A 104,830-nucleotide genomic window follows, 5' to 3' on the forward strand; every position below is an offset into this window, starting at 1 on the left:
TCTGCGGCCTTCTTCACTGTGCCAGCACAAATATTGAAAGCTCACATGGGCTTCCCAAAGGAAAGCTTGCTCCTGACTCCAGGGAGGAGAGGGGGAGGGGGGACTGGTGCTGTGGGCCTTTGATAAACTTGTTCCACTTGATTATCATACCTGATGTCCCTTAGCATCTGAATAAATAACTTCTCTCTGGGGCTGACAGTGAAGGCTGAACATGTTATTCCAACATAGCTACTTCAGCACAGTGCCATGAAGGAGCTTCCTTCCCACAACACACAGTCCACCTCTCACTAGGTAAAACAGAGACCATGAAGCCAGGCGTCTTTCCTTCCAGCACTCAGGAGTTTGTGGCAAAACTACTTTGAGATCAAGGCCAGTTTGGGTTACATAGTAGGTTCAAGGCCCGTCTGTGGTTTATATATAAACTAATCCTGTGTCTGCCTAAACAAAGTGTGACCAAGTTATATCCTTGGCCATCCCAAATGACTGAAAGGGCAAGACCACCCAGAACCAACTCCCACCCCCTAGTATGAGTGACTGTTCCACCTGGTCTCTATGGCATAGAGGCAGAGATGGATGTTCTGGCCCGGATTGCCTGCATTTTGTTCAGTTAGACAAGGCTGTGTGACCAATCCCTATTGAGGAAATGTGAGCAGAACCAATGTGTCAGCTCCAGACAAAGTTATGTGTTTAGTTAGTATACACTCTCTCCTCCACCACAAGCAGCAGGGGGAATTGCAGATGGTCCAGCTATGCAAGGAGGAGCCTCCTCCTTGAGTCCTGAGTGAACGAGATAAAGAGTTCAAGAGACAAAATTGGAACTATAAAAAACAAAAAGGGGTCGGGGGATGGAGGAGATTTCCTCCCCCTTCCCCCGCCACAGGTCAGAGTCCATTCAAAACCCAGGAATGTTTTCAACCATCAAAACAGTGAGCTATAAAAATGTCTGTCTAAACATGGGACATCTGTATCACAAGGTTTTGGAAATATCACAGAAAAGATGACAGAAAGACCGTGAGAACCAGAGGTCAGGAAGGACAGGGGCAAAACTGCCTGTGGATATGACAGGACTGGTGTGCTCATGAACTCTTGGCGACTGTGGCTGCCTACCCAAGATGAAGCAGTGGGCCCTGGATGAGGGAAGTGGCAAGTAGACTCCTCACGACCCACTGAGAGGGTATTGACAGCTAATGTGTTGGGGACAGAAAGTCAGATCTTTTTTTTTTTTCCTTTTGAGACAGGGTTTCTGTCTGTAGCCTTGGCTGACCTGGACTAGCTTTGTAGAACAGACTGGCCTCAGAATTACAGAGATCCACCTGCCTCTGCCTCCCTGAGTGCTGGAATTAGAGGTGTGTGCCACTATGACTGACTGAGAGTCAGATCTTTTTAAGGGTATAGATCCTTGTAGGTTGGCCATGAGCTACTGGGTGGCTGCATACCTGGGTATGCACTGGGCTGCACTAACTAAGCTCAGTGGGTTATAACAAAAAGGAAAAATAAAAGAGGACATGAAATTGGGATGAGGTGGGGAGCTAGAAAGAATTGGATGGTTCTAAAATGATAAAAAGACATTGTACACTTAACATGAACCATTTCAAATAATAAGTAAATATGCGTGTGCACAATTTTAGAGTTGCATAGACTGGCAAGGGCATTGTGCCTTCTTTATCACTTTCTAGGCAGAGATGCTGGTGCTGTTTGAGTGCGTGTTGGATGTGAGAAACATAGGCAGACATACGATTAGTTCTTGAGCCCACAGTGGAAACTCAATGCCACTGCTCAAAAGGACTTTAAGTTGTTGTGCTTTTTGCGTAAATACCATACTCAGAAAATGAGGAGCACAGTTGTGTTGACAGCTAAGAGGGAAGATCCTGGCCGTTGTGATGGAGCCCATCAAACACTGTGGCTAAGTGGGGCTGTATGAATAGCCCTGGTCAATGAAGCTGTTACAAGAAGTGGCAGAGACTAAGGGAAACCTGTGCCGAGTTAGCAGAGCAATAAGGAGGAAGCACTGTGCACTACTGGGTCACTACACATGGGACAGTCTCCTGGAGAATCAAGCAGAATAAATTACTGCAAACTTTGCGATTGTCTTTCTTTTTGAGACCAAGTCTCCTGTAGGGCAAGCTGATCCGAAATTTGCTCTGTCGACAAAAATGGTCTTGAATTCTGACCTCCGGCCTCAACCTTCCAAGTGATGGGATAACAGGTACACATAGCCATGCCCAGTTTATGGAATGCTAAGAAATGAACACAGAACTTCATGTGTACCAAGCAAGTACTATACCAACAGAGCTACATTCCCACCTACAAATTACTATAAGTTTCCAGCGATGATATTGGAGGTTCTTCCTTTTCTAGAAGTATCTAACATTCATTGTTATATGAAAACCAGAAGCGGCAAAATCTTGAATTTCCTTAGGGTTCAACCTTGCGCCTATTTTCCTTCTAACTCTGAGGTGGAGGAGGGCTCTTTCTGGAGGATCGTATGTAGCTGAGTGGCTTTTGAAGATCATCTATAGTACTGATACTAGTCAACAGCTATGCAGAGATCACTGAACTACTCCAACTGTCTGGACATCATTAGTGTGCTCTTTTCATTCTCAAAAGTGTCCCTCTCCGGATGGTTAAGTTTTAAAGCCACTTTATCATCCCGCCAGTGATGTCCATATCTCTATACCCAATCTGAAATCCTTTTTTTGGAAACTTTCAGCGTGGAGAACCCAGCCATACATTCTGCACCTCCATTTGTCTGTCAACAGAAACACAACTCTCCCTATGTGGAAGCTACTTGCTTTTCACACTTCCCAATCTATTTCTTTTCAGAAGGCCGCATATCAAGCACTGAGATACTCAAATAAGAAGCATCAAGTAATCTTTGAAAACCAACTTCCATCACCATTCACACCCATTCCTCATTAAGACCTGTCAACCCTACTTCTGAATACATCACACAACCATCTGTCTCACCTTTGCTGCCGCAGACTTATCCAAGTCATCTCTCATAAAGGATATAATCCAGCAACATGGCTGCTCTTGCAAGGGACCACACCCGAAGACCTTCTAGGTTCGTATGATCTGGCTGGAATGCAGACACAGCCTTAGTGAACAGCTTTAATCCCTAACAGAAGGTAAGGTTAGTTTGTAGAAGGAAGCAGCCACGTTTGAAAGGGATGTCTGATTGAAAGGCAGACAAAGTGATGAATCAGAGAAAGATTTGACAGTGTAAGTCAGAGATAGGGTATGGCCAACTCACACAAGAAAGGCACAGGAAAGAGAGACTACTTAAAAGAAGAGAAAGAATGGGTGATGGACAGAGGGTGTGTGGGTGTGTGTGTGTGTGTGTGTGTGTGTGTGTGTGTGTCAGTTTTACCAGAACAATTCTACAGAGACAGGTTGCAGAGAGAACAAACTAGACACAGCTGAAGAATAAGAAGGAGCCAGAAGATTAAAACATATTACCAAAGTTAGTATGAGGCCAGGCAGAGCAATTCAACCAGAAGCCAAGAGAAGTTGGGTTGAACTGGTCTGGAAGATTAGATTGTATGAAGGCTCAAAGCTTCCAGGCCCAGGCTTAGGGATAGTTAGAACAGAAAAAGAAATGTTCTGGGCTCAGCCCAAGCCATATATTCACAGATTAGGTATGGCTTTCATCTCTTCACTTCATCTGAAGAAATAAAATGGCAATTGCAACCTCTTTTTTTGGATTCTTCAGTAGACTCCTACCTGGTCCCTGTTCTTTCTTCTATTTTCAGCATAGTAGCTAGAATGATCTTTTAAGTATAAACTAGCCTGAAGGAGAGATAAATCTGTTTTTTTAGGAGCCCAAGTGCAGGATCGGAACGGTCTTGTGAGAGAACAGATGAAGTTAATCCACTTGAAGACCAACCACCTTGTGTGGGAGCTTGATTGTTGCCAGTTGAAAAGATCCCATGAACAGACTCTGGGAGGAGATATATAAATAAGCCCAGAACTGGAGGCGGGGCCTTTTGGAGACTTGGGATAGTTTTGGCTGTTCATTACTGCACTTCAAGATGCTCCTAGAGAGAACCACTTGAGGGAAGGCTTTGGGGCTCCAGCTCCTGCTGAGGTTCCGGGTTCTGGTTACTCCGGGTTCCAGCAGAAGAAATCCTGCTGATTATGCCAGGAGAATTGCTCCTTGAAACTGATATCCTTATGCTTTTGTTGTTGTGTTCCTTAATTCTCTTTTCATATTGTTTTGGTTAGTCAGGTTATAAGTGACGTATGCTCGGTTAATAAGTTTATAATAAAATATATTGGTTGAGAAAATTGAGTGTACATTAGCCCATGTTCTTTTCCAGTTCAAGAATATCAGTTAAGAACAAAATCCCAAACCTTCGGTTCCTTTCTGTAGCATCTCTTTGCCCTTATCTCACAGATTCCACTTCCCACCACTTCCATCTCTCTGGTCTGGGCATTAAGTCCTTCAAAAATGGTGCCTGTCCTATTCTAATGCATTTTCATCTGCTGGCCCATCCAACTGACAGACAGATGTTCATACAGCCTTCACTCTTCTCGCTTTTTTAGGAATACTGCTAGACTACATTTCCCAGACTCCTTTGCAGTTTTGGAGGATAATTCTAAGCAATATGTAACAACTATGCATTCTCATCTCTCTACGTGTATTGCTAGACTATGTTTCCCAGACTCCCTTGCATTTGTGAATGTAACTCTAGGCCGTGTTATTTACTTAGTATACAGCATCCCCAGGTCTGCTAATGGAAACACATTCACAGAACCTATGTTGAAAGGCCAACAACTCCCTGTAAGTCTAGCACCTAGGAATCTGAAGCCGTCTTCTCACCTTTGTAAGCCTCTCAGGTATACAAACTCACAACACACACACACACAAACACACACACACAAACACACACACACACAAACACACACACAAACACACACACACAAACACACACAAACACACACACATACACACACACAAACACACACACACACAAACACAAACACACACACACACACATACATACACACACACACACACACACACACACACACACACACACGTGACCATGAAAAGAAAATCTCTGTTTAAAACTCCATAGAACCAGAACATGTTATATTCAACATGATAATGTACTCAAAGCCTGGACACTGCTTGGCATGCAGCTATCAATCCATTTTTTTCAATGTAGAAGTTAAATAAACAGGAAGCCACTGTGAAAGAAATACTTTTTTTTCATGCCATGAAACCACAGTATTAGACGAAAAAAAAAATTCACAGAGGAAATGCACACCATGGAATTTGTTTTTTAACCTTTATTCATTCAGAATGCAATTCTGGGCCAATCTGCAATCAAGGCAAAACCCCAAACTCTGAAGCAGCAGTAACAGACTGACTGATACAATACCATTCTTCCAAGTACAAGCAAAAAGGAGGCTTCCATTCTGTGCAAAGCCACTTTGAAACACTCACATTGTCTCCCCATCAGAAGTTCGTTAACAGGATCATGCTTATACAGCGAGTCAGGCACAGAGACAAATGACAACGGATAGGGTACTATGTAATTCTTGCAGTACAGTGCTCACAAGTCCAATCTACATTGGCTGACTTTCATGGCATCCATGATGTGACCTTGTCACCAGTTACACTAAAAGAGCGTCACTAGATTTTTAAAGCTATGTGGGGAAGCAAATGCTAATGAGAGAATGAAGTAGATCAAGACCTTACATTTCTGAGTGTGCTTAAGTAATACCAACTACTACCTAAGTGATTAAAAATAAACAATTGTTAAATATTAACTGCACACAGTCTATAACAAAAGAGCCACATTGCATCTTACTACATTATATAGATAGTGTAAAGCAATTAGTTAGAAGCCTTTCCTAAAAATTTAAAGTCTCTGACATCATTTTCCACCACTCCATCAGCTCTTCCTTCTCTTCCTCTTTCCTTTCAGAGAAAGACTCCAGCTCAAAGTCAACCTGAAGAGGAAACCAGAAAAGATTGCTCTCAAATCGCTTATATATTAAAAAGGCAGTTTGTAGCTTATACAGTAGAAAAATTTCAATCTAGCCCTACCTGAATTAAAGGAGATTTCATTGCTGTTGTTTTGTTTTGTTTTGTTTTGTTTTGCTTGAGGGAGGGTTTCTCTGTGTAATAGCCCTAGCTGTCCTGGACTCGCTTTGTAGACCAGGATGGCCTCAAGTTCACAGAGATCCACCTGCCTCTGCCTCCCCAAGTGCCTTGATTACAGGCATGTGCCTTAGAGCCTGGGTGAGTTGTTTCGTTTTTTTAATCTGTGATAAACAAACTATGCTTTCATAGGAACAAAACCCCGAAGCCAGGACTGCTTGGAATATGCATATTTTAAACTCAAGATCTTTTGTTTGCAGAAAACACAGTGTTCGAAGATGAGAGAACTACTGCTCAGTGGTGAGAGCTGCTCAGCAAATCTGGGGTGCATGTGCACACCACACTGTGCACACACACACACACACACACACACACACACACACACACACACACACACACTAGTTGTTGTTTATACTCTGAATTCCTGGCACATAAGCAAAACTACAGTGAAGTTTCCTTAAGCAAGTCTTTTTTATTGGAAATTCTGCAGGCTGCCTTATGGTCTGAGGTTGAGGGCTGGAGTCTTCTATTGAGCTCCACTTTATTCTCTGGGGTATGGTCCAGAGTACTGATATGCTAGTCTAGAGGGGAGTTTCCTGAGGATGCCCCATTGCTGCCTTCCAAACACGGGATTCCAGGTGGGCCACCATGTCTACTGGGCATGGATCCCAGGTGGCTGCCATGTCTAAAAGGTATCCTTTTGGATTTGGGCATCCAACACTGATTGTCCCTCCCACTTTGGGAAGGAAGTGTTCTCTTACCCAGTTGTCTTCCCATCCCTCATGATGTATTCCTAACAAATGTTTAGTTAGTGCCTAAGATTATCTTATTGACATTTTTTTCTAGATATATTGGGTGCTACAGATGGAAAGACAATTGAAACAAAACCTCATTTATATTGAAATTAAAGTTAGAAAATAAAAATTAACATTTCAAGCATAATTCTGTGTTCTGGTGAATCTCTTCAAAAGGCAGAGGCCATGATTAACTCCCCTAACCTTACTAGACCTCAGTTTTCCCATCTGTCAAGTGGGGATAAGAATGGTGTATACTTTGTACGGCTATAGTAAAGATTAAATATAAGTTTCTTAAATATGTCTGACAACGGCAAGTGCTGAGCTATTACTAGCTTAACTAATACTATAGTCTCGGCTATTTTTATGACTACTTACCCCAACAGCAGGGCTGAAGGGAACTGCTACTTTCTTTGTTATTGCCAGGTAGCCGGGAGCTGAGGCTGTAAGCTTGTAGTTTCCAGGTGCAAGCAATCGCCAGTAGTCCCCATCTTTAGCTGCAGGAAACAGAACATCAGAGCCGGGCACAGGTGTGAAAGGGTAGTCACACCATCTAAGGAGTCCTCACTTTCAGTGAGTCTCATCTCTGAGAGTTTTTTCTCGAGGAGGAGGAGGAGCGGGGGAATGCAAATTTCTCTCCACAGTCCCATGTCTTAGAGCTAACTCACAGACCGCCATGCTAATATTTAGTAAGCCTTATCATATGTGACTCTCCTAGTCACATGAGGAGAGTAGCACCGGTAAGAGGTAGCATAAAATTCCCAAATATGAAAGATCACTTGGGCACTGTATTTTTCACTCTTGCCGGAGAAAGAACTCAGATCACAAGACTCTTCTAGATAAATGTTTCACAAAGCATAGCCCCAAAACAGCCTAGTTAGAATCCCCAGAGTCCTTGTTTGTGATTTCGACTTCCGAAGATTTGCAAGACATTGCTTGGTCTGCAGTGCCAGTCAGGAAGTGCAACTGGAATTCTTCAGCAGAGCTATGGTTCCATCTCTTTGACTCCATACCCCCCACCCCACCCCACCCCACCCCACCCCACCCTACCCCACCCCTACCCCACCCCACCCCACCCCACCCCACCCCACCCCACCCCACCACCCACCACCACCAGCATTGACTCATGCATGGGCCTTTCTCCCTTAATCTAAGACTCATTGCAAACTACCAGCCTTGGATTTTCCCAACTCTACAGTCTGTTTGTCCCCAAATAGCTGTAAGAAGCTTGGGCAAACATCCATATTGACCAGTTTCCAGTCTCTAAAACCACCCTTGCTCACTCCTCCCTGGCCCCATTAAGCTCCCATTTTTCTGCATTGCTTTTTCCCATACTTAGGTGCTTGTCAATCAAACACGAACGCTGATAAAATACAAGATCGGACTGACTAGCTCGGAGGTGAGGCAGCCTTGGATGCTGGATCCCTAACTCTCCAGGATGATGCTGAAACCTCTAAGGAGCATACACTTTGAGCAACAAAGGTCTTACTGGACAGTTTACGTTCTCCATTTTCCCTGTGCCTCTAACACATTGCCTTCCTTCTTGCTCTCAGTTGATGCTCTACAATTTATTTTACTGTGACAAAGCAGCCAAGGGGGCCGGGGATGGGGAATCTCCTAACTCCCTATCTTCTTCCATGTCCGACACCTCTTTTCAGTTAGTAATGCATTTATCATTTATGCTTCAAAGTGACGTTTTCATTAACATGTCACTATTTCCCACCACTAAAGGCTTGCTCCCTACTCTGCTCGCTCCCCTCACTTCGTTGATAGAGATCTGGTCAAGAATTCCCACGCTGCCGAAGGCGATGATTCACTCACAAGGATAATCTGCCTGGACACCTTTGACCACTCTCTGGCCCTCTTGAAGCATCTCTGGGCTTCCAGAACAATACACTTCCGTTTCTTTCTATGTCAGGGTTCGTCTCTAGTTCCTTCTCTTGCCCTTAACCTCAAAAGGGCAATATTCCTCCAGTCCAAATTGTAGAATAAAAGATCCAAGCTTGAAATCCCGCCAATCCCGAGCATGAAATCCTACCAATCCCTGACCTCGAAATCTCACCAATCCAAGGGCTTGCCCCAAACTCACTGGAAAACTTTGGCCGTCCCCCCTCCCCAAAAAATACCCTATATAACCCATCTCCTGTTCAATTCCATGTTCCTTCTTGCCTAAGCAGAGGCATCCACTCTCCTGTGTCTCTTCCAATAAATCTCCTGTGTGAGATTTGTTGTGTGGTGTGACTTTCTGGTGTTCCTTGGCTCCCAACTGCCAGGATACTGTTCCCTTCCGCTCTGTAACGCTTCGGCCTCAGAGCTGTAACGCATGCGCTGGGGGAAACTTTCCTGTCAGAGCTATAACACTTACACAACCTCCATTTCATTCCTTTCTAGGAATTATTCCCTAGATTAGATTTCCCCCATGTTTTTGCTTTGTGGAATGCAGAGAAAACAGTATTTCCGGAGTTAACACAAGAGTTATCCTGTGGCCAGAGGGCATCAGCCTTGGGCCCTACCCTTGCTAGGGGTGATGAGGGCGCGGGGTGGGGGTGGGGGTAAGATCCTGGCATGCTTTCTAGAATGCTGGCTGGAAAAGCATGCCAAGACTTGGTGGGATGGTGATGAATATTGTGAATATGTCTGTAATGAGTTTTAAAGGACAACGGGGCTTTGGAAAATAAATTAAAAGTTAAATAATTCTGAGGACCAAGAAGAATGTTCTTGTTCCTGTTTTTCTCTGGATGAAGGATTTCAGTAGATGGCAGTTAAAGTAAAATGAGTTTAATAGAAATGCATAAGGGTACCCAGACACACCAAATGCTGGGAGCATAACCTCAGCAGCCCTCAACAACGCAGCAGGGCAGCAGACACTAGATCGCCCTTTCTGGGGAAAGGGCGCCACCTGCTGGCTCGAGACATTCTGGGCGTCATAGAACAACTTGGAATGAGGTCAGAGTTAGGGTAAAGACAGAGGAGGCAAAGAACGGCTATACCTAGAATTAATAGACTAATTATAATTATGATAAATAGTAATTGTGTTCGTTTTCATACTGCTTGTCTCCCAATCGATACCCAAAAGGAGAAAGAAAGAAAGAAAGAAAGAAAGAAAGAAAGAAAGAAAGAAAGAAAGAAAGAAAGATACACACCCGAAGTGACATCGTGGTCTATACCATCCACGGAGATGGTTGCATTGGCAATCGGGTTACCTTGAAGGTCACGGACAAAGCCTTTAACTCCTCGGTGTATCTGTAAAGGTCAAAATCAGCCAAGAAAAAAATCATAACAGAAATTATTTTAAAATGAGTTTCATGTCAAGCATCTCCTTGTTTTCTAGCAATACATTGTATTTAAGAAACAGAACAGGCACAAACCTTCAGTTGAATGTGTGTGTGTGTGTGTGTGTGTGTGTGTGTGTGTGTGTGTGTTCGCATGCGTATTCTTTTTCTGAGCTTTTTCTCAAAGAAATGAGAAGTCACCTCCTGAGAGTGAAATGTCATGTTCTGTGTCAAACAAAGATTTTGAAGGGCGTTCCGAATAGACAAAAGAAAAAAAAAAGACCTGTTGTATTTGTGAAGTTTTAGTCTCCGCTTGCTTATTTCAGCAGTGTGTCTCTCTTACAAACAGGGTCATCTATGCAATCCTTTTAGAGCGCCGTTAGCTGACAAGTGTATCTCGACCTATTAATACTAGCTGAGCTGGAAGAAGAGACATGCGCTGTGCCTACTGTCGCATCAAGCTCATAAACAATACAGTTTTGACTGGAAATAGGGCATGATAGATCAGTGAACTCCAAGACTGAAACCAATTAAGGATGGAAAAAGGACTGATAGTGGGGGAAAAAAATCCCTCTAAATTAAGTCAGCAATTAATTACTGCAACCCAAGCTACAAAACATCCCTTTTGTAACCTTTATAAGATGACTTATCTACGCCTGTATGCGCATGCATGTGGACAGGTGCATGTGTGCACATATGCATGCCTGTGGAGGCCAGAGGTCTAAATCAAGTGTTTTCCTCCTCTACTGCGATCCACCTTATATTTAAGACTGAATTTCTCACTGAACCCAGAGCTCACCAGCTGGCCACAGTGAGTAGTAATCAGTAAGCTCTGGGACCGAATCTGCACCAGCAACCTTACCTTTTGCACGAGTGTCGAAGCTCCAAGCTGAGGGCATCACCCCCACCCAAGAGCGTGTTACTAACCACCATCTCCCCTAGATGAGCACAAACCTGCGGGTATTATACCTTCTAGGGTATCCAAGGTAACCCCTTAATTACATCTGATATCTTACTATCTGAAACCCTAGGTTCAGTCTCCAGCAGTGCATAAACTGGGCATAGTGGTACACACCTGTAGACCCAGGTCGAGAAAGGCGGAGGCAGGAGGACCAATTTAGGTCATCTTCAGATACAAAGGGAGTTCAAAGGCCAGCCTGGGATGTGTGAGACCTTGGCATAAATAAATAAAGTGAAATTCCATTTGGTCCTAAGATATTTAAATATTTTCCTTCAGAGAATAAAATAAATCCCAGGCATCCCCCCCCCCTTTTTTTTTAATTGATGAGTAAACTTAGCAGTCATGCATGCTTTTTTCAGTAAGATGCTCTGGCTCTCTCTAATAGTTTTTGCATATTTTTAATCTCCGAAGTTCTAAATAACAGCATTTAATTTTTCTTCTAAGGGCAATTTCTATGCTATATATATCAGGGAAAAAAATGAATGACCATTTTGATGGCAACTAGTGAAAGGACAATAAATACATCTTAAATTTTGGTTGGCTGTTTCTATACCAGCCAACCAAAACTGAAATACTGAAAGCCATCCTCTGGGAGCTGGGAGTGTGAAGGGCTGGGTTCCTGAAGGCAAAAGTGAAGAAGTCACCCAGACAGGCTGACCACAGGGGAAAGAATACACACGGGGGCCACAGAAAGCTGGACATGCCATAAAGCTGGAACTTTCTATCTAGGCTGTGCGATTTTTGCTAAGGACTGATAAATATAATTTCAAATGACCCTAGCCTGTAAAAGATGGATTGTTTGCCAAGGAGCACTTGGTTCATCTTAAGATACTGTAGTCTTGACATCACTCATTTTTTGTGAAACTAAAAAAAGGTCACTCCATCACCAAAAACACATGTGGTTAGTCTGTAGTAGGTGAAACTATGTTCCTTCTCTCTCTCCCTCCCTCTCGCTCTCTCTCCCCCGCCCCACCTCCGTGTGTGTGTGTGTGTGTGTGTGTGTGTGTGTGTGTGTGTGTGTGTGTGAAGTTTTGCAGTTGTAGGCTGCCATCTGGGTACTGGAAACTGAACCGATGTCCTCTGTAAGAGCAGCAAGAGCTCTTAACCGCTGAGCCATCTCTCCAGACCCAAATCTGAAGATGACGTTGAACTCTTTTGTTTTTCTCTAGATAGAGTCTCACTGTCTGGCCTGGAGCGCTCTCTATGTAGACCAGGTCACACTGAACTCCCAGATATTCTCCTGCCTCTAAGCATCTTCTTATATGTCAATCATGAGTCATTGTTCTGGTGTGCCGGTGTTTTCGCTATTCTTTAAACTGTTTCTTTTCCTGCTGTAGCAACATGCACCAGAAGAAATGTCACAAGCCGTCATAACTGTCTAGACAGGAGTTCAAACTAGAATTCATGATTTTTGCAACAACAACAACAAAAAAAGTCACAGAAGCTCAGATGTCACTGAGCATGGAAAGCTGTTTTGCTACCCTTGTTCCCTCCTGTGTAATCTCTCCCCGGACTTCAGGGCGTTTTCATTCCCCATGATCCAATGGTAAATACTCTTGGCTTGCTAAGGTCTCTTTGCATCTGCAGCCCTGTCGCACCTCTGTGGTGTCAGTCACACAAGGAGCTTGTGCACTGGGTGTTCTAGGGCCATTCCCCGCAGAAAGTGTAAAGCTCGGGAACACAACAGGAAACTCGTTGTTTGACAGCATCATTAGACGGTTTTGGTTCGAGTGCGCCATGAAGCAGTCTCAGGAATTCCTTGAGAATTTTTGCGAACTAGATGATTACAGCGCTGTTGAACGGGAGCTTTTCTTAACAAGCCATTGACTCTAGGTAGCTTTACAACTCTGGTTCCTGCAAACATCTGTTAAAACGCCACAAGAAATGTCCTCTCTACCAAGAACAGAATTAGACCTAATGACCTAGTTGGCAGGAGGTGGAAAGTAGGTCTTATTTTGATTTCAGGCCCAGAGTTCAAGGCCTAATCAGCACCATTGTCAAGAGGATGATTCCAACAGAGAAACTGCCAGCAGTCTTCCTGAGCTTGCATCCAGCCCCGGATTCCTAAGCTGGGGTATCCCATGGTGCAGCCTGGGTGCTTGTTTCATGAAAGCCTCTTCCCGGTTCTCCACAGCGTGCACCACGGCAGTGATGCCGGATCGTGACAACTTCTCCTTCCAAGTGCCCTGACCCAGCACCATATGACTCCATCGCTTCTGTTTCCACCGTCAGATGAATCAGCATCATTAAAAGGGCAAAGAGGTACGGGGCAAGTATTCTCTTTCCCAATACAATGATTTATGTTTTATTTAGCTTGGTGTCATTTTTTTTTCTCAAGAGACCAGTTAAGCATCAGCTGAACCTGTTTTTTAACTGTTGGTCAAGGTGATGATCTTATTTGTATTAACTGTAGGCAATCTTACATACAGCTCCAAGAGGCTCTTTTTAGACTCCTATGACTGGGTTAAGGACCATTCTGTGTCGAACCATTGTGGTTATCCTTGTAATGAACTTTTATTTCAGCATTTGCAGCCTCTCGTGATTAGGTTCTCACATTTATGACCCCACTACTACAAACCATTCTGGAAGAAGCTCTGTACAAGAAACAACTCCTAGCGTACCTGGGATATAAAAATAGCCTTTATATATTTCTGTTGGGAAAAAATGGACAAATAAAATCTAAATGTTTTATCAAGAAAGCAAGAACCCAAAGTGAAGAACCTAAAGACTTCATCTACAAAAAAAAAAAAAAAAGGAAGGGGTTAATTTTTGACCTCAGAAGATCCACCTAGACACAGCTCTTCTCAAGATATTCTTCAGATATTCCTACTAGAGTTATCCATAAGTCAATATGGCTGAATATTCTCAACTTTTCTTTATCCAAAAATATTAATGTTTGCATGCAGCTGAAAACTTCTATTTTGATCTCTTAAAAAATCTTATAAAACAGGTGTTCTTTACTCAAATCCATCACCAATAAATCTATTTTATTAAACACCTAATATGTGTCAATTAACCACTAAGGATTTTCTTTTTTTTAATGACTGGTTTTAGAGCAGTGGTTCTCAACCTTCCTAATGCTGCAACACTTTAATACAGTTTCTCATGTTGTGGTGACCTACAACCATAAAATTTTTGTCATTGCCACTTCATAACTGTAACTTTGCTATTGTTGTGAATCTCAATATAAATATATAATATGCAGAATATATTACTTCTGACCTTTGTGAAAGGGTCATTCAACCCTTACAATGAGTCGCTGTTTTAGCACTTGGGGAAAAAAGACAGACAGACCTCTGAGTTTGAAACCAACCTGGTCTACATAGTGAGTGTCTGGACTACAGAGTAATAGCCTGTTTCAAACATAAGCGTTGCCTTTGTGTGTACATTTTCATATGTATTTGTATTCATCAATCGCTGCGATTATTAGCTTCAGTTGTCACCTTGATACAATGTAGTATCACCTGGGAAGTCTTAATTAGGGATGGCCTAGATAGATTGGCTTATGGTGTGACTCTGCTTGGTTTTCTGGATTATATTAATTAATAATTTATTTATTTATTTTATTATTATATAATATATTATATTAATTAATTATATTGATGTAAGAAGTGCCAGTCTAAAAGTGGGAAACACCTACCCAGTAGGTTTAGGTCCCAGACTCTGTAAGAGTGGAGAAACCAAGCTACAAAGGGATGTGTGCGTTTATTCTCTCTGCTCTTGACCGTGGGTGTGAGGAGATGCTTCAAGCTCCTGCCACCCCTACTTCCTCATAGCAATGTGCCATGACTTGGAATTCTGAGCCAAAATCGGTCCTTTCTCCCCTAAGTTGCTTGTATCAAGATGTGTAGTCACAGCAACCACAATGAAACTAAGATGGTAGATAAATGCTTTGTAAGACCGTTTGTTTCTATTGAAGCAGTTTGCTTAGTCCAGACTGTCTTGTGAAATAAGCATCACTTGAGTGGGCTGTAGGTGGAAACGGCCCCATACAGAGCAGAATTTGAAGACTGCTGAGCCACTGCAGGCAAGGAGTGATGTCCTTTGGTCTGTCCACTATTACTCCCTGGCCCCAACATTGGTATATACAACAGAGGGGGATAGAACGCTAAGACCAGTCCGAGGAGGAAAGTCAATTTTTCTTTTTGACAGATTGTGAGATACCCTGATATCGCAAGTTGAGAGACAGATACGGCAGGGCAAGCCGAGAGCAAGACTTCCTGGATCCCAGTCTTTAGTGCGTAACCTAGCAAAACCACTCAACTTCTTTGGCCTCAGATTCTCTGTGTAATTCATAGAGGGAGGGTGATGGTAGCGGTCTCGTGCGATTCGCAGAACTATTATAAGGATCCAATGCATTCAGAACGAGGCCTGCGTAATACTAAGGGCTCCGTAAATTGTCACCTAAGATCCAATTGAGTCCAGTGAAGGGTGAGAGAAGCACTTGGACCAAAAAAAAAAAAATCCCGGAGACTTACTCAGGCAATTGTCTCACTCCGGCATGGCTCATTCACCTTACTCAAGTCCTGGCCCTGTCTGCTGATCGGCTAAGAGGGCATCTTAAGATGGTCCTTGCTTAGCATAGCTTGAATAAAGGAAAGAAAGTGTCTCGTTTGAGAGCACTCCAACGGAGACACTTAGCAGTGAGCAGCCATGAACCACAGCAAATAAAAGTCTAATTCAGACACTACTCACACCTGCTTCCCATGCTGCCATTTTCATTCAGATGGATGCCGCCCCCCCCCCAACCCCCTCATGAATCTATTATACCATAGGGTTAAAGACAGCTACAGCAGCTGATGCTGGGTACTGCTGTGCTTACCTGCTCCAGGTAGCTGATGAGAGAGTTTTTGTTATCTTCCCAGTAGCTCTTGAGAGTCTCTTCAGGTGGGAACTTCTCACAGCTAAGCTCCACAGTGATCTCGAAGCAGTTGCTGCTCAGGTAATTGAAGTCTTGCATCCCTGCCCAAAGCACCAAATGAGAGAGCCAATATATACACCCTGTGGCTACAGCGTGACACCTGCCCTTCTGGTAATCTAAGAGCTTAAGTAAAAGGCTGGACAGCCAGTGCCCTGCAGGACCCTGTAGAAATCTACACAACAATAACCCTCCCTTGGGCAACAAAACATGCTTGGAAGACTCTTATTTTAGATTTTTTAAAAATTACATATACAATGTTCTGCCTGCACACCAGACAAGGGCAGCAGATCTCATTATAGATGGTTGGTGAGCCACCATGTGGTTGCTAGGAATTGAACTCAGGACCTCTGGAAGAGCAGACAGGGATCTTAACCACTGAGCCATCTCTCCAGCCCAAGAGACTCTTATTTTAAAAGCACAAACCCTTGTGTCTTCAGTGGTCATTTAATTTAATGCTTCAATGCTGTAGGGCAGGAGCAAAGGCAGATGCGACTTACATTTCACTGTGCTCAACAGACTTCATGAAGGACTGTATTCCTTGACCTACTCAGGAGATGTGCATACCTCTAAGCTGCCTTCCTAGAAGGCCCGAACTAAGAGAATCTGCTGAGATGACAGGGCATGCTCTTCTTTCCTAAACCCAACCAACATTGAAGAGTGTTCCTCGCCCTCCACACAACTGTGGAGAACGTGCTATCCATTGGCTAGCTCTGAGTAGGGCTTCTAGGTTTACTGCATGCATTGTCCTTGGTTGGTGCCCCCTATTTGACCACTTCCCCTTGGTGGGGAGAACCGGTGGCACTCAGAGGAAAGGTAAGCAGGCTATCAGGATGATACCTGATAGGCTGTGATCATATGGTGGGGGAGGAGGTCCCCTTCTGTCACAGACCTAAGAGAGTGGAATAGGGTGAAAGAGGGAGGGAGAGGGGAACGGGAAGATACAAGTGAGGGGATAATAATTGAGATATAATGTGAACAAACTATTTATATAAAAAATTTAAAAAAGAGTGTTCCTGAGGAATTTGGACTCTTAGTATATGATACATAAGACTCTTGGTCAATATCACATACTGATTTGGTAAACGTAGCCTATCTACTTCGCGTTAGACAAAATGTTAATTATACTGAAATCAAGACCACAGAGAGGATTTGATACTGAGAATAATTTTAATTAGAGTATCATTTGGATTCACTGTGGACATTGTTACCCAGGAGACTGCTTTCCTGGAACCAGACTACCTTCCTTCAGATTGCTGCATTGGCTGCTGAGAATTCACCGTTGCCCATTCCTACCTCCACTTCCTGGAGAATGGCTGATAAGCGCTACCTAGCTTGAAAGGCTATACCTCCAGTTTTTCCTGGCAGCCCAGAGCCACAGGATGGCCCTCTTCTTGGACACAGAGAGATGTCATTTACAATCTGGGCCCTTTACCTGATGGATCTGGCCAAGCCTGATGCTTCTCTCTGCCCGTGACTATGGATGCAAGCTCTAAGCTCCTGCTTTGATTTCCCACAATTGTTGGCATAATGTTCGTGTGGACTGTGTACAGTTTACCCTTGTTTGTTCAAATGCTGATTTCTTTACCCCATTATCTGGTTTCAGTCTGGACATTGCATTGTGATGCTTATTCTAAGTATCTCCGGTCTCAAGTTTTTATAAACATGGCACTATTTGTTCTCTGTATTGCCAATAAAAGCCAACTAGCCAGTGCTGAACAAGACAGAGAGTAGTGTGGGATATCCTGGTCCAGTGAGGGGAGGAGAAAGGATAGGAAGGAAAGGAGGGACACATGTAGAGAGAACCAGGAAACACCAGGAGAAATGAGCCAGACCTAGGACATGAGTAAAAAGCAAGTAGAACGTGGGAAATTTGAATGGAAGGAAACTATACTAGCTTGGAGGTTTAGGATGGAGTAATTATTGCTCAGTGTTGTGCTTTAGGCTAGTTAAATATATCCCTAGTCTCTCTGTATGGTTATTTGAGGTATGTACCTGGTTAAGAAGTAACTCCTGATTATACTAAAATTATAAATCAATATTAAATAATAATAATCTTTCAACACACAAATGGACCTGGAATTGTAAACCCCCTACACTGCTTTTGCCCAGGGTATCTGTCACTGCAATAGAAAGAAAGTTACGGCAGAGAGCTAAAGACAGTCTGAGATTTCTTCAGCTGTTTACTGTGGGACATGGATAACTACAGTGTTGCTATGGTTACTGTGAGTATTATCAGTGCTTTACTAATACATAGTACTTCATATCAGACAGACAATAGCTCGGAAAGGTTGTCCCAAAGAAATCCCTGAAGTTTTGTGGAGGAGAGGGGTTGTTTGTTTGTTTGTTTGTTTGTTTTGTTAATCCTAAATAGATCCACCCTTGCTGCCTGATGGCTCAGTTTTCTCCTGCCTTGGAAACAGTGCCACCCACACCAGGCAGGATCTTCCCACATCAAGTAACATTCAGGATACTCCCCCCACAGACATGCCCACAGGCCAACATGATCCAGGCAGCCCCTCAGCTGAGGATATATTCTTGGGTGATTCTAAGTTACAGCAACTCGCTACATAGTTAATAAAACCAGTGTCCTGGGGCAAAGTACAAATTGCTTTCTAATGTAAATACGCCTGGTGTATTTGACATACTGTAAATCCTAAATCTCAGATAGACCATACTCCTCAACATACAGAGATCTTATCTGTCCAAATGCAAAATATGAGTAAAATAACAGAAGGAACTTGTGCCATAGAAAATGTGAAGAACATTTTCTTAGGGCATAACGCATCAAAATGTAAAGTGTTCTCTCTCTCTCACTCACTCTTTGTTACCAGGTGAGGCATAGAAACATAAGGGGATAAAAAATAAGATGTAATCTGAATAAATTAATAAAAGATAAAAAAAGAAAACGATCCTTAAGTCATCGATAATTTTACATTTTGTTCTTCATCTCTGGTTGAGGTTACACATCTTTTAATAGCTGGAGCACTTTGGTAAATATGAGTTCTGGAAAGTGGTACAGGGGAGGCCACAGGAGCTGCCTCAGCTGCAGGGGGAGGTGTGTCCCGACAATTCCATTGACTAGGGATTCAAGATTCAAATATATCAGCTTAAGGGGGCCTGTTTTCACTCAAAGTACCATGAAGGTCTGCTAAGCACTGTCACACAGCCTCTAAAGGACGCATTGGCTTATAACAAAAGCATGGCTTGCCAAAAATAAGGATGCTCTCTCACTGCGGAAGGCTGAGCTTGAAAATCGGCCAGTTACCAATATTCAGCTTCTATTGTCCCTTCAGATATTAACACCTCAACTTTCTTTTGTTTTTTTAATTTTTATTTTATTTTATTTTTTTAATTAATTTACTCATACTCCATCTCAATTGTTATCCCATCCCTTGTATCCTCCCATTCCTCCCTACACTTCAATTTTCAAACCAACAAAAAACGAAGTAATATGTAACAATCACTTTGCTGAGATGGCTGTAAGTTCCATCTATTTTTTTTTTTAATTACCGAGGAAGAGTGAAAACTCTATTAATGGAAATCATTTCCCCCTGAGTCTACATGGTAATTAAAGGAAGCCGAGTTCACATAATCAGAGAGCAAAAGGGATACTTACCCCCGGGCACACTGTACCACGCGCCACCGTTGGTCGTTCCATCTACAAAGCTGCTGTCGTCGTCATTCTTCCGGCAGGGAGGTCGATTGGGGTCAGACATGACTGGGTTGAAAGAAGAGTAGGCACGAGCCAAGCTTTGGAAAGTGGCGTCGTCGGGGCAGGGGCTGTATTCGTGAGCAGTACCTAGGAAATGAATCCATTTAGATGGGAGAAAGAGACGGAGAGCCAAGGGCACCCACCGCCTGCTTCCTGAAGAGTTGTTCACTGTTGAGGCCCCGCTGACATAGCTTTTGGAAAGGTGAAAGTTTTCAAACAAACACAGTTCGCTTTTAGGTTGCATGACTAACACTAAATATCGAGATTAGGCAGAAAGGCCTGTAGGCATTCGACGCTGAATGCCCCTGCCTCAGCAGCTAAGCAGGATCAGATCTAGTTAGGACTTGGGTGGGAGAGAAGATCGAGTGCATGCCCTCCTTATGAACTGAAAGCCTCGTAGGAGTAGCTAATGAGGCCACGGTAGGCTAGACCTGGGAAGACAGTAATATTTCCATTATCGAAACTGTTTAGTTTAATAAGATGTTCATTGGTTGGTACCTGTGACACCAGGACTTGGGAGAGAGAGGCGAAAGGATCACCCTTGGCTATGTGAGTTCTAAGGCAGGTTCTAAGCCAACGTGAGCTATGTGGGACAGCCTCAAAAAAATTCTTTAAGGAATTTTAAAAATTCCACAGTAGCAATTTTATAAGCAGTGTGAAGTGTTTACACTCAGACTGCCCAGAATTTAATTTCAGATTATTCTAAGCTGTCCCTACGTATAGTATAGAAAAAAAACAAGAATGGAATTTTTTTCTTTTCTTTCTTTCTTACTTTTTTGTTGTTGTTGTTGTTTCTGTTTTTGTTTTTGTTTTTCAAGACATGGTTTCTCTATGTTATCTTGACTGTCCTGGACTCTCTTTGTAGACAAGGCTGGCTTTGAACTCACAGTAATCTGCCTGCCTCTGCCTCCTGAATGCTGTGATTAAAGGCGTGTGCCACCACAGTCCGCCAAGAATGGATTTTTTGATAGCCCACATTCTTACTTATGTACTATAAAGTATGCCTGGCTACAACAGTGAACCACAGGATCTCCGACTTTCTTCAAATCTGGATTTTCAATATCTTAAAAAAAAAAAAACCTGCCATCCTGTATTTACAAAGCTCTTACCCTTAGGAGTTCCCCGAGAAGGGATTCCAAGCAGGATGTCTCCTTCTAGCTTTCTCTAAAGCTTAACTGAAACCCATTAGAGTACAGCCAAAACACCACTTTCACTGTCCTGACATGAGCGGGAGGCGACCCAAAGGCAGAAAGGTGAGAGCATGCCAAGCGTCAGGATCCCCGCAGCCAGGGCGACGCGTCAGAGGCTGCCGCTGTTTATAAGCCATGCTGCACACGAATCTATCCAATGTCAGTATTCGATCCACTTCATCTGAGGTTAAGACTGGCCAGACTTTATAGTGGCTCTCAACCTTTCTAGCGCTGTGGTGCTTTCACACAGTGCCTCATGTTGTAGAACCATAAAATGATTCCATTGCTACTTTGTCTTCTATTCTAGGACTTGCATTTTTTTTCCTCCCTTTCCGTCCTTAACTAAGAGTTATTTAAGCTCCTGTTTTCCTTCACCTAAAAACAAACCACCAGAAGTCACTTCTGCCTTTTACCACATGAATACCTGAGTACGCTTGTAAATGCAAGCGTTTGTATGGGCCAGTTCCCTAATAGAATAGTACAAATGGGGCACAATGACGCACATCTGTTATAACCCCAGAACTTGGGAGACTGGACCAAGGGAATTGTAAGTTCAAGGCCATCTCAGGCTGCAGAGTAAGATTTAAAGAAAACAAAACAACATAAGCAACAGCAACAAAAAGGGTAAGATACAAACCATGCTCCGCAGCTCTTTCCTTGAACCTCCAGGCCGTAAGCCACTTATAGAAGACGGCGGAAGGTGGGGGGCGGATGGGGAGGGGCGGATGAGGGCGGGGGGGGGGGCGGATGGGGAGGGGCGGATGAGGGCGGGGGGGGGGGGCGGATGGGGAGGGGCGGATGAGGGCGGGGGCGACTACCTACCGCTCCTCGTCTCATCATATGGGTAATTGGCCACGAGGTCTCCTCCGTGGAGATTAGCAGACAGCACAAAGGGGATGTCGATAATCCAGTGGATGACAGCCTTGGTCTCAGGGGCAAGCTGTTTCAAAGAGTGAAGATCACAGCAATCAGAAGCTGGTGATCGCCGTCGGTGATATCACAGAAAAGGCAAACAAAGTAGCAGAAACTGCTCAGAGTTCAAACGTGTTTGGGTTGACTTTAGAGGGGGAAAATGTCATCCTAGGAACGACACTCAACATGCCAGGATTTGTTATGAAAAATATTTGAACCATGTTTATATTTCTGTAAAAGTTCCACTTTGGAGAAATGTACTTTTTTCTCTCTGTGGGTTTGATAATAATGTGCAAATCACGCTGGGACCCCCTCCTCTGTCTTCCATGACCCACACAGCCATACAAATAATCCTGAACAAATTAAGAAAAGCCCGCTGAACCACAAAACCACACTTTTCATCCAAGGCGGTTCAAACACATGGCAGAATTTATTTCCCATTATTATTGAGTTTTTTTTTTTTACACAATTTTTCCAATTCCCTTCAACTACTTCAGACATTGTCTTCATGGGAGGAAATAGATCAAGTCTCAGTTGGCGCTGACCACAGAAAATCAGTTTACTTTGGAACAGCCATCTTTGACTTTAAACAGAAGCACAAATTTTAGGAATGCATGTTGTCTTTCCAGTGATTCATGATCTTTCTTGGAAGTAAATAAAAAGAAGAAATTCATAAAAAAAGGATCATGAGAAAACTAATCAACTTGATTCTTTTATGTGGTGAACCTTTAATCTCAAGTTAGGAAGACTTCAAAGCTGCAGGCACCCCTGGTGAAAAAGAAAGGTCTTACTGAGACGTGATCTATCCTGCTTTTTTGAGACAGACTATCTAGTGGCAACGTGTGCTGTGCTTTTGTATTTCTATGCTGTTTACATGCAACATTGTTTTTCTGAGCACTGCAGCATCCGCACTGGCTATGGAGATCCTCGTCACTGTTTCATAGAGAGAGTCTAAGGCCAAGTGCAGTCAAGTCACATCCAGGTTCATATAGGCAAGGACTCAAACCCAGGCTACGAAGCTTAGGGACCACACTGACTTTGGATTATCAGTTTTTCGGTATGAAGCGCGTTCTGAATAGGGAATTCAGAACTGTGAGAAAGTGTGAGTTAGCAGAGGGCACACTTAGTGCACAAGAGGGTGCCGAAGGACATTTACTCAGGACCAGTGTGTTCTGGTGTTCCACAACACAGCAGGGTAGCTCTGTGTTTATAAAGACCTAGAAAAGGGCTAGAGAGACCTCTCAGGAGTCAAGAGTGCTTACTGCTCTCCCCGAGGACCTAGGTTTGGTTCCCAGCGCCCACACTGGGAAGCTCACTACAGCCTACAACCCCAACTTCAAAGAATCTAACCTTCTCTTCTGGATTCTGCAGACACCACACGCATGTCACACACAAACACACACACACAATAAATAAATAAAAAGTAAACAACATTTTAAAACAATAAAGGAATTAGAAAAGAGAAGTTTAAGGATTCCCAATACAAAAGCAGTAAATAAAAGTCTAAGGAGCTACAAGTACTAATCACTCTGACTGATCACTACATCTTTGCATACAGAGGGGTGGGTCATTTAAACCACGCATGTGGAAACTTATGTGTCTATCAAAATCAAAACAAATTTTGCACTTTTTTTATTATTTGACTGGGTTTTTTTTTATTATTTGACTCTTTGCTAATAAATGCTAGATGTAGAGCATATAGTAAATACGCACATGCTCAAAGAAGAAAATGTAAACAGCTTCATAATTTTGCCTCCTAAACCTCCCTACTATTAATATCTTGTGCAAAATATGTCAACTTGGCTCAAGCTAAAGTCATCTGAGGGGTCCTCGACTGCAAAAATGCCTCCATAAGACTGGGCAGTAGGCAAGCCCGTACAGCGTTTTTTAAATTAGTGATTGGTGGGGATCCAATCCATTGTGGGTGGCTCCATCCCTGGCAAAGGTGGTCCTGGGTTCTATTTTTAAAAACAGGCTGGGAGCCTGGAGAGATGGCTCAGAGTTAGTTAAGAGCACTGGCTGCTCTTCCAGAGGTTCTGAGTTCAATTCCCAGCAACCACAGGGTGGCCCACAAAGCATATATAATGAGATCTGGTGCCCTCTTGTGGTGGGCAGGCACACATGCAGGCAGGATATTGTATATATGATAATATATAAATAAAATAAGTAAATATTTTAAAGTATATAAAAAAATAAAAATGCAGTCTGAGCAAGCCATGAGGAGCAAGCCTCTAAGCTGCACGCCTCCATGGTCTCTGCATCAGCTCCCCGCCTCCAGGTTCCTGCCCTGTTTAATTCCTTCCCTGACTTCCTTTGACGATGAACAGTGATACGGAAGTGTAAGCCAAATAAACCTCCACCCTACCCCCAACTTGCTTTCACCGAGGTTTTTCATCACAGCAGTAGTAATTCTAACTAGGACTCATTTCATATATCTCCTTTGCAGACTTTTTACAATCCATTTATAATTTTATTTTATTAATTTATTCATATTACATCTCAATGGTTATCTCATCCCTTGTATCCACCCATTCCTTCCTCCCTCCCATTTTCCCATTTTCCCCTTACTCCCCTCCCCTATGTCTGTGACTGAGGGGGATTTCCTCCCCCTGTATATGCTCATAGGGTATCAAGTCTCTTCCTGGTAGCCTGCTATAATTTTATTTTTGAGGCAGGGGTTCGCTCAGGCCAGGAAGTCACTTTGTTGCTGATGGAGACATTGAACTTCTCGTCCTCCTGCCTCTACTTCCCACGTGCTGTGATGACAAGCAGGCCAGGTTCGTGCGATGCTGGGGACCAAGCCCAAGATGTATGCATGCTAGACAAGCATTCTGTCAGCTGTACTACATCTTATGCAATGTTTACACCTACGTAATATTTTAATGTGATCACTTACATGCATGTTTTCTATTTCTTGAATACAGATAATAAATAATTTTTGTCAATGAGTACTTTTCTAAAATAGCAGGCTCAGTGGATAAGCATGAGTCGGCATTATTTACTGGAGCGTGAGCGGGATGCCCATTCTTCCTCACGTGAGGACCCTCCATGAACTTTTAGAGTGGTGTGTGCAGAAATACTTTTAAAGAACACATACCAACATGTGCAATCAATAGGAATGTGGGTTGCTACAGTGCTTGTGTTATTTTTCTTATTTTTATCTGCTTATCCTCTGTTTGTAACAATATAGATCTCAAAATGTAAAACTTTAAAGAATCAGTTTTGGGACAAGCTCAAATATAGAACCGAGCACACAAAATTCCACGCAGCTGTTAGATTTTTGCACATAAGCTCCCTTTCATACGTACGCTATTGCTAACGTTATGCATGTTACTGTTTTCAGAAGCAGTCAAGTATGTTCCATGATTGGACAAATTAAACAGGTGTTCTCTTTAACTGTATGAATGGAGTCTTTCCGCCTGACTAAACGTTGAGAGTTCCTGGGTACTATGGTTGCCTGTCTAACTGACCTACTCTGTGCAGCACTCCTAAAAGCAAGACCCTGGAAAACTAGAGAACCATTTGTAACTTTTCTTCAAAGCTCCAATAACTGTGCTGGCAAGATGGCTCAGAAAGCAAAGAGGCTCCTTCCTGCTAAGCCTGATCATCTGAATTCATCTGAAGGACCCACAAGGCAGAAGGAGAGAACTGACTTCCAAAGGTTGTCCTCTGACCTCCATGCACACATGTAAGCTCCCCTACACACACTCACACACACACACACACACACACACACACACACACACACAATGTAAACTTAATCTTTTAAAACTTCTGGACTTTTCCATTTCAAAGACTTTAAATATATCTAAATGACATGTTCTATAATTAGATGGCTTTGGCATTTAAAATTAGTTAAAGCTGTATTTATTCAGATTCCTTCACAACTCTATCCATTAAGGAAAATCATAACACTAATAAATTATCAGATGTATTTTAAGCCCTAGTGTTTTCAAGCAATTCAGGCCAAGGCTCACATGCTGAAATCAAGTAATGACAGAGGCAGCCAGGCTGAGAGGCTCGGGGCCAGATGAGAAATGACTTAAGAGAAGAATCTTGGGAAAGCAGGAGATGATTTTTTTAGTTCCCAGAGTCTGAAGAATGAGGAGAATATTGGCCCCTAGCGATGTCTCTCAGGAACATGGCAACATCTGTAGGGCTTCCTGTGGGAATAGGACATTTTTTTCCCTGCCATATAACTGTCATGCACATACCCCAAAGACCCCAAATCTGTATCCAAAGAACTCTGCTTCCCCAAACCATGATTTCTGATATACAAAACAAAATAAGCCTTGAAAAACAAAGTCCTCTTTGAGAGGTAAAAATGCTATGTTGAAAAATGGGAACTTGAAAATGAGGACTGTATAAGAGCATTAATGAAATGCTTGCCCTGAGCCTAACTGCTGTGTCATTCTTAATGTCAAAAATTTTAAAAGGAGGGATCCAGACACAGGCAGTATGTGTATTAGTTACTTTTTACTATTGTGAATACACACCACTACCAAGGATTCTTACAGAAGAAAGAGTTTATTCATCTCTTATAGTTTCAGAGGCTTAAAGTCCCTGAGCAACACGGCAGTGTACACAGCAGGAAGAAAGCATGGCACCAACAAGACCACACCTCCTAATCCCTTAACAGTTGCACCAACTGAGGACCAAGTATTAAAATTCTTATTCGAACCACTAAAGGTTTGCTATAACAAGTAAATCTCACTTATATCTCAGGTAATGAATTAAAGTAAAATTATTACATCATTTTCTTTAATATAAAAATGGCACTGGGTTTTTTTTTTTTTATGAAAGCTCTCATTTTACCAGTACATAAGCATGTCTTTTTTTAAGAGTTATTTCTACGTCACCCCAAAGCCAGGCGGTGGTGGCGCATGCCTTTAAGCCCAGAACTCGGGAGGCAGAGGCAGGCAGATCTCTAAGTTCGATGCCAGCCTGGACTGCAGAGTGAGTTCCAGGACAGCCAAGGCTACCCAGAGAAGCACTGTCTTAAAAACAAACAAAAAAGCATCATGCCACTCCTGTGTCATTCATTGTAATGGGGATATTGGGACATAGTTCCAGGGGCCACGGGGCAGACCTCTGGAAAGCTAGGCACATGTTACCTTTGCATTTTGATCCACAATTTTCTTTAGGTTCTTCAGCAGATGGTTGTTGGGACCACCTTCTTTCTCATTAACATACACGATTCTATCCAGGTCTGGGAAGTTACGATTTAGATCTATTCCTTGGGCATTGCTGCGGCCCACAAACCAGTCCTTCAGCTCACCGGGCTAAGAAAGATAAGAAGCCGCCGTTAGGTTTTAGTACTGGCGATACCTACTTAATGTCTCCATCATAGCTCTCAAAAATAATCTCAGATTATCCATTACAATATTCTCCCATACTGTCTGTTGGCTATTTTATTAACATACTCATGGAAGTAGCCAATTTAAAATAATTGTTATAAGCATTTTGAAAAAAGTATTTTTAATGAATGATTTTTAAATTAATAATAATTTTATGTAAGAGATGTTTACCAGATTTCAATAATTGTCTGTACAAACTCACTGATCATAGGTGACCCATTTAAAACCACACCACCAACAATTAGAATTAATTAAAATTGCCTCTGTGAATCGCAGCAGCCTGAATTTTAAATATACAAAAAATAATAATCCTAAGAACTTAAAATGAATTGAACATGAGTCTCTTATGTGTTAATAACTTATATGCTTCCTACAGTCCTTAAAAACATGCATTCTGTTCCAAAAACCTAGAAGAAAATATTCTGTCTTTATAACAAAAAAAGGACCAGCATAACAGGAAATGAATATGTCCATAATTTTTAATAGTTATATGACATGTATCAAAATTTTACATCTTCTACAATAAATAGAATATACAACTATAATGTCCCCCAATCTTATCCAATCAAAGTGGGAGGCCACATATCTTGTCTTGAAAAGGCACTAGTGCCAGATATAGTGGTGCATGCCTTTGATCCCAGCACTCAAGAAGCAGGAGGATCTCTGTGAGTTCAAGGCCAGACTGGTCTACCAGGCAGGTTCCAGTCCACTGGGGTACATAGTAAAACCCTGTCTCAAAAAGAAAGCAATTCGTTTTTAGGTTTCACACTTAAAGTGTATAAAAATAATTTGTATTGTAAAGGTGAGAATTTGTTTGTCTTGGGGGGAGTCTGGAGTTTTTTTGGGAGGCAGGGGGAGGGAATCTTTACTGATCTTTCATGAAACCAGCAATTAAACCTCTGTAAAATAGTGATCTAATCGCAAGTCATTCTCTCTTCTTTCCAGCAGGGAGCGCTATGACACCAATTCACCCAGCTACAGCATGGCACTAGGCATTGCTAACAGTGCTCTCAATCTTCCTGATGCTGTGGCCCTTTAATACAATTTCTCATGTTATAGTGACCCCAAACCATAAAATTATTTTGTTTGCTACTCCACAACTGTAATTTTATTACTGTTATAAATCATAATGTAAATATCTGTGTTTTCCAATGGTATTAGATGACCCCTGTGAAAGGGTAAGTTCATCTCCAGAGGGCCACAGCCCACAGTGTGAGAACCACTGCTGTAGGAGCAAATTTGCCTAGTTACAATCACGTGTAAATAAATGTTATTTATTTAACAGCCCGGCTAAACACCATTAAATTATTAACTTATTTACAATATTTCTCATTAAAGCTTCCACTGAAGAAATTCTCACGGTTTACATTCTAAGCATTTTTTTTTCTTACCAGCAGGTTGCACTATGTCCCTCTCATACTCTCTGTGGTCCCTGAGCAGTACGACGGCATTATGGATAGGCAGGTGCACACGTAGTAACACATCAGAAATACGAAGACGGCTGGCCACCCACCCTGCGGGGCACTCACCTGAGATGCTGCTTTCTCAAAGCCGTCAGGGTTCAAGGAGGGCATAATATGAATTCGGGTACTATGGATCAGGTTGACAATCGTCTCGTTCCCCTTCTGGTACTCGTTACACAGGTACTGGGCCAAGAAGATGAGCAGTTCTCGTCCAACAGCCTCATTGCCATGCATGTTCCCAATGTATTTAAATTCAGGCTCACCTAAAAGACCAAAAACACATGGTAAAGAGATATTCTCTATGTCAACAAAAACAAGGCGAGTGACACGCATCCTGTGCGGACTGGTTTTTTTTTAATCAGTTGTCACAAACCTAGACAGAAGTGTGGAGTGGAGATTGTAATTGAGAAATGCTTCCACAAGATTGGCCTTCAGAAAAATCTATAGGACATTTTCTTGATTAAAGATTGATATAGGAGAGCCCAGATCACTGGGAGCTTTGTCACCCCTGAGAAGTTCGTCCTTTGTAGTACAAAAACAAGAACAGTCTGAGCAAGCCATGGAGTGCAAGCCAAGCCAGTAAGCAGCCCATGTCCACGGCGTCTTTTTTAGTGCCTGCCTCCACGTTCCTGTCTTGAGTTCCCCCCCTGACGTCCTTTGATGATGGACTCTAATAAGATCGTACAAGCCAAATAAACCACCCTGCCCCAAGTCACTTTTGGTCATGATCTTTATTATGCCGATAGAAAAGAAACTAAGGCAACTTTCCAAAACATGTATTACGTATCTATTAACTTTTCATGAGTGACCAACAGTTTCTTTCCCCTCTAAACAGGAAGTCTGTGGAATCTGCCTGGATGTGTCAGAGCTATGCAAACGCCCTATGGCTCCATCTTTCCAGTCCTCTCTCCCTGCTGACTACCTCTTGCAAAATTGTGTCCACACATAGTTCTGGTAATGAAGGTCTGGGACCCAGTGTGACCGCATTAAGGAACAGAGTCATCAAGGAAGTAATTATGGTTCATTTCAGACCCAAGATCCTTGCTAAATAAGACCTGTTGTCCTTGTAGGAAGGAAAGATTCCTGACCTCTCTCTCCTAAAGATGCCTGACCTCTCTCTCCTCACCAGGAAAGACCTTACCGGCATGAACACAATAAAGAGGCAGCCACCTGTGTGCCAGGAGGAGGCCTAACCACAAACGGAGTCGTAAGATACACCTTGATCTTAGATTTCTAGCCTCCAAAACTCATGGAGGGAGTGGTCTCTGTTGTGTAAGCCGCCGCCGCTGGGGTGAAGGGTCTCTAGATGGCTCGCAAACATGGCAACAACCGGTATGGGACCACACCCTGTAACCAGTTCTTAGTGGCTGACTGTCTATAAGTCATTTCAGCTAGTTTCCTTTGCTTCCCCCATGTTAAAAACAGAGAAAACCAGTTTTACCTTGTAGAGAAGACAAGAAATAATGGCTGCAAAGGCTTAGACCTGCACCTGGAGACAGCAATTGCAGTAAACTTACTGTCACTATTCCTAACAATATTAATATTATCACTACATTACCTGGCCACGGTGAGATGCCTTGTCAGACATAACCTAATTTATTCTTTGTAACTAATTACCCAGTATAATATGGGAGACAGTTATTTCTAGTATCGTGATGGCAAAAGGGAAGCCCAAAGAGAAAAAGTATTGCTGAGAGGCTTGGAAGTGGAATGCAGTTGCCCATTTCTGCTGTTCTCTGCTGCATTCTGGGAGAAGTCGTGATATTGTAGAACATGGCAGCCAAATGGTCTTCCCTAATCCTGCCCTTCTGCTCCTTTCTGCAGCATCTGCCTCAGTTGCTGCAGTGGAAAGGATGTGCCCACTTATAAAATCATGAGGGGGGCTTCTCCTATGGGTATTAAAGAGACACACACTCTGTGTGTATGCGTGTGTGTGTGTGTGTGTGTGTGTGTGTGTGTGTGTGTGTGCATGTGTGTGTGTCTGTCTGTCTGTCTACTTGTCTCCCTCTCTCCCTTCCCTCCCTCCCTTCCACCCTTCTTCCCTTCCTCCTTCAAATGTATTAATGAAATTCTAGAGCTTCTGCCTGCAGTGGCCGCTCACCATGCAAGCCTGTTTTGAGTGTCCTTGTGTGTTCCCCCGAGTTTATGCTAATCTTAATCTAAGGATCAGTTGGGAAGTGGGTCAGTGCTATTTATATCCAACTCATTTTGTTTTCCTTTGAGGAAGAGTCTCTAAACTACATGCAAGGGATTGGTCTATAGGCTTGGGAGGAGATAAGAATGCTGAGAGATGTTCCCTTCACTTCTGGCCTTTAAGTCACCCTTGTTTGTCTATCTTTGTAAAGCATTCACTTGACACCCTCCCTTACTGTGTGTGGCATCTGTTCTGGACACCTTCCCTTACTGTGTGTAACATCTGGTTGGGGCATGAGAGACATTTCCAGAGAGAGACAGAGGAGAAAAACAACAGAGAGTAGAGAAAGGAGAGAGATGAGAAGGAAAGAGAGAGAAGAGGAGAAATCAGGAGGAAAGGAGAGAGGTGAGAGAATCAAAATCAGAAGGTAGGAAGAGAGGTGAGAAAGAAAGTGGAGAGTGGGGGAATAAATAATAAAGACAGACAAGGACAGTATAGAGACAGAAGGAGATGGAGAGAGGTGAGAGAGCGTAGAGAGATGTGAGAGAAGTAGGGGAGAGATGGGAAACGGGAAATGATAAAGGATGCAAACAAATGAAAGGATGAGAAGCCATTTCACAGATGCAGGAGTAAACTATGTGGCACCCTGGTCCTCCCACAGCACAGTCTAATGCCTCAAATCACTGCAAAGTGTGAGCTTGCCTCATGTCTCAGAGAGAAAGAACTACTACAGTGAATTTTTTTAATTAGCTCTGAGTTTTTGTTTTTAATCACTTAAAAGAAGAATATTAAGTTCACATCATTTAGCCAAATTGGCCCCATATGCTTCAGCCGGGCAGTTTGTTTTGCATTTTAACACAATGCTTTGGGGTTGAGCACATTCTCCTCCGGTCTGTTACAGATGTCAGCCTTCCCTACTCCACACTGGCTTGTTCACTGTTCCACACTGGCTTGTTCACTGTTCCACACTGGCTTGTTCACTATTCCACACTGGCTTGTTCACTGTTCCACACTGGCTTGTTCACTATTCCACACTGGCTTGTTCACTGTTCCACACTGGCTTGTTCACTATTCCACACTGGCTTGTTCCCTGTTCCACACTGGCTTGTTCACTATTCCACACTGGCTTGTGCCCTCCTATTCCACACTTGCTTGCAACTCCTGATTTCTTGGTCAACAAAAAAAATTTTCCCTATTGTTTCTGGTTTTCCCCTGTGCGAGAAATTCCTCTCACAGCCAGTCTCCGCCAAAATGGCTATTGTACTTATGGGCAGATTTAAAAAAAAAAATCTTTGTGTGAACATAAGACAATGTGTATCATTATAGTGAAGAGACCAATATGTTCATTATAATAAAATCAAGATAATTGTGACAGCACAAGAAAAGGAAAGTCACCACTGCACTATGATGAACCACTCCAGAATATGAAAAAGCTGAATTCTTTTCAGCACGCTTACATGACTTATGAGATGGAGTGGAGCCACGGTGCTTAAATATAACATTTGCGGGATTGCATATAAATCTAATCCTAAAAGAGGCTACAGGGAACGCAGAAGCAAGTCAAACAGCAAATCAAAACTCCCTAAACTCAAGGAATGTGCGGTTTGAGGATAAAGGAATGTTGGATCCATCATGACTGTGTTTCAAGATTTCAAACCACACTATTCCTCTCGCTGCTTGGGCCTCTTCCCAGCTCTTATCTCACCTATAGCCAGAGTGAACCTTTTTGTTAGAAAATAATTTTTCAGTATTATTGCGGTACATACGTCCGTCCATGACTGATGTGTGAGGGCCACAGCAAAAGTGTGGGTGTTGGAGGACAGCTCTATGGAGCCAGCTCTCTCCTCCCGCCTTTACACCGGTCTGGGGATTGAACTCAGATCATCAAGTCTGTGAAGCGAGTGTTTCCCCTCCTGGGACATCTTGCTGGACTCAAGATATTTTTTACAATTACAAGTCTCTTCAAAACCCATCAATAACTACACGTTTTCTTCTAGTGGACAGACCAAAGTTCTCTGTGTGACCTAGCTGTGACCCCAGCACTCCCAGAAGCCTCAGCCTTTCTCTTCCAGTGGTGCTCCCCACAGCCAACGTGCTGTACCCAACACACGTATGCTTCTTTTGTCTTCACGTTCTTCTAATCCCAAATAACTATCAACTAGCACCAAAAACCAATGCCCCAGCAATGTTAGTACCTCAGTTTGAGATGATATAACCATCACTGTGATTTGCTTCCCTCCCCTCCCTCACTAAGTCTGCAAGTGCTATTAGAGGTGAAATGGCATCCACGCAAACACATCAGCCGGTCAGCCATACAGAGCAGGGAGCCTATAATATGAAAAGAGCGTAATAAGTAGTAATCCAGAAAAATCTTGAGGAAACGGTAAGTTAAACGTCTTGTTTTAAAACTCATCTCCCTAACAATTGAATTATAATCTGAATAAATTAATAAAATTTAAAAAAAAAAGTCTCCCTAGCACCGTGGAAAACTGAAGGGAACTTGATGCATCCTGAACGAAGCCTGCATCCCATGTCAGATGTTTAGAAACCTCCCTGGCTTGCAACTTCCCCAAACGGGGATGGAAATTCCTCTTTGGGAATGGAGGCAGCAGGGTTGCAAACAGCAGCTTGCCTTCAGAACGCTTAATCCAAAAATAGAGATTCAGTTGAAGGTTTTGGAAATGAATGGTCCTCTCGGTGCCAGCAAGTCTTCAGTTTATCTGGGACGTGAGGGAAATCCAGCGACAGGTGGTGGCATCTGTCATCCTGTTTACAGTGTATACAAGGAAGAACAAGTCCCTGGTTCTCCAGGGCTGAAGCTCCCAGGTGCGTCACTCGTTGTCATTGTAATCGGTGATGCACACGCAGCCATATGGGCTCCCTTACCCCTCTCCTAGCAACTAGACAGCAAAAGGCATCATAAAGCTCAGTTCTCTGACGTCTTGGGGATAAATGGCGTGCAGTCATCTCCTTTTGCCCAATTCACCATCCAATTCATTTCCCTTGTTACATAGTAAACCCCAAGTTCCAGGTTAGACAATGAAAGATTGCACAGGGGGTTCTCAGAAAGCATCCCTTCCCTACTCCATCAATTTCCACAGTTTTTTTTAAAAAGCTATTAGCATTGCATTTTCTTCATAGGGCAATATTCCTCAATCAAGAAGTTATATGAGACACTTGTATCAACCCTGACCCCTGAGGCTTGTGATAACACATAAGAGCAAGAGGATGTGGAGGAAAGTTGTAAACACTGCCTTCTAGACGTAACGTGGCCATATGGCCATTTTACTCAGGAACTCATTTGCAATGATGTTTACCTACCCAAGATCCAGCCAATAAGATCCGTCAATATTCCAATAGGCAGCAATTAAGTGGGCTTAGTGGCAGGAGAAAAGTCGAGAAGGCACAAAGGTTGGAGGTAGAGGTGTTAGGAGGAGTCTAAGGAGAATTAGAAACGGGACTCGGAGATAGAGGTGGGCAATGTATGCATAGATGGAATTATCAAATAATAAAGGTTTTTAAAAGAGGAGAAGTCACTGTTTCTAAACATTTGCTTCCTCTGGTTACTCCAGCAGATGCTTATTTAGCACTTGCAAGAACTAAAGCAGATTTTTAAAAAATAATTATTTATTTTTATTTTGTGTGCATTGGTGTTTTGCCTGCATGTTTGTCTGTGTGTGAGTGGCAGCTCTCAGAGTCGGAACTCTGAGACAGTTGTGAGCTGCCATGTGGGTGCCGAGAATTGAACCTGGGTCCTCTGGAAGAGCAGTCAGTGCTCTTAACCGCTGAGCCATCTCTCCAGCCCCCTAAAGCAGATTTAAACCTTCATCCTGTGTATACCAGGTGCAGGGACTATGTTTTTCATTAATATCTCATACAAAAACAAAAACAAAAGCAAAAAACAAAACTTAGCAGCCATCCTAAGATGCAAGGAAGATTGTAGTTCCCGTTTGTGTGGGCATCCAGGCCATAATAGACTTTGCTCCTGTGAGATCTGAATCCTCTCTCTCTTCCTCCTCCTCCTCCGCCTTCATTCTCCCTCTTCCTCTCTCTGTCTCTTTTTATATAAAGCATAGTTTTTTTAAAAATCATCCCCACACAGAGCTGGAGAGATGACCACCAGACTGCTGTAGAGTTCACGTTCAGTTCCCAGCATGCAGCTCTGTTAGGGAACACATGGGTGGATGGCATTTGTGGATATGATTCGGGTCTTTGCTTATCTTCTCACTGACGTGTTTTTTGTGACTTTGTACTTCTGTTTTGGAAAATCATTTCATGAGGATTTACTTCAGTGCTTGAAATGAGAAGCTTGGGCGGGCGACACCATTAAGATTCTGCAGACTGAAGGTTCTTCATGTTTTTGAAGGTTGTTATGTGGTAAAGGATTTGATTCATTCCACAGGGTCACAGAGGACAACGCTAGAATCAGTAACTAGGAGGTTCAGAGACAGCAGTCAGACAGCTGAAGAACAAACTTCCTTTCAGTTAGAGCAGTTGGAAGGCAGAGAGAATGCTGGGAGGTGATTAATTCCCAAAGAGACAGAAAGGTCTCTAGGAAACCTGTTTTTGGACTTTGGATTAAATGCCGTTTTAGAGTCTATAAGAGCACTTTCTAAATCCTCTGTTTGATTAACTATTGGTAGTCAAGCTTCTAATAGTGTCCTTTCCCAAGCATGGCTGTCTGTAGGTACTGTTGATAAATTTGATAGTTCCCCCAGAGCAAAGAGAAAGCTATAGGTCAGTATAATGAATTAAGACGTGGCTCTCAAATGCAATGGAAAAACACTAGTCTATTCCCACTCGTCGCCTCTCTTTATGCCCATGAATGAACAGCTCATCCGCTAAAAGAGTACAGACAAGAGGATGAGTAAAACTGACGTCATCAGCACCTACGTGGGAGGGAAACAGTCCTGACAGACAGTGATAAACCAGAATAAAACATTCTATTTGCTGATAACCTGATAAAGAGGAAGTAGTGTAAAAGCTTGTGTGAACTACTTCTCAAATGATCCTCCAAAATTATTTCCTCCCCGCCCCCAGGAAGAAGATAACAAAGAAGTGAAACTGTCAAAATATTTTCAGGATGTAACTTTCCCAACAGTATAACTAAAATCTCCCAATGTCAAACATCTCCATGGCTCCATAAAGCAATAGGAAACGCAGTGAATTTGTTTAAACCACTAAAGGACTACTGAGTATGAGGCTACACACTAGTGATGCCGCTCCTGGGAGATCAAGGCAACAGGATCGGCAGCAAGGCCAGCCTACATTGCACACTGAGACCATGAGCTAAGTGGAGAGGGGTAGGCATAGACCTAATGGAGTTTTCTGGGTCACAGTGTATATGTGACTACTGGCTGGTAAGGACTATCCCTTGGGAAGGCTGAATCTACTGCCACCTCTCCTCAGGTGATCATTCCCTACCATAGCACGTCATTCCACACCAAACATCCTTGTCTGAACTTAAGTTCAAAGTTAAAACTGTGCTGACGGTGCTCAGCTAAAATTGTCTGTGCACATTGTCACACACACAGATTTCCCAGCTCCACACCCGAAGAAGACCATTCTTGAGAAGATCTGAGAAGGAGCCTGAGCACCAACACTCTATAAAGGCTGTCGTGGTGGTCATGATGGCTGCCAAGGTTGAGAAGGGATGACTTGGGAATTGACACTTGACATGTGTAGGGATGAATTGAGAGCTTCCAAGATGGTAGCTGGCAAGTGGGAATTTCAGCATCTGAGACTCACTGGGAAGAAGGCTGAGGAAGGCGATGGTCACTGTTCAGAAATTTTGATTTGAACAAAACCACAAATCCCCTCATATTTGTTTCTCCAAAGCTATAGTATATGAAGATTTTTACATTTTTAGGAAACATATTCAAGATCTTTACATGGTAGGACGAAGGGAAAGCCATCACCACCACCCATAAATTTCCACGTGAGTGCATTATTTTACATGCCTGTTTTCCGATCCTCTTCCGTGCCATCTCTGACCATAAAGATGAGCAAAATATTGGGACAGTGATATAGAATGGCCTGGGAGCCTGCAACCCTGCTGAGCTCCTGGGGGCCCTGTATGTGATGGAACAAAACTGAAGCCCAGGGACCAGGAGGTAGATGTGAGAAGACAATGACCTCAAGGTTACCTTCTTCTACACACTACGTTCAAAGCCAGCCAGGGCTACAGAAGACCCTGCGCTCAAAACCAAACACAAAAGTCATCCCTCAAATGAGCCTGGGTATAGAAAGGCTGCCTGAGCCCAACCAAAATCAACAGCAGAGCAAGACAAAGAGTACAAAAGGCTTGGAAAACAAGAGGAGGAAAGTGGGAATGAGACAGGCAGGGAAAGAGAAAAACCCCAAACCCAAAAAAGTCAAGCATGTGTTCTTCTTGGCTAATCCAATCAACCCGAGCATCCACCCACCCCAAAACATGTACTGCTACAGCATCCCTGAACTATTCGGGCAAGAGGGCACACTGCTCTTTTCTGTTTCCAGTTCAATGTTTAAATTTTAAACATACATTAAATAATCATGCATGGCATTACATTTTAATGTGTTCGTAAATAAGTTAGGAGTAAGTGTGGTTCCTTATAAGAGGTGGCCTATCGGAGTTTCCTCATTCTCTGAGGTACTGTCAAGATTTTTACTGATCACAGCAATTCCAATTTTATCTCCCAATCAGTATCTATCTCCTGCCTTATTTCTTCAGAGACTGAGACACAACATTTAGAGAATCATTTTCCCAATGAAGAATAAGTAGTACAATGAACACCAAAATCTCATACAAACTCAAGTGTATATGTCTAAAAAGATTCATAAAAATCAGCAAAGGTTTATGATTCTTGATACTAAATACTTATTGGTTTGCCAAAAGTTACCTGTCCCTTCCTTTAAGAGTTTTGTAATAGTAATTTAAAGTAAGTTCACAAGTTCACAGAGAAGAGTAGAGGATATTGAAATGTTTTGCTAACTGAAACATAAACCACTTCAGTGAAGAAATAGTTGTAATTACCAAATATTAATTATTTGCAATTTTATGTCTCCCTAAAAATCAACACTATCTACAGACTTAAAGTCATAACACAAAATCACCATTTTTGCTTTAAAAGTTCATATCTTTTTAAAGCTACTTAATATTCTGTTTCTGAAAGACGTGATATGTGGTGTCAAAACATTCTTATTTAAATGTTTCTTCCCTTTGTTTTTTTTTGTAGCATCGGCCTATGGAGCTTAGGTTTGTCTCCAGTAGCAAGCCACTTGCATTTCAGACTGAAACTATTTATTTGTGTATGTGCGCATGTTTGGTGTATGTGTATATAACTTTGTGTGTGTGTGTGTGTGTGTGTGTGTGTGTGTGTGTGTGTGTGTGTAGTTGAGACATTGACACGAGGTGCCCTTCTCTATCACTATTCACCTTATTTTACAGTCTCTCACTGAACCTGAAGATTAAGATTCACCCAGACTACCTAGGCAGGAGGCCCTGGCGAATCTCCTATTCCTGCTTTCTGAGAATTTGGATGATAGGCTCGGGGCCCCCAGTGCTTTGGGTGAGTGCTGGGGATCGAAGTCAGGTCCTCATGCTGCTAAAGCAGGTGCTTTCCTAACTGAGCCATCTCCACAGCCCTTTTTAAATTATTTCTCTATGAATAAAATAAATAGCTTTCTGGTGTCAAGATAAATGATTTTTTTAAAAATCATCAAAAAGACATCAAAAGTTTCCAGCCTGGCATGGTGGCACATGACTGTAATCCCAGGCAGAGGCAGGTGGATCTTTGTGAGTTTGAGGCCAGCCTGGTCTACACAGTGAGTGAGTCCAGGACAGCCAAGGTGACACAGAGAAACTCTGTCTTAAAAAAAAAAAAAAAAGAAAGAAACAAAAATAAAAGTAAATAAAAAGTAAAAGTTTCCAGTTCAGACTTCTGTTTTTAACTGTTTGAGAAGTAAAAATAGCTGTAACTCAAGCTCAGTATGAAATAAAAATTTTCACCTGAGAAGATTGATAACCAAAAACATTCAGGAAAATTCTATAGGCCAGAAGAGACAAACAAAAAGACATGTAACTCTAACTAAATAGCTCTATTCATTTCAGAACTTTGAAAATAGGAAACCTGCTCCCCTCTGTATCACTCAGCAAATACCTTGCAGTCTTCACACACACACACACACACACACACACACACACACACACACACACACACACACACACACACACACACCTCCTCAGGGTTAGGAACTACTTTATCTACATTTTCCAAGTGAGCAACTCAAGGACCCTGTGAGAAGGTGGGAAATATACATCACCCTCTCCACACAGTGAAGTTACTCATGGTAGTAACAGGATTCCACAGATCTGGACCCACAGAAAAAGAACTTGGCTCTTTGGTTTGATTGTTTTTTGTGTCTTGAAATATGTTTTACTTTGCAGTTCAGGCTCAAACTCAGCATGAGGCTGGCTAGAGTGGGCCTCAGGCCCACAACTCCTGGAAAATATGTTCTTTTTTTTTCCTCATAAGACAGAGTCTCATTCTGGAAACTGGAGATAGCCCAGGTTGGCCTCAAAGCTATCCTTCTGCCTCAGCCACGCAAGTGTTAGTCACCGTGTCTGGGTTATGTTAGTCAATGTTTCACAAAATCTTATTCTATAGTAAGTACATGACATTTCTATTTGTCATGCAGTCTTCAAATGCTTTCTCTAAACCTATTTTTCTATTGTCATGCATTTTTCCACATAGACGCTCATAATTTGTTAATAAAAACCATCCAACTCATTTCTGAAGTGGCATCTGGGTGTTTTCTCCCTTTAAAAGAAAAATTAAGCAAATAAAACCAAAAATATTATTGTATATTCATTTCCAAATTCGCAGCTTTGTGTCACCATGTGTGTATGGGAGAGAGAGAGAGATGGAGGGGAAGGAGGATGAAAGTCTATTTTACCAACTTCATTTTCCCTGACTTTCCATTCACGGTGAGGAGACAGTTTATATAGTCTCTTACGTGGCTCAGACTGGCCTCAAACTCACTATACAGATAAAGAAGATGTTGAACCCCGCACCCACCCTCCTGCCTCTGCTTCTCAAGTACTGAAATTACATGTGTATGCCATCACATCCGGTTTTCCCCTTTGAATTCAAGTTTGACTTTTACCACAAATTAGACTTTTACATATATTTCATCTCGTTTCTAGATCTTATGTTACCAGTTTGCTGCTTTAAAAAAAAAAAAAAAAAAGATTGCGGCCCAGCTGTTTGATATCGTAAGGTTTCCTTTTACTTTTTTTTTTTAATGTACTGTATATGTCCCAATTCCCACAGAGATCAAAAGAAAATAATGGGTCCTCTGGAGCTGGAATTAAAGGTATTTATGAGCTGCTTGATACTGCTGCTGGGAACTGAACTTGGGTCCTCTGGAAGAACAGCAAGTGTCCTTAACCACGGAGCTGTCTTTTCAGTGCCAAGAAAAAAGAATCAAACACACATTAATAACTAGTAGGGCTAGTACTCCATTATAAGTGCCTTTCATCATAATTTTCTCTAAAATTCTGTTTCATTTATCATTTCAAATGAACATGAAAATACTTAGTGAAATCATGTAAGACTGAGTTTTTATTAAGTTATATTAGTAGAATTGCATTTTTCATGGTCTTAAGCCTTACTGTGAACTCAATTTCCATTTCATAATGTATGTCAATGAAGTATATAGCTCTTCACAAAGGATTTATATAACGCCCAAAATTAATCTGTAAGCCCCACCTACCCAGGAACCAAGTAACTTCCTTAGAATGCTGGGAATTGTAGTTCTTAGAAAATAGCAATGCCTCATGGGAAAGTATGTTGGCCTATAGGCTTATACTTATATGCCTCTGCAGTGCTTGGCTCGGAGCTATTGCAGCTAGAAAGTTCCATAGAATGGGGCTGACCAAAGTTCATCTCTTGGCCCATATTTAATATTTAATAAAGCTTGCATTAAATTTGGCCCTAAATGGTGGAGTTTGTTTTTCTGGCGAATCTCAGGATTAACACTTACTTTTCTTGTGAAATCTACTCCTGGGAACACAGATGCGAAGGGAACATTTTTCCACTTATATATCTAACTCATTATTGCCACTATTTTTAAAAGCTGCTAAAGGTTTTTTTTTTCTTTCACCTTTGGAAAGCCAAAGAAAATGGCAAAGCCAGGGAAAAGAGGGTAGGAAACTTTAAATGCTAGAGGCAATTTGAAATTTAAAAAAAAAAAAATTTAAATGAAGTACAAAGAATAAACAACATCACTAAAATTAAAATGAAAGATGTATATACATACTGCTATGTCTGAGAAAAAGAGGTGCACGTGCTATTAGCAGAAAGGAAGAAAAAGGAGACCAGAGGGTTCTAATTCCCTCTTTCCATTGTTTTTGTAACTATTGAGAGTGTATCTACGGGCACTGGCAGACACATAACTTAATACACACACAGAGGTCAGAGGACACATTGGTAGTCAGGTTTCCATGTGCATCCGGGGCATGGAAATCTGGTTGTCTGGCTTATACAGTGAGTGACCCCTGAGCCATCTTGCCTGCCCACACGAAAACAAATCAGCCCAACTTCCGATAAGGAGTTGTGTTCTTTTTTGCTTGGCATTGCGCAAGTCCTGTGCACATGAGCACTGTCAGGAGCCGAGATGCTGTGGTCCCTCTACTCACCAGAAGCTGCTTTCCCCAGAACAAATCGGGATGCAACGCAACCAGTTCGCCTCGACCCCCTGGTACCTCACGTAGAATCTGTGCTGCCCAACGCAATGACTTCTGAGCCCCGAAAAGGAGCCCAATACCACAGAGGAACGGGATTTTTAGACCCGGGTAATTGTCATTAATTTGAACGTAAATAGTTATAAGTGGCTGCTGTGTAGAAGAGTACTTTGGCCGTACCTTATGCTTACACTCATAGGTGGTGGTGGTGCTATTGCTGTCACTGTTAAAAATCTGGAAATTGAATTCAATTCTTCTACATGAATTTCTTCCTTCTATGGAGTTTGTCTGCATCCCAACAGGACAGATTGAGGGTTTTCAGAGTAAAACCTAGGAGCGGTGTTATGTACATATTTGCATAAACTGATTTTACTTTTATATAAAAACTAATTATTTTACTGTAACAAGAAATTTTTCTTAGTTGGGAGAAGGCTCTGCCAAGCCCCAAGCACTATTTAAATATTAAGAATTTATAAAAAAATGAAAAATAAAAAAAAGAATTTATAGCATGAATGTCTTCTTCTATACTAAATGTGGAATTCAACTTTTCTCCCCTTAGCAGCAGGAAAGGTGATGAACCCTGATAAAAAGCTGTTCACAAACTAAGGCAGCAAGCTGGAATTGGAACAAGTGGTCATTTGGGTTTGGGTCAAAATGCCCAGTACATCCTCAACCACAGCTCACACCTGCAAACTAGGAATGAAAGCCAAAATTAAAATTTTCAGGAGGATCAGAGCCAACAGAAAACATTTTTTAAAAAAAAAGATCTGCGAGAAGAAACCCCAAATATAATGAAATAAATATTGAAAGTAACCAAAAGCAAGATTGAGTGGGAAATGCCTACTCTTGACACGAGAGTTCTAGAATTGCAACCTGTGAGTAGTGAGGCTTTGGTCCTGGCTTAAGAGAACAACAGCAAACAAAAAATAAAACAACAACAAAGCCCCTCGTACTACCACAGGCTATCCCAGAGGCAGGCTGCAGCAGGTGCTCTTCTGTGGCATTACCACAGGCTATCCCAGAGGCAGGCTGCAGCGGGTGCTCTTCTGTGGCATTACCACAGGCTATCCCAGAGGCAGGCTGCAGCGGGTGCTCTTCTGTGGCATTACCACGGGCTATCCCAGAGGCAGGCTGCAACAGGTGCTCTTCTGTGACAAAGTGGAGCTGAAGCACTGTGATGACTTACGTCACAGAAAGTCAGTTCATTGGTCACTTTCCTCACGGCTCAGACAAAAGCCACGTAAGGAAGGAGAGGTTATTCTGCAGACAGCTGGAGGGGGTATCTCCTCCCTGTCAAAAGTATAGCGCGGTAGAAACATAAGGATCTTGTCACATCTGTCAGCACTCAGGAAGCAGAGAATTATAACAGCTTGGGCCCCGTGTGTTCTTTATCGTCTTCCCCCGCCCCTCTTTTTTCCTCATCCCAGACTCTAGCCCATGGTGTGGTGATACCAACTTTCAGGGTGGGTCTTCCTCCTCAGTGGGACATCTCTTGAAATAGCTGTAGGAACATACTCGGTAGTTGGGTACATAGCGCAGTCAGCAGAGTGTTGGCCCTACCTACACAAAGTCCTAGTTTCAATCCCAGAGCTATACAAACCAAGTGTGTCCGTGTATCTCAACACTCAGGAAGTAGAGGCAGGGGGATTAGGAGTTCATGATTATCCTTGGCTACATAGTGAGTTCAAGGCCATTCTGGACCACATGAGACTATCGTAAAATAAAATGTACGCTCAGAAATATGTCCTCTGGGTAATTCCAAATCTACTGGAGTTAATGATACAAAGGGACCATCATGGCCAATGTCTGCCAAGTTCTGATAATCTGTCCTCTTCAGGAATTAGCTATTTATATGAGCCACCTCTTCACACCATCCAATTCTCCAGACTCACAATTAACTTAAGCTATTCACAAAAACTCCAGTATTCTTTAGGTTACAAACCAAATCATGAATCATCAGGGTGTCAGTATTTTGAGCCTGAAAAATAGTCAACACATTTACAGATTAGATATGCAGGCACTCTGGCAACACTGGGTACCTAGCACCACATGCTCTAAGTAGAAGCCAGGAGACGTTTCAGATCCCAAGCCTTCCCCCCACTTTCCTTCCCTCAAGATGTGCTCGGCACTGGAACATTTTCTATGTTCCAGTTCTATGTTCTATGTTGTTAAACAATTTCCATCCCATTAACTTTGGCTAACGCTATCCATGAAAGAAAGACTTCAGTGTCTCAGAATCTCTAAGGAATTTTCCAGCACTAATGAGCCAGTGCCTATGAAAAATGTACATGCTACAGAGGAAGACCCTTCAGGGCAAATGTTTCCAACTTTAAGAAATAAGGCAGAGGCAGTATTTTCCAGAACAGTGCTTGGAATTGTCCCAGCGCTGATGCTGCGGATAGCTGGCGGCTGGGAACGGTTGGGAGGGTAGAAGAAAGAAATCCCATGCGACAGACTAAGCTCAAAGCACCTAAATTATTATGATGTTTTCTCTTGTTCATGCCCATGATGCTCCTTTGAGTCATAAAATCAGTCTCATTTCCCAGAATCCTTCAGGTCAGACGACTACCCCGGAAACCGTCACTTGGAAAGGGGTTCAGCAGTTGTGGAGAGTGATTCTGAAGCTGATGTCTGGCTCATTTCTGTTGCAAATGAACCAGGGGACCCCACCTACTTTGCACAGTACCACAGCAGCATCTGAACTGTAAAGGGGACCCAGCCCAAACTGATTAGAACTTTAAGTAACTGAAAAAGATGGAGTTGTTAGGTGTGCTGACCTATATAATCTCAGCAGACAGAAGGAGCAAACAGTTCAAGTCCAGCCATAGGCCAACCTGGGCTTCATGGCAAGAACCTGTCTCCAAATATAAAAAGGAAAAGGAAGAAAGAAAACCAAATAAGCAAATAGGTGAAATTATTTTATGTGGCGCTGAAGGGGAACTTCAAAGCCACCACTCTTTCTGCCTCCCCATGCCTCACCACTGGCCGAGGAACACCACAAGCCTTTTGGTTTAAGTCTACATAGCACAGCAGGCATGTTGAGACCTTGGAGAGGGTACACACAGAGGCAAAATGGAAAAACAAATGAACGTTGCTGTTTTCAGCAGAAAAAAACAAAAACCTTAAAACTCAGGGAAAGCTGAAGTGTGAGTCTTACTTAAGTCTCTGACAGAATGGTTGCGTTGTGCGAAGGATGAGCTTTGAGGCAAAGGGATGAGGTCTAAGGATGCTAGGTGGCTGAGGCAAAGGGATGAGGTCTAAGGATGCTAGGTGGCTGAGGCAAAGGGATGAGGTCTAAGGATGCTAGGTGGCAGCAAAGTAAACGTCACACACAAGTGGATGCCCTGTGTTCTTTCATCTGCATAATGAGTTGACCTGAGGAGACCTCTAAGGCCTCATAGCTGGGTCAAAGTTAGGGACAAAAATTTTAATAATATATTTTATTAATTTATTCATATTACATCTCAGTTGTTATCCCTTCCCTTGTATCCTCCCATTCCTCCCTCCCTCCCATTTTCCCCTTACTCCCCTCCCCTATGACTGTGACTGAGGGGGACCTCCTCCCCCTGTATATGCTCACAGGGTATCAAGTCTCTTCTTGGTAGCCTGCTATCCTTCCTCTGAGTGCCACCAGGCCTCCCCATCCAGGGGACATGGTCAAATATGGGGCACCAGAGTTCATGTGAAAGTCAGTCCCCACTCTCCACTCAACTGTGAAGAATGTCCTGTGCATTGGCCAGGTCTGGGTAGGGGTTCAAAGTTTACTGCACGTATTGTCCTGTCCCATGAAAGTCTTCACTTACCAGGAAAGTAGGACAGAGGGGAAGACTTCTTATTGGGTCTCTAGGTGAGAGAAGCATGGGAGAATGGGGAAATAGAAGGATCCAGAGAGTCCTAGAAACCTACAAGAAGAACATTATGACGGGTAGATCTGGGCCCAGAGGTCCTGCTCAAACTATGGCACCGGCTAGGGAAAAATTTTAAGACCTGAGTCTTCCCCGACTTGCCTCCCTCAGGACATGCCTTGGAGCTGGCAAATTCTCTACCCAGGACTCACCTTCCTCCAAGGTAACACTTCGTATCACTGTTACTAAAATTGGGACACTTAAAGATTTTTTTTCCTGACAGCATTCGCTGATGTGATCCCTGAAAGACTAAACGCTCTAGTCTCTTGTCTCACCAATGATCATTTACCTAGAGTGCTGACATTGTCTCAGATGGATTTCTAGCCAGATTGCAGGCCCGACATCTTCATATATAGAAAGGAGCCGCACAACTACAGTGCATATATCAGCAGTAAAGGCCTCCTTCTTGCATTATCTGTTTCCCCGGGGTGGGGGATAGGGTGGGGGTGGGGGGTGGGTTGAGGGTCAGAAGCACAAATGATCCTCCAATCACACTGAGGGATGTGCCATGTTTGAATCTGAAGCAAACCTTTAAGATGACACGAGTCACATTTTAAAAGTTGTTCCACCGTTCTTCTGCTGCAGCATACTGTTTCTTTGATGTGGAGAGCTGGCACCAGGAAGCCCAGATGGCTCTTCCGTGAATAATTTATTTCTAACCATTTCATGAGGAAATGAAACTTCCATTGACTTCTAAAAGTTGGAAGCAATAAACAACAATAGGCTGGCTGTCTCTTCCCTCAGCTAATTTCCCTTTTCCCCATGTGTCTCTTAGCCATTTTTTTCTTGCGTGTGATCCTCGTGTTGCCTTGCCAAGTGTTAAAGGTGGCCCAAACGCAAACCACCTCTGGGGAATTACCTAGGTAACTAGATTTTCAGTTATTCTTCTGTTGTTCCCAATGTTGGTATTACGGATGGTGGTTGTTGCTTTCAAACACGAAGCAAGACTATCCAAGATCACCTTCAGTGAGCTCGGCACATGAGAGGTTTCCCATCATTTCTTTGCTAAAACAGAATAAGAGACTCCAGAGGCTCTGAGGGCTTAAGCCTCTTGCTGACTACAAATCAGACACTTGTGAAAACGACTCCCGTAACATGCCAGGACACGTTCTAGTCAGAAGGCCCTGGCACCAAACCCAACTTTGTGCCAGGCTACTCAGCGCTGAAAGGACCAGCTTTGTGCTAGACATGAGCCTAGGTTCTCCTGTCCTTTTGGCCACTGGTGTTTGTGCTTCCTGCATCTTTGAATTCTCCTACCTAGAGTTCCCCCAAAAAATCCTACAATGTTTCCATATGAGGCCACAGCATAGCACCTGGCATTAACCGTTACAAGGTCTGGCACTTGTTAGCCTGGAAGCCGGCTTAGGCCTTATACCCCATTCTAACCATCTTTTCACCAGATCTCTTTATAGATGGTTATGAGCCACCATGTGGTTGCTGGGAATTGAACTAGGACTTTCTGGAAGAGCAGACAGTGCTCTTAACTGCTGAGCCAGATCTGGTGGCATTCAGAGGAAGGACAGCAGGCTACCAAGAAGAGACTTGATACCCTATGAGCATATAAAGGGGGAGTAAGTTCCCCTTAGTCACAGTCATAGGGGAGGGGAGTAAGGGGGAAATAGGAGGGAGGGAGGAATGGGAGGATACAAGGGATGGGATAACCATTGAGGTGTAATAAGATAACCATTGAGATGTAATGAGAATAAATTAATAAAATAAATTATTAAAAAATTGGAAAAAAAGAACCATCTTTTCTTAGCCGCTTATAACACCCATCCTGTTTGACATCGTGCCTTCAAATTCTGCCTCTAAACACTTGGGCTCCTCCACGGAGATGGGACTTGTTTCATTCTGTTCATCCTTAGTGTCTCAGTCTAGAGACAACCTGACAGATGTTGGATGAAATGAATGAGGGGGAGGGTGGACGGCTCATTCAGCATCCATGTGCTTCAGATAAAAGTCAGATGATGCTCAACTGCCTCCCAGCTCCTTGAAGGGCTTTTGTGTGCTTTCACATATACCTCCTGCTTTGCCAAGACCAAAGCAGCCTTCTTATGCTATGCACTTGTATCTGGGAGAAGCCCTGGGTTATGGAACTACACCCACACATAGATCTCATTTTCGAACTTTGCCAAGGTTTCCCAGATCTGTTCTTTTTCCATCCACTACCTCCTCATTATCTCTCACTAGCTTATAAAATGATCTCCTAGTCTTCTGCCTCCAGGAGCGAACCAGCCAACCCCTAATTCTCTAAGAAATCAGAGTGATTTTTAAAAGACGTACACCAGACTGTTTCCTCCTCCTAAGGAACACTATTCACAAAGCTGGGCTCTCAAAAGACAAAGTGTAAATCCTTTTCCTTGAACTTATTCCATAGTGCGTACCCTGTTTCGTTTCCGGCATCTGCCACCTCTCCCTGATTCACTCTTCACCCTCAAGCCACATAGAATCATTTAGAGCTCTGCCTCACCTCCGTCTGTGTTCTCACTACTGCCTCTGCCTTATTCCCCTACCTCATGCAGAATCTCTTACTCATGCTGCTCAAATGTTAGCTCCTCTGAGGAGGTGCTGCTTTGAGCTCTCCCCTCAGCCCACATTGTGATCCAAGACTTTCTACCCGTCTTTCTTCCCACAATATCCAGTGCGTGAGGATAGCACAGCTAATATGGTACTGTGTGGCATTTACATGTTTATGCATCACCTGGAACATACATGACTTACAAGTTACAGGGAGGCAGACAGTCATGAGCACGGGTTACTGTTCGCACATCAGGGGAAAGGAAACAACTCGCAGAAACCAAATCTGACAGGTTAGCCAACTACCTTTAAGTGATGCTGTCAATACCAGGGGCCAGAGTTCTGTCACAGACGGCAGGTAGAGGTGGCTAGTGGGTTACAGGCCCAACGCCCAGAGGACAGCAGGGCACCATGTCCACTGATCAGGAAAGAGAGCAGTGCGTAGATACTAGCCTTGTAGCAGATGCCCCTGAGAGCCACGTTCTTTGAGATGGATGGTCATAGCCTCAGCTGTGCTTAGCCAGGTCAACCAGGATACTGGATGCTCAACAGTCACCAATATCAGAGGCCAGAGATCCTGGCAGGAGGTACCAACACTGGAAGGGTCCCTTGTTGAGGTACACTGGACCATCATCTGCAGAGCTGCCTGGAGCCAGGGTTCTTAGAACCCTTCAGAGGTTTATCTCATCCTGCTTCTGCTTGGAGCTGCCAGCTTCCCAGGGCTTTGCTGGTTTACATACACCTGGGTGCTCACTTCTGACCTCAGTAAGTTCTGATGCCAGGACACTGAGCAGGAGTGCCTCCATATTTGCGTTTTACTTTAAGTTGTTTACAACACTTGTCCAAGTACCGGAGAGTGAGCTCAAGATCTACCACTTTTGTTTTCCTTTTTCTGTTCATTATATGTAGGATCTGGCAGACTGCCTGAATTACAATGTACCAGTTAGGGTTTGGACATGGAATGAGCTACACCAGTCTACGTCTGTAGACTTGGTTTCAGCCGATGGCAATGATGGGGAAAGTTCTAGAAACTTTGGGAGGGGTAGCCTTCCCAGCGGCACTTGGTCATCAGGAGCGGCCCTGTGAGGGTTACATCTGGTCCTTGCTGTGGTCCAGTTCTCAGCTTCCAGGTCCTATTACCCCCTGTAAGGAGTTCGACAGCACATTCCTGTTGCCTTGGGCCCAGCCATTCCTGCTGCCTTTCCCACGCTAACAAACAAAAGTCCCTGTGTCACTGTGAGCTGAAATAAATCCTTCCTTCATTAAGCTTCAGCTGGGTGTCTTGTCACAGGGATGAGAAAACTAGCTTAGACCCTGCCTTGACTGCCGAAGTGCCACAGTTACCAGCATCGCTAATACACGTGCCCACAGCAGAAGGCCAGCGTTCTTTATCCCGTCAGTGAATCCAGAGTAAATCTGGTTCTCAACCTCTGTTTAATGTTACTCTGCATTATAGCAAACCTTATTAAGTCATTTTCCTGGCTTTTTTCCTGGAAGGAAAATTGCATTCTTTTATAATAATATTCGTTCTCCCGGCCTAAAATAAGCTTTGTGCCTTTTTCTACATCCCCTCTGAGTTCCCACAGGGACCTTTGGTTTCCTTATCCTGATCATATGCCAAAACAAGTGATAATAATTAGTAGTTGCATGTCAGAAATAAAACGGCTTCTTGGGTATAGGACCATAGCAAGTGATTGTGTAGTTGTGCGGATGTATAGCATTTATTTTTCAAAGTAGCAGTTTGGTGTAGGGGAGTGTGTCTAGACTAGGCACAGGAAAATGAATACCAGGATGCCAGCATTGCATATGCCTTGCTAACAAGGCAATCCTGAACAACCGGATCCGTCTTAGTGCTATTATCTATCAGTTGAGGTCATTAACAGCAGGTCTGCACAATGAGAGGTTGTGGCAATGTCAGGTGATGATTGAATACCAGAGCAATGGCTTTAAAAACTTTCCATAACCTGAAAAACATCAGGTGGGTGACTATTTTTTTCCTATTTGCTTCCCTTAATCTATGTGTGCTATCCACCCAAGACGATAACCACATTTATATTTCTCTATAGTTTACTAATATGATAAGACTCATCCACTTGCCTTCTGAGGAAAGCCAATTTCAAGTACCTTGTTCCATGTGGACATGTTGGCCAGGGTGTGCCTGATGTTCTCGTGTGTGGCTGAATGTACAAATTTGTACTGGGTTTGGGCTTTATCCTCCAGCAGGGTCCCCTCTCTTCCCTGCTTCTTCTGCACTTGGCATGTTCCTCTGTTTGCCCGTTCTCTGATTGGGGTTTACCCAGCTGGCTACAGATGAACCTCAAAAGAGTTGGCTCTCCTAAGCTAAGGAGGAGAGGCCATGCTTTGTTCTCAGCCCAAGCCTTCATCCGCTCGTGGTTAGCTGGAGGCCACAGAGGAAAGAAGTTAAGCCAGACCCTCCACAGACCCTGGAACTACAGGTGCCTATAACACCAAGCATCATGACTGGACTTAATGTTTGAGAGTTTTATATCAATATGTAACTTCATCTTTACAGTTCAGCCATCTAATAGGTTTACCTCAGGTCAGTGAAGTGCCTCTGGTCTGTTGAAATGCCCATGTGGTCCACTTACTGTAAAAAATACATTTGGAGAACAACATTGCCATGTACGATGGGGCCAGAGTTTTCCAGAACCCAGCTGTTTCCCATTTAGTCGATTTTAACGACCATCTAATGTAAAGAGGTTTTTTACCAAACTATGCAACTGTCTTTTGTGCTTTAACACAAGAATTCCATGACTCTCACAAAGAAATCGTCCTCCTCTCCTCTGGTCTCTCCCAAAGCATATTACTTTGTTTTTCCTTCAACAACCCCCCCCCCACCATATTTTGTAAGTCTGGAAGCCCAGAAAGCTGTTATGTGCAAAGCCAAGTCCTTTCATCACATTGACTCTGTGCCATGGATGTGTGTCTGTAGACCTGGTGGCACTCAGAGAAAGAATAAGCAGGCTACCAAGATGAGACTTGATAGTCTATGATCATATAGTGGGAGAGGAGATCCCCCTCAGTCATAGACCTAGGGGAGGGGAATAGGGTGAAAGTGGGAGGGAGGGAGGAACGGGAGGATACAAGTGATGGGATAACAACTGAGTTGTAATCTGAATAAATTAATTAAATTATAAAAAATAAATAAAAAATAAAAAGAAGCTTTTAAAAAAATGGCCAAATAGTTCCAAAGATCCAGCTAACACACATTCAGGTATCAAGTGTACCCACTGCTTCTCGCCCTACACTCAGCTTCTTGGACTGGTGTTGTCTCTTTTTCTTGTTTCCTGTAGCTCATCGCTACTAAGAGATTATTAAATTCAGGGTACAGGACTATCAAATGGTTAAATGTGCTAAAGTGCTCAATGCCAAGACTGGCAGCTTGAGTTTACTCCCCAGAATCCACATAAAGGTGAAAGGAGAGAAATGACTCCCCCAAATTGTCCTCTGACCTCTATACACAGTACACATAACATGTATGCACATACACACACACATCGAGCATACTGTAGGGGAAAAATCAATGCCATATCCTATATGTAATTTATAGTCTACAATTAATGATGGTCTGTATAAGAATTTGTCTGCTAGGGGCCCTTCCCCTGCATTCTGGGAATGACACCTGCCAACACTCTCCAGAAACTGCACCTGAACAATTATTTTTTAATACATTTTATTAATTTATTCATATTACATCTCAATTGTTATCCCATCCCTTGTATACTCCCATTCCTCCCTCTCTGCCATTTTCCCCTTATTCCCCTCCCCTATGACTGTGACTGAGGGGGACCTCCTCCCCCTGTTTATGCTCATAGGGTATCAAGTCTCTTCTCGGTAGCCTGCTATTCTTCCTCTGAGTGCCACCAAGCCTCCCCATCCAGGGGACGTGGTCAAATATGGGGCAACAGAGTTCATGTGAAAGTCATACCCCACTCTCTCCACTCAACAACTCTCTGAGATATAACAACTTTCTTGGAGATTCAGCCTCCTGGACCCAACCTACTGCAAGGTCAACATTCCTGAGACTCACAACCTTCCCTGGAGATCTGGCCTCCACCCACCCTGGCTAAAGGACTGCATTCCTAAGACTCATGACCCCCACTTATGGTTTTGTCCTTACTTCTCTGTGACTCCCACCCCTAATTACAGGTTTTCCTTATAAACCCATTACCCTTGAAGCTCCGGTATCACTCTCCTATCCTGCTCCATCAGGAAGGATTGGGATCCAAAGCTCTGAGCCTGTAATACAGGACCCTGTGTTTGTTGCATCTGTATCAAATCCTGGTGGTCTTTTTGGGGGGGAATCTCACGATCTGGGTAACCTCGGCATAATAATACCTTCTCACACACAATAATAATAATAACAAATAAGATTTAAATTCAAGATTCAGTGCACCATGTCCTGGGTAGGCCCAGGGCTTCTCATCCTATCAAGTTCTCCAGGTGGTGGAAATAAGAAAATAAAATCTAGAGTTGAAGCAAATGACATGATGTTGTATTTAGGTAGGTCACAAGTTGTCAAACACAGACAATTGTGTGTGATTCGGCCTAAGAATTTTGCTTATGGAATCTGTGTTTTCTCTATGGATTCCAGTTGAACACTACATCTCTACACCTTGATTCCCCAACTTGCAACTATTTCTCTCACATCAATCATTTTGGGGTTTGCTGGGTTTTGGTTTGGCTTGTTGATTTTAACACAGGGTCTCTTCTTTTGCCCAAGCTAACCTCAATCTTGCTAAGTAGCTGAGACTAGCCTTAAAAAAATCTTCATCTTCCTGCCTCCATCTCCGAAATGTCGATTTTACAGGCATGACATACACTAACACATGTGCTTTTAGTATCACTCTTACAAATAGAAAACAGACCTAAGTTTATCTGTTTATCAAACTTGAAACTACTACAGAAGGCACACACACTGAACTCATAGCTGGACGTTTAGGAACACTTCCTTAACCCGAGAGCTGACAGTCTAGCAGAAGCTACATATTATATAATCACCCACAATATTTATTTCATTATCATGTGTCTTAGGTAGAGTTACTATTGCTGTGGTGAACACCATGAACAAAAAACAAGTTGGGGAGAAAAGGGTTTATTTGGCTTATGCTTTCATATCATAACTCATCATCAAAGGAAGTCAGGACAGGAATCTGGACATTCTCTGTCTCTGTCTCTCTCTCATATATATGTGTGTGTGTGTGTGTGTGTGTGTGTGTGTGTGTGTGTGTGTACATATATATATATATATATGTGTGTATATATATATATGTATGTATATATTGTATAGTGTTATCCCTGCATGTATGCTTGCATGCCAGAAAAGGATACCAGATCTCATTGTAAATGGTTATGAGCCACAATGTGGTTGCTAGAAGTCAAACTCAGGACCTCTGAAAGAGCCAGTGCTCTTAACCTCTGAGCCATCTCTCCATCCCCTGCTGGTCTCTTCTTAATCAGCACTAATTTCTCAGCTGCAGCTGACCAGCATTGAGTATCCCAGCAAAGCAAAGGTTTCACTTTGATAGTTCTGGGTATCTCATTGATCACAGCTAATTTTCCAGCCCCAGCTAACCAGAACCACCGACCCTTAATTCCAAATAACAAATGGCCTCAATAGAAACTTTACACTTCCCTCCGAAGCTTCACAAGCAGGGTTTCTATCTTCTGCATTGCCCTCAACATTCTTATCTTCCAAGTTCCTACAGAACAGCTCACCAAACTTTGACTACTCAATTGAAAAAAAAAAATTTTTTTTTTTTGCCCGAAGTTCCAAATCCCTCCACACTCCTCTCCAAAACAACATGGTCAGATCTGTCACAGAAACACCCCACCCCTGGTACCAATTTGTCTTAGTTAAAGTTTCTATTGCTATGATGAGACATATGACCAAAGAGCAAATTGGAGAGGAAAGGGTTTATTTGGCGTAGGCATCTGTATCATAACTCATTATCAAAGGAAGTCAAGACAAGAACTCAAGCATGGCTGGAACCTGGAGGCAGGAGATGACGAGGAGGCCACAGATGGGTGCTGCTCACTGGCTTGTTCCGTATGGCTTGCTCAGCCTGTTTTCTTACAGGACCCAAGACGACCAGCCCAGGGATGGCTCCTTCCACAATGGGCTGGGCCCTTCCCCCATCAATCACTAATTGCGAAAATGTCTTCTTAGGGAGGTATTTTCTCAGTGGAGGCTCCCTCCTCTCAGATGACCCTGGCTCGTGTCAAGTTGACATGGAACTACTCAGCGCTTCGTAGAACTTTGTAAAAGTTACAAAACTATAGATAAAGCAGAAAGGATCCAAAGTCAGCGTGGAAGGATAGGGCAAGTTTCCCTGAGAGAGTGACATTTTAGCTGAGAACAGCCGGTTGTGTGGGAGTCAAGCAAGTAAGTTTTTCAAGGAGAAGAAAAAAACAGCCTGCTTCAAACACAGAAGCAGAACTTTCAAGGTTCTGAAAAAAATGAGGCCAGCAGGGCTCTGCAAGAAATATGGACAACAGGATATGCAGGAAGTAAGGTCAGCAGGATATGCAGGAGATAAGAACAGGATGTGTACAAAGAGAGCAATAAGGAGGGGATCAGGAGAAGCACGAACAAGGAGTGTCCTTCCCCTGAGCAACTTGAAGCAACTAACTAGCTTTAAGCAATCATTGGACAAGAGCCATTTATAAGAGGGACCACAAGCTCTTTCAGGGAGCAGAGATCTCCAGCAAACCACGGCTAGAACACCAAATCCCACAATGCTCTGTTTTACAAATAAAGTTTTATTAGAACACAGCCTTGCCAGCCGGGCGTTGGTGGCGCACACCTTTAATCCCAGCACTCAGGAGACAGAGGCAGGCGGATTGCTGTGAGTTCGAGGCCAGTCTGGTCTGGTCTACAAAGTTAGTTCAGGACAGCCAAGGCTACACAGAGAAACCCAGTCTCGGGGGGGGGGGGGGGACCACTGCCTTGCCTGTTTGTCGTCAGCAATGGCTACTTTCTCTTACTAGTATGAGAGAGGAACTCTGAGGTCATGTGGCCAACAAAGCTAAAAATCCTTGTCAGGCCCTGTACAAAACACATTTGATGACTTCTGGTTTGAAGAATTCATCAGAGCGTCTAAGACAGTGTTAAGGAGAATATGTCAGGGTGTCCTGGAAAGGCCGTGCAAGAGAGCCATGGACTTAGGCCAGGGGTTTGTGAAGAACAACTGACAATTGAGGAAAATTAAGTAGACTTGAGCCAGGGGTGTGTGCTTTGAACCCCAAAACTCGGGAGGCAGAGGCTGATTGGTGTGTCTCTGTGAGAGCCAGGACAGCCTGGACTACAGTGCCAGTCCCACATAGCCATGGCTACATAGTAGCGCAATACTATCTCAAAAAAATAATTAGTACATTGTGGAATTGTGAGCCTAGAGAGTGGCTTTCTCAGGATTCTTTGGTATCTTTCCTATTTACCATATTTTAAATGTCTTCATGAGCCAGGCATGGTGGCGTTTGCCTTTAATTCCAGAACTTGGGGAGGCAGAGGCAGGGAGATCTCTGTGAGTTTGAGTCCACTTTGGTCTACAAAGTGAGTGCAGGACAGCCAGGGTAGTTATGCAGAGAAACCGTGTCTCCAAAAAGCCAAAAAACAAACAAACAAAACAGAGAAAGAGAGAGAGAGAGAGAAATTATTAAATAAATACATAAATGTCTTCATATTCAAACAAAAATCATGTTGGCTTTCACATTATCACTGTCAAAAACTCTCAGTTCCCTTAGGACTTAATCACAGTTACCTCCATTGTATCATGTGTCTAGAAAAAGTCAGATGTGTCCTTTTCACACATTACAAATTTTTAAAGAAGCAGCATGATAGGGTGGGCAAGCACAGACTTGTCATAAGCCCCCCGCCCACTATTGACTGAGGGTCCCTACTTAGTAGAGATGGTGCCACCTGCTTCACAGTAAATTGTGTGGCTAAAATGAGCTTCCAGATGATGAGCATCTACCCTGAGGCCCGGATGTGTTTTCTTCCCATTCTGCCTTTCTACTTCACTCGGGTCACTCAGAAAGATAGCTGGCTCGGCCAGCCTTTTAATAGAAATATAGCAATGCGCCTAAGCCATAGCCAGACTGGTATAAAGATACAAAAACAGGTGCTGGAGCTAGTCCTCGGTACAGAGATTTGGCTAGGGCAGGCATTGAGAGGCATGAAGACAAACTGACCGTGGCGCCTCAAACATTGTGCAATAGTCAAAAGACAACTGAGAGAAGCAAGTCAAGAAGCTGGTAAGAGGCAGGGTTGTGGTGAACGCTGGAGGCCTAAGGCTCAGGCTCTGTTCTACAGCCTGCTGCCTCCCAGGAGGCTGGACAGATCCTACAGTGGTCATCAAGTCCCCATGCACCTGAGGCAAGGGTCTGGGAAAAGCCAGAAAAGAGAGCTGCTTGTGAGCAGTTTGTTCAGCAAAGAGAATGTGCTGGGTGGCAGAGAAAGGCAGTCCTCCCTCACTCCTCATCTTTTCAACAGATAGACACCATTATAGGGAACCACAATCAACCAAAATGCAGAGTTGTACAGCCCAGTCCCAATGGGTGCATCTACAAGACAACCCCTTCCCCCACCCCCACCCCCACCCCGGCATCCCAGCTCTCCTCCCCCAAGGCCAGGGAATATTGCAGAAGAGGGTCCTGATGGATGCTCCTACCAACGAGAGCCTGTGGTGAGACTGTGCTCTTCCAGGACTGACAAGGTCTCAGCAACACAGCTGCCTAAGCTGGAGGTGAATAGGAACAATAGACATGCTAATATGGACCCGACGGTGGGAGGGGGGCATGGGGACTTGGGAGCAAGACTGGGGGGCCTCAACCCCATACAAGAGGCTGCAGGCAACTAAGGAATGCTGAGGATGAGCTCACCAATTGGCTATTTAATCCCAAGTGGTCAGCCCTGAAAACATATGTGCCGGTAGCATTATTCAGGCTGAGCAGGCTATGTTTAGGGATAGATAGATAAATAGATAGATAGATAGATAGATAGACAGACAGACAGACAGACAGATAGACAGACAGACTGGTATATATATATATATCTCAACAGTTAAACAGGCCATGACTTTGAACAAAGCAAGGAAGGCTGGATTAGAGAGTTTGGAGGGAGGAAAGTGAAATGGAAAATATATAATATAATTATATTATAATATTGAAAATACTTGTGAAAATAGAAGAATCAAAAGTGAAAATGCTGGGCCATTAGGAATGATATGGTCGTCATGCCTTGTGTAGAGTGTCACTCTCTTAGTTTCCTCTGAAATGATCCCGTGTCATCATTTTAGTGTCTTCAGACAATCCAAATATTTAGCTTTAATCATCCTGTGATGTTTGTTTTGCTTTTTCTGAAATATAGCAAAGTCAAAAAAAATCCCATCCCGAGTTTCATTCTCTCTTTATAGGCCTGGAAAGTATATATAATTTGATTACTTGCTTTAAGATTTTTGTGGAAAAGTTTCTTTTAAGGGAAATTTATTAAATACAAAAGTATTTCTGTATATATGCAAATATGTGTATGTAAATATACGTGTATAACTTTTGAGATAGGGTCTCATGTATTCCAGGCTATCCTTTAACTTGCCATGAGTAGCTTTGAGTATCTAGTCTCCCTTCCCAAGTGTTGTCACCTCTCCCAGTTTTAAGGAATGCTGGGGATCAAGCCCGGAACTCAGTGAATGCTGGGTGAGCATCCTACCAAGTGAGCCTACAACCCCAGCCCCTAGTTGATATTTTTCCCAAACACACTATAGACGTAGAATCTATGTGTTTTAATACCTAAGAGTTTCCACCATCAATTAGAAGCTCCTGAAAGCCCTTCTTTTCTTCCTGAGGGAATGTACACCAGAAATGATGTGTCTTACATATTAATTAACACAAGTTAAATGAGTTAACTTCAAAGCATCCCTGAAATAGAATCTTGAGGGTGTCAAAATAAACAACACCCTGAAACCTTACACAAGTGCTCACATTGAGAAAGTCAAGCCCCGCCCTCACACACCCACCCCACCCCACCCAAAAAAAAAAACCTTTTATGTTATTTTGCTGCACAGTTTGTTTTGTACAGCTTCGAGAAACTTTGTGCAGAATTCTCAAAGTGACATTTTCCTTGGAGAACAAGACGCCCTTGTAGCAAGTATGACTAAGACTGTTTCTTCCCCAAAAAATTGTGTCAACACATGCAATCAATTTAGCCACAGATGGTAAGTTATTACTTACAAGAAGCAATTCTCTTAGCATGAAAACTGTCTTTAGAATATGTGGTTTCTGCAGCTATATAAAAGTAAATTTAAAGACAAAGACTCTGGGGTTAGAGGTTTAACTGGTGGTAGAAGTGCCTCCAAAGTTCATCGCCCTGGGTTTTGGTCCTGATCACCAAACAGAGTGGGGAGGAAGGTCCAACCAATCTGTTTTAAAGAGCCTCCTGATAACAATTATAATACTGTATCTCTTCTTTTGTTCTTTTGTCCTGTTTAAATTCAGCTTTTGAATAATCAAAAAAAATTTTTTTCCAGGTGCATGAAAATGGTCTGCAGACAAGCTCCTACACCAGCTGTGACTGGCCATGCCAGGTTTGATTTCCCTACAGATCACATGTTTCATACCTGCCTGTTAGTCATGCACATAGCCTGAAAATTGTCACAGACACAGGATAAACAGAGGCTTTAAAAGACAAAGACGAGACTCTTAGTCCTGAGTGGTTATAGTTTTTACATTACATGCTGTCTATTTACCAGTAAGCATCATAGTTTTCGAACTATGTTTAAAAGAAAAAAGAATCCTTTCATTAGGCTCGCGGCAGCAACCCTTTTTTAATAACTTGGATTGGCAAAAGTCCTGAAAATGGGGGCTGGAGTGACAGTTCAACAGTTAAGAGCACTGACTCTTCTTCCAGAGCGACCCAGGTTCGATTCCCAGAACCCACATGGTAGCTCACAGCTGTCTGTAACTGCACTTCCAGGGAAATCCAACAACCTCGAATGCACATACGTGCAGGCAAAGCACCAACGCACGTAAGTTTAAAGATAATTAAAAAGCAAACATTTTTAAAGAAGTACTGAAAACGGAAGATGCAGAGAAGTGCTACGCTAACAGTCTCCAAGAAGGACACCTTTCTGAGCCTTTGTGTAGTTTATCTGTCAACCAGCCCAACAAGAAGAAAGTGGAGAAGTGCTGGGAATAGCCAGATTCTGAAGTGCTGGGACTAATACCGGAGGCCCTTGGGCCAGGCATGATGGCGCACTGTTATTCCCAGCACTCAAGATGCAGAGGCAGAAAGATCTGGCCTACGTAATGACTTTGGGATGAGCTTTTGAGAGTCTTGAGCTCCAACGATAGAGAAGCTTTTCTGTAAGAGCTCACTGCTGCCACCTTCCAGTTTCTCATAAAGATGCCTACATGCCACCGCTTAGGAAGAAGAGGCAGGCAGATCTCTGTGTGATACATCTGGTCTACATCTACATGGTGAGTTTCAGGCCAGCAAGAGGTGAGAAGTAAGACCTTATCCCTAAAAAAGAAAAAGAAGAAAGGAAGGAAGAAAAGAACCAATGATAAAGAAAATTAAGAATTAGACATTTTAATATTTTAAATGTATTTGTAATGCGTTGATTTGGGACAGGTGCCAATAAGAGGCCTGAGCTTATGCACCTGGGACGTGTGGAGGCCAGAGGACAGCTTTCAGGAGTCATGTTTTGCCTTCCACTCTGTGAGTTACAGGATTGAACTCAAGTCATCAGTCTTGGCAGCAAGTGCCTTTACCCACTGAGCCATCTCACTGGCCCCTAAGCGCGCACACACACACACACACACACACACACACACACACACACACACACACACACACACACAGAGCTTAACTTTACTCCCTGAACTTGAGAGACAGAGGCAGGCGGATTTCTAGGAGTTGGAGGCTGATCTGCTCTACAAGGCAAAAGTTCTAGGCTAACCTGGGCTACATACTGAGACCCTTTCTCAAAATAAAGTCAGAGGAAAATAAAAATAAAAATACTTTATAAAACAGCAATAATGACATTTTTAAAGAGCAACATTTTAGGTTGAATCAAAAGTGTATTTGAAGACAATGTCATCGCTTCAATTATTTTTCCAGTTTGGATATAAAAATAAGTGAACCAAATAACCCTTATAGTATAAATTGATGGGAAAGTTCCTCTACAAAGATGAGTCATAATTAAAATATATGTGGTAAACAATCAGAACAAAAAAACAATGCCTTGAATAAATGAATTGCAAAACTCCTTATATCAACTAACAAAGAAATAGACCAGCCTTCCTCCAAAAGGCGTTAAAGAAGAAAATGGAAATGGACTGGAGAAAAGACTTCCTCCACACAAGTCCTTACTTTTGACGTTCTTGGAATCATTAAATCGACTTCAAAAGTTCTTTTCCCTCCCTTCACTTAAAACCTTCTCAGATCTTTTCTTATGCTAATGTGTACTTTGAATCCTCAAGTAGGGTATTTAGTACAATTTTCCCAAGCTAATTCGCCCCACTTTTTTTAGCATCCCACGGAGAACGGCTTGTGAAATGCTGAACTAGATAAACCTCTTACAAGACGACAAAAGAAAAAAGAAAAAGAAAAACCAGAAATAGTTAATTAAGTTAGAAAAAAATAAAATGGAAATAATGAGTTGAAGGAAATGATATATAATGCAAGGCAGTGCAGAAGTGCAGGCAGTTTAAGGTTGGATAGCAGTGGCCCAGTTCCCCCCATTTATAGAGTGTGCCCCCCACTTCAGACAGAATGTTAAGTGGGGTGACAAGACAGATCAAAAGGTCAGTACATGAAGTTCGGTACTGAAGTCTCCAGGTCCTAGCCTGGGAAATGGGGCAAGAGATTTTTTTTTTTCCCAGACACTCAAAGTGCCTCATTGAGCCCATAAAACAAACCGACGACAGACTAGTTCACAGGAGAAACAGCTGCAGAGTAACCTGAAAAAATGCGTGGGAATCCCAGAAAATGTGGAGCCCAGAGAAGTGCCAGATGGCTAGCACCTAAACAGCAGTCTGACTACAGCTAAGGCTTTCCTGCAGCTCTGTGGTGGAGGAAAGCCCGTTGGGGGCATAGGTACTGAGGGGGCTGATAGAACTTAACAGCTAACATTGTGATTTCAGAATAAACCATCTCAGGTGGTAGGTTTCAGGGTACAAGGCGACAGACAATCACAGCATTCTACCAGGAGAAACTACTTATGACCTTTTGCATGTTAAAAATATGTCAGGATGGGCTGGAGAGATGGCTCAGTGGTTAAGAGCGCTGACTGCTCTTCCAGAGGTCCTGAGTTCAATTCCCAGCAACCACATCTCGGTTCACAACCATCTATAATGTGATCTGATGCCCTCTTCTGGCCTGCAGGTGTACATGCAGGCAGAACAGTGTATACGCAATAAATAAATAATTCTTTAAAAAAAAAAAATATGTCAGGTGTGGCGAGGCCTGCCACCTCAGTCCTTGGGCAACCCAGGCAGGAAGAATGAGAGTGTGAGACAAGCTTGGGTTACATAATGACCTCAAATTCAGTCTAAGTGACATAGCAAGAACCTGACCCAAAAGCAACTGTGTGGTGAGGAGGCGTAAAAGAATCCATTCACAGTAGCAATAAAAATATTATTTGCATAGGAGTGACTGAGATATATTACCACATTAGCAAACCTGATGTAATTTTTAAAAGGAAAAATATAAAATATTTTCATTTTCTCAAACTCATACATGCGCATATTTTCCACTCAAAATAATAGAGAAAAAAATGTTGTCTTATGATTAAAGGTGTAAGCAACCATGACTGCCAATTCCTACATTTTATTCTAATATATCTTTCCAAGGAGGGATATGGGTAGACAACCAACATGCATGTGTAAAGCACTTACCTGTATAGTTAGAAACCTAACATTTCTACCTTACAGGACAAGGAGGGTGCTTTACTGCACAAAGATGTCTAAGAAGCGCATTTAATGCAAGCCCAGCTGCTTTTTTTTTAATTAAAAATAAATCTTTAATTAAAAAAAAACAGATCCTACTTTGAGTACCCTAGATACTTCCATCTACAACAATTTTTACAGTAGTAAATTCTTTAGTAGTTCTACTGGAGGTAACACAAAATTTAAATTCTTAGATGAAAAAGAAGCAGATTCAGTGTATTCCCCCTCCTCCCCGGTGTGTGTGTGGGGGGGGGGATGCACAAGAGTGCATCATGTATATGTCTGGGGTAAATGCAAACTTAACCTTTAATAGTCCTTGGTTTTGCATCTGTGAACTCTACTAGCTACAGACAGAAAATATGAGAGGGACCATATGTTTTGTATGTATACTAGCTTGTTTGTAAAATTATGACCAACAGATTCATCAAAGAGCCTCTTGGTTGCATTTATAATGTATTAGCTATTAAAGCTGACTTAGAAGTCCAGCTGCTTTTACACACAGCACATCGCTATACAATTTTGGTCACAATCTTTGATCAAAACTTCCATGCTAATGGAATGGTCCATGCCACACCTCTTTCTTCAGACACAAATACACTGGGGCTCTTAACATCCTGCGGCTCAGTTATCACCCACCCTTGGTGCCCTAGCAAAGAGTTTTCATTTCTCCACAAAACCTCAAACCACGAATAGACGATTTCATAGTCTGTGCTTTCTATTACAATCACCCCTCACTGCTGCTCACTCACTCGCTTCCTGCGAGCACTTCCTGTCACAGTCTGTCTCTTGGAGGGCCAATGTGAACTCTTCTTGGCTGGTGTTTCGCCAGTCTGTTGTCTGGCATTTTCTCTCACCACCTTCTGGCCTTCTGGGATTTTTGGATAGCTGCTCCAGTCTGGTTGACTCTAAGCTGTTCCCACTCTTGTGTGTCCTATTTTTTTTTTAATTGGTCCGGAATGCCAACCAACAGGCTGAGCTCTTGTTCATAGAATGTTTGCAACATCTTTTAGCTGATGTTATCTTTTTTTTTTTTTTTAAGTTTAAGTCTCTCACTGACTCTGGACCTCACCCCAGAGATTGGTCCATCTCCTCCATCTCCTCTGCATTTCTTTGGGTGTCGTGGATCCAAACTCAAGTCCCCGTATTTACACAGCAAGTGCTTTACTTACTGAGCCATTTCCCCAGCCTTACTTGGGGTTTGAAAACGTCGCCTTTACACTGTTCCTCTCTGTGGCTTCAAGTGTCTACTTGCATCGGCTGTCATTGGTTTTAGGAAAGGCGTAGAGAACAAGAGAGTCTCGGGTCCCTTAGAACTCACTTCCAGTGCTGCCTGGAACAGCAGCTCATGAGTCTGATCCTTCAAGTCGCTCAGAACTTGCACTTAGTGAACTACTCCTCACATAGAAAAACAACCAAAACTGCCAAGTTCTATTAATACTGAACAGTAGATGATTCACAGCCCTCAATTCTCTCACTTGCTATAAATTATTTCTGAGGTGTTTAACCATGTCCTAAGCATGACTCCAGCAACTGGGGATTCAAGAACTTTGTAGAACAAACACACATACACACACACACACACACACACACACACACACACTCCAACAACAGCAACAACAAAACAAAGCAGGGGTGGAGACGTGGCTCAGTGGTTAAGAGTACTTGTTGGTCTTGTCAAGGACTGTGGTTTCCAGCACCCACATAGTGTGGCTCATAACCATCTGTAACTCCAGTTCCAAGAGATCTCGATGCCCTCTTCTGACTTCCATGGGCAACAGACATGAATGCGGTATTACACATAAAATACATACATCTAAGAAACATGTAAGAAGTACAGATGAGATATTAAACTTCTACTAAAAATACACTTATATAAGTAGGATATATAAGTCTATGTTTGCACCCGTGTGCACATATATAGAGAGCCAGAGGTCAACATCCGAAGTTGCTCCCTCTCACTTATCTGGAGCTTGCAGATTCAGATAGACTGGCTAGCTGGCAGCTCCAGGATCCAACTGTCTCCATTTCCCTGGTCCTAATGCATGCCACTATGTCCAGTTTTTGCATGGATGCTGGACAGCAAAATCACATGGAAAACAGTTTGCTGACTGAGCCATCTCCCCAGCCAAGGCCAATGCACTTCTGCATGGGCAAAACGGTAAAGTTTCCCATTTATACCAAAAGGAGCTACCTAAATCGGTATTCCCAGCCACACAGAGTTCTTTGTATTGCCAGCAAAAGAGAAGGCGTGGTGAAAAACATTTTACTGCCAATAAATATTTGTGAAGGGGATGGATGGATGCCATTCAGTTCAGTTTGTTAGTTTTGTGATTCTGGAATTAATTGGTCCCTCTGAGTAGTTTCTCTTATCTATAATGGAAGCATAATTCTTTGTTTTTTTTTAAAGGCTGTGATCTATACAAACACCCACAGAAGTAGCTCAATAATGGGTAGCCCTTTTCCTAAGTCAAATGTCACCTTATAACATCAAAGAAGTCATATTTAACTTAGCTCAAATAATTTTATGTGGCACATTTGACATCTGGATAATTCATTAGGGCAGGGGAGGACAAACTAAGGAAAAATGGAAAGATTACAACTTTTGAAAACCAATAGCAGCACACCCTGCTAACTATCAGTTCTTCATCCCACTCACATATTCCATCCTGCATCCCTAACCGATCCGTACTGCTCTCTATTTTGAGAAAGTGCCCCTTCTCTGTTTCCTGGACCTGGATAGTGGATAATGTACACATCTGAAGGAAATCTTTCAGTTTTTTGGTTTTGGTTGGTTTGTTTTTTGTTTTTGTTTGTTTGGTTGGTTTGGTTTGGTTTGGTTTTGGTTTTTGGTTTTTTGGTTTTTTTTGGTTTTTGTTTTTTGTCATTATTGTTGTTGTTTTTAAACCCAATCCTAATCCTCCGTGGTTGTGCTGAGAGAAGAGCCCTGTGGTAACTCTGACTCGTCATTTGTGACTTCATTCACTCACTATCACATTCTATTCTATCACCTGAAAGTGTTTGTTGAGAGCCCACTGTGTGTTTGGCGCTGTCCAAAGTGCTGATCATAACAGAAGCGAAAGAGACAAAAGTTCCCAGCACTGTTGTGACCTACACAGATAAACAACTGCAAACAAGAGCGATGAGGAGGCACACCTGGGAACATCGGAGTGTGCAGGGACAAGCTAATCCAGGCCTGGGGAAGCGTGGGACATAGCACAGTGCAATCTAACGAGTGAGGAAAAGATAGCCAAACTGTGAAGCCAAAACTGCTTCCCTGGAGAAGACAGAGCCTGGAATGTGGCAGAATCTGGTGATTCAGAGATCACAGAGACTGCACTAACCAGCCCAACGTGTCTGCCGCATTCGCTCCTGTCACTGGTCTCTCTTGTTACCACAGAGCCTCCGTCTCCCTTACGTAAGTGCAATATCTCATCACCAGCTATGCTTACCCCTCCACAAATCAAAGCACGTTGAGGGGAATTGTTCCACCCAACCCCAGCTAATGTGGCTGTAGTCACATGAGGGCTTGCAAGAGCAGAAAATTAAAGGAAACTGAGCAAATGCAGGAACCAGGGGGTATTTAAACTTTCCTCTCATGTCCGCTCCCTCCATTGACAACCTGGAAAAGTCTAGCTTAGTTTTATTACAGATACCAGAGCGTGTCTTTATGCCTTCATTTAAGGCATGGATTTAGTTCATTTAAAGTTAGGGTCAATCTGTTACAAGAATGTGGGAAATTGCTGTTAATAGAAAAATAGAGAAACACCCTCTGTCTAATCCAGGGCCTAAATTTGAAAACACAAAAAGCTGCCAAAACGAAACAAACCCAGTCTGTAAATCCAGCGCTCAAGAGCCTAAGGGGGAAGCAGGACAAGTGTGAGGCCAGCCTGGCTTCTCTAGTGAGAGCCTGCCTAAATAGAAGACAGAGAAAGAAAGGGAGGGAGGGAGGAGACAGGAGGCTGGGGAAGAGAGGAAGGAAGAGGAAAGGATTTGGTACTGAAGAGGCAAAACTTCCAACTCTATTATTTGTATTTAGTGTTTATCCTTAGTGACTATCCATCCTTTAAAAAAAAATCTAAACAAACAAAAAGGTCAACTTCATTTGAGAGCAGAATGCATTACCAAAAAGGATGAAGCATCATTCATGACAAATATACCACTAGGTGCATTTGTATCAACTTTGATCTATATGTGTCTACGTATTTTAAGTTACCAACTTTTGAGTTATGAAGTAATTGGGTAAAGATGAGGCATAAGCCGGGTGGTAGTGGCACACACCTTTAATCCCAGCACTTGGGAGGCAGAGGCAGGTGGATCGCTGTGAGTTCGAGGGCAGCCTGGTCTACAAAAGCGAGTCCAGGACAGTCAAGGCTACACAGAGAAACCAGGTCTCAGTAAACAAAAAAGAAAAACAAGATGAGGGATAAGAGAAAAACATGGAAAATAAATGCTTAACAAAAAAGCTTAAACTTAAGGTGAAAAGTCATCTACTGGTCATTATTATTTATCTCAAAACATACTTTAAGGAAAAAGAATACTCAGAAAACACTAATGACTGTGGTGACAGCTCTGCTGAAAAATGGTGTTCTCATTTTGCTGTTCTTAACCAAAATGACAACAGAATTATTAAAAATGACCCTCTGCAGCAGCAGTTTCCATAGATAATGGAAGTTCTTTCCTACACAAGTGGTCCTCAGAGAAAAACAGATCCTACACGTGACAGGAAGACACATAGCCTCTCCTGCCTTGTACTGGGAAAAAGGAAAGATTTACATGGGGACCTGTAAAAAAGCTTCCTCAGCAAATTTTCCCCACTTTCCAGAGACACTCCCAGGACTGGTACTATTATTATTATTTTCAACAATTTTCTCTACTGAGCAGTTTGTGAGTACCAAGGCTAAGCATAAAATAAACTAAAGACATAAAACCAATGTCTTATTCAAACACAGTCATCTGAAACGAACGTGGAATAATGAGCTAACCGTGAGAAAACCCATTTTCTGCGGTGTTGATATTTAAAAGAAAGAAAAGGCTAGCTTCCTGCTCTTCCATTCCAGCATTTTGCAAAGTCACCATACTTCTCTTGAAGATGCAAATTTCTACTAAGAAAATAGCTATTTATCCCTGCAATCCTGTGACATGCCACTTTTCAAGCTCGGTTCCATTTCCAGATGAATTCTTCTTGCAGATTACTTATTTTATAGATGCACGTTATATTCAAAAATGTCTCCAAACGAATTGCTTAAACCAGTTGGTATTCACCAAATTACTTTAATGGTGGCTTAGAATTCCATGATGTATTACACTTTCAGTGTGAAATATCCCCCACGGCTCCCATGTTTGAACACCTGGTCCCCAGCTGATCACGCTTCTTTAGGGGAAGGGGAGGGTGGGGAGTACGAAATCTTTAGTACAGGAGGCGTAGCTGGGAAAAAGATGTCACTGAGGGCAGGCCTTTGAGGCCAGTAGGCTGACCTGCTGCTTCCGACTTAACCATCTGCTTCCTGGCGGGTACCATATGAGAAGCTGCTACTGTGGTCAGTGATGCACCCACCTGCTCCATCAGCCAGGCACTCTCTGCCTTCACCTGGGAGCCAGGATAAATCCTCCCGTCTCTGCATAGCACTTAACCTGCACTTCTACCTTCTGAATGCTTCTGTCAGTCTGTCACAGCAGCAAGAAAAACAAAAGCAAGTGAGCAAGCAAACAAAAAAAAGTAAGACGTGATAGGAACACACGCTAAGCCTCCTGGTTGTGCCATTTGCTTTGGTGGTGGTGGTAGTTGGTTGGTTGGTTTAGTTTGGTTTGGTTTTCCTTGTGTAAAAACTATTCTGAGAAGCATGTATGACTCCAAGGCATGCACAAGTGTTCACATATTAATTAATATTAATTAATTAAACTTGCCTTCCTTTGAAGCAGATCATCCAATTTCACTGTAGATTCTAAAACATCAGATCCTTTTTTTTTTTTTTTTTTTTTGCCTGTCCTAAAACAAAGCTTTCTTTGAAAAAAAAAATGTTATTGAAAGACAAGATAAACACAACCTGCTCCATTTGACCTGTTATGGTTCCCTTCAAATAGTCGCCCCTCCCATTACTTTAATAACTCCAAAGCAGACAAGCTTAAAACATTACGGCACAGCTTTGAAAGTGCTAGGTTCTACCTGGGCTTTGCTTTTCTTATTACACAGCAGGAGGAAAGAATAAAGACCTGGAAGAAATAGCACAGCCACGCTGCTTGCCCCAGCTTGGGAGGGCTGAAGAGCGGGCATCTCCCTCGTTCACAGCAGAGTCCTCCACATACACCTTACAGCTCAATCAACTTGCAGCAGAACTGTAAAAGAAGAGACCAACTGCCCAAGCCTCCGCTCACAAACACCTCGGACTCATCACGTCCAGAAAGCTCAGCAGCTGCCGGTTTTCAGGCGTCTCCAGGCACCTCGGTACCAAGTGACTGAGAAAGACAAAGATGAGCTTCAGTGGCATCTTCACGGACTCCGGAAGCTCTGTCTGTTGCCCCCTCCTCTGTGTTCCCACAGACCACTGTGAGCTCTACTGCATAAGATAAACTACACAGACCGGGAACCAGGGAAGGAGGCAAGTCCACAGGTGAGAGCAATGGAGAGCAAGGCAAAGAGGGGCGGTGAGGGGATGGAGTCAAGAGAGGGAAAAAACATGTGGAAACAGTTTTCAAAGGAAACTTAACTTTTAGATAAACACGGACCATCAGCCCCACTCACACTGCTAAGGGGTCCTTCCCAGCCATCTCTCAGAGCCTTGATAACAAGGGGAAACTATTCCCTTTGGTGAAGAGAAAGAGACAGACTCTCAGAAGCAGTGAGCCAGACTTTTATCTTAAGCAACCCCAGGGTGATAGTATGGTTAACATCCCTGAGGTAACAGTGGGCATGGTCACCCCTGTTCCATTGGAGGCTGGAAAGGTAAGGTCTGCACACACACACACACACACACACACACACACACACACACACACACACACACACTTTCCAGCCTGAGTCTGCCAACCAAGCAATCCAGGAAATGACAGACTTCCCCCCTTCCCTGGTTCCCTGATAGCTAATTTATCTTATGCAGTAGTGCTCACAGGCAACCATATGGCCGCTACATTGTGCACAGTTGGTTAATCAGTACCAAATGATTGGCTAATGACAGCTCTGATCAATGGATGCATCGCCCCCTACAAACTAGCTATGGAATAGAGGTAGAAATCAGTAGAAAGCAGCTTCTTTCTTGCTTGTGGATGTGGCCACTTCAGTCCTTATTCTTCAAAACACGAGGAAGGCTTGTATTGCCCCATATGTGTGCATGCAGCAGCATCTGAAACCGGGATTCCTGCTGCGTGGTTCTCGAGTCATGCACAAAATGGAAGCCATGGGCTCATACAAATGTATGCCACACACCCTCTCCCCCTCCCTCCCCAGTCCTAGGACACACAGTAACACCATAAGTGGAAAGAAGAAAACTAATCAGGAGATAGACAGCCTGATGCTCTAAGCCAAATTCAGTGTTCCTGTGAGGTCTTTAAAATGCATTCTTCTTGCTGTAGGTAGTTTATTGTATACATGTGTGATAATATAAACGTATATGTAAAAATGCCTCCTCGTGGAATATTCTACTTCTTTCTGATAAACAAAACAAGTGTATGTATAGGCACATGCCAGCCTTCTTTTGTCTTCTTTTTAAATAAAACCACAAAATTGAAAAACATTTACCTAAGCATTAATGAGCTTCTATTTCAGTACTTTCTAGGATGAGGAGACTACGAATGTGTAATAAAAATATGTTGCCATTAATAGCTGGGTGTTTGGCAGCTGAGAGAACTCTGGCCTCTGTCGCTTACTCACCCTGCCTGAGTGTGACTGTCTCCTTGGGCATAGCTATGAATAAGACCACAGATAAAAAAAAAAAAGCTGCACAAAAAGAGGCAGTTCAGAACTCTGGGACTCTGTGATTTCTCTCCCGACCTTCTATTCCTGAGAGTGAGTGGTATGTGTAACATGAGCTGATGGAAACAAAATTTTCAAGCAAAATGCATGGATCTGCAAAGGATTATGTTGAGTGAAGTGACCCAAACCCAGAAGGACAAAAACCACACACTCTTTCATATATGTACCCTCACTTGCAATGTATAGATTTATAGAGATGGGTACAGATGTAGTTTATTCTGAAAAATTAGAAAGAATATTAAGAGACGATAAAAAGAGATTTTTGACAAAAGGACATGAGACATGAAGGTGGAAAGGGGAGATTAAAAGGAAGGTGGGGGAGATTAGGTGGAGAAGAATTTACTAAAACACAGTTTGAAAATACCACAGAGATACCTAATACTTTGTACACTAATTTTTAAATTAAATTTAAATTACCTTGGAGTCAGTGAAATAGCTCAGACATACAGGCGGTTGCCAACAAGCCCCAGAATCCACATGATGGAAGGAGAGACCCATATCCAACAACTTGTCCTCCGACACTTGTACCCTCATACACACACACACACACACACACACACACACACACACACACACACACACACGAAACAGATAAGTAAATGTTCAAATTTTTAATTTTTTTTTTTAATGCTGATCTGTCAAGGTCTCTAATGTGGGGGTGGGGGTAGGAATCCCATGTGGCTGACAGACAAAGCAACTTCAGAAAGAAGAGCAGCTGCCCAACAATCCTGAGATCCTGCCAAAGCCATGGACACTGGTCCTCCAAAGACACTGTACAGAATCCAAGTTTAAACAAGAGTCCCAGGTGGTCATAAAACACTAATCAGCCATAGCAGAAAATTAATCACAACTGGCTCGTCACATTTGTTCCCAGATAAGAAGACACAGCATTTCATAGATTCTTAGAAATTCATTAGCATATACTCACAACCCTGCTAAGTTTTGGGGGTTTTGTTTGTTTGTTTGTTTGTTTTTTAACCAAGATTTCATGCGTATATCGGGAGACTCAGAATAGAAAAAAAAAAAGTTGTATGGAGCCAGAGATTTTGCTCAGTCGGCAAGGTGCTTGGTTAGCACAGACAAACCTCTGAGGTCTGACACAGTGGTAAACAACCGTGTCCCAGCACTCTGGAAGTGAAGGTGTGAAGGCGAGAGGGTCAGAACGCCAAAGATATCCTTGGCCACATAAAGAGTTTGAAGGCAGCCTTGGGTGCGTGAGACCCTGTCTCCAGAACGATCAACAGATCTAAGCCTACTATTATTCAATCTTACTCTCTCTTCTAAGGGACACCGACTTTCCTGACCCTAGTAGTATGTAAGGGTAGCTAGAGAATTCTAACAAAGTCTCCCTCGTGCTGTATTCTTGTGCTTGGTTTAATGATCTGGCTGCTCTCTGTGTCTCCCTTGTACTAGCCATTGCAGAATAAGCTTGCATACACACTCGAGAACTTACCTACAGTACGCATACTTCTGACATGACAAATGGAAGAAGGGACGGTATCTGTTCCATGACTTCACAAGTGAGAGGGGAAAAAAAAGAGATGATCCCACCAGCCTATTTCCACGGTGTCTCCTGCAGGGCAGGTTTCCTCCTCCTCCTCCTCCTCCTCCTCCTCCTCCTCCTCCTCCTCCTCCTCCTCCTCCTCTTCCTCCTCCTCTTCCTCCTCCTTCTCCTCCTCCTCCTCCTCCTCAATGCACTCTTGTTTTGTTTTCTTGTTTTGGTTTTTCAAGACAGGGTTTCTCTGTAGCCTTGCCCATCCTGGACTCGCTTTGTAGACCAGGCTGGCCTCGAACTCACAGCAATCCTCCTGCCTCTGCCTCTCAAGTGTTGGCTTTAAAGGCATGGGCCACCAAACCTGGCTACTCTATGCACTCTTAAACTGTTTAGCCAGAGAATTTTCTGAGTCCTGGGATACTCAGGGATATGCAGGAAAATGGATACAGTGTATCTTTTTATTCGGGCACCTGCAATGGTCCCTGAGTCTACAAGATCAGCATCCCTGGGAACTTAGAAATACAAAATTTCGAAACCTACTTCCGACTTACTTAATGAGAAACTTATAGTGAGGTCCCATCAATCTGCTCTAAAGGCCAGGCGTGGTGGTGCACGCCTTTGATCCCAGCACTTGGGAGGCAGAGACAGGCGTATCGCTGTGAGTTTGAAGCTAGCCTGGTCTACAAAGTGAGTCAAAGACAAGCCAAGGCTGCACAGAGAAACCCTGTCTTCAACAAACAAACAAACAATCTGCTCTAACAGGGACAATGGAGGGAACTCCAGATTGAGAGAGACACATATATTGAAACAAATGTGGAGCCTTCAAACAGAGCTTTGGGTTCAAACAAGCTTTGGGTTCTTAGGGCATTTTTTTTTCTTGGCTGTCAACATTGAGAAGTCAGTCTAAGTTGCTTCTCCTCATCTATGAAATGAAAGGGGAAAAAAGGTGAAACAATGCCAGACACAAAAGAGCTCTCCAATAAATACTACTGCCTTTACATTTTGATCCTCCGCCCCTGAGATCTAGTCAACATGCAGGAAATACTTTACCCTCCGTGTTCATGTTTGTAAGTGAACCCAACAGAACTTAACTGAGTGAGAAGAACACACACAACCATTTGGAAGCAAGCCTTCGTGCACAGAGCTTGGTCCTTTGCAAGAGCGGTACACAGTCCTAACCACTGAGCTATCTCTTTCCTCTTCATACTTTGCTCACATAGCGATAGGAGCCATGAAAGACTGTAACAATCAAAATAATTTTCGTAATTGCTGTTAACTTGCTGTATATTTCTAGGGTTAGCCTTTAAAACCTGATCTCAATTTGGGGTGCCTGTTCAGGAAAGGAAACAAGACTCTAGCATTCCACAGTCCACATGTCAAAACAGTCTAGCCAGAGGAGATAGCCCTGTCCATAATATGCTTGCTATGCAAGCTTAAAGATCTGAGTTCTATCCCTGCAGTCCCAGAAAGAAGCCTTTATGAACAGGCTGGTGTGTGCCTGTAACGCATGTGCTGAAAGGAGGAGACAGAAAGATCCCCTGGGCTCATTGTCCAGTCAGCCTAGCGTAATCATTGAGTCCCAGGTCCCAGTAAAAGACCTGTCTCACAAAGCAAGCTGGATGGCTCCTGAGGATGACACCCAAAATGTCTGGTCTCTACATTGGACATACACACACACACACACACACACACACACACACACACACACACTTATCCTCCTCCAAATAAAATCATTTTAGCCCAAAAAATATTTATAGTATTTTTAAGAATTTAAATAGTTTTCTCCTTCCTAGTCTCAAACTGCAATTTTTCTTAGCGTTTTCTTATTTACTGTATCTTCTTTAGCAGAGACTAGATCTTGATGTACTATGTCTTAAAAATGTATCATGTAACAGTTCACTGAGGTAAAATCATCCTTCAAGAGGGAACTGCACACCTTGAGGATTCTCTGAAATACTGGGTCCACTCATTTTTCTAAGCCATTCAAAGTTCTGAAGAGTTAAAGGAGCTGCCAAGTATACATTGAGTGCATCAGGCAGAAAATGTTTGCCACTATTAGTGTTAGAAGATTTCCCTTTGTATTGTAATTACACTGGCTCAAGTGGTAATGGTCATGACAGGCTCCCAACCCTCTCTTGAGACTCCATGATTTCTGTGGGACTGATACATCTTCTGTCTGTCTGTCTTTGCCTATTCCTCTCTGCTCTCTTCTGACTCCTACAGTTTTTAAGGTGCTGACGGGGTTAACATCTTGTCCTAAGACACCCATGCTAATCTCTCTAGCCAATCTTTTATCCTTTAGCCTTCCAATCCACAATCACCATTTTACCTTCACCAGTCATGCAAAGAATTCTTAAATAGGTTCTTAGCTGAAATGAAGGTCTTAATTCAAAAGTGATGGTCATAATCCGCTTTCAGGTATTCGGTCCCAGCATCTTCCTAAACCTGCCAAAAGCACATCTTACCTTTCCTGCACAAACCAACAACTAGGTTAAATCCTCAGCCTGGCATTCAAGAACATTCATAATACAGGTGAAGTCCATCTTTTGAGGTGGCACACCTCCTACCTGTACTGCAAGCTCTATGCACAAAGCCCTTTGTGGCTAGTCCCTGAAGAGTACCTTGCTACAACTCCTAGAGAGGATGAGAGCGTGTAGAACTCTTGTATAGAATTCTGGCCACAATGCAAATTGAATAGACATCATTTCTTCCACATCACCTCTTCCTCACCACTCCTATAAATTGTATATTCCGCCATTCTGCAACCTGGAACGTTCAATTACTTTGTTTGTTTGTTTTTCAAGAAAGGTTTCTCTGTGTAGCCCTGGCTATCCTGGAACTCACTCTGTAGACCAAGCTGGCCTCAAACTCGGAAATCTGCCTGCCTCTGCCTCCTAAATGCTGGGACTAACGGCACACACCACGAATGGCCAGCTTCAATTACTTTTAATGTATTTGCCATGTTGGGTCTTAGTTATCATAACACATACTCGTGTTTTATCCTCCCAGATATATAGCAGAAGCTTCTTCAAAATGGTGCAAGGTATTGTTAAATAAATTTACAATCAATAATTACTACCTTTAAAAATCTTACTTAAAATCCATTTTTATCATTATTAAATTCAAAACACTAATACCTTTTCATATTCTGATATATCAAGCACTATTAGTAACCATTGTTATATATACACATATAACCATAATAAAATGTACACACATATAAAATATCTTATTAATATGTACATATTTTGTATTAATTTTAAAGAAATACTTGGACCCAAACCTAGCAATATATGCCTATAATCCCAGCATGTTGGACATTGAGGCTAGCCTGGGCTACATAGTGAGACCTTGTCTCAAAGAGAAAAACAAAAATACATTTAATTTAAAAGTACATGTATAGCTGAGGATAGTGTTTTATGCCTTTAATCCCAGCACTCAGAAGGCAGAGGCAGGTGGACCTCTGTGAGTTCGAAGCCAGCCTGGTCTACAAAGTACATTCCAGGAAAGTTAGAGCTACAAAGTGAGCCACTTTCTCTTTTTATTTTATTTATTCTTCTCTCATCCACCACATCCCAGGGCATCTTCCCGTCTCTCCACTCTTTCCAGTCCTCCTGCTTGCCCAGATACACCCATCCATCTCTGCCCCCCAAAAGGGAAAGCCTTCTAGAGATATCAACCAAACACAAAACCTGTCTTTAAAAAAGGACATATATAACCATTTGACTTTTGAACATATAATGTAGAAGAATGTGTCCCCACACGGACCTTTTTCTAGGTCCATAAAGAATGACATGATCACATAATGAAGAATATGTAGACAATTAAGGCATAAATAAGTACAAAAATAAAGCCCTTTAATTCCTAGTGCCAAAGCACAGGTCCATGAACTAATTAGCTGTAACAATGATGGAATTATTGACTGGTTGAAACACTGAAGGTCTGCCAAGTCAGTGCCTAATAACTGAGCTCACATCGCCTAAGAGAGTCTTTGACAACAGCACTATATATCCAATACGGCTAGTGCCAGCTGGTCTCCTTGATGGAAAAAAAAAAAACAGGAAGAAATATGCTGATGCTATGAGCCAACACTCAGCCAATGAGGTCAGTCTTCAGTTGCTTAGCTGTTCTCTCACCATGGCAACACTACTTCAGCAACAATGTTGGGTTTTCAAGACAAACTGCCCATCTAAAAATTTCGTATCACTCAAGCTATGATCATCAGATACTTCAGCAGAGAAAAAAAGTTACAAATATGGAAACAATATCGTTTGAGAAACTGTTTCTAATTGTTTTAGATTTAGAAAATATCAAGAATTATGTGATTCCTTTTAGCACAAATAACTTTCATGCATATCATTTACTGTAGACCTATGAACAGGTCAACACAGTGTTTTTCTCTCAGTGGAAACCCCACTCAATCTGGGTTATGTATTCCGTATAACCTCTAATAATACAACACAAGACTTATTCTGAACTCATCTGGAGCTATCCCCACAGTACACTTCCCAAACAGTGTGCCCCACTGTTCAATTTACCCTGGGGCCAAGATGTCACTTTGGAAAAACACAAATCAGGAACCTTTTTAAAAATTGGCTCAGCCAGGCAGTGGTGGCGCATGCCTTTGATCTCAGCACTTGGGAGGTAGATCTCTGAGTCAAGGGCAGCCTAGTCTACCAAATGAGTTCTAGGTCAGTCAAGGCCACACAGAGAAACCCTGTCTCAAAAAAAAAAAGAAAGAAAGAAAGAAAGAAAGAAAGAAAGAAAAGAAAAGAAAAAGAAAGAAGAAAGAAAGAATGAATCAATGAATCAATGAATGAATCAATGAATTATCTCAGTGGAAGATAGCCGGCTTCAGTTCTTTCAATTCTTCTCCCTAGATTAGATTAATTTTATTTATTCATTCTAGCAAGTACTGTGCATGGTGGGTATTTGGTCAAAACTGTGTTATAACTTGATATGTAAGTGGCCTCTTTGCTGTATTAGTTACATGTCTCGTTGCTATGACAACATACCTGGCAAAAGCTACTTAAGGGGGAAAAGGGTTTATTTTGGCTCACAGTTTGAGGATACACAATGAGGAAGTGATGTCAGCAGGAGTGTGAAGCATCCTCTGGTTACGCTGCATTCCACAATCAGGGAGGAGATGAGAGATGCTCAGCTAGTTTCTCTATTTTATGAAGTCGGCAACCTGGTCCATAAAAATGGATTGTCCTAGCTCAGGTAGCCTGATTTAAATAATCTTTCGAAGATCTGCTCAAAGGCAAACTGGATGGAACTTATCTCTCACAATCATGCAGAGAAGTTTGTCTGTTTCTAGATGTGTCCAGGGTTGACCATCACAATTGGGACAAATTGGGGCTTTGTTTGGTTGGCTTTAGGTTTTTCAAGTCAGAGTTTCTCTGTGTAGCCCTGGCTATCCTGGAACTCACTCTATAGACCACGGTCACCTCAAACTAGCAGAGATCTGCCTGCCCCTTTCTCCCAAGTACTGGGATTACAGTCATGCACCACCAACCCCTGATGCAAAATTCAGCTTTACCAGTGCTTTTTTTTTTAATCCTTATTTCTCTTTCTCTCATACAAGACATCCTGACTGAAGTTTCTCCTCCCTCATCCCTCCCAGCCCCAACTACCTCCCCTCTCCCGTAGATCCACTTCCCCCCCCCCAACAGGAAAAAAAAGCAGGACTCTTAGGGACATCATCAACTGATCACAGAACAACAAAGTACAATAAGACCAGGCACAAAGCCTCACATTAAGGAAGGGAGCACAACACAGTAGGAGGAAAAGGGTCCCACGAGCAGGCAAAAGAATCAGAAATACCTTACTCCCACTGTTAGGTGTGCCCCCAAAACACAAAGCCAATGGCTGTAACATATATGCAACCTATATGTATATATATATATATATATATATATATATATATATATATATATATATATATATGCAGAGAACTTAGCACAGACCCATGCAGGCTCCACCATTGCTGCTTTACCCTCTGTGAGAGCCCGTGAACCCTGCTTACTTGATCATGTGGTCCATACTCTTCTGGTGTCCTGGATCCTTCTTGCTCCTGTAATTCTTCCTCCCCTCTTCCCCAAGGTTCCCTGAGCTCCAAGGGGAAGGACCCAAAGGAGACCTCCAACCTTGGCTCTCTCTCCATCTAATGTTCGGCAGTGAGTCTCTTCATCCATTTTCATTAGCTGCCAGAGACCACCTCTCTGGTGACAACTGGACTAGGCACGCACTTATGAGTATAGCAGGATATCATTAGGAATCATTTCATTAATTGTTTTGTATGTGTGTACACGGGCCTCAATTTAGACCAGTAATTGGTTGACCACTCACACAGGCTCTATACAACCATTGCCCCCAGAACATTTTGCAGGCAGGACAGATTGTAGGTCCAGTGCTTTGTGACTGGGTTGGTGATCCAGTCCTACCACTGGAAGTCTTGCCTGGTTACAAGAGATAAATGGCTCAGGCTCCGAGTCTTCCATTACAAGGAAGAGAGGATAGGGAGGGAAGGAGGAGGGAAAGGAAAGAGAGAGGAGGGAGCTCTCCTCATTACTTAGCCTCTCTGGGTCTGTGGATTGTAGTGGTTATCGTTTACTTAACAGCTAATATCCACTTATAAGAGAATACATGCCATGTTTGTCTTTCTAGATCTAGGTTACCTCACTCGGGATGATTTTATTTTCTAGTTCCATCTATTTGCTTGCAAATCTCATGATGTTGTTTTTTAGCAGTTGAGTAAATGTACCACTTTTTTTTTTAATCAGTTCTTCCATTGAGGGATGTCTAGGTTGTTTCTAGTTTCTGGCTATTACGAAGAAAGCCACTAGGAATATAGTTGAACAAGTGTCCTTGTGGTAGGATGAAGTGTCTTTTGGGTATATGGCCAAGAATGGTATAGCTGGGTCATGGGATAGACAGATTCCCAATTTTCTGAAGAACCTCAATATTGGTTTCCATAATGGTTGTACAAGTTTACACTCCCACCAGCAATAAAGGAATATTCTCTTCGTGCCACATCCTCACCAGCTTAAGCTGCCACTTGTGCTATGGATTTTAGCTATTCTTACAGGAGTAAGATTAAATCTCAAAGTAGTTTTGATTTGCCTTTCCATGATGGCTATGGATGTTGAACGTTTCTTTGTTTCTCAGCCATTTGAGATTCCTCTATTGAGAATTTAGATCTGTGCCCCGACCCCAGTTTTAAATTGATTATTTGGCTGTCTGTTATTGGATGTCTAATTTCTTGAGTACTTTATATATTTTGGATATTGGCTTTCTCTTAGATGTGGAGCTGATGGGAACCTTTTCCCATTCCAGAGGCTGCCGTTTTGTACTATTGATGGTGTCCTTTGCCCTTACAGAAGCTTTTCCATTTCAAGAGGTCTCGCTTACTAATTGTTGTTCTTAGTCCCTGCGCTATTGGTGTTCTATTCAGGAAGGTGTCTCCGGTGCCAATCTGTTCAAGGCTGTTCCCCCACTTCCTCTTCTATTTGACTAGTGCTTTTTATATTGCAGAGATGCTTGGCATTGAACCCACGGTCCACTGCATTCTTCTAAGCCACACTACCACTAAGCTACATCAGCAGCAAGTGCCAATATGTATCCACAAGACTAAATCCTTCATCCCATTTCCCAAAGTCATCCGTTCTACAAAGCAGTATACTGTGAATAAAGTAAACTGAGGGTCCTTTCTACACACCTGCTAATTCCTGATGTTTTTCTAAATTCTAGCACTATCCCTCCCTCCTTCTTCCGCGTGCCCTCCTCCCCCTTCCCTCTCTCTCTCTCTCTCCTCTCCCCCCCTCCCGTCTCCCCCTTCCCCATCCCTCTCTCTCCATACTCGAAATGTGCGCTTTCTGCTTTGTATTTATTTTAGCTCTTTAGCTCCGTTTCTTTGCCCTGGAAGCCCAGCCCTCCCACAAGTTCAGAGAAGCCTTCCAACAAAAGCTTGTTTCTTCCCAGAGTGGATTTTACTGCCAAGAACATCTTCGGCATTTGCTTATGCGGTGCTAGAGTGATGTATTTCGGTCCCTTCCTGACTTTCTTCTACCTCAAGCCGTGTCCATCCACGGTCCAAAGTCCCGCAAACATTCCCCTCACACAGGCTCGGGAAGCCCTGCCCTAAGGAACGGGAAGCACGCTGGTCAGTCATGTTCTGGTAAATGCTGCAGACAAGTCCACACAAACAGTTCACAGCCATAAGAAATAGCTGTGTCCGTTTCCCAGCTATCCCAGGGAACTGAATTCCAGGCACTCTGGGGCTGCACCACATAGTGCACGTTGTTAAATTTCTCTCGGAAGCTCAAGTATAACCATCTATAAAAAGAGAGCGTTCCACTCAGCGAGGGAGCAAAAGCTGTGGGTCTTATGTTCCACAGCTCTAAGGAACACTAATGAAGATTGGGTTCAACATTTGGAGTGATTCAAAATCAATTTGCCCTCATCAAAAAACCTATAATTGGAAAAATTAGTTAAATGCTAAATATTTCCGAACAGCGGATCCCTCTCCAAATCACCTGACAGACTCCATGATCATCATCCGAGTGTGAGATGCAGCTGGGTGAACTTCGGAAAGCAGCTGCCGATTGGGAAAGCAGAGCTGCAGCAGGCTCAGTTCTCCCTCGGCTCCTCCGCTACATCATGTCACATTTGTTGTTTCTCTTCTGGGTGCTTTGTTTTTAAACGTGTTTGTTGTGTTATTTTCGAGACTAAGTACAGGTGTGTTATCCAGACTGCCCTTGAATTCCTGGCCTTAAGACTTCCTGCCATCCCAGCGCCCTAAGTATCTAGATCTGAAAGCAAAGCCACTGTGCCCAATATTAAATATGGTTTTTTAATTGCATGGTGAAAACAGAATGCTAATTGAGCTATATTTAACTGATGGAAACTGGCTTAGGAAAATCAAAATTATCTAACATGTTTTTACTCAAAGAATTACTAGACAGTATCTAGGAAAGTGGCTGTGGTAGGCCTACCTTTAATCCCAGCACTCGTGAAGCAAAGATAGAGACATTCCTGTGAGGTCAAGGGCAGCCTGGGCTACATAGCAAGAGGCCAGCCAAGACTACATAGTCAGACCCTGTCTCAAAACAAAAAAGTGTCCAATACCTACTGAAGGAGTAATGGTCAACTGCTGCTTCTTACAGTATGCTACTACCTAATTATCATGCTTATATTTTTTTGCAATCCAATATTTTTTTATTTAAATAATTTACTCAGATTACATCCCAATTGTTGTCCCCTCACTTGTATCTTCCCGTTGCCCCCTTCCTCCCTCATTTACCCTATTCCCCTCCCCTAGACCTGTGACAGAAGGGGACCTCCTCCCCCACCATATGATCACAGCCTATCAGGTCTCATCTGGATAGCCTGCTTCCCCTTCCTCTGAGTGCCACCAGACCTTCCCCACTAAGGGGAAGTGGTCAAATAGGAGGCTCCAGAGTTCTATATAATCATAAAACCATATTATATGCCTCATTTCTGAACATATAAATAAAATATTAGTATATTCGCCACCCGATACAGTTTTACTTTCTTGACACAGGAAGCAGAATCCAAAGAATAACAGCTCCCAAACTGTATCCACTGACAAAATGGAAATGTGACAATAATGTAAGGGACAATATGTAAGTAGTGTCGTAGACGGGGCTGGGGAAATGGCTCAGGGTTAAGAACATTGGCTTCTTTTCCAAAGGACCTTTGTTTGATTCCCAGCACCCACATGGCAGCTCATAACTGTCCATAACTCCAATCCCTGAAATCCTAATGTTCTATTCTGGCCTTCCCAGGCACCAGCACACACATGGTACATACATGTACATGCAGGCAAAAAAAACAGCCCATTGACATAAAATAAAAGTGTAAGAACAGGTGTAGACATCTTTTACAGGGTTAGAACTAACCATTTCTTCTACTTTCAAGATTTAATTAGGGGTTTAAGGTTTACCACCTGTATTGTCCTTGGCTGGTGCCTTAGTTTGAGCGGGACCCCTGGGCTCAAATCTGCCTATCATAATGTTCTACTTGTAGGCTTCTAGGACCCTCTGGATCCTTCTACTTTGCCATTCTCCCATGCTTCTCTCATCTAGAGTCTCATCTAGCCAATGGTCAGAACAGTCTCCGCACTTGAGTGGAGAGTGGGATGTGACTTTCTCATGTACTCCGGTGCCTCACCTTTGACCATGTCCCCTGGAGGGGGAGACCTGGTGGCACTCAGAGGAAGAACAGCAGGTTACCCAGAAGAGACTTGATACCCTATGAGCATATACAGGGGGAGGAAATCCCCCTCAGGAACAGTCATAGGAGAGGGGAATAAGGGGAAAATGGGAGGGAGGGAAGAATGGGAGGATACAAGGGATGGGATAATCATTGAGATGTAATATGAATAAATTAATAAAAAAAGATTTAATTAGGCCAGGTGTGGTAGCTCACGCCTTTAATCCCAGCACTCAGGAGGCAAACCCAAGTGGATCTCTATGAGTTCTAGGCCATCCTAATAATCTTCACAGTGAGTCCAGGACAGCCAGACTTACAACAATGAAAAACTTTGTCTCAAAAATAAAAGATTCTTTACTCATCTTTTTAACTCTATTTAAATCCCCACTTTCTTCTAAAATAATCTCTCTCTCTCTCTCTCTCTCTCTCTCTCTCTCTCTCTCTCTCTCTCTCTCTCTCTCTCTCTCAAAGGCTATGTCCATTTTTCTAATGGCTTTAGTTAGCATCTAAAATAATGAGATTCATTATAACATCCTACACATGCTTATCACTGCACTTTGCTTATCCTCTTCACTCCTGTCACCCTCCTCTGTCCCTTCTCCTTCCCTTTCCTAATTTCCTCCTTCATCACAAATAGATACCTTTCTGCTTTAAGTTTAAGCATGAAGTTAGATTCTGCCTAAAGAGAAAATGCAAGATAGCTGTTTATCTCACCCACCCACTACTCTGTCTGGCTCCCCTTTATCTCTCTCCTCCTTTTTTTCATCCTTTCTGTGATGCTCATAATCATATATATTAATATATACATATATATTAGTAAATATAAATTAGATACCTCCCTTAATTCCCTTTCTTTTCCTCCCTGCCTCCCTGTCTTCCTGCAGCTCCCTGTTATTAATTTCTTAGTAATACACTATTATTTGTTTTATTTCTTTTCCCTCTCCCTTTTGTTTTTTTTGTTTGTTTGTTGAGACAGGGTCTTGCTAGGTAGCCCAGGCTGGCCTCAAACTCATGGCAATCCTCTGCCTCAGCCTCTTGAGTGCTGGGATAACAAGCAGGAGCCACGAAGCCAACACATTCTTTCCACGTCTTTGGAAATGTCTGACTTGCTGTCACTCACATAGGCACCTCGTTGTTATTGCTACATTGAACTTGAGGTGGATAGAGCAACGCAGAGATGATGTAGTGCCCTCTAGACTCACAGTTTGATTTCCCAATGAGAACAGGTTTGAATGTGTTTCTATCCAGCATTTCCAAATACCTCATGAATGAAAGTCATTATCTCCTTCTTGGTGATCTAGCCTATTAGGATGTTTATACCTAAACGTTGTTAGTAGGGCCCTTTGATACCACAGCATATGCCCTGGGTCTGAGAACATCATGGAAAATGTGGCATGGTCTACAAAAAAAAAAAAAAAAGAGCCTTCTTAGCCTTTTGCAAATGTTGGGCAAAGTATGAATGTTTTCCTTATGTGACTGTCTTTATAGCGGCTACAAGCACACTAACTTTATCCAATGAATGCTTGAGAATATTCCAGCAAGCCTCACCCTTCTGTGCACTCACTGAAGAAACACATTCTCACTCATTCCCTCGCCCTGGATGCAGCGGTCATGGAATTAAAGCAACAGGTGGGTTCAACGTCAACATTAAAGGAATTACAGCAATAAAATAAGAACTTTAAATGCTTAAGAACGGTAGCTCCAAACTCGCACTGACTTATACTTCTGCATGCTGCGTGAGATTGTAAAATACAGTTCATACAAACTGAAATAGAGTTTAAAAAAGAAAGAAAGGAAAAATGCTTAAAAATTAAAAATCATTCAATGGCAAACTCCTCTCTGGCAACCCCAATCAATGACTTTCATGTTTTTGTTTATTTTATTTTGTGTGTATGTGTTCAGGACACATGCATGTTTCTGAGAGAGGGAGAGAGAGAGAGAGAGAGAGAGAGAGAGAGAGAGAGAGAGAGAGAGAGAGAACAACTTTCCGGACTTGGTTCTCTCTTCTACCAAGTACGGTCCAGATTGAACTGAGATCCTTGGTCTCAGTAGAAGGCACCTTTATCCACTGAACTACATCACCAGTTCCCAGAAGCAGCTATGAACAGCACATTCAGAAGCCTAGAAATAGCAGAAGAGGCCTCAAAAAAAAATGTTACAGGATGGCTAAGATCAAAAATTCAAGCGACACCACATGCTGGCGAGGATGTGGGGAGAGAGGAACACTCCTTCATTGCTGGTGGGAATGCAAACTAGTACAACCACTTTGGAAATCTATCTGGTGCTATCTCAGAAAAATGGGAATAGGGCTTCTTCAAGACCCAGCTATTCCACTCCTTGGAATATACCCAGAAGATGCTCCAGCACACAGCAAGAAAATTTGCTCAACCATGTTCATAGCAGCCTTATTCATAATAGCCAGAACATGGAAACAGCCTAAGTGTCCCTCAATAGAAGAATGGATAAAGAAACTGTGGTACATATACACTATGGAATACTATTCAGCTATTAAAAACAAGGAATTCCCGAAATTTGTAGATAAATGGATTGAGCTAGAAATGATCATAATGAGTGAGTTAACCCAGAAGCAGAAAGACTCAAATGGTATATACTCACTTATATCTGCATATTAGCCCAAGGGGCATGTCCCACGAAAGCCTTCACTTACCAGGAAACTGCGACAGAGGAGAGGACATTCTAGTGGGACTCTAGATGAGAGAATCATGGGAGAAAGACAAAGTAGAAGGACCCAGAGGGTCCTAGAAGCCTACAAGTAGAACATTATGATAGGCAGATTTGGGCACAGGGGTCCCGCTCAAACTAAGGCACTAGCCAAGGACAATACAGGCGGTAAACCTTAAACCCCTACCCAGATCTAGCCAATGCACAGAACACTCTCCACAGTAGAGTGGAGAGTGGGATATTACTTTCTCACATACTCTGGTGCCTCACCTTTGACCATGTCCCCTGGAGGGGGAGACCTGGTGGCAATCAGAGGAAGAACAGCAGGTTACCAAGAAGAGACTTGATACCCTATGATCATATAGAGGGGGAGGTAATCCCTCTCAGGAACAGTCATAGGGGAGGGGAATAAGGGGAAATTGGGAGGGAGGGAAGAATGGGAGGCTACAAGGGATGGGATAACCATTGAGATGTAACAAGAATAAATTAATAAAGGAGAAAAAAATAAAGATTCTATCATAGGCAAAAAAAAATGTTACTACTATAACAGAGCCTAGAGAGAGCCTCACTATTTACAATACTGCTAATATTCTTTAATTAAAAATACCACAAAACTGAAGCCAAGTGTGGTAGTGCCTTTAATTTCTGCACTTAGGATGTGGAGGCAGGTGGATGTCTGTGAGTTTGAAGTCAGTCTGGTTTATATTGCAATATTCCAGGACAGCCAGGGATACATAATAGAGAGATCCTATCTCAAAAAAAAATCACAAAACTTGCTAGGCACAATGTTCCACACCTATAATCCCAGCACTCTGAATACTGGTAAAGCAAGTTCTAGACTATCCTGAGCTAAAAAGTGAGATCGTGTCTCAGAAAGGTTAAAAAATCAGCCTGGGGATGCAGCTCAGTTAGTAGAGTGCTAGCCCAGCATGCACAAAGCCCTGGTTCAATCTCTAGGATAGCAAAGACCAAATGTGGTGGTCCAGACCTAAACTTTCAACACTTAGGAGGTGGAGATGAGGCCATCCTCAACTGTGTAGAGAGATGGAGGCCAGAGGATACAGGATACAGTCTGAGTTATGTAAGATTCCCCTCCGCCTCTCTCTCTCTCTCTCTCTCTCTCTCTCTCTCTCTCTCTCTCTCTCTCTCTCTCACACACACACACACACACACACACACACACTAATCAATGATGTTTTTTATCTGAATTAGGTTAATTTTTAGACACTTCAAGGTGCAAAAATCCATTAAATATCATAAGGTTTAAATATACTTAAAATAATGAGTAGACATATATATGTAAATATTATATATATATATATATATACATACATATGACTTTCCTTGAAGCTAAAAGTTCTTCCTCCAAAGGAAAACAGTATGTCATGGCACCCAGTGTCTGAGATGTTTTACAGACATATGGAAGCCTGGGAGTCCTCAAAGCAAGTCAACTGACTGACATCCTCACCAAACGGAACACCTGAAGCCACAGGCAAGACAAACTGTCTCCCAGCCTGACAGGCACAATGAAGCTTCTTTATGGTTTCTTTTTCACATTCCTCAAGATCTACAGTCAAGCATGCTAACAACTCAGGCCACATCCATACGTTTATGTCTTATTGTGACTTAATTTTCAACATGAATTAGAATCTCTAATTCCTCCCAGGCTGACACTATCTGGTGTTGTACTTCCTTGGTTCTTAAGTTATTAAGTATTTTCCATCTTGTTGCAAAGACTTTCTTCTCATTGTCAGCCTATATGATAGGGCCATAGTACCCTCTTTTAAATTATTATTTTATATCTTTATTTTTACTCAATTAATGTTTTGTCTGTATGTATGGTGCACTCGTGGGAATAAGTGAGAATGTGCTTTGTAAGTGAGTGTGCCATGTGTGTGCCTGGCCTCTGTGGAGGTAAGAAGAAGGCCTCAGATTTCCTGAAACAGAAGCAACTGTGTTTGGGCTCACACTCAACCAAGGTCCTCTTAACCTTGGAGCCATCTCTCCAGAGCCCCACATTACTCTTAAAAACATTGAAGTGACGTTTAATTGAAAGTTAAATATCACACGTGACTGTGTGGTGTCCTTCCTTCACAGTTTCCAGGATTGTTCACCAGAGGTCTAAAAGCCTTTTTGTACTTCGGTTCTGATTTAAGAAAGCAACCAGACTGAGGCACCACAGCATACATATAGGAGCTTGACTTTATGTATTTGTTGTTTTAACATTTGTTTGTTCGTCTTGTGTGCAGGAGTGGGTAGGTGTGTGGGTATGGGGTGCCATGGAATGTGTGTGTGTGTGTGTGTGTGTGTGTGTGTGTGTGTGTGTGTAGCAGAGGACATCCTGCAGGAGTTGGTTCTCTTCCTCCATGAGGTCAGTTTCAGGAACCAACCTCAGGTCCTCAGGCTTAGTGGTGGGCACATTTATCTGCTGAGTCATCTCGCCTTGTCCTGAACCACATCTAAAGAAGAATCACATCTGAAGACCCATGTACAGTGAGGGCTTTATGTACAAAGATCTAGAATAAGAAATAGAACTAACCTAGGGCATTAACACAGGACCTTGGTGGTGATAAAATTGCCAGTGTACCAGACACTATGAATATAACAATAAAATTCAGAGAGGGGGCTCAGTTCTGCTCAACAATATAGGAAGGAGGACAAAACTGTGTGTTGACATAACTATTTGCTTGCACACTTACTGATAATAGCTGGCAAAGCACGTACATCTAGTTTATTGTTTATTTATTCATTAATCCACTGAGAATCTACTACAGACCCAACAGACACCTTGTATGGTCCACTCCAAAAATATAGTCATTATCTTGGGTCCAGAAAATTACAGATCAGTCAGAAAACCTATTTTTAAGAAATGGGAAGGAGCCATCAAGCCTGCTCAGCAGGTAAAAAGGTTTGCCAACAAGCTGAGTGGCCTGAGTTCAATCTCCAGAACCCACACGCTAGGAGAGAATTGACTAACGCAAATTGTCCTCAGACTTCCATATGTGTGCCATGGCATGCACACGAACACATACACACACACACACACACACACACACACACACACACACACACACAAACACACACACACACAAACACACACACACAAATACAAGGCTTAAAAAAAAGAAATAGCAGACATCATAACTTGGCAATGTAAAAACTTAAAACTGACATAACAACGTGTCTTAAACTGAAAGCATAACTTTCATTAGGTATTTGGACTTGCTCATTTATTATTTTAGTGACATTTTAATCATGTTTATTTTTTTCTTTAATTTAGGAAACTTAATTTATAAATGGTCATAAGTCAATGCAGCCTCTGGCAGCTGTAATGTGTTTAACTAAGAAATTAAAGGAAAGGATGGGCCTCCTGAGAGAAGAAAACTCCAGCACAAGCAATACTCAAGCCATGGATGGATTTTACAGATACATTCTTGAAGTCTCATTTCATAGCTCTGATTTCTGTCATAAAGGAGTCAGGGAGTGCAAGGAGGTTGATGGTAAGGAAAGGGGCTCTTTTATATAGCCTGTCACAGGCTATCCTTTCTAATGAAGGAAAAATAAGGCAATGTAGGCCTAAACAAAATATGCCTATTTTAAGACATGGGTCCATAAATCCTCTTAAAAGTAGACCATTGAAAAAATAAACATCTCAAGTTACCTGTCTTCCTTAAAATGAAACTATTTTTAAAATGTGAAGATCTATTTATTGTATTATTTTACATGAGTGTTTTGCCTCTGTGTCTTTGTGTGTGTGTGTGTGTGTGTGTGTGTGTGTCTTTGTGTGTGTGTGTGTGTGTGTGTCTTTGTGTGTGTGTGTGTGTGTGCATTTAGCTATAAAGTGACAGCATTTTATAAAGGTACATGCATTTTGTAGGCAATAAGATTGTGTGGCAACATCTTTAAAACAGAAGAAAATGCAAGTATTTCCTTTCTTTTTCTTTTTCCCCAGTGCCTGGACTGAACACAAGCATTATAAGCAAGTGCCCCACCACTGACTGAACTGTATTCCCAGCCTCTAAACATTTCAACAGAAGAATGAAGCTACTTATTCCAAATCCTGTGAAGATAACTACTAATTCTCAGACACAAAGATGTTGTTGATTCAGGACCAAAGTTGGAGGTATCCCCGGAACAAGGCAGCTATAGGGAAATGACTGATGGCAAAGGTGTCCACAGACTCACATGTGGCCGGGCATGGTGATACATGCCTAGGTGGTCATGACGAATCAGACAAAATCCATAAATTAGGGTCTACAGAGTTGACTCAGGGAGTCAATCCAGTCCTAGGGGATCCGATGCTCGTTTCTAACCTCCAAAGGCAACAGACTCATGCTCATACTTGCCCCGGGTAAAACACTCATTCACATAAAATAATAAAATAAATAAAATCTTTAAGAAATGTTGAAGATAGGACTGCTCTTCTTTTGCTATCTGAAACTAAAAGGGAAGAAGAGAGCGAGCACAAGGACACATTCCTACTCACTGGCATCTCCAGACTGACCCAGAGGCACTCAATGAACACTCATACAGGAGCAAGGGCAAATGTGGATCAAGTCCTTAGAAACCTTGGGAAAATACATGGCCACATTTTAAGAGGAAAATAGCCAAGAAAATTCTTGAAAGGACAGTTTAGAAAATATTATTGTTTTATTTTTTAAATTGGTATGCAAAGTATGAGATATGTATAGATAGCGAATACTGATTGCAAATTTTTTTTTTCAAGACAGGGTTTCTTTGTGTACCTCTGGCTGTCCTGGACTCACTTTGTAGACAAGGCTGGCCTCAAACTCACAGCGATCCTCCTGCCTCTGCCTCAGAGTGCTGGGATTAAAGGCATATGCTACCATGCCCGGCCCCCAATTGCAAATTTTAAGCAACAATTTTGCCCTCATAAAAACTTAGACAAAAATCTACGTGTCTTTTTACAGACTGTGTTTCTTTGCAGAACCATTATTAACTATATGTCTATAAAATAGACACATATGAATTATTTTGCTATTGTTTTCTTAGTTTTCACAACTGGATTTGAGTCTTGACAAAATCCATTTAACCATCTGACCTCTCCTTGTGGGAGAGTGTGATGGCCGGTGGACTGCGCCAATTTAAAGCTGTTTCCAAAAGTGTAGTGCCTAATCCCACAAGGCCAGAGAGGTCCAGAATCTGGGCTAACATTCACTGAGTTCCCACGGTAATAAGACTGATTCCCTCTAGTAAGTGTAAACCAAAAACATCTGTGCTAGCATCACAAATGAAAGCATTTTGTTAGGACTGCTGCACTTTAAAACCAGAGACTGGACTCTGCCTCCCAGAGCACAAACCATTTCATTCTGTGAATGCCTTTAGCATTTTTAGTAGCTTCTCCTGGGCCTTTTATCTTTATGTCTTCAATATCCAGGGTGGGGGTTGGCCACAACCTTGGGATCTATATGCAGTAGACATTTTCCAGAATTGAAGATGTTACCAGAATGTGACAATGAATCTCATCTTCTATGAAAGGGTAAAACCAGGGCAGGCTAAGCAAAGGGCCAGGTGCAGGGCCTTAACTCTGGAATCTCAGCACTTAGGAGATTGAGGCAGAATGATAGTTGCCATTTTGAGGCTAGCCTGGGGTATTCATGGTAGGTTAGAGGTTATCCTAGGTATGTGATGAAACACATACCCTTGTACTGTCAAAGAAAAAGAAGGAAGGAAGGAAGGAAGGAAGGAAAAAGAAGAAAGAAAGAAGAAAAGAAGGGAAAAAAGAAAGAAGAGACCTGCCAGATGGCTTGGTGGGTTAAGTCACTTGCTACTAATTCTGAAAAGCAGTGTTCAGTCCTAGAGATCCATAAGGTGGAGAAAATGCACAGGCTGCCTTCTGATCCCCACATGATGCTGTTACACACACACACAATATATATATATATATATATATATATATATATATATATATATATATATAAACATAAATGCAAAAAGAAGTAAAGAAAAATTGTGCAAAGGTTTTTCCTCCAAGGATCTGGTAAATACAATAAACACCATATATGCAAAGAGAATTTACTTACTAAGTAATCCCCAAATTAAAGGGGAGGTATTATTTGTATTATCACAGGCACATTTTCTTCTCATTTTTGAGAAATCCATTTCTACGTGAAATGACAGTTATAGTCAAAAGCTTTAAAAATTAATTAGCGGCCAAAAAAAAAGGTTATTAAAATGTTGGAAAGGAGCTAGAGATAGTCCAATTACTCTTACAAAGGATCCAAGGTCCCAGCACCCACATGGGGGTTTTGACCACCTGAAATCCCAGTTCAAGGAGATACAGCACCCTGACGTCCACAAGGAAGGCACACCCAAAGTGCACATACAGGGAAAACACTCAAACACATAGAATAAAAACACTTATTTAGTTAAAAAAAAAAAAAAAAATGATCAGAGAGGAGACAGCCAACTCCAACTCTACTCATATTATCAAGTTTCTTATTACCCTAAACACGGTCAGCTGAATGGTGTGAGCTTACTGTAAATCCAAGATGTTTCATGGGGGTTGCAGGCTGGAATTGCAGTAAACACCACCAGGTAAAAGTGAAACTTTCCAGATCTACATAGTTGGTGTAATGGAGGAACTGGGAGGGTGCACGAGGACAGCATCTCTTCTGGATGTGAGCACAAGGGAGCTTGCCGCCATGAGCAAACAAATCAGATAAATTATGGGTTTACCCCAATTCTCCTGACATGCCAAACCACAGCAAGGCATTTGTTAGTGACCCAAATTTAAGTTAAAAGATTTATTCAGGCTCATTTAAAAAAATACATGATTTCCATCTGAGAGAGAGAGAGGAGAGAGGAGAGAGAGAGAGAGAGAGGGGGGGGGGGAGAGAGGGAGAGAGGAGCGGGAAAGTCTTTACTTGAAATGAAATATCCTTATGTGAAGTTTTGTAGGTGACTGCTATAGAGCCAGGAGACTGAGTGTGGTCTTACAGTAAATAGGCTTCTATAAAAAGCAAAACATTTCCTAGCCTCAGAGAGCTATTCCTGAGTGTACTGTCCCAAGCAACTCACCAACCCTGTAATATTCCACATACCCCACCTTCTTGGGGACAATTTAACATGTAGGTAAATCATCTGAAAATAATCAAAAGCTCTAGCAACACAGGCAATTTCTTCTCTTCACCAGGTTTTCTTAGAAAGAACCGTATCATGAATTTCTTTTTAAAAGAAGCACTCACAAAATAATGGATTCATGCAGTTCCCATAATTCCTGGGAAGGGAAGAACACTCTTAAAACATCTTTCACATTTGAGCCCACTTGATTTACCAGCTAGCTCCCAAATGATCTACCCCATGACATTGTCGAATGTACGTTTGGATATCACTGCATGAGGAAAAATAAAAGTAAAGCCTGAAGATGCATGGCTTCAGTTTTTTCAAATAAGCATTTCTTCCTAGGTAACACTAACCACTGGTGCGTGTTTTATTCTTTTATGTGTATTTGTGTGAGAGTATATGTGCATTGGCACACACGCTATCATTTGAATGTGGAGGCCACAAAACAACCTGAGGGCATCAGTTCTCTCCCTCTACTACAGGGACCTCGGAGACTGAACTTAGATCTTCGGGTTGGATGTGTCTTTACCCAGTAAGCCATCTCACCAGGTCAAAATTCACTAGAGCAATTCCTGTTGATTATATTGGAAGCTTTTATTTCATGTTTCTTCTAAAAGGCCACTTTATAAAATAAAGAATTTTTAAAATTCTTTTTAAATTAACTGTGAAGAATTTCCAGTTCAACAACACAGCAAGGACATCCTTGGACCTTGAAATGACAGAAGTTGTTGAATTTCTTCATGATGAAAAACTGTATGCAATAAAATAGAATCGCTCACATGCGCTATGTCATGGCTTTCGTCATGGCCTTGTTTGGTAAAGAGCTCTTTGCCTATTTGGGAAATCATGCATTTATTCAACAGACATCCCTAGAGTGGCCGCCATGCCTAAAGTGTTGTTGCCTTCGTTAGTCCACTGCTTTAGCCATCAAAGCAAGCTAAGGACAGAAGGGCTTCCTGCAGCTCACAGCTTGAGATATCATCCATTGTGGTGTGGAAGGAATGATGGAAGAATCCAGAAGCCAGCAGGGCATGCGGCATTAGCGCTCCAGAGCCAGGGAGTGAGCAGGAAGTAGAGCTGAAGTACAAATCCTCACAGGATGCCCCCATGACCTTCCTCCAGAAATGGCCCACCCCCTGAAGGGTCCACAGCCTCCCTAGCGGTACCTCCGGTGTGAGGGCATTCAAGTACATGAGCCTACAGGGGACATCTCACATCCAAAGCCACAACAACTTTGCTAGGCATTTAAGGTAAAGAAATGAACAGAGTAAAACCCCTAAGCCCATACTTTCTAGAACACACAGGCCAACAAAGGAAATGCCACTGCAGAGGTGATATTAACTGTTGTTACATATAGAATTAGGAACTTTCTATTTACCATCTTATTTCTCATAAAATTATCATTTCACGGTTGATATGTGGATATGTTCCAGTAAGAAAGTAATTGGCTTTCCCAACAGCACTCAATGTAATAAGTAAAATGTGATTATATAAATCACTATGCTAGTTACTTATGACCATCGATAACAAAAAGGCAAAGGCATGCTCCGCCACCTGAAGAGCGTCTCTCAGGAGGCACTCTGTTTAAGACATAATAATTCGATAATGAACGCCAACGCTGGATTGTACACACCCAACAGGGCTGAGGGATGCAGCTCAATGAAAGGGTGTTTGTAGCACCTTTGCGGCTCTAGATTCATTTCCCAGTACTGCCGGAGGTGGGGGTGTTCTTGCATTGTATACGGCTAATCTAGAGATTTGCATATTAATGATGCTGAGTAATTTTTAAATGAACAAACCTGTTTTTCTTATTTATCTAATGCTTGTCAAGTACAACCCATGTTGTACTGAAAGCACTTAGGAAATTCTAGGGTGATGTATTGTCCTTTCTAAGACTCCTTTACATTTCTTAATATCTTTCAAAGACTATCTGCCTGAAGGGCAAAGGACTTTGCCCCTTAGGTAAACCCATGTGGTACTTGGTTCCTTGCTACTTCTCAAGTCTGTTTCCGTAAATAGCTGTCCCTTTGGGTTAGGGATGTGCTGGTCCAGCATACACCAGCCTTGGGTTGTACTTTAGGAATGGGCAATCTGAGCGTAGAGTATAAGGCTATAGGCCAGAGCAGTTTCTCCTCTCTTCCACTAGGCAATCACCAGTCAATCAAGAATGCAACTTCTGGCAAAAACGCTGTGTTGACTCATGTAGTCTAAAAATAACTCTTGACCTTGTGTGGTTTGGTTCAGATTCTTCTCCAGGTTCGGACAGCTATCTTTGCCAGCTGTTCGTTCTTACTTGGTTGAAATCAGTTCACACTAATTCATACCAAATTCCTCAGGCAAAAAACAAACACAACGAAATGAAAAGAAAAAAAAAAGGCACAGAAACAATTCATCAAAATCCCCGCTTTTTCTTTTTTTTCTTTCAAGCTGGGTAGGTATTTTGTCAGCACAACATGTTTCATCAAAATATTTGGCAAATACATACTGGCACTCGTGCACTTTAAATTTTTACAGATTTGGGGAAATAGGTCTAAAATAATCATTCCATCCTGAAAGGGAGAAAAATCCATGCTCTCAAGAATGTGTTTAAAGATGATGTCAGCTGTGAATCAGGTCAAATTCCCAAAAGCGAGCTTGAGTTACAGGTAAACAATTATTGTTCCAAACAAAGGGATTTTTAATTCTAGAAAAAAAATTGGCATGATTATTTGGATTCTACCGCATAGATACAAATTAACAAAGGTTTCTTTGTGTATTTTAGCAAGTCAAAAAACAAGCTGATGACTATTAAATCATTAGAGAATATGTATAGATATTTTCTATACGTGTGTGTGTGTGTGTGTGTGTGTGTGTGTGTGTTATGTGTATGCTTCTTTTCTTGCTTGTGTGTAAAAGGGAGGGTATGAAGCTAACACTAGGTGCCTTCCTCAACTGCTCTCCACCTTACTCTTTTGAAACAAGGTCCGTTGCTGAACCTGGAGCTTGGTAGTTCAGTTGGATAGGCTGGCCGGCCAGGCCCATGGGGTCCCCTGACTGCATCACCAGCACTGAGGTTACAAATGCCCTCTGGGGGATCCTATTCAGGCCTTCACACTTGGTGAGAAGCACTTCACTGATTGAACCATCTCCCCAGAGACATCCCCAGCCTCCTTTCCCTTTTGATGAATTCCTAAGGAGACCACCTGGAGGATATAAGTTCAAGGGCAGCCCACAGACTGCCCCAGACACATACAAAGACCACTTCCTTCTGCCCAAGAAGAAAGCTGGTGGTTTCAACAAGTATCTGTCCATAAAGTGCTAATCTAACCAAAGGAAAGTTTCAGCTGATGCTGCCATTGTTGTTTGGAAGATATGCTTGGTTTTTTTAGGGTCCTATTAAGTCAACTAAGTCCTTAGAAATATCCACATTTTCTTTTTCTGTACTGGGGACCCAACATAAGCCCCTAAGTAGACACTCTATACTCCAAGTCCACAGCATTTGGGCAGATGTTCATAAAAAATGACCTAGACTATGAAAACAAGCTTGACTCCTCTTCCACGCTGGAAAATAAAATAAGCGTAAGAAATTTCATGGAAAATTTCCATCAAGGTAAATGAATCTAAAGCAGAATCGAAGTGTTACTTCAGAGCCGGTGAATAAAGACGCTTGCAATCTGAGTTCTTTCCCAGGAGGCCCCACATGATGGAGGAGAGAACCAACTTCTGAAAGTTGTCCCCTGGCGCCCACCATACACAGTGGTGTGCACACGCACGCGCGCACACACACACACACACACACACAGATAAATAATAAAGTTTTTAAAATATATTTAATATTAAAAATGATGTTTTTTTTTTAAATATTTCAAACAAATCCCAAAGGTACTTTTGAGATGAAATTAGTTAAGGTAGGTAATCTCCTTCAAAGGGGGCTTCTCGAACATGAGAACTTGTAAATTTTCAGACTGTGTACGTTCCCTGCCATTTGTCATGCTCTCTCCAGTCTCCCCTGCCCGTGATTCCCTAGTGTCCTCTTCTGAACGTTGCCACAGATGTTATTGCCCATAACCCTCCCACTCCCCATCCCCCCTGAGGGCAGGAACAGCCTTGTGTATAATTCATAGAACCTGGCTCACCCTGAAGGTGTAAGATCTCAAAACAACATAAAGAAAACCACTAAATGAATGCATCATTTCTGCCTCAGAAGATGCATGGATATCCTTTTTTTTTTTTTTTTTTAATTTGTTTAACCTAAAAGGAATCTGAAGGACATTTTTATTTAAAAAAAAAAAGTTATTTCCAGCCAGATTTAAAGACCTTAATGGATTATACACTCTAGATATTGGAGGAAAATGGTTTGTTTTAATTTTCAGAACACATCACGCCCTTGCAACAATATCATTTTATCTCTACATTTGAAACTAGACAACCTAGCGTTAAACCATGGCTTTCATATAATCTGTCTAAATAATTCCAGAAGCCTGTAAGAACAGCAGGGCCGTGGCTGAGCAGCAGAGTCATACAAGCTAAGCTGTCAGGAGTGGCCAGCTTTGTGGTGTGACTTACTTGAGAATGAGTCTCCATGCAAGCGTTTCTCCTTTATTTCCCCCTAGCTGTGCAAACACTAGCCATCATGTTTTACAGGATGATGAACCTTGCTAGAACCGTTTGTCAGTGTTCTTTTAGGCCCAAAGCCTTTAGCAAATTCATTTGCTTCTTAGTCATATGCAAATGTTTTCTGAGGATGTATTGTTTATCGACCCATATGCTCTACATCTTAAGATCAAAGTTTCTCTGTCATCGCCTATTTTAATCCCTTCTCGGCTTGGTCCTTAGATACCAAGGGAAAAAAAAACTATGTCGGCAGCTGAAAGCATGGCTCAGAGATAGAGGCTTACACACCCTTCCATGGATTGCATCGTCCCACAACCCCACCCCACCCCACCCCACCCCCAAAAAAGGAAAAAGTCAGGAGTGGTGGAAAACACCCATAATCCCAGCATTAGAATTCAGAAGCTGGAAGATCAGGAGTTCAAGGCCAGCCTTGACTACATTTCAAATTCAAGGCCAGGCTGAGCTAAGCAACAAGAGACCCGGTGAGGAAAGAAAAGGGGAGGGAGAGATGGAGGAAGGGAGAGTTTTCATGTCCTGCATTGAGAATTTTTAGCCTGGCTTATTTATGTATTGTCTTCGTCATTAAAAAAAAAATCCATACTGACTTTAGTGCTGTGCTCGCTTTAGCAAGGCCTTTATTTATCAACAGAAAGGTCAGGCTTAAGTCTTTTCTAAAGAGCATAAACATAACCCAAAAGGGGCCCAAAGACTGTTTAAAATATCCTTTTAGTACATAAATCAAAACGTGCTTAAATGTACTCTGACAGAAAATGCCTAAGAGGATGGCTACGGGAGATTAAAGCCAGTCAAGAACTGCTCATCTCCGAGTGGTTGGGGGCCGGGGGAGGGGGAGGAGGGCTTCCTGCTGTTACCCTTATTAAGGCCATGCACGGTTTCAGAACCTGTATACCTTTTAGAGACCATTTTTTCCACCCTGTTAGGAAGATCTACATGTATGCACACGACACGACACCTCCTAGATCATCAATATCCTTTTAAAATTCGCCAGCATCCACAGCCGAGAGTGTAGCTAATGCTCACACAAATGTAGAGGTGGGTGCGCAGAGCCAGCAGTGACCAATAAGCCTTTGGAAATTCTCAAATGATAAATGACTCATTCTCGTCTCCTTTGAGACCCCGCCTTCCGCACCTTGTTTTCCACTCGTGTCAGCGAGGAAGATGCTTGCGGCTCTGAGAACTCACAATTTTATTCTGTTTAGAGCTTTACCCATCTTTGAGAGTGAGCACCCGGGGACCCAGCTTTGGGCATGTCATTCTTGCCTGCCATTCTTGCTCCCATTGCTCCAGCCTCCCTTGCCCCGTTCACCAAAAAATGGGTGGGAGATGCCAACGATGGGGAGAGGCTGGGTGCTCGGTTTCCTCCCCACTTCCATTCAGGCATCTTCCACCGGGAAGCAATTCGGGGCCCACTTCCCCCCTACACACACCCCCGGTAGGCAGCAGGCAGCACACTTACCCGGCTCATGGACTCCAGGGTTATCAGACAGCTCGATGACCAGGAGCTCCCGGCCCTCGAAGCTGCGCCCCACAGTGTAGATCCTGCTGATGGCGGTGCACTGCAGCCATACGGACACCAGAGCCTCTCGCAGCTCAGGGTAGCGGTGGTACTCGAAGGAGATGCCGTCCTCCTGCTGCAGCCGCCGGCGCCGCCGCATGCCAGTCGCTGGAGCCCCCGGCTCCTGGGCTTCAGCCTCCAGCAGCCACCCGCCGGCCACCAGTACGGCGCACAGCGCCAGCAACACCCGTCCTCCATGCCCGGCCATCGCGTCCCGGTGAGCTGCAGAGCCGGCCTCTTTTGTCTGCCCGGTCTCGGGTGGAGTTGCCGAGCTCAGCACCAGCCTCCTCTCGCCTCACCTTCCAGGGCTCAATGAGCGGTGGTGCGCGCTGGGGCCACCCAGAGGACAGCGGCGACGCGGCGGCTCTGCGTCCTGCCCTACCCGCCCCGGGGAGCGAAAGACAGGAGGCCCAGCACAGGGCGAGCTGCCGCCAGGGATGCTGGCTTTATTCCTTGGCTCAGACCCACGTCAAAAGCCAAATGGCGCTAGGGACCACGCAGGTAGAATGACAGCTAAGGCTTTGCCTCAGGAAGGCTGTTGTCAATGAGAGCCGACCATGACCCAGCACCATGCTTATAGAAAGCAGTTTTGGGTTGCTGGCAGGCCCTTTTAATGTAGCATCACCAGGATTCCCACCAGTATGCGTCAGAATACGGGGTGAGGATGAGAAGCAACCAGCTGCTTGCCTTCTCTCCTTGATCATCACTGCCTCAATAGTCCAAACTTACTGGTTGTGATTTCATCTACTTCATCTATGTGATTTCATAGCATGGTCTGGCTAGAACTGAAGATGCTTTGTACTAATTTATAGATACTGTTTTTAATTGTGTTTAGACGTGTTCCTGAGTCCTTCTAGAAAGAAAAAAATGAGGCAAGACAGTGTCCTTTGCAAGCAGAACCTAAACCACTCATATTCTGTGACACCCTGAAAAAAAAATAAATCTCGGCCCTTGAGTTAGACAAAGGATTTAGTTTGGCATTAGAATTAAAACCTGTAATGGAGGAAAAACCGATACTGGCAAATGACATCTCCATCCCTTTCACAAAGTGACTGAGAAAATATAAAAATCCCGGGCTTAAATGGCCACCCTTGGGCAGAGTCTGTATTTCTGGAGCAACATCTGCAGCAGATGTTACTCTGCATAGGTTGCCGTTTGGAGTTGACAACGGCACAGATCTGAGGAAAGAACCCACTGAGTGTGGCTAATAATACACTGTCCTGAACAAAACCTGTCACCTGGAAAGGAATCCAGATCTATAAATAATTCCATTAGATTTTCTTTTTAAAGTGAAGCATGAAGCAGTGGATGTGCCTTCTCTTCCCCGTGCTTTGATCTCAGAACCAGCTAAAGGACACAGGGAACCCAGGTGCTTGGAAAGTGACGCCAATAAGACTAACAGGTTGTGTGGACCCTGTGGCCCTAAAAGGACCTCTGGCTTCAAAATTCGGCCTGTGGCAGATATGACTGCCCTCTCCGCTCCCCACATCCCATCCCATACACCCTCTCCCCTCCAAAATCATAACCAGAGTGCCATAGCTAAGGCACAAAATATTACTGGCACTGGATGAACAAGGGGCCTAAAAATTGTTAGTCAGACATTCAGGGAACAAACCTAAACCAAAACAAGCAGCAATTCTAGACAGTCAGCTTATCCTTAGAATTAGAATTTCAACAATCGGTCAAAAAATAAATATTCCTGCTTCAGGGGCTGGAGAAATGGCTTCACGGTTAGAAATAAATAAATAAATAAATAAATAAATAAATAACAATATGTTTGCAGGGTACCTGGGTTCAATTCCCAACACCCACAAGCAGGGGACCACAACTGTCTGCAGCTCCAGCTCCAGGAGATCTGATGTCCAGGCTCCTCTGGGCACCCTCACATACACAAAAATAAAAGGGGTATGCACACATATAAATACATTTTTAAAGGAAGCAAAAACCAAGTCATGATAGTGCACACCTGTAGTCTAGGCATCCAACAGCTGGAGGATAGAGAGCTCAGGGTTAGCCTGAGCTTACTAGTGAGACTCTGCCTCAAGAAAGTAAATAAAAGTGAGTTAATAAAGATAGGCATAGTTGCCAAGGTGCTAGAAGAGAGGTTAGCTTCAAATCACAGTGTCTACATCTCCCACGGCAGCACAGTTTTTTGTTTTTTTAAAGATAGGGTCCCATATAGCCCAGGCTGACCTCAAACTCAGTATATATCTGAGGCTAGCCTTGAACTCCTGATCTTTTACCTCCAACCTCCCAAGTACTGGCTTGTGCTATAGTTAGGTGCTGCCTTAAGGAGCTACCAGAGATTTTGGTGGGTCGGGTCTTATGGGGTGTGAGAAGGTGCCATCCAACTTCCTCCTTAAAGGAGACAGAGTTAGGAAAAACAGCAGCAACAACAAAACGTCCATGTTTTCCACTATGACCAGCCTGGGTTTGATTACTTCGTTCAGAAGTTTGAAACCATAGTTATAATTATGTTTCTAAAATCATTCCCAAAAGAGTAGCCTTGGAAAACCAGAGAAAAGAAAACAGAGTGGCTAAAAACCAATGACTTCAAAAGTACAGAGTTAAGATGTTCATGTTAGCAATTTAAAGCAACCTCACTAATTTGTGGCTAGGTGGGGGCATAGTGGCTCGTAACTATACACATACACACAATGTCCTCTGGCTGAAGTTCTAACTTGTTCCTTGGATGACTTTTCTTTTAAAATGACACCTTTATGGATCATGTACTTTTCGTTTTGTTCTTTACTTTAAAGGGGGGGGGGGCAGAGGTGGGATTATACTAGCTATGTGATATTACTTGAAGAGTTCTCTGGCATTTTAGATATTTGTGGCCCTAATCTGAAAGAAAGAAAGAAAGAAAGAAAGAAAGAAAGAAAGAAAGAAAGAAAGAAAGAAAGAAAGGTGATTAGATTGTCTATTCTCAAATATTTCAGTGGCACTCGGGAGGCAGAGGCAGGCAGATCACTGTGAGTTCAAGGCCAGCCTGGTCTACAAAGGTATCTTTCTTACAACCTGACTATCCTAAACAGGAGGGGGTTAAATATATATGGAGAACAAAAATGAAACCTGAGTATCAGTTGCAAGGGGTGAATCCCTTAGCGTAATTCTCCTGGTTTCTCCCGTACCCGACAGAAGATGTCTGCACACTCTCTGCCAGAACTCCAGCCCCTTCCATGGTCAGGAACCTCTGATCTCTCTCACTCCGAGTCCCCAATGTCCTTTTCCTTTTGATTGTTGGTCCTTTTTGCAATACAAGGCAGGATCCTGCCTTTTCTCTTGGGCTGAAACTTCCTTTCTCGCTAAGCCTATCTAAGATCTTCATCTCAGTAGGGTCAAGCCAGCCAAAACTACTCTCACCTTGGGCCCAGCCTAAGACAAGGTGACATTCCTTCCACACACTGGTCAATTTTCTGTTACTACGATAAAATATCACGTCCAAAAACAAAGGCTTATAGAAGAACGGGTTTATTCTGGTTTACAGCGCCATCATAGCAGAGGCGGCATGCAGCAAGTGGCTAAGGTGGCCACAGTAGGGAACTGAGAGACCACATCTTTACTTGCCTGCAAGAAGCAGAAAGAGTAAATTGCAAGAGGGGCGGAGCCACCAACTTTCAAAGCCTGCTCCACCTCCCAAAGGTTCCATAACGTTCCTAGACAGCGCCACCTGCTGGGCACGAAATGTCCAATTGCTTGAGCCTTTGGAGGCATTTCTCATTCAAACCCAGAGGGTCCTAGAAACCTACAAGAAGAACATCGTGATGGGTGGATCAGGACCCAGGGGGTGTCTGCTCAAACTATTGCACTAACCAAGGACAATACAAATAGTAAACATCGAACCCCTTCTCTGATCTACCCAATGGACAGGACTTTCTCCACAGTTATGTGAAGAGTGGGGACTGACTCTGGCATGAACTCTGGTGCTCCATATGTGACCACCTCCCCTTGGTGGGGAAGCCTGATGGCAATCAGAAAAAGAATAGGCAGGCTACCAAGATGAAACTTGATAGCCTATGACCATTAGTGGGAGAGGAGGTACCCCTCGGTCTTAGACCTAGGGGAGAGGAATAGGGTGAAAGCGGGAGGGAGGGAGGAAAGGGAGGATACAAGGGATGGGATAACAATTGAGTTGTAATCTGAATAAATTAATAAAATTAAATTTAAATTTAAAAAAGAAAGAATGATACACATGGTATATACTCACTTATAATTGGACACTAGCCCAACAGTGATGTCTCCTGAAAATCTTCACTTAGCCAGAGATTGCGATAGATACTGAGACTTCCTATTGGGATTCTAAGTGAGAAAGGTAAGGAAGAATGGGGAAATAGAAGGATCCAGGGGGTCCTATAAGCCTACAAAAAGCCCATTAAGGCTGGCGGATCTGGACCCAGGCAGTTCAGCTCAAACTACTGTATCAACCAAGGACAATGCATGCAGTAAACCTAGATCCCCTATCCAGATCTAGCCAATGGACAGCACATTCTCCACAATTATGTGGAGAGCAGGGACTGACTCGGACATGAACTCTGGTGCCCCCTATTTGACCACTTCCCTTTGGTGGGGAGACCTGGTGACACTCAGAGGAAGAGTAAGCAGGCTACCAGGAAGAGACCTGGTAAGCTGTGATCTCATAGTGGGAGATGATGCCCCCTTCTGTCACAGACCTAAGAGAGGGGACTAGGATGAAAGAGGGAGGGAAGGGGGATGGGATGATGCAAGTAAGGGGATAACAATTGAGATATAATATGAACAAATTACCTAAAATTAAAAAAAAAAAGAAAGAAAGAATGGTGCATGTATTAGTATTTGCTAAGGTCTATTTCAAATCTAAAATGCCATGGTTCTGGAAGTATTCTTTTTGAAATAATTTCCCACAAACCTGATAGATGGCCTACCACAGACTTAAGGCATTGATTCAAAGGAATTGAAGTTTGGTCTTTGCATTTCTGGGCTATTTTACATGTGGGTCAGCTGGAGCAGCATGCATTACTTCTTTGTGGCTTCATAGGCATGTATGCACTTACTCGTCTTGATAGTGGAATTTTAAAATATCTTGCATGCCAAGTCTTTAATATGTTTGTATACCCATAATTAAATTCAGTGTGCAGACCCTACTTTAAAACAGTACAAACATAAAGAAGTTGAAAAAGACATTGTATTTGTTGTTGTTGCTGCTGCTGCTGCTGCTGCTGCTGCTGCTGCTGCTGCTGCTGCTGTTTCAAACAGTTTTTCTGTGTAGCCTTGGCTGTCCTGGACTCACTTTTTTAATGTCACTCCTAGACATCTGTTGTTGCATATTTAAACTCTCACAACCCCTACTTTTAGCTTCACCTCTGCAACAACCAGTTCAGAAACTCAGTGTTTCATTCTTATTCCCTTCTTCCAAAGCCCTGTCTATAGCTTGTCTACCCAACAGAAATTCTGTGTATATGTAGTTCTACAGCTGTCCAGCTGTGTGCTGGGAAATCGTTACTAATTCTCTCAGCGGGGAGTGGGGGGGAAATAGACAGCTTGATTTCAGAGATTTTGCTGTGTTGCATGATGTAGAGATTTCCACCATGGCAAATCTCAAATTGCCAAACTGAAATTTTCAAAAACCCTGTTAAAAAATAATGCTGTAACAAACTATTATACGGTGCAGTGATGGCCATAGGTTCTATATTATTCTCCATTCAAAGCGATGAAGCTTAGTTTTCTTCTATCAGAATGTAGGCAGGACTTTGTAACTCTGTCAAACGAACACAATAAAGCAGAAATGATGGAAATTTGGGCTGAAAATTTAGCTCAGTGGTAAATTACCTGTCTAGCATACATAAAGCCCTGAGTTAGCTCTCTAGAAGTGCAAACATTAAGAGATATATCTTCCAAAGCTGTTACAGAAAGAGTACAGCTTCCATCTTTTTGCACTTGTTCTCTCTCTCTCTCTCTCTCTCTCTCTCTCTCTCTATATATATATATATATATATATATATATATATATGACATATATATATATGTCGCGCCCTCCCGCCGGCAGGAATGACGCAGACACCAGGATTCTTCTCAATCGCACTTTATTGGGAGCGCCCTTGAAGCTGAAGCGAAAGACCCCAAATGCCCGTGAGCACGCCGTTTAAATACAGTCTGTACGTGGCATGTCAAAGTCTCATAGGCTATAGTTGGATGCCTCATTAGCATACCCGCAGTGGAGAGTGCTTCATTTGCATGCCTCTGTTTGGGAGCGATATAGCTATTGCCGCCATCATTGAGTGCGGCCGCGCCTTACATCTATATATATATGTGTGTGTGTGTGTGTGTGTGTGTGTGTGTGTGTGTGTGTGTGTGTACATGTATATGTATATGTATGCATGTATGTATGTATATATATGAGTTGGCAGCCATGTTGCAGAGCTATGTAATCAGTTGTTTATCACTGTAACAAAATACCTAAGATTAACAATTTGAAAGAAGAAATATATACCTTTGGCTCACCATTTCAGGGATACAATACTATGTCATCTGAATCTATTGCTTTGGTCTGTGGCAGGGCAGCAGCATGATGGCAGTGCACTGTGATGAAGGAAAGCTGTTCATCTATGGTGGCCAAGAAGGAGAGAGAGAGAGAGAGAGAGAGAGAGAGAGAGAGAGAGAGAGAGAAGGGATGGAGAGAAGAAATGGACCAAGGACTCACACCCTACATCTTCCAACTAGAATTCACTTCCTATATCCTACGCAGTTGTGGAATTATCAATGGGTTAGTCTAGTCATAAGATTAGTGCTCTCATTATCCAATCCTCGAAAGACCCCATTTACAAACCCTGGATACACCAGGGGCCATGCATTCATCACCAGCCTTTGTAGGAAACCTGATGTTTGAATCGCGACATGAAACCTCCTGAGGCCATCCTGAAAGCAACTGATAGCTTCCACCTCACTGAAGGACTGAGGACAGGCAGCAACCACTCACACCATTAGGCTTTAATGTGAATTTCTTGGCCCAGCTTCCAAGGCAATAATGTTGTCAGTAAGAAGGCAGAATAACAAGTCCTACTTCTTATTTTTCCCACAGAAACACAGATTTAACTACCTTATCAGTCTTGAACTGAGTCCAGAGGTTAAAGTACCCCAGGCAAGCATAAAGTCAAGGTTAGAGCCGCACTAAAACATGGAAAAATAGCTCTACCTATTTCAATCCCTACCCACAAACCCACACAGTTTAGAAAACAGATATATTGCAATGTCTCTCTGGGGTGGGTAGGGGAGGAAACAC

At 42.7% G+C, this 104,830-nt stretch overlaps 1 protein-coding gene and 1 long non-coding RNA gene across 2 annotated transcripts; one reads left to right on the forward strand and one right to left on the reverse strand.

The window, feature by feature from the left end:
* Window positions 1-5,280: 5,280 nt before the first annotated feature.
* Window positions 5,281-98,102, reverse strand: CPE (carboxypeptidase E). The gene is made up of 9 exons (XM_084757982.1): window positions 97,477-98,102; window positions 28,761-28,957; window positions 26,989-27,156; window positions 21,785-21,902; window positions 19,677-19,859; window positions 15,962-16,101; window positions 10,050-10,149; window positions 7,285-7,403; window positions 5,281-5,961 (listed from the first exon to the last, which is right to left on the reverse strand). The coding sequence occupies exons 1-9, from the start codon at window positions 97,781-97,783 to the stop codon at window positions 5,863-5,865; spliced, it is 1,431 nt and encodes a 476-aa protein (XP_084614108.1). The 5' UTR covers window positions 97,784-98,102; the 3' UTR covers window positions 5,281-5,862.
* On the forward strand, window positions 80,970-88,680 carry LOC311584008. Its single transcript, XR_014774751.1, has 3 exons — window positions 80,970-81,049; window positions 87,601-87,820; window positions 88,273-88,680. It is a non-coding gene; the product is annotated as an uncharacterized lncRNA (long non-coding RNA).
* Window positions 98,103-104,830: the final 6,728 nt, after the last annotated feature.

Source organism: Acomys minous (genome assembly GCF_964271855.1).
Source record: "Acomys minous genome assembly, chromosome: 15".
NCBI classification, from domain to species: domain Eukaryota; kingdom Metazoa; phylum Chordata; class Mammalia; order Rodentia; family Muridae; genus Acomys; species Acomys minous.

Coding starts and splice junctions, on each gene's coding strand:
- CPE (XM_084757982.1), bottom strand. CDS start 97,783: ATGGCCGGGCATGGAGGACGGGTGTTGCTGGCGCTGTGCGCCGTACTG. Junction 19,860..21,784: donor ATATGATGAGACGAGGAGCG/GTAGGTAGTCGC, acceptor TTCATTTCCTAG/GTACTGCTCACGAATACAGC. Junction 10,150..15,961: donor TCATCAGCTACCTGGAGCAG/GTAAGCACAGCA, acceptor TGACCTTTACAG/ATACACCGAGGAGTTAAAGG.